The sequence below is a fragment of the Falco rusticolus genome, chromosome 6 (assembly GCF_015220075.1).
Source record: "Falco rusticolus isolate bFalRus1 chromosome 6, bFalRus1.pri, whole genome shotgun sequence".
NCBI lineage: Eukaryota > Metazoa > Chordata > Aves > Falconiformes > Falconidae > Falco > Falco rusticolus.
Window position 1 is genome coordinate 68,112,859 of NC_051192.1, and position 144,179 is coordinate 68,257,037.

Genomic DNA, 144,179 nt, shown 5'->3' on the forward strand with positions numbered 1-144,179 from the left:
TATGTTGAAAGCTCACTCTTACAAAGGTAAGGCAATAGTGTATAAAATACGGATTGCTAAACAGATAACATTTCTAATTTTTTCTTTCTTGATATTTAGAAACAACTCTACAACATAAGCAAAAAATCACTTTGGAAAATCCAAGAGTTAAATACAAAATTATGGGGTTTGTGATGCTGATTTGATGGCAGATCTGCATGAATTTAAACCATAATCAAACCCCAGTGAAGTCAACACCAGGACTGTCATGGCCAGCAGACCTCTGCCATCTGTGTTGTGTTGTCACAGTGGGTCAAAGCATTATGATCAGCGAGTATTTGCTCTCTCTTAGCACGTTTGAACACATCCACAGGACCTAGTAGTTAGAAGGCATCTTACCAATACATGAAGTGAGAGAGCAACAGAAACTTGCAAAGTCAAAGCTGAGTAGAAACACGGGCTATAAATGAGGTGAAAGTGAGGAAAAAGATCAGATCGCTTTTGATGCTGAAGGACTGCCTTGCCAAATCGTTCCCTCTAGTAACAGCAGGGTGCTACCAAATTCAGTGGGGCTGAATCAACATGAGTAAAATTTGAATTTTTCCAAAGTGATAGAGCAATGCTGGAGCTATTTATTAACTGGGGTGCTTTGAGCTACCTTGTAGCATTCATCCCATAAGCTGAACTTCCCCCCCGATTTATATTCTGTGATGTCAGTCAGATATTCCTTTGAAAGGATTTTATTTTTAACAGCCCCCCAAAAATCACAATCACACTTCACTTTAGCATTTCTCCCTGACAAACTGCTACTAAAGAGCAAGTTTTCATCTGCTCATAGATTAATTACAGAGTATTCCCCCCACCCTATTCCTCAGGTTATACCACTAAGCATAAAAAAGCCCTTCTTAATGGGTTATACATATAGTTATATACTTAGTATACTGCTAAGTATATAGAACAACTTTGTAATGGGTTTAAGTTTTTTTTACCTTGATCCTTCCTATAATAGCCACCCATCTGTATCTTGCCTGTAGGTTTGACCTTGTGATCATATGTTTATTATATAGGGGGGAACTTGGCGCACAACACTGGTCTGGGACCATCTCAGCAAAGGAGTGCTGTTGTTACAGCTGCAGGGTGGCAGGGGGTGTGATGCTGGCTCTTCTCCCCGAACATACACCAAAACCTCCCAATGATTTTGTAGGAGGCCTGTGAAATGACAACAATTTTCTGGTGGCAGGAGTGGCACAAGTGGGCATGCAGCAAACTCCGTGGTGGGGCTGTGTCACAGCACTCTCCAAACTATCAAGCTGCAACAAGGTCTTTTACCACCACATACCAACATACTCTTCATGCCAGTCCCTCTGCTGCCTTCTCCTAGTCTCTCCTCATCCGGGGCCTGCTCTCTGGGCTGCGGCACCCAGGACACACAGGGAGGGTACATATGGCATTTGCAGGAAGTCCCAGCCATAACGTGGCAAATAACATCTCTCACCTGTTTCAATAGCACGTTTGGCACACAGTGAGTCTTACCGGGGACCGTCATTGCTATGAGTGGTGTATAGGGTGCTTCTGGCAAAAGAGGCAATTGTTTTTAATGCTTCTTTTCAGAGAAATCTGGAATGGCGAGATGGTGCCCCACTACAGGACCTGAGACTTCTTAAGTTTTCCCAACTCATCTCTTCATAGTTCGTGTGTTGTTTCAACATAAAGGAATTTAATGAGATTTGTGCTTCCATGAGGGATATTATGGAGGGAGGTAGTTGTTACAGAGGGAACTGTTAGGAAAAATTTCTTCACAGAAAGGGTGGTCAAGCGCTGGAACAGGCTGCCCAGGGAGGTGGTGGAATCACCATCCCTGGAGGTGTTTAAAAAGCGCGTAGATGTGGTGCTTGGCAACATGGTTTAGTGGTGGGCTTGGCAGTCCTGGGTTAGCAGCTGGACTTGATGATCTCAGAGGTCTTTTCCAACCTAAATGATTCTATGAACTGTTAGAAATATTTAAAGTAGTTAAAGAAACATTGGTGGCATGAGCATATGCACTTACACCAGGACTGAGCTACATATGCTAAAGCTAAATCTGCAAAATTGGAATGAGGGCCCAGAGTGAAGGGAAGGAAAAAACCCAACATCCAGCCCACCCCTCTGCGTGCACAGAAGTACTTCAAGTGCAAATCCGCCCCAGAAATCCCTTCTCGTGCCCATTGTATGCAGTAGGTTTTGCGCTATGGGACTTGCACATGGATGGGTTTTACAAACCTGCTCACCACACCTCTAGCATTGCTGTGATCTCTGTTTCTATATATTGCAAAAGGAGCACACCAGGCCACCACAAAAAGCCCAGCCCTCCCATTCAGACCCCAGCATTTCCAACGGCAGCAAGAACTCTCTGCGTTTCACCACATGCCCTCCGCAGGCACATTAGCAGGCAGAGGGATGCACTATGCATGAAATCAGAGTGGGAGACCATAGCCCGCCAGAAAGACCCTCGCCCAGGAGCTTTTGCATCAGGTTTATAACCTCTGACTTCTTTAAAGATATTTAGAGTTGTTTCAAAGTGACAGAGATTACCTTATTCCCCACAAGGTGTTCCACGGGTGAGGCAGTTTTTGGCAGGGATGAAGATGATTCATTTGCCTGAACTGCTCAGCCTTGTTGTGTGCTCAGCTGGTAAACGGCGGCTGCACCCAGCCAGACTCCCAAAGAAGAAAATACCTCATCGCTCATAGAAAGGAAGAAAAATTAAGTTTGGTAACAGAACAGTTTTCATGGCACTTAATAAGCAGCTTGAGTTTGGAGTTGATTTATTCTCATTTTCAAGACTCTGTTCTCTTCCACTTCTTCCTTTATCTTTTAAGCACAGATGCAAGGGGTTGATCAAATCCTTACTTGTGGAAGTTTCCTGATTTGGCAAGAATAATTTTGCATGAAAAAAGTTATTTTTGTAAATGCAGAACTTCACACAGGTGGATTTGTGAACATGTGCATGTTACAGAGATGATTTAAGAATCTTGCCTGGAAATCTGTCCTCAAATACCTTGCAGTAATGGATATTCAGATTCGGTTATTTCAAAGAGCAAGGCTACGAGGCACCAGAGATTACTTAAAATGAAACATGTACATAATTTTTATAGAAGAGTCTCTGTAGGGAACATGGAAAAATTATGTATGGCAAATCAAAACATATCCTGAGGGTACGCTGAGCTCCAGACCCACTTTCCCAGGGTGCTGCCAGCTGTGGGACAGCCGTGCTTGCTCAGGGACATCATTTATACTGAGTTGACATTTCAGTGAGGGCTTGCGTGGAGGTGATCACCTTCAGCAGGGCAAGGGCATTGACTTGCTTTTGCAGCTACCATAAAATGATGCCAGTTTTGACAGTGAATGTTTAAATTTAAACCCCTCTGCATGTCTGACTGCAAAAGGCAGCCAGTATTTCCAGAACATTGTCAGGAATAGTTTTGGTCTGGTGTTTGCCCAAGTCCTTTGAGTTGTCCTAGAGCTAGTCAAAGAAGAGCTAGATTTCAATAGAAGATTAAGAGAGATATGTAACTTTTCATTAAATATTTTTATCCTTTTTCTTTTTTTTAACCATTTCTACTTGCACCTAGATTTCTGAAAGAAATATGATTTCTCTGGTCTTTTGATCTTTGTGCTTCCCCAATGCTGGTGTTATAGGAACAGTTCAGAGGAAACCCGCAACAGCATTTTGTTTCTCGGTGGTGAATAGCATATGAAATATGAGCTTTGTTGCTAAAAGTAGAGATTTCTACTATCACATTAACTTTACCTTAGACATAAACTATTATTTGGGTTACAAGATATTGAATAGTTGATTAAAAAAATATCAGGCTAGTGAGTTGAACCATGTATGACAATGAGAATAACAAAAGATATACATATTTAAAGTCAAACACTAGAACTGGGCATAAGATGGGCATGTGGAAAGAGTGAAAACTGCAGGATGGGAAGAAAAGCATACTGAAAAGAGCAGATATTTGCATAAAATTGTTATGCTGTTACATAAACACAATCTGAGTGCACAGCTTATGATGTTTCGTAGCACAATGGTTACGTTACAAGTCACAATAGCTTCCCTGCTCCCAGTCAGTGTGTTAAATACATCAGAAGTATTAATATTTTTCCTGTATCTTACATACCTGAAATTTGGCTCCTGCACCAAAGCTGGCTGCCAGCTCACCTTCTGGTAAACAGGGCAAAGGGGGGTCTCATGTGGCGGAGATCTCCCTGAAGTGCCTTGGGAGGAGAGGGCTGGCCCTGTGGGTGTGCGGTTGTGACTGGTGAGACCAGATGCCCGATGCTGAAGTCTTGCAGTGAGTCCAACAACCCCACATCGCTGGCAAAGGGAGAGGGGAATGCAGACATGAGACAGTTGCCTCTATGCACCTGCATGTGTGATGGCAGACTTGCCAGGCTGAGCAGCCTTGCTGTTGACTCGTTTGGGTATTCGACTGGGTATTGCGCTGGAGATAATTATGGTTGTTTACCACCAGATTGCAAACAATCTTCTTCAGAGCACAGGCAAGATCACAGCTCTGTCTCAGAGTTTGTGATGGAAAGGAGAGCTAATGAAATTTAATAGATTGCTTATTCTGAAGTTCAGTCAGTCTTCTCAGTGTTTGATTACACATGTTTGAGGAGTCACACGAAGAGCAGGACAGGCACTAGGAGATCTCTGTGGTTTAAAGTTTTTGCCCTCCTTTCCCACTCTAGCCATTCATCTACAGCAATGCTCCTGCTCCTGTTGCCAGGTCTCCCGTAGTGAGCACCTGCCTCCTCCCCATGCCTGCTGCTGGGAGCATCTCCTGAGGCTGGGAGGTGGCCATAGCGAGGGACACAGTGCTTCTAGTGATAACCTTGGTGCCACCTTCAGCCTTTGTCATCCTGGTAGAGTTGCTTTGACTGCTGGGCTCTTGGGGATGAGTGAGTGGCACCTTCTGCTCCCCTCCAGCTGCATGTCCAGAGGCACTAGCTGTCCATGGATACTGCATTGGGAAGAGTTTTCCATTGGCTACTGGGTCCTGACTGACCGGGAGTGTCCAAGCATTGTCAGAGGCTCAGATATTTTGGAGCAGCTGTCCCAGTAAGGGCTAGCATCCTGCAGATCTGCTGAGCTGCTCTGCAGTCTCTCTTCTTTCTCCTGCCCTGTGGGGAGCACTGGCACCCTCCTGGTATGGCACAGCTCATTTCTGTGAGGCTGAGCTTTGTGGTACCTAAAGAAAGGCATCTGAAGTTGGAAGTAGTGATTTTGGCTTCAGTGCCTTTACAAATCTAAGCCAATCTTTTTTTTTTTTTTTTTTTTCCTCCCAATATTATGGACCTTTTCCCAGGCAGAATGGACAAAACAGCAAGAGATCTGCTTTGCTGAAACTTCATTTCCTAAATAAAACTGAAAACAAAATGCCCATTTCCAGCACTGCCTTTGTACTGGTAGCACCCGGCAATGCAGCCATGCACACCAATGTCCCTGGGGGCCAGCCCGCGGGACAGAAGAGTTCTGGGACGGCTGATCCCTACTTGCATGTTAGGTGGCATCTTCCCTCTGGTGGTTCTGCAGTACTGAGTGTTGGTTGGTGTGTTGGCTGGTTCCAGGACAACCCAGCACCCCTAAGCCTCCTGTCCGAACCAGCTTTATCCAGACGCACCAAAGCATCGCCCAGCAGGGCAGCCTTAGCTTTGCAGGAGGGCTGTGACAGAGCGTGGTAGGTCAGTGGAAAAAAATCACTTGTTTTTTGTGAGTCAGGAGAGGTGCACGCTGCGGGCATGGTGTCTGCAGTCAGGACTTGTAGGGAGACGGTTGGATCTGTGGCTTTTATCAGCCTTCCCCTCTCCAGGCTCCCAGTCTGTTCAGTCTTTCTGTGCAGATCACATTTTCTGCACTTCTTATTTTTGTCACTTTCCTCAGAGCTCTCTTCCACTGGTCCACATCTTCCTTAAAGGGTGGTGCCCAAAACAAGACACAGGGGTCTTGCCGGGCCCTCACCGGCTCTGGGCAAAGCAGAAGGACCCTTCCACGTGCCTTCCAGCTTGTGCCCCCACTCCTGACATCCTCACGAGATTGTTTCCCACCCCTGCAAGAATTTGCCTCTGCTGCCTGTTGCTGTGATTCGCTCCATCAGTCTTGCGTTGCTCCTCACACATTGTTCGCACAGCTGATGCTTTTGCCAAAGCACCAAGCTTTTTGTGCCTGCCCTTGAATCCCACTGCCGACCTGAGAGCACTTTGCAGGTTTTAGATCATCGTGAATTCTGCTCCTATCTCTCAGTGCCTGCAGACCTTCTGAGGTTGATGTTCTATGCATACCCGCTCTCAGAACATGAGTCATTAGTAAAAATATCAGGCAGCCCCCATTCACAGCAGTGTGCAGCAGCCCATTCTGCACTTTTTTCTTTTCCCAGGCAGACAAAGAATACTGTTCGTTCTTTGTAGGTTTTCAGACAAGACCTGCAATCTCATTACTGCGGTTCATTTAAGAGTGCTTTCCCCCAGCTTGCGTATGAGAATGTCATTTGTGACCACCTTGCTGAAGTCGTGCATTGCGGTGTTTGCTTGCTGGCTTGTAATGTTGGCTGAGAAGGAAACTGGACTGGTCGCACACAATTTATCCCTGGTAAATACGTTAGCTGCTTTTTTATCCTTTTTTTGCCTGTGGGTTTGCAGATAGCTCTGATTATTTGTTGAGTACTATTGAGTGTTTGTTGAGCTCTGTTGAGCAGCAAGCTGATCCTCGGCTTTTCTGTCTGAAAGATATTTACCCTTTTTTCAGCCTTCTGGGACCTCACCCACCCTTCATGAACCTCAGCTATAACCACTAATGGCTCTTAAGACTCCTTCAGCCGGATCCCAAAGTACTCCAAAGTGAATTTCCTCAGGTCCACCTGATAATAACACAGTATTAGGTGAATACTTTGCTCCCTGGCTGCAGCACCTCTCAGGTAATGGAAGCAAATGCATTCTGATACTAAAATATTGCCTCAAATAACTGCTACTGATTATATTAATTAGATATCACTGCTTAGGAGCTGGTATGTACAAAGCATCTGAGGCCTGGCATAGCTGCCTTTCGACATTATCTAATACAGCGCAGACACTTTCAGCGAGGTTGATGGTCTGAGTATTCAGTTTCCATGTTCTCACTCTGCAGGCATATCGATATTTCTACCCACTCCTTCTGTTAGGAGCCACTGACAAAAAAGGCAGGAAAACAATTCTATTGCTCACCTTTGACTTTCCAGAAACACTCACAGGATGCCAGAGTGACTTGTCAAACTTTACATCTCGCTCATTTGCATGGAAAGCAAATTGGGGCAGGAAATTGTGTTTGGTGTGGGTATGCGCCTAGCACAGCAGGGGCAGCCCGGCGGCCTCTCACAGCATCTGCAATAGGAGTCGTAGATGTTCATTCATCAAGGACTGATATCATACCTGGCTTTAGGACACTTAACACACTACTTATGCAGCTGGAGGAAGGGAAGACCGCTGAGTCAGTTGCAGATGGATATGGAGCCAGATGACTTAAGATCTTGGCAGGTTTTGATTTTTTCTCAGGAGGAGAGGATCTTAAGCACCCAGGAGGCCATCGTTTCTATTCAAGAGATATATTTTTTTTTTTAAGCCACAGACATATTATTTTTTTAGTGTTGTAGCATTACCTATGGCAGCAGCTCATATTCTTCTGCACAAAGACCAAGGCTTTTCAGCACAAGCACTCAATGGTATCGGGCAAGTGAGAGGGCTGTGGTCAACCAGGGTATCCCATGCAGCCCAAAGTGCTGCCCAAGTGCTAAGCAGGTCTCTGCTGGGGGGGAACTGGCCCCTGGAGCATTGCCCCCCCTCCCGCTGCCATCGGCAAAACAGAAGTGTGAGAAAAAGGGAGTATTGTTACCTGCCTGTTGTAGGTGAGGAACTGAAACAACTCCTGGAGTCCTTAATCAGACCCAAATGTAAACCTTGGGCAGTGTTCTCTCTATACCCTCTCTTCTTCTTGCACTCTCTCAGGAAAGTGGATGATTTCAGGTTCTTGGTGCTGCCTTGGCTCACATAGCACAAAGCACACACAGCATTTTATTTACAGTGCAGCACAGACCTGCAGATAATTCACTCTCAGCAATATTATACAATTACATATAGATGCCTGTGTTGAAAATAAATGAAAATTATTATTTATTGAGAACTTCTCAGCAGTCCCTGGGATTAAAGAATATAATAACCAGTAACATTTTATGCCAAACATTGTGTTAACAGAAAGAACACTATAGTATAGATATTGACAAAAGAATATCTCATTTAAAGGGCTGTTAGACTACAGTGAGTACATGAAGTCCAGCTTTATAGGAAGCACGAAAATCAAAGTAGAGCACAACTCACTTTTTCATCAAATCTCAGGGGTGACAATGAAGCTGATGAGCAACATGAGATGGCCCAGGGCTGGAGAGAGTTCAGTGCTGACACACACAAGACCATTTGCCGTGCTTCTTCACACCTCTGCCAACGCCCATTGCATAGCGCTGGGGTGCAGAGTGTCTCTAACATTATTTCTGTCTGGAAAGGACTGCGGATGACACCAAGCTGAGTGGTGCTGAGATGCTAGAGGCAAGGGATGCCATCCTGAGGGGTCTTGACAGTTTCGAGGAGTGGGCCTGTGTGAACCTCCTGAAGCTCAGTAAGGCGAATTGCAAGGTCCTACACCTGGGTTGGGGCAGTCCCCAATGTTGGCACAGACTGGGGCATGAATGGATTAGAGCAGCCCTGTGGAGGAAGGCTTGGGGGTGTTGGCTGACAAAAAATTAGATATAAGCCAGCAATGTGTGATCCTGGGCTGCATCAAATGCCGCATGGCCAGCAGGTCAAGAGAGTCGATTCTGTCCCTTTACTCCAGTCTCATGAGACTCCGCTTGGAGAACTGCATCCAGCTCTGGGGCCCCCAGCACAAGAAAGACGTGGACCCGTTGGAGTGGGTCCAGAGGAGAGCGATGAAAATGATCAGAGGGATGGAACACCTCCCCTGTGAAGATCTGCTGAGAGTTGGGGTTGTTCAGCTTGAGAAGAGAAGGCTCTGGGAGACCTTATTGTGGCCTTTCAATATATAAAGGAGACTTATAACAAAAATGGAGAGAAACTTTTCACCAAGGCCTGTAGTGACAGGGCAAGGGGCCCCAGTTTTAAACCAAAAGAGGGTAGAGTTAGACTGAATATAAGAAAGGAAATTTTTTATGATAAGGGTGCTGAGACACTGGAACAGGATACCTTATCACTGGCAGTGTTCCAGGCCAGGCTGGATGGGGCTTTGTGCAATATGGACTAGTGGAAAACGTCCATGCCCATGGTAGAGAGGTTGGACTGGATGATCTCTGAAGGTCCATTCTGTGATGCTGTTCATGACCATGGCTTTGTTGCTTGGGAAAACAAAGTGCCAAGAACTGTGGGGTTTGTTTGCTGTAAGAGCAAGTTCAGCTTGGCCTTTGGTAATGGGAGATTTGACACTTAAGTGGATTGATTTTGGCTTGGATTCATCCTAGCTAGCTATGGGAACCTAAATGAGATGCCTAAGAAGCACAGACACAGTAGGCTCCCTCCATAGTCAGTGGAAAGAAATAGGTGGCTCTGAAAATGGACTGGCTCACCCAAGAACTGAGTAGCATTTAGTTCTCTCTGGTGACAGTGGGAAGAATCTAAAGTAATTCCAACCCTCAATCAAATGCCTCAGACATTTTATGTTATGTCAGTCAAATGTGGGTCTTTATATACAAGTTGTTCAGAGAGCAAAATAATGATCAGCTAAAGAAGTTTCAAGATAGTATTTGAAGCATATTTTGACATAGGGTTGCAAAGTTCTGAGCTGCAGTTCCATCTTCTTTTTGGTTTTTGTCTGCAGATTGTATTTCTCAGAAAAGGTTTATTTTCTGCTGTTCCCTCATAGTTTTCATAAAAGATTGGGCAATGTGTTAAATTGTATTTGCATGCCAATGGAAATTAATCAATTAAGTGGCCTCCGAGGCGCTGCTGCAGCACATGGGCACCTCCTGCTTTGGCCACGCCTCATGTCCTTGGGTCAGCAGAAGACTCTGGTGGCCACTGGGTTTCACCCTGGACCTCAGCCCACCTCCAACCTTCAGTCCACCTCTGGCCTCTAGCCTGCAGGCAGTGGCTGTGCCTCTGCTTCAGGGGAGGTGGGAGGAGAGCTGGCTCTCATGACATGACCTCATCGCTGATGAGGGTCATTTCCCTGGAAGGACCGCCAAAAGAGGTGGTACTGGAAGGAACAAGAATGACAAGAATGGGGAGATGCAAGGCGGTAGCTGGTGGGGTTGTGAATGTTCTTTGTGGTGGATCCTTCCATGCTGTTGTGGTTTTCTGGGTGAAAGCTGTTCCTTCTGCAGAGGGCACCCTGCTGCTTTCAGGGAGAATGGTCAGCAGACCTGTGCCAACCACCTGTCTAGCAGCTCCCGTTGTAGCACAGTAACAGTGCACACACAGTGGCAAGGACTTTAGCTCCCAGGGAAATACAAAACGTCCTTTGTGGGCTTTTACTTCCCATGTGGATGCCAGGACCTGTGCATCTTCCTTGCAGCCTTTCCTAATGCTAGTCAGCTGTGCTACTGTGATACGCACTGCTGCATTCACCTCTCTGGTGCAAGCATGCTCTTAGTGCTGCTTCAGCTCTTGAATGTTTCCAGGTGCCTCCGTATGGGAGGTCAGCCGCAGTGAGGCTGCCTGTGCTGGTCAGTGCCCAGACTCCACATTCTTGGACCCAGAGACTGCATCCCACAGCTCCATGGCTCCCTCTGAAAGTTGCCCAGAGCCTGGCAATCATGCCTCTGAATTCACTAACTCATTATCTCGCTGTCTGTCTTCAATGGGAAATTGTTATTACTGGAATAGCGTGTTTTTGTAGAGAGTGGAATTATTTGTCTCTGCTACCCTGAGCTTTCTGTAAGTGAGGTATCCAGCCCGTAGTCTGGAAGGAGAGAGGCACACATTCAGCAGGGGAGCTGGCCCACATCTTCCAGACACTTCCCAAAGGGGATGAATTGCTCTCTGGAGGTGCTTATTTTTTGCACTGCCTACGCAGAGAACCTGTGGAAATAGCCCAGGCTGAATATTTAATGTGCAGTGGCTAAGGTTTGGTGAGATAAGGGTGTAGCATCATACTGCAGCGTTGGTATCCTCTGCACTTTTAATGCGCTGCTCAGCAAGGAACTAATTTTGCTTTAATGTGGGAGAGCAGTTATGAAGTGAAATTCAAACTGTATTATTTTAAAAAAAAAACCCTAACCAAAAAGTCTGTTAGTGATCCAGTATAAACTGGCTGCTTTACATTCATCCTCCTGTCACTTTGGCATAAACTTGTACTGAGACAGTTGCATAGTTAAACCACAGCTAAAACTACCCAGAGCTTGGGTGAGTCCTCAGCTTTGCTGAATGGTTGCAGGAACATTAGCTCATTAAAGGCACCCTGGGCTCAGCATGGTCCCGGGCTTGCTGCACGGCCAGCAGTTGAGATTTATGGCTCCTGGCACCCGGTGGGTAGGATACTTGTTCTGCTTCTCTTATTCTTCCCCGAGTGATGCCTCTCCTCCCATCACATGCCGCTCTGCAAGGTAGGGTCAGCTGAGGTCACGGGGTCTTTCTGCTTGGCAAGGAAAAGGCAGGGAGATGTTGGGGCACGCATACAAGAGCAGAATTGTTATTGAAAAATTGACAATAAGGAGGAAAGCGGCAAAAAACCACTGCAGGTATCTTTTAATGGCAAACACTCCTGGTGTTTCTTTAGTTTCTCCTCTTGATGCTATGCTATCAAATTTACAAGCAAATTCAGTTGAGGATAGAACATCACAAATAATCCTTTAGGTGAGCTCTGGGGCTAATGAACAGGATGCAACTGGCAAGTGAGTGGAAAGGGGACTCTCGGTTAACCTGATGAAAGAGCTCTTGCTGGAGCTGTCCTGCAGACAAATGCTAAGATCCAGCGGGAGATCACACGTTACTCCCAGGGAAGAGCCTGGGATTTGCTCAAATCATTGATGCTGCGATGGCATCCCTCCCCTTCCCTCTTTGGCATTTACCACCTCCTGCAGCCTGAGGGCCAGAGGCTGCTCTCACCCGCTCTCCCTTATGTGCACAGACACAGGCACAGAGGGTCAGTCACAGCTCCACATGCTTTAGAGGAGCCAGAAAGGAGCTCTGGGAGCACAAGGCAGCAGTCAGGACAGGTAAGTGGAGCCTCACCAAAGGCTCGGCAATACTCTGGTTACATTGGCCTGAAGCAGCAGCTGAGGGGCTTTTGTGCCACCAAAGCAAAGGTTTCAGTGCCATTCCTCCACCTTTCCTCTCCTCACCTACAGCAAGGACCTACCATGGTGCAGCAGAAGAGCACCTGGGGGGGCAGAGCACAGTCTGATGTGCTTTCTTTCCCTTGGGGCAAAGCTTGATTTTTAAAAGGAAAGGTGGCTCAGGTATGACAGGGAAGGCACGTAGTGTCTGAGTTATTCCCAGGCACTGACAATTCTGTTCAAGCCTTCATGCACTTTGGCTTTATGTGCCACCATCCCTGTTGTGCTGAGAGATTTTAAGTTCCTGTAATTCATTACTGAAGAACAGAGTGAACAACCAACCAATTTGTTATTTGACTTTTTTTTTTTTTTTTTTTTAAGATAAAAACCTTTATCAGCAGCAGGGTCACTCTGCCTTGGCATTTCTTCCTTCCTCTGGTTTAAATAACAGCATCACGATACACTCTCTTCCCCCAGTCAGGAAAATCACAGAAAAATAAAAGAAACCCCCAACATTAAATACTTCCACATGTAAGGAAACCATCCACATTCCTTCAGCTCATTTTAAATCACCTTCAGGCAGCTGCCACGTGGCAGGGTGAAGGTGGCCCCCCCCCACGACCCTTCTCTGCTGGCTGTAGAGGGACCCAAGGGAGCTGGCAGTCTTGGTCAACCTCTCCATCCCTCCGGTCAGCCGAGCTGGATCTCACCCGTCATTTCTGAATGGAAGCACGTGGAAGCACACACTGAGAGCTCACTCAAGCCCTCACTCCACTTGGGATCAGACACCTCCTTTGACCACCATGCCTCCACTGTCTCCCTTGCAGGATGGACCTTGCCAGTGGGGTGCTGTGGATTACGTGAAGTTCCTAAAAGCTTTTGAAAAGGCGTGGATTATTGATTCTAAAGCACTTTGCACTCTTAAAAAAGGTCACTTGCAAAAATGGTGCTAAGGAGGTGAAGAAGTGTCTCTTTCTGGGCCCTTTTGGGCTGCTTTTATGCTTACAAACACACTCTGCAGAGACAGGGGCACTCTCATTAAAAGTCAGTGGCACACCATAGCTCATGATTACACGCTTAGTTAAAAACTGAAGTGAACATAGCTCCAGGAACCGTATTAATCTACCATTTGATTAAACTACCTTTCAGCTACCTTATTAAATTGCGATAGCTGTAGAAGAGTAACAAGAAAGTCATATGAAAGACAAGACTGATTTAGCGGGTTATTTTGTGTTATCATTGACTACTCAGTTATAACTAAGAGTGAAAAAGGCATTTTATCCAAGGTAGGAACAGACATGACAAGCATGAGTATCTTTTATTTTTTGTTTTACCACTAATATATTCATAGTGAAGTGCCATTGCACTGCAGGGGTTAAAACATTTCTCGGTTAAATCCCTGTGGCCGTGTTCAGCTGTAGCCAGGGCGGTGAATTACCACTAAGACAGCCCGCTGTACAACCTGCGACTGAAAAGGCGATGCAGACACGGAACATTTCCAGGAAGCTCCCACACAGCATCAGTGCCCCAGTTTTATTGGTGATATTAATTTCCATTACAGCACCACCCAAAACCTCAGCTGAGGCCCGACTTACCTGCATCTGGCGCTAGTAAAAATGGTCTGAAATGAAGGGCTTCTCAGCAAGGCACCAGTGGCACCAGGGTCATGCTGCCAGAACAACCCCCAGGCTGTGCAGCACCTCCACTGGGGGCCACGTCAGATACTTTAAACACTAGATAGCAGCTCTGCACGATGTGAAACCTCAGGGTAGCTGAAGGACAGAAGAAAGCCCACTCAAGCAATCTGATGTTTCAGCCTGCAGCACATCTGCTGTATAAAATACGTGCCCATGATTTAGGGTAGAAAAAAGAATTTTCTTGTTTGTGTTCTGTTCTTAGTTTGATACACTAATTAAAGGCTCTGTGTCACGATGACATCACTGCTGCCTAGTAAGTAACAGGAGCATCCACTGATCGGTAACTACTCAAGTTTGCTGCCTTGGTCTATGACATATTTGGAGATGCACAATCTGCAACGCTATAATCTCCAGCTTTAGAGACAAATAATGCACTAGAACAGTAATTTTGGTGCAGACACATAATTTCCAGAAGATGTATGAAAAGATGTCAGAGACTTGCCTTCATTTTATACTTCCTTTATTAGTAAATGAGTGTTACCTTGAGTAGTTGTCCTAGGCTGTCTGTCCTGATGGAAGATGACAGAAATTCTGCCTTAGACAACTGAGTATATATACGTGAAAGAGTTTTTCATAAAACATTGAAGTGAATTTAATCAACTTTATTTAGCACAAGAGATCAAGCTTGAATGTTCTCTGATATTCACTAGCAATACCATTTATCTCAAAAAACTCTCCAGTCTACGCTACATCTATTTGAAGAGAATACCAACCACGTTTGATTTTCTTGGATTATTTAATGCTTTAATTTCACTTGCTTTTAGGAGTTGGAGTCAGGCATACAAACCAGCTACAAAATCTCTTGGGATTCTTTCTCGAAGAATAAAATAATCAACTTGATGTATGAAGACATGATTCAAACTAGAGAAGTTACTGCTGTTAGGAGTGGATTAGTTAAAACTGCTTGGCATCAGGAGATAGTTATCTATATTTGCCTGTATTAGAAGGAAACCCAATCTGATAAATTTTATGAAATGGCTTTTAAAGTGTATTTTTAAAGAAGGTCTAATATTTACTAGCTTAATCAGTACTACTGTTTATATATTTTTACAGGTTAGGGAAGGTAAAGAGTAATTCCTGGAGTGTAACTCCTCAAACATAACAATTTATGTGCCAAATGAAATCCATTGCTGGTGTTTCTTAAAAGCTTTGCAAAAGTAAGTAAGGCAGCATTAACCTCCCCAAGCTCACCAGGCTCCTGACTTTCATCAGCATTCAATTGTTGATGAATTGCCAACATTTTTGAAGTAAAAACCGTATAAACAAAAGTACAAATATATTTAAAATGTAAATGCTTTTTGGGGGAGATCAAGGAAGAGATTAAATACCTCAGTCTGGCGAAGGATGTAAAGATCTTCCTTAAACTCCCCTTTGACTTCAGTAGACATAAACATTTGCTTGAAGTTTGGCATGCTCAGAGCTTTGAAGACTAAATTCACAGGCAGGTTAGGGAATTGCAGCACGGAGCAGTATCCTGCCCAGTTTGGGAGCCCAGCCACATACTCAGTCTGCAGGCTGGACTTAGATGTCTACAAACATGGCAAACTTAGGTAGGGTCCAAGCACAAGGAACACTGAGTGCAGAGAGCGGGGGCAACCTTAGCTAATGGGCAATTAGGAGGAAAAAGCCTTTAGCTTGTCCTAATTGTGAATTTGGGCCCCTTGCTGCCGTTGATGCAGAGCTGGGATGGGTGCAATGGCCAGCCTCCTTTAGAAGTCAGGACCACACAGGACCATGGGGTCCTTCTGAAGAACATGCAGAGGGAAGGTACGGCGCCACGGGCTCCTTTGCGAGAGTCGCTGTGCAGGTGCCTTTCCTTCCTCTGCCAAAGAGTGTTTGCTCCAACAAACATCAGGATAAAAAGGGCCGGGGGATATTAGCTTCCAGTAGTATTTTATGGCAGCCCCCAGTCCACCTCTGCTTCCAGCCACAGAGAGGATGAGATGATGGGCATATTGTTGCCCACCCCCACCAAGTTTCAATGTCTTGGTGCTCAGCACATCCCAGCGTCACTCAGCTGAGGGGAAATCTTGCAGGTTGCTGCAGCAGTGAAAGCAACGGGCGCATGGCCATCTGTTGTGCCCAGCATGAGGTGGCAGCTGTATTTCAAAAAACTAAAATTTTGGTTTTAGACTTTTACAGGAACAGATAGGTTAGTTACAGATATCTGCATCTTCCGCTGGATGCAGTCCCAACTTTTCACCTAACAGTGATTTACAGCCCAGCCCCAAATCTTCAGCAAGTTTAAATGTAACTGTTCTGTAATTAATTTCAATTACACCTTCTTGGTGCTTCACTGTATGTTCCTGAGGCTCCTAAGGCCCATACCTTTACTGAGTCTCTCCACAGTCAATTTGCCTATAGTCTGTGTTGTCCTCCTGTCATTTCTAGTGGTGCCAGATAAAATTTTCAAAACGATTCAAAGCAATTCTCATGGAAAAAGTATATATTCCTCATGGGCATCATTTTCATGATACAGTAAAATGGGAAAATCTCAGTGGTCAAGTTATCATTTATCTTATTCTATTCTATCACCTTAAAATCACAATGCTCTTGCACTTACCTTTTATCTAACGGAAGAGTTCACATGAGCATAGTAATGGCATTGAAAACAGCTAATGATCTTCCATTCATGTTGCATGGGGGCAGGAAATCAGGTGATCAAAATGCAGCTGCCCAAACCCATATGCATTGATTAAAAAGCCATATATATGGCATATTGAGGGTGGTGGTGGTGGTCACACTGTGCATCTTCAATCAATGTGATTAAATGCTTTCCAGAGATACCAGTCTTACTTTTGTCAAAGGAATCAAGTATTTTGTTTCATTTCTGTATGTGTAGGCAGAAGATGGGATCCATTATACGATTTTTTAATTTTATGTATAAACAGAACACTATACAAGATGGAGGTAATTTGTGACCTGGTACATTGTAAAAAATGACCATGTAAGCACTGATTTTCTCATTTTCTTCAGTTTAAAAACAGTTGTGGGGGAGGAAAGACACTGCTTGGAGGGGGTGAGAAAAGGAAACAGGGGAAAGAACGATTTAAAAATAAAAAAAAGGTAAAAATTTCAGCCTGATTCAATTTGTGGTTTGTAATGTTGCAATGAACAAGCTGGACTTCAAAACATTCAGCTGTGTAGGATGCCCCTTAGTGGTTGAATATAAACACTGTTGACACAAGAAATAATTTAAACATGGAAAAAACCCCCCAAAATAATATTTGTATTTAGTAACTGAGAACAAAGGATTTGAAACGCTAACATGCACCGAAGAGCCTACAAAGCCATGTTTAGATAAAACATCAGAAACAGTCGGAAAAATGCAAACCGATAGTAAGAAAACATTCCTGAATAAGCTATTGCACTGAGTGAGAAGAACAAGAAAACAAGGGAAAAGGAGGGGAAAAAAGGTCAATCTCTATTTTTATTTTAATCACAATCTACATTACGGGATGAGTGGGCTTCGCAGAGGCATACAATCAGATACTGAACTCTGCAATGAAACCCAACCCAGTATTTTTACTGATACTTTCTAGAGTAGAGAGTTTCTGTACACAATTATGAAGTTATCTGGCCTGCTGCCACAGTTCCTTCCCAACATCATATGGATGGCGTAGCCTGTGGCCATATCTGCTGTGGCAGAAGGTAACCAGCTTGTGTTAAAATACACAAAGATTTTTACACAAAAGGCATCAAGAAATGTTTAAGATTCAGTAGGAAAAATTAGGGTGCACAAATTCTGTAATACACACAAATGCACATATCTAGTTAGATATAACAGCACAAACCAGTCTAACTCTTCTCATAAGGAATATATTGCTTCTAACTTTTCCTTTTCAAAACCAGTGTTTGCACAGTAAATCTGCAAAAGCTGCAACAAGGTGACACTAACGAAGCATGGCACCCTCATCGATCTGTTTACACCTACTCTGATTTTAACTGTATTTTATACCTTTAGATCTCTCTCAATGTATACACGGGATAACAAAGAAAGTCCATTGTATTTATAGACGGTTTGTCTTTGGAAAACTGATGCCTCTGTTAGTCATTGTTTTTTTTTCTTTCTTGAAGAAGTCTGTAATTCGTCCATCTTTTTAACTTTGCCTGTAGAAATCACAGCTGCAAAGTGTCTCATTACCTCCACACCAGTTACTGAGGCAGAAAAGCCACGCATCAGCACTACTGATGTAAGCCTTTACTTCTTGGGTCACATCCCAATGCAGCTTGAAGGGTCAAGGGAAGTCTCTTTTGAGTTAGCTGGTGTGTGCTGTAGCTGGATATACTGATCCCAAACATTCCCAGTAGCACCGCTGCCCGTTGCAGCAAGGTGTCTGACGAGTTGGTAACGATTTTTCCTGCAGCTTGAGTCTATGGGAGAAACAGGGCAAATTACATGCTGATTCAGCTGAGGGCAACACAAAAGTGTGTCTTTGGAACCTACAAAGCACTTTTTTCTTCTATATGTCATAGAGTATGACTCTGCTTTTTGCTGAAGAGTATTCGGCACAAACCACTGCACATTTTGCAGGGCTCCCCTTTTTATGGCTTTGTAAAAGAAAAGACACATTTCTAATATGATCTCTCTCATTTGTAACTCATCGATTTCAGTGACTTTAATGGGATTCCCTCTGGCTACTTGGCTGAAAGGGGAGCTGAATTAAGTGTGGAGGCTTAGGCATAAAAGAGAAGGGACTCTCTTGTTCCGTGAAGTTCAAAGATCTCCTTCCCACAGATTAGCTGCTAACACAGTGATGCTCCCTTGAATGTTAGTTATTAATTCAGGAAAGCAAGGCTAAAAGGGATCAGTATCATCTTTTGTTAGCTCCACAGGTGGGACTAGACCAAGCAGACAAGTTTTAACACAGTCTCTTTCTCAAGTCTAACAAAGTAGCAGAAAATGCCAATCAAAGTAAAGATACAAAAAAAATTATTTACTGATAATCTGAATAACAGTCAGAACAGAAATTAAGTTACTGTTGCTTGCTAGGACATACGATACACTGACCAAGAAGCAGAAACACAGTTGCACAGACTCCCTAGAAAGCAAAACAGAAATTCCTATACATATTGGCGCTGTGAGTTAAAACATACAATGCGCCTTTCTAGTTACAGCATTTCTTATATGAAATCATGACTAGGCCTGAAATAATGACTTTTGTGTACTCTCCCTTGCAGTCCACGGACGGAAAGCATGGCACCACTGGCAGGAGTGACATGTTCCAAGGAACCTGATTTTCACTTCCAGATTCTAGATTTTTTATGTGAGGTTAAATAATCAGAGCTGAGTGCTCTGACCTTGATAAACGTGTCTGACGGTGTGGGTAGCTACTTCAGCAGCAGAATAAATGATGGCAAAATAAATTCCAAATAAAATTACTGCTTAAGGTGATATCAAGAGATATGCAGGAGGTGTGAAAGAACTTCCACTGCTGGGACTGAAACACAGTATCCTTAGCTCACCCCCTCAGCTACGCAACTATCACCTCTCAGCTACTATCGTCTATGATTTGGATGCAGATCACATTGCTAAGAGCCATCAGATTTTCCAACAAAAGGATATACACTGTAAATATCAAAATATGGAGTACGATAAAGAAGATGCTCTACTTCGATGTATATATATATTTGGGCTGGTTTATTCTCAATTATGTAGCTAATTTAAAACATTTTCTATGCATGCCTTTTTTTATTTATTTTTTTTTCTTTTCATATAATAATTGATACTCTGGTCCACCAGTGTTCCAGAGGCCAATACTGGCTGTGGTTTCTTTATCATATAAATAGAAGCTGCTTGATGCATTTCACTGACAGCTCTTTTGAGTTGCTTAGGAACTCAGCATCCTTCTTCCCATTAACATTCTCCTACTGCCCCAAACACACAAAGCCACTGCAAGAGAAAATGGTGGAGAAGTATTTCCTCTTTAAGCACTGCAGAAACATAAACTCCTTCCAAGTAGTCTGCATTCAGTATTCCAGCATGACACCAATTATGAAGAATTATCATAATTCATTTACTTTTCAGCAGAGGCTTAATTAAGACTTCTTCTACTTGTTACGCAAGTTAACCCACCAGAAGCCAGCGTTCCCTTGGGTTGACCATGCAATAATTTGAAATGAAATCAGTCTGAGCAAAAGAAATACTGGTATTTCAAAGATGTAATTAAAAGCAGAAAAAAAGGACAGAATTTTCATACCTGCAACAACCTTATATACCCAGGTGTCATTCTCCGGAGAGAAGCAATCATGATTTCTGAGTCTTTGCAAAATTTCAGACCCTGCAATTTTAGAACACACAAACCATTACTACATCCCAGGGAGTTTTACAAGCTGACCCTTTACTGAAACATAAGATTAAGTCTAATATGGTTTGCGACAATGCCAAAAGCACTCCAAGAAGCAAGGTATGCAAACATTTTTTCCTCACCTGATGCTCTTTTCCCTCGAGCCCGTTACATGCTTAAGGTCCTAGGGGTATATAAAGCCCAGCTCAGTTGCATAACCTGTCACATGGGATCTGTCTGCACCGCTTAGGTGTTGGCAGAGCCATAACTGTTCTGCCTGGGGCCAGGTATGTCTTGCAATATTGGAAAACTCTTTGGGAATGCCTGAAGCTCATTAAGAGAGTAACTGACAGCTGACCTCCTTAAGAACAAAAGGGCCTAAGCCTGCTTTATAGATAGTACTGGACATAAAAAAAGGTCACTATAGCATTTTGTATCGTAGAGTGACAATGCAAATAGGATTGGATGGATTTTATGCAACTTAGAGCACACATTTATACCCACAGGATGACCTGACTCGGTAGGAAGCTTAATGCAGCCATGACCTGACTTGAAAGGATATGCTAGTATAATAGGGTTATTTGGAGGCACGTTTAAAAATAAGTTCCCTCTTTTCTGATAGCCTTCTCTTTTACTCAGCATTATGCATGTTCTTGACCCTTTTTCTACTGCTAAAGCTTTACTACTAAAAATATCTAATCTAATGCTGCTATTGCTACCTTCTGTTAACTGTGATTTTTTTTCACTGTAGTGAGCTTGGATTCAGTTCTGCTCCTGGGGTCGTATAGCACACGATCTGAGAAATGGTGGTAAAATCTAATCGACAAAAGTAATTTCTCCTTCTTTTAGGAGTGTACATGGAAAGACTGCTGAGAAAGCTCCTTTTCCCCATTATCAATACATGCAGCCTTGAATATGGATAGCAAGGCAGAATATAGCTGCAGCTGCAGTCCTACTTCTAAGCATGCAGGGTAAAAATGTTCAGGTGGTGTAAGTCAGTATAGCACTGGTGTGCAGAGTGAGCCCACATGGGTTTTTATCACAAGCACTCCACAGAACAGCGCTGATTTACACCCCTTTAGCCTGTGCTACAGCAGCCTAAAGCTCTCTGAGAAATATTCCTGCCGTAAAAGAGCAGAAACATGATATGTTTCTACTTGGAGAAATACTCTACATTAGGTATTCCACAATGATACCACTTATCAGGAATCCACAAAACTCATTTACTTTTCAGCAGATGCTTAATTAATGTTATATAAAGGCACACTGTTGTTTTCTTCTGAGACTCTGGCTTATATGGCATGCGGTGGGAAGATCTTACTTGCCTCTCACTGCACCACATTTATACCACGTGAACCCCATCGGCATCAGTGGAGTTATATGTCGTTCACAAAAAAGGTAACAGACTTGAACTCATCCTATAGCGTCAATCTAAATACTAAAAGCAAGAGACTGGCAGCCTGCCATCTGTTGTAGTTTGGTTTTTTTTTAATACGGAACTTGCACAGTGACTTCATGCTAAACCTTAAGTGCTGTATACTGTAGCTACAGGAAATGTATCAACAGGAAACAATCAATATAAAATTGGGAGCTGACTGAAGTTAATGGAAAATGTACCAGTAAGTACAAGTCACTGTACCTGCCCAAATGCATTTGGGATGAAAACCTCTACTATAAAAAAGCTTTTTTTTTTTTTTATTTTTTGTTCTTGTTTCTCATTGTATGCCCCATACTAACTTCCCTGCACAAACAGGAGAGCACCTGGGCTTGCTGAGCAAAGCAGGACAAGGCTAATGCTGCAGAGTCCATGTTCTTCTGGAAATACACAGAATGAGGAATTTTTCCTTTAAATTTCCAGTCTTGCCTGCATTCAAAGAAAAACCTACTTCCTACAGTATCAGTTTCAGGAGGTCCAAAAAATGTGTTACTACCAATTTCTGTCATTTTGTGTGTAACTCTTTCCATTCAGAGGATGGCAGTGAGATTCCTGTGGCAAGGTATTCAGAAAGGGAGAGCTTTCCAACCAAGTTGCTTTGTGCAGAAAATAAAAGGGAAGAGCATGCCTTGAATACCAAAGCTGTCTTTAAAAATGACTTATTTGCCGTACTCAACATATTGGCTTTCTGTAATTGCAGGTGTAATCAAAATCTGCATAACTTTCTGAGGACTCTGAAAGAATAACCCTCCCGAGCTGTTTCAGGAGAACTTTGAACAAACAAGGAGCTGCTCCTGTTCCTTTTGAAGTTCAAGCCTCTGAGAATTGAGCCCTGAGAGCCAGGATGCAGAGATGAACGTGCCCATCCTGGGCAGGGGACCGGCTAACAGAGGACGAAAAGCACAAGCCGCAAAGGGCTCTCTTGGCAAATACCTGGTGGTCCCACGCGCAGCGCAGACTACTCGCCTCGGTCATCTACTAATGCCTTCACTGCTTGATGGCGGCACTGTTTTCTAATAGCATCAAGCAGATAAGAATGCAAATGATATGCTGACATTCCCCCCATCCCAAAATTAAAGGTGAGGGACACTTTGAACCCAGCTGTCAATATTCACCACCTTGCACTCTATTTCCACGAAGAGAAGTAGTCAATAATGAAATTAAAAGTTTCTTTGCTGTAATCCTGTGCATTTGGGACCAGCAAGAGCTGCTTCCCCAAATGCATCAGGAATCAACCAACAGGAACAGCTTCTTTTCACACCATTAGAAGCCCCTCCTTGACCGGCACTCCCCGAAAAGCTTTTCATGCTGCCTGTGCTGCTCATGAGCGTGTCCCTGCCTCTCTGGAGCACGATGCAGGGACATGCAGCATTACTCACCACAGCTCAGTGGCAAGCAGCAGGGCAAGCATGGCAGCCTGGGGCTCAGCCCCCCGCTCTTTCAGTCAGTTTTGCAGCCCACCCCAAGCTTGTGCCGTTGACCGCTCCAAGACAGATGCCTCAAATATTTAGGCTGAAACTACACTAACCATTCCTGGACTTGCTGCTTTCTCTGTGTGCCCTGGACTTTGTTAGCTTCTCTTTCACAGACCACTGCTTCTTACATCACCCTGAATTCACTTTCAGATCCTTAAATATGTTGTCTCCTAAAATCAGCCTTAACTTTCCAGCCATCTTTGCTGCCTGTGCTCTGTACAGTGATTCCTATTTTCCAGCTCATTTTCCCAGCTACTTTCCAGTATATTTACTTTTATCCTGACAAAAGCTATGTCAATGCTTCCCTCTACACCAATACTGCAGCTTTAGCACCAGAAACTTGCCTCAGAAGAGGGGCCTATACTGCTTTCTTCCGCTGGTCAGTTCTTGCTGTTGCAGACCCTTGCGAGAGCTGGAATAGCAGTGGTCTATGGCACTCGAGAGACTCTGGATGCTAGTGGGCCCGACTCTCACCCATATCGGAGTCCATTGCCTACATTTACCCATGCCTTCCCCCCCCCCCCCCCCCCCCCCCCTCCGCTTTCTTATTTCTTAAAAAATCCTATTTCTAACAAGTTTTTAGCCACCCTGAACCAGAGGGAGGGAGGAGTGAGGCAAGCTGGTAACATGTGTGAATTAAACCGCAGGCAACAGCAGCAGGGGAGAGCGGTTTCTCTCATGCCTGCGTGGAAGCCCAGATTAAGGAGCTGCAGCCAACACGTGGCTGTTACACAAAGGATGCCCAGACACAAGGATCCATCAGTGGGGCCTGCGGCTGACAGCATGCACGGCCTTGCTTTTGGTGACAAATGGAAATGACCGAGGAAGGGAGAGGTGAGGGAAGGTCAGAGAGACAAAATAATAAAGGGGGAAAAAGGGAAACTCCGGCCAGTGGGAAGAGAGGTGATGGGAATGCCCAAGTGAGCAGCCTCCCCAGGGCTCCCCTCCAGTGCAGCAGCGTCACCCCAGAAAGCCCCTTGCAGAGGACACAACTCTTATTGGGACCTGCTCAAACTGCTGGCGGTGGTTCATGCTTGTGATGCTGTCATCGCTGACTGGTGCTACGCTCCATGCACATGTACCATTCGGGCCCCAATCAATGGCGGGGGAAGCACGGGAAAGGCAGGTGATTCTCCCGCTGCTGCAGTTGCTTTCCACGAGGATCTGCCACAGCCACACTACCAGCTCTGCTGGGGCAAGGCCACAAGAATGAAAAAGCGAGAACAAGAACGTGATAAGACCAAGGAGGGGAAAATCCTTCCTCATGGGTGGCTGGGGTGACGGCCCCCCCACTGCCAAGGGAAGGCAGCCTGGACACCTGCAGACAGGAGGCTCTGGGCAGCACAGGGGCTGAGCCACCCAAGGCAATGCGGTGGCAAGTGTGCGCGTTTATGGGCCTCAGCTACTTGTGACCCACTATATGCTCAAGTGGTTGGAGCTGATGTCTGACAACAGTTGTTGCTCCTGCCTGATGAAGATTGCAGGCAGAACACTGCAGGGCATTGCTATGTGCAGTTGCATTTCTCAGCAGTAAACTGGTTTAAAGCAAGACTCTCCCCTGGCTTCCAGGGTCACTAAGCTTGACCTACTCTAGGCCTTCCACCCTGATACAGGGACAGCATTTTAAAAGAGTTTTTCCTGTACAGCACACAGAATTTTCATTCTATACCTGGACAACAACAGCAAAATTTATTACTTTGAAGTCATAATTCTGAAAATAATTCAGACACTTAGCTAAAGAAGTACTTTCCAAAATTCATCATCCTTAGCCAGGGTGGATGAATACAGGCAGGATCCTGAACCTACCATGGCTTCCACTGCAGCTTTTTGTGCGGGACAGGAGTAAACAGAGTGCTGTCACTGCAGGCAAATAAATAAACCAAACCATGAAGAAAACAAACAAGCAAAGCTTCCTCCACACACAACCATACGGCTAATCCTGGGCTTTTTGACTTTAACAGCTATTAGGTCTGAGAGTATGTCCTCACAAATCATTCTGTGCATTACTTAAAAGATTAAAGCTGGGCTAAAAGGAATTTTGCCTAGAACAAAGGTAATGAAAACATCAGCTCTGTAGGGGTAACAGGATTCGATACTGTCAGCTCATAGAAAAAAGCGACGGTCCTGCCCCAAAGAGCCTACAATCCATGGGGAGGCAGATGGATGCTACCAGATGGAGGAGCCCAGGGAAACAAAGAAAATATACTGCTTGGCATGCGAGGCAATGTTCTCAGCTCACTCAGCATCAGGTTGTTTCCAAATTTTTGTAGGCGTTGCAGCAAAGCACAGTGTTAAGGAGGGATGTGAAGGTGGTTAAAGAATTTTAAAATGATAAAGGCAAGCAAGGAACAGGAACAATGTTAGTTATATTGTTGCATTACACAGTAATAGCTTTTCGGAGCACAAAATTAGGGAGATTTATTGGAAGATGCTGATGACAGAAGTAGGAAATACTGTCAATAAAAGAAGACTGCAATACTGTGTAGATGAGCTGAGGCACAGACAGAAAATTGCAGATAGTTCTGTCCTCAAAGTCATCTAAGGTTACAGATAGACAGCAGCAAGAGACTGTTGCTGAGGCTTATGGAGTTACCATTGAAGTAGCTTAAACTACTCATTTATTTCCTGCTGAGAGCTCACTTGCTCACTCGTCACAGCTCCACTGCCAAGTGGTTACTCCTGTATTTGCAGCCTGCCTACTCACAGTGCTTTGATGCCATTGAGAGATGAAATAATGGAAACCGACTAAAAATTAACAGCGAAAGAATAGGAGAAAATCAAGTTAATTTCTGCTACAGGGAAAGAAGAACTTCAGCCATGAAAGAAGATTTTGTTAGAGACTGTTGCAGTTTGTATCTGTTAGAAACTACAGTGGGGGAAAAAAAAATCCTGGATTTTTTTTTAAAGTATTTCCAAAACAAAGGTAGGTAAACACTACTGTCACTGGCAGCAGCACAGGTGTAGCACAAAGGCACTAGCCTAGCACAGTTCATCTGGAACCCAGTTCTGGTCAAGCAGGGTTGGATCCCTCTCTCCTAACTCCAAATGTGGCTAGCGCAGATGCCTGCCTCAGAACTAATCGCTCTAAACTCCCATTGTAATTTACCTATTTTAGATGTTTATGTTAAGATCAGGGAAAGAAGCGACGCTTGATAGTACAGTGAGTTAGTACAGCTAGCGCAGACATCAATAGTGTAAATGCAGCCAGTCACGTGAACTGCACCCCGCTCATTAGAGCAGCAGAATTAAAAGTAAAGCTGGTATGACGAACAGCTACTAAGATGACCAAAGCAAATGGGAAGTATGTATTACAAGAATAAGCTATGTTCAACCTCACAAAAGGAGGATTGTCAAACCCTTCTTCTCCTCTTAAGACACGGATGAGCAGCGCTGGCGCCCTTGAACACTGATTTTTGCCTCACTCCCCAACTACTGGATGTCGTCAACAGCCTAGTTTCATCTTCCCTTGCTCAGGGGAGGTCTTCATAGAGGGAAAGCAACATTGCTAAAACAGAGTGGGAAAGCCAACACATGAGAAGGACTGCATTATGGCCATGCATACAAGGTGCTATCTGACCTGATAGGCAAGTACAGCACCCTTGGGGGGACCATCTCCAGTGTCCCTGTAGGCAGTCATTGCTCTACAGAACACTGCCAGTCCTGGCTGCCACTGACCCAAGAGCAATCAGCTGAGTGAATAAACTGTCAGTTTTTCTGTAGCCGTGTACTAGTACAGAAATTATGTATTCCTTTTACAACTGAAAACCAAAAAACCACGACTAAAATGAAAAAAAAAACCCACAAACAACCCCAAACCAAGAATACAAACAATGGGCATTAACAGACAGACTTAGGGTCTTTGCAGGTCTGAAGATCTTAACGGATGCTAGCACCTTTTTAAAAAGTACTGCTATAATTATGCCAGCCACTGGCAACTCCAATGTTTGGACCCACCTTAATATTTGTACAATTTTGCAGAATCTTTAGGTTGGACTGCGACAGAAAACTGTTCTAGCAGATACGGGCAGGGAGAGGCCTATCCGCCTCTGATGTGCAAGTGACACTGCATCATAAGCACTTCCCTGTTGGGCCTTTTGCTTAATACCCACTCCTGCAAAGTGGGGTGAGGGTTTAAAATGCATAGCAGAGTCATAGCTGTCTTTTTTTCAGCAACAGCTTTATGCTTTGCTCCTTCTGAAGCAAGTTCAGAAATCAACCAGCACAACACACTACCAGAGAAGCTGGAACACTATGGGCTGTGCTCATAGGCCTGAGAATTACCTGGGTGCATATTGGCGGAAAGATTTATCTATGGCCATTATTCTGGGAAGGTTCACATCTGGCAAGCAGTGGACAGACTTCCAGCAGAGGTCCAGAGTCCCAGTTAACCCTGGAAAGATTTTGTAACAGTTCCCTTTTTCTCACAAGTGTAATGCACTGTCTTGCACGTACCAACCACTTCAGCAAGGCAGCACACTGGAAGGACACACAATGCAATCCTGACAGTCTGTGAATGAGGTAGTATCATCATTTAACATAATACCATTTATCAGCTACCAAGGCACTGCTGGTCTGACTAGGGATGCCTATGACACACTTATGGATGTATCTGAACACAGAAGACTCACAAGACACATCATTATTCAAAAGCACACCCACTCTAGTGATCGTGTGTGCCAATAAGCTGCTATTAATCCAAGACAATGTATTACTTCTTGTTCTCGAGGAGTGCCATACAATGGCTGCTATTTTGCAAAGGAACAAGGCATTAGGCTTTTTCCTCTGAACAGCCTGCGATTTCCATTTAGAAGAGATGCAGCAAAGAGGGACGAGCTTGCTAAGGAGCAAGGCATGCCTTCTCACTCTGCTCTGCTCCCCGAAGTCCACTATCTACCTCAAGACACTCATCAGATATGGGCTCCTGTGCCAGGCTGAACATGTGTTTCTGGCTAGCCAGTCCTCAGTGGGTGTTTCTCACTGTGGGAGTTGATATGAGAAATCATATTACAATCTGTGATGAGCACACTTCACGTTGTGTCCTTTGCTGCTTCTGTGGCTGATGAGACAAAAAGCTAGACCGTCACACTCTGTGTCCTCATGGGCATCACTCACTCCATCTGCAAAGCGTCCTGGATCATGAGAGGCCACACACGGTGTCCCAGACATCTTCTGCAGCGTGATACACAGTGTATAGCTATACTGACCTGCATAGGGTTGTAACCTGTCCAATGCACGTACACACACAGCCTTTTGAATCTGAACCACTTGTCTGTAAAAAGCTGGACAGATCATTCCCAGCAGTTCTGTATTGCTGTTGGGAAATATTCTCATCAGTAAGACCGTGCACATGAGCACGTGCATATGCAACTAGCTGTTGAGCAGGGTTCTTCCTCCTCCTCTACCCTATTACATGTGCCAAATCTTCACTGTGTATCACATAAATGACAGAGCTGAAGAAGCAGCCTTTTGATGTGAATTCCAGAAGTGCAGGTATTTAGGGATGGCAGCTGAGGACTGAAGGCCATGAGGCCTGCTGTGATGCCCGCAAATGACTGGGAGGCTTGCAAAGAACTGCCATATTTTATGTACGAGAAAGACCCTAATGTACAGTACCCTGAGCTTTTCTGTAACTACTGACAGTTTTAGTTTGTTTCAGAGCACAGCTGTAGTGTGAAAAAATAGCCACAGCAGGGATGTTTGGGGTACCAGGACTCTGGAACAGGGAAGGATTCATTCTAAGACGACGATATAGACACATTCAAAGCATGACCACAATTTTGGTTCTAACTCTGAAGTGCTGATTTACAACAGAAGTATACAACTTCAGTCAATCACTGGTACCTCTCTGTTCTTTTCAAACAAAATTTTCAGATAGCCAGAATGGGGGGGTTACTATATTCCATATGGCTTTATAAATTATGAGTCATGAATCCCACAAAGGCACCTGATCCACTTTCTAAACAAACATGTAGAATCTTTCTTTCTGGATGGGCTGGAACTTGCTATGCATGTCATCACAGTTAAAATTAATCTGGAGCTATTATCAAAATGTAGAATTTTATTGACATTTACCATTCCTGCATAAGCAAATGTGTCTATAAACATCAAGAGGTTCTGAAGTCTTCCTTAGCAGCCTGCTAGGAAAGTTACTTACATTTAGCGGTAATAGATATCTAGATCTGCAACACCCCAAAAGGGTTTCTAATTTAGAAACTGTAAATGCTTTGATCCATCCTTGCAGATATATAGGCCTGAATATATATTGGCGTATGCCGTGTTTCCAATGCAACAGGCTAATGAATTACTCCACCCAAAACAGAAAAGGCCTCTAAAATCTCTTGTAAGACATTAAACTGCAATATAAGAAGATATAAATTACTGGATGATAGTATGATAGAAAATGCTTCAAAGCTTTAAATTAAATTACACAGATTTAGTGGGAACCTTGCTAGTTGAATTTCTGTTCTTGCACACTGACATGTTCCCTTGTAACTGCCTTCACACTGTTGAGTACACATGGTTCCCATCGCTTACTATCTGTATTTCTATTTAAATATTCTAATTCCTGAAAGTGGCATCTATTATTTCTGGCATGGCATTGTGCCAGCACAGTTGTGGCTGTTTAACACGATTGGTAGTCTATTTTTAGGCATAATCCTGTGTAAAAGTACATGTCTTATGCTGTGAACTCTATAGCTGACCACCGGAAGATTCATCAACTTAAGATGAGGGCAAAACAATCTATGCAGGAAATAAAGCATGAAAGATACATTAATCAAAAGAGCAGCATTTCTATAATGTTTATTTTTTCATTAGGCACTCTATTCTGATTAAGTGTTGTGGCTATCTGACTGGGAGGCCAAGCAGATATGATTAAAACAGAATTCAAATTACCTAGAAGTGGAAAACAAAACAAGAGGGGCAAAGTAGTGAACATTTGCACTTGAGCACACATGATGCAGTGGACTTAGCATGGAGCCCTCTCTTCAGAGACCGTGTTTCCCATGGCACAACGCTAACAGCTCACTAGGACCAGATGGTATTCACCTAAGAGCTCTAAACCAACCCAAGGATGAAATAACACAACTGCGAGCCACGGTGTGTAACCCCTCACTGGGAATTGCCTCAGTGTCAGGGGATGGGAAGGTGGTGGAATGGCTAATTTTTATGAAGGATTCAGGGGTGATCTGAGGAACTACAGACCAGTGAACATGACGTCCTTATTCTGCAGATCAGTAGGAACCATAGCAAGGAACAAAATGAGCAGACTCACAGAAAAATATATTCGGAAGAACTCCATTAAGCTTCTGTAAAAGGGAGGACATACTTCAGAAGCCTATAGGCATTTTTTTGTTTTGTTTGAGGAAGCGACAAATAAGCAACCTTCCAGTATCTTAAAGGGGCCTACAAGAAAGCTGGAGAGGGACTTTTTACAAGGGCATGGAGTGACAGGACAAGGAGGAATAGATTTACACTGAAAGAGGGTAGATTTAGACTAGATGTCAGGAAGAAATTCTTCACTGTGAGGGTGGTAAGACACTGGCACAGGTTGCCCAGAGAAGCTGTGGATGCCCCATCCCTGCAAGCGTTCAAGGCCAGGCTGGATGGGGCTTTGAGCAACCTGGTCTAGTGGAAGGTGTCCCTGCCCATGGCAGGGGGCTGGAACTAGATGATCTTTAAGGCCCCTTCCAACCCAAACTATTCTGTGATTCTATGATTAAGGTGTACTAAAATCCATTTAAAAAATTAATTGGGGAAAAAAAGCTCTTGAAAAGGAAGTCTCATGGGCTAAGAAGATCCTCGTTTAAATGAATAAACAATTAAAAGATACAAAAGTAAAAGCAGGAATGCAGTTTTCCCACTGGAAGGAATTCACCCATGCAATCCTATGGGACTTTGTGCCATGATCTGTGCTGCTCAGCAAAGTCCTAAATGACCTGGGAAAGGTGATGAATAATGGGGGAACAGAGACTGCTGATCCCACTGCAGTTATCACGAGGACTAAAATTGAAAGCTGACTGTGCAGAGCTTCGGAACAGCACTACAATCATGAAAAACCAACGATAAAATGGCAGACGAAATTCTGTGCAGGATATTGCAAAGTGGTGTGCATAATTACTTAAAACTGATAAGGAACATTCAGGTATGAAATAACAGTTCTGAAGATATCAGCTCAGTACCCACTAAGGGGTCAAAAAAGCAACGAAATTATTCGGGAAGGACTAGAGAGCAAATCAAAACACACTTGAAAAAAATCACGGTGAACCTGCATTTTTAGCAACATGGGCAGTTTCGGTCCCCCCATCTCTGAAGCAGACTCACAAAATATACAGGAAAGGGCAAAAAAAGGCATAATGAAAAGTAGGAAAAAAATCTCTTTACAAAGAATGAGCAAACAGGAGTCTTCAAGTTGGATGTGTCAGTTTACTCTTCTTCCCTACTTCCTCACCTCCTCTGTATGTCTTCCCCTCCCTCTCATGTTACAATGTTCTTACCAACACTTCCATAGTCTTCCCAGACCTGCAGACAAAGGGAGAGTTTGAAATACAAGCTATTAAGATTTTCTTTCTTCACTCAGAGTTAGAGAGAGGCTTCCTCCGATCTTCCTATACTTCTCCAAGGCAGGAAATGTGTAAGGATTCACTGTCCTCCTGCCCCAACATACAAAGGAAAAAAACCCACTCCTTTGAGTTTCTTTTCCTCCTTCCTGCATCATAGCCTTGTCCACAAGATTTTTAGAGATTGCCAGACACTGACTTCTCCAACTTGGAGGCAGCGACCCTGTTTTCAGTGCACGGCTTCTCCATAAATTAGGAACTGCTGTGTCAGATTGTCCCAACTTGATGTTACTTTCAGAGCCGATTGTAAACTCCTTCCATTTCACGGCTTACAGAAATCTCAGCAAACTGCTTTTCCCCGATGGTGATGTAGTACTTACTCGTTAAGCATGGTTCAGTCTTACCTCTCACTTATGGGAAGTTTGCGTCTACTTTATTTGGATACTGGAGCACAGGTACTACAACAGCCAGGGGGTGTAAATGCCCTGGCTTCTTCATCTTAGAATTTAGTTCTGACCAGCTTTTGACTCTGATGTAAAACTCACTCCAACGAGAGACATGTTCATGGATTCCCACTCATTTGAGCCACAGACAGGTACTCAGTTACTGAGAAATGCACTGCTTCGATCCTTGGCTCATACCACTTCAAAGACTGGTGCACAGTTCAGTTCAGGAAGAACAGGACTGATGGGCTGCAGGCTGGAAGCTGCCCTTTGTATAGGCTCTACAAAGACTTGCCATGAGGTGCATATTCATTCATTCCTATGAACTTCTATAAAAAAGCCTTTCCCTGCCAGAAACAATTTGGTTTTACACTGATCTACAGGAAGTGTCCAATTGTACAGATTATGCAGAATCCTCCTTTGCTTGGCTCCCTACAGTCTGAAGCACTCGTCTTTGTTAACTTAGTGTCACGTATTTTTGTGAACATTGAAAGCTCTCTGGAAGGCTGAGAGTAGCATTGTGGAAAAAAAGATTGCTAGTCACCATAAAAATGCAAAGCACAACCAAGGGAGGGTGCTTTAATTTCAGATAGACAGCTGTAAAATTGCTTAGCAAAGACAGTTGGAAATTTGTTTGTATCTCTTCCCAATTGCAATGCAGAGGTGAATGGCTGTGTACTGATAAAGCCATCTGTCTTGTGGGTGCCTGGAGGAAGCCTCTGCACCAAAGCAATATTGCCAGTTCTACAGTTAATATCCTGGTGCACAATACTCTTGAGCTGAGAGTTGGACTGCAGTCATTTCCGCCGCCTTAGGGCACACCATAGAACAGCATGCTCAGTTGTAATGACTCTGTTCACAAGCACAGGCTGCCAGATTGGGAAAGGGAATGAATATCCCTGCAGGGCATAATGCAATGTGAGCACACCATTCCAGGCACTGAGATAACAGTCAGGTCCATGGACTCAGATCTGAATCCAGAGAAGAGAAGGAACAGCAACTGTGGGTAGAATGCTTTACTGGGTAGGCTTTTCAGATTACTTGCTTATCCTGGACACTCACAAAGAATAACAACTTAGGTGCTCAGGAAAAAAAAAAAAAAAAAAGCTGGTAAAGACTTGCCTAGTTTGGATTTCTAACAGATAGTTTTATGTTTTTTGCAGCACTACAGGGTTCTTTTCAGACTTCTTTGATTGGCTTCAAACAAAACACTGTGCAAGAGACTGCTGTACAAAGCATCTATGACTTCTGGATACAGGGAATTCCTAAGATTTGGATCAGCCTTTGACAACTGGAGCTATACCAAGGTTGACAGAAAGGATCCTTAGTTGTTATTCAAAAAACCTAATTACCCCCTTCGAGATACTTGCTCAATGCCATTTCATCTTTGTGACTTTTACCTCCGAAGCTTCCCACCTCTCATCTGAAAGTGGAAGTCTTAGGTCATCCATAGGAATGTTGCTGAGCACAGAGCAGAATGGATCTGCAAATCAGATTGCAAATTACAAGGGAACAGCCACACTCACGTAGCCCCATCTCTCCTTCCCGCCTGTTCACATCCCCTCAGCAAGTCACTGCCGCCAGTTGCTTCCCACAATCTGCCCATGTTCAGATTCTTACTCTATGGCACCTGCAAGGTAGTCCGAGATGGCTTTTCAGTCTGTGAAACAGGGCAAGGCCTTGCAAATTATGGAGAAATAGATGGGCATGGGACTTCTACAAACACAACGGTCAGCTAAGTCTGTATGTCAGGTACCTTGACAAAGATTTTTTGGCTTGATATTGATTTTTTTTTTGCTTATGCATAAGGGAATCAGACTGAAAGAAAGGATACCGTCAGGGTGTTTTGACAGAAACACTGCTTTTTTCCCTAAGGCTTCCAGTGTCGGGGAGAGTTAAGGAATCTTTTGGAATCCTGCAAGACATGTTCTGTGTTAGTACAGAGCCAGAACCTGGGAGCTAGAGGCTCTGTGCTGTTTGTGAGGGCTTTATACAGCCACAGGTCAGATTCTGGCTAAGGCAGTTAGACTTACCTCAAATAAAGCAGCAGAACTGCATTCACCGACTGTATTCATACTGAGAAAACAAATCAATGTACTGCTCTGAACACCTCTCATCTTTGGCTCTTTTTCTTTTGCAGTTTTCAGTATAAAACACTTCCGTTTTCTCTTCTGCCTTTAACTGTGGGCTCCTACAGATGGTGCAGGAGAGGTACTTCCAGTTGCAAGTTGTTTTAAAATCCTTTTCCTTTCATGTTTAGCTCCTGTACTAGCTGGCCTTACTTGACTTGCTGGTTACTGCACTGCTACGTTGTCATTACTCCTCTGTTTTTCAGTTGTGTAGCTTTGGGGCCAACCTGTGACACAGCCTTGATTAAAGGGAACCATGAGAGTGATGAACCACTACAATGAAGTGGGAATCCCACTGGTGGTTCTGTCTCGCACAAAGATCCTTCTGAGAATCTGCTCCTGCTTGTCTCTGGACCGTGACAGTTCTGGTCAGAGAGTAACTGGGACACTTCTCTGCCATTTCTAGTTCCAACAGAAAACGCCTACATTTTGATTCATGACACCAACTGCAACTTGGCACTCCATGAGCAGCAGAAGTTGGGAGACTAATCTGAAGTTCGATTAATTATCTCTGATGAATCCTTACACTGCTACCTAATAATAGCTTAGGGTTTAGACAGGTAGTGCTGATACTCTCAGTTAACATGCCTTGCTGTGGCCTGGAAATGTGCTCAGAGAACCATTTCTTTAAAAAATTGAAAATTTGCATATCCCACTGTAAAACTGTGAATGCAACTTCTTAAGCAACTTTCCTAAGCAAACTTTTAAGTTTCAAACCTGTTTTTTTCATCAGTAGTTAATGAACTTACTGCAAGGATCTTTCTTCAACTACCAGCTGGAAGAAATGCAACACAAAAGACAATTCACACACTAGACACCTTCATAACTGAAGTTATGGATCACATCTCATGGGAAAAGAAATAGAAATTTTCCTTTTATGTTTAAAAATAAGGAATCTTTCACAACAATCATTCTTAACTAATGCATATCATTCCCTGCAGAGCAACAGATTGGAAAAAAGAAAGACAGATTTGAGAGGCTATTTACTTTGAATACTTCTATATTATTCTGCTTCCCCCTAAACATGCTCTAAAACAAGAATTCAATTTTTGTATTGTGTCTTTAGTTAAGATTCTTACCCTTACCTAAAAAAATCAAAACATTGTTCTTGTTGAAAACTGAAGAAATACTTGTTGACAGCAGCAGACAACCATTACACCCTGTGCTATTTAGTCTCCTGTAGTTATTTAGTGCCACATGAATTTCTGATCAAAACAAAAAAAGCATGTAAGATAATAAAGTACATGTTAAATACATTAGACATCCACTAGATGATACCAGTTTTCTGTTTTGAAAAAGAAGGTGCAGATAGGGAAATGTGACTAACTGATGTTATTTCTTTTTGGATCTCATAAATATTAGTACTGGTACTCCACACTGTTCAGCATTTTTATTAATGATCTGTAAATAAACATAGAATCACTGCTGATAAAATTTGAAGATGACACCAAGATTAGCATAGTTGATACTAATGAAAGCAGTACAGGCACGCAAAACAATCCATCATTTACTAATCTAGACATAGTCAAAGAAAATTAAGGTTAATATGGCCAAACAGAAACTCAGACATTTAAGAGCAAGAAGTATGGAACCAGGGACTATATCCTGGAAAGCAATACATTTCAAGAGTACTTGTCTACTACGGCAAATAATTCAACGTGGACTCCCTATACAATTCTATGGCAAAAAATGGACCCACAAACAGTGGAACAGTGATTATGAAAGTTGGCACTGCTGAGATTTTAAATTAATTTCTATGTGCGTGCGGTTCCAGAACACTTGTTCTCTAAATGGTGGTGGTGGGGGAAATGGAGAGAATGTACAAGAGAGCCACAAAAACAATTGGAAGGCTGTAGAAAATAACTTAAATAATTTAAAGATAATGTTTAGGGTAGCAAAAAGGAGGTTGCATTGCAGCCTGATTACAGTGTTCAAAAACTTTCACAGACAGAAAATAGTGGCTAGCGAGGGACTATTTAATCTAGTGAAGAAAAGCATACCAAGAACTAATCTGAAAGTTAAATTGTAACAAAATCAAATTTATTCTAACCATGAGAGTGACTGAGTACTGGAATAAATGACCAGAGAAGGGGCTAAGTGTTCATTTCTTGACGTCTTTAAATGAAGCTTGCCTTTCCCTGCTTTAGCAAAACCCACAAATTGTGCTTTTGTCAGACTCAAGTTACTGGTCTTCACCCTGATAAAAGGAAAATTTATGACCAGGCATCTAGATGGGGGTCAGAGAAGATAATCTCATGCTCTTTTTAGTCTTACCCTCTATGAATCTATCAATATACTGAGTGAGTACAGAGAAAAACTTTCTGAGTGATTTTTTCCATCTGGATAACAATGTCACCCGTAGCAGACTGTAAATCATCCAGTAATAAATATATGTCAGAAACTATCGAGATGATTATATTCTTGTAACGCCTTCTAATTCAGGAATTTATAGTTATTTAATATTTTACACATTAATTTTATACTGGATAATTGAATTAATGTGAAAGGGTTAAGCAGACAGGCTAATGAAACACTGTGCCGTGTACTTAGCTTAATGTGGTTGGAAAAATCAATGCACTTTGGTCTGTCAGTTAGCAATCACAGATTTAATTGAATAACATGTCAAGTATTTTAAACTGTTTACCAATGTAAATAGAATCCAGCACTATAGTAATGGTAATAAGCTACAACGCTTTCTCTGAATTCCAATCAGATTTGAACATGACCTTCATTTTAAGCTCCAACAAGCCAGACAGAGATCAAACAGCTATCATTAAATCTACGGAGTTTGGTGATTACTCCTGTGATTCTGAAAAAAATACATGTGCTATTCTTTCACTCTCTAGAACACAGGTAATGGGTAATCAGTTTGATATTCCTAGCAATGGTTACTCCTTCTCTGTGCGTTTATATTCACCTCCACTTCATTACCGTTACTGGGAGAAGGAATACATCACACAGCAATCTTTTACTGAGCCTATCTGAGAAGTGGTGGAGGGCGCGTTGTGCATGACTGCATGAAGGGAACAAGAAGACCAGAAGAAGCACCTCCTCAGCTTGTGTTGGGTGAGTCCAACCACAGCTGTACAACAGCTCCTCACTCTTCTTCTCCTCCTTTTTACCACTCCCAAACAATGGATTCCCAACAGAAGATATGAAAGCAGCAAGGAGCAGGGTCATAGCCCTGCCCAAGCTGAATGAGCTTGCCACTGCTAGACCAGCTCCAGGAGTAGGTGACATTCTGGTCATGCAACATGTACATTCCTGTACCTTTCTCTGATGTAAAAAAATATATTTTTTTATAAGATCCAGATGCCTGCAACGCAGACATTTCCATTTGACTTACCTGTTTATGCTCCCCTAACAGTCAACGTAAATTCTCTTACTTGTACCTTTGTTCTTACTCTAAAATAGCTGTCTAGAAGCAATCAGTTATATTGGGTTGTACATGTATCTATGTCATCCCAGTGATTACAAAGTTCTTTAGGACAGGCAGGTCAGATGGAAACATTTACACTGCAGACATCTGAAGTTAGGGGAAATTAATCCCACCTCGCATGCTTCCAGGCTCTCCTGAGCAAGCTGCAGATGAGCACTGCCTCAAAGCGCCCACTAAGGAGAACCAGGTCCTTGTTTTACTAGGCTGTTCATGTGTATTGTACATGTAAAAATATTGTGCCATCTTTAACTACCCAGCAGCCTTGCTTACATGTTCTAGCATGTTCTTGACTGGAGTTAGGTCTGTTACACTCCCCTACCACACTGGCACGTCAAACATAATAGAAATTCGCTGTGCTGGGTGGGTGCTGTGCAGCAGGCCAAACCTTGCATCAAATTGCTGCTAGTTAAAGAAAGGAGAAAACATGAGAAAACAGGCAGGCTGAGGTGGGAGTACACAGATACAATAAGGCAACATCAGTCAGCGCAGTAGGCAGTTGTCTTAACACACTACTGACCTAGCTGTTACCAAGCTTCTGGGCAGCATCATGGTAAAGGAGAGTTTTAAAGAAGGAAAGAAAGACAATAGAAAGACTGCTCTACAGAGAGTTGTGGAAGGCACTGTGGGAAAAAGCACAAATGTGTAAATCTAAAAATGTTACAAATGGGTGATGAAAGCTAGTATCAGAGGCTGAGAGGATGGAGGAATCATCTGTGCACTGACTGAGGGACTGGGATGACTGGCAAAGAACCTGAAAGTGAAGCAAAGCAGCCTTTGTAGTTGATGCAACCTATAGCAGCCTCGAGTTGATGCAAGAGAAAAGAAGGTATTGAACCACAGATTCATTCCTTCTCTATTTTTGTGTAGTCCTCTTCAACCTTAGATAACACTACTTACTTCTTTTTTTTGCATTATGTATCCTAAAACAGGATGTACATTGCAGTAATAATGTGAAACTACAGCTTGCTTATACATTTTACAAATATATACAGTTCATTAAAATGACTACAGACTGTTAATTCCACGAAGTTAAATACTCAACGTGGAGAAGTCCTTATTAAAGCTATATATTTGACCTTGACTGACTATGGTGCATATACACTGTTTTCAAATAATCATAGACTATATATAGAGATAGGAAACATATACAGCATTTGTAAATACTGCTTTTTCTTTATGCTTACGTGTTTTTCTCCCGTGGCTTAGTTCAGCACATATCTAGCAGATCTAGCAGTTTAAAAATACACATCTTTTCATCTAAGAAAAACATGTATTAAAAATCGTGAGATACTCAGACATTGTAATTAGCCTATTCAACAAAATTTACTTAGATGCAGTGCAGAGGATGAAGTAGTTAACGGTGACGCTAAATTACCTGCATAAACAATGTGCAATGCAGCCCTCCTTAGGTGCAATCTAGGGCTGAAGCAATTAATCACAAAAGCTACACAGCCATAACCTGAGTTTGGCCCAAATATTAAATATAATGCATTTTACAAATCTTAGAGTTTGCTTTTTTTTTTTCACTACCGCTCTTTGTTACTATACTGAATGTGTAGCATGCTGTACAAGCGTAACACACACCTCTTTCTACTCTATGTCTGTGGACTGCTTTTGTGATATACCAGGTATTACCGGGTGAAATGTGTTTCCTTTGGTCAAAGAGCTGAACAATTTTCTGTTTTCATGATGCCACTCACCACTTTTTTCCTTCCTTTTTTTTTTTTTTTCCTTCCAGATTTTTTTCCCCTAGATATCATTTCAGAGATTCAGCCTACTGAGCAGTACCCACCTGCACACTGGTGCAGGGGAGAAAAGCCAGCTGTCAGAGAAAATACATAAAAGAATTTATACCCCTACATGATTTTAAAGTACTATATAAAATATCACACCACTTATGAAGCAGTCAAAATCTGTAGTATTAGAATCCGATTCCCACATTACACATCCACAGAAGAGAAGAATTAAGGTCTTACAGGCAATTTTGAGAATAAAACATGTACCTATATACAGAGATACTGGTTTTGAACTCATACCCTTGTATACAAGCATAGTGACCAGCTATTCACTACTACTGATACCCAAAACTAGTTCAGCCCCTGTGGTCTTCCTTGTACATGGAGCCTGGGTAAGGGACCACCAGCTACTCAGAGTCTGCTTTCTCTCCCGTTGTGTTGCTGTTCCTTCCTTACTGTGCAATGTTTAATTATGCAAACTAGAAAGTTAACTCTTGAAGCTACATGCAGGCTGTTTTCTAGTTGATGCTTACCTTTGTCCTGTTGGAATCCATGTAGGTTTTAAAACCAAAATTTTAAAGTTCCATCTTCCTAAAAGCTTGAAATATGCTGATAATTGTGTGTGTACAGTTCAGTCTGAAGTTCTGTGATGCAAAGTCCACTAAAAATACTCTTGTATTTCTCAGAAATTCCATATGATACTGCACTTTAATTAGACTAAATGATGCAGAAGAAGCAAACACTCAAGGCTATCTCCTTTTTTTAGTTTAGTTTAGCATGAAAATCCAAAGCGATAAATGTTTCACTGCTATGTTGAAGGAGCCATGTATAGTGAAATGTAAACCACACTGGGTTCATTGGAGGATATTAATTCAAAATTTTTAGTTTTCATATCCCACCTGTGTTGGTTATACTAATGTTCAATGTACACCATAAAAAGTGTAGGGAGATTCAGCACCATTTATTTTAGAGAAGCAGCACAGAAAAGAGACCAGGCATTAGAATTCTGGTGTATGAAATCTTTTTGACTGCAAACAGGATGTTAAACATGGAACCAAACAATCCTTCCCCTCTGCCATTTTTAGAACGTTACCTAATTGACATTATTATAGAATAAACAACGTTAATTTCTTTTGCTTCTAAACTAGACCTTTTGGCTGTGTTCTGCCATGTGTTGCTCTTAGGTGTCCTTACTGCAGTTCAGCACAGTTGTTTGGCACGTTTGTTTCAGAAACAAATACACTCTTATGTGATTGTATTTATCTACAATGACAATCTACAATTTACCTTCTTGAATTTGGTCCAATTTTCTAAACTCTCCAACATCTCAGATTTTACTTTATCTTCTACTCTTTATAATCCCCGTTAATGTAATAGTGGCAGGTTTGATAAGCATAAGATTCAGCTCCTATCACAGGTCATTTACAAAGACATCAGATATCGCTGACTAACTAGCTATGCTCTGAAACTGTTCCCAGGCTTGCTTTGTTAGCACCAACTGATTTCTGCACAGAATATAAGGCTCTTATATTCTTATAAGAATATAAGTGCTTAAAGTGAGGGGGGGAAAAAAGGGAGACTGAAAGCAGTCTTTTCCTCGCTATTACATGATTCAAAGAAAGTACATTTTTGACCTGAGAAATTTTACTTACATTCTGGGATTAAACTACTGATACTACAACATATCTCTGTTTGGCAAAGACAACCAAATCTGCTCCTCTGTATGCAGCTATTAAAAATTCAGCATAATTCTTTTTTAAAAAAATAATGTTATGAGAAATGGCCAAATACTGAAACAGAAATAACGAAGAAGAGAAATGAAAGTAACAAACAGAGCTGTGAGACAAGTGCGTGAACACTTGTGAGGCGAGTGTGTGGAAGTGTGGTAGCGTGTGTCAGGCTCGACTAGCTGGTGAGTAGAAGACCTGCAGAATGGGTAAGAGGGGCCAGGATCCAGGCAGGGACATGGGAGAGGCTGGCAGCCCGCGTTGGTATTCAGGGAATCTGTAAATGGGGGTACGCTTGTAAATCTAGAAAGTGAAGGGCATGTGTGTTTTCACTCATGAACTTCAACCCCCATCAGCCAGAGAAGATGACTATACTTGTGTTTTATATAAGTCCTGTCAGGGTTACTCATGGGTGTTGTTCAAAGGCAGTGCCATGTCTGTGGCGGTCTCTGAAGTCAGCCATCTGAGTGCTGTGTGTGCGCGTTGCTAAGAGGTGCTAAGCATCACTACTGGCTGAACCTGGAAAGATGAAAGCTGCAGCTGACTGCACTGATGAGGGGCTGAGAGACATCCAGGTCTCCAGGTGCACCAGGCTGGATCTAGAGGAAAGGGAGGAGGAATCCCCAGGTCCACCTAAAGCAGCAGCCTTATAACATCCTTCAGCACAGTCACTCGAGTATCAGGAAAGGCAGGCACTACAGTCGTTTGTATGTCCTAATTTGACCTAGTTTGTACTTGTGCTTCAAAATACATATTGTGTATGTAAATTTTATAAAAAATAATTCTTTAATTACACAGTCCCATTCACTTTTTCATAATCAGTCTATAGGACAGATGATGCTTACCTAGTAAGTTGCTGCACATTCCTTTTGTGTGGTTCCTAGGCTTCATTTACTGCACGACCTTCAAATCTTAATCTAGGGATGAAGTGATAAATTTTCTGTGGGGTCTATCAATAAAGTATCTAGGTGCTTCACACTAAAGTGGTACTGTCTTCATTTCCCAGATGTGGCACTGAGGTACACAGCATCTCAGTGAAAAAGTCGCAGCTACAGTTCGGTGCCTATGTGTTAGCAAGTCAGGAGCATTAAAACAGGGAACACACTATCAGTTTTCCTCCTGCAAAGTCTGGTTTAAATATCTTTCCTAGCAGATACAGACCTAATTTAAGTTCTCCCGGGCCACACAGAGCTACCTTAGCTGTAAGACCATTTCTTCTACATCTGCAATCCTTTGGCATGTTACTGACCCCCTTTTAATGAGAAAGAGGTATGATTGTGGTTTTAGTACACATTTTTTAACATCACTGAAAACAATGGCTTGCAATAGGATATATCAACCAATATAATAACTCTCCCCCAATGTTAATATAGTCTCCTCAATAATATATCTCCAAGCATATGTTGAAGGAGATAAATACGTTGCCCCTACCCTACTGATGAGGAAGCTAACAGACTGAGATAAAAGAAATGGTTTGCTCTGTTATCACCTATCAGGTGAATGACTCAGCTGAGAGAAAAGCCTCTCATGAAGCATTTTTTTGTTCTTGTTTCCAAAACACTTTACAGCCATGGATATTATTTACTGCATCTTCTACACGTGGACAAATTCAGTTGCAGAAAGACTACACAGTAATCAGTGAGAGAACCCAGTCCCATAATTCTGCAGCCAGTGAAGCCCAATGGATTGTTACAGGCTGGGCTGTGGAGTATCCTTAAAATGCCATCCAGGTTTCTGCATAACTCCAAGCAGTACCCTACATGACCCACATGCAGAAATGTATCTATTTCTATAATTCAGCAAAAATACATTCCTTAGGCATACTGTTGCTTAAATATAAAAAAATATATTTGTTTTTCAGGTAAACAGCTATATCAGATAAACAAGAAAAGTCAATAAATAAAACTTCCAGAAAGGAATGATCAATTTATAAATAAACAAACACCCCCACCCCCACCCCCCCCTCCAAAGATACTTGTTAAACAAAATACTCGATACAGACTTTATAATTCCAGATAAGGCCCTTAACCTAAAGTGAAATGTACATACTAATCCAGCTGAAGACTCAGGCCATACAGCATATACATATTCTTGACCAACCAAACACAAAAATCACATGTAGTTATACACGGTTTATTGTCTTCTGGAGTTTTAACACAGAAAAATAATTCATTTACCTGAAGGTGTAGAATGTGTATTGACACTGCTCTTCCTGAAAAATTGCTACTTGGTTAAGAGTGTTTACATTAAGTTTTAACCCTGCGCATATGGACACAGGCAAAGCTTTATTTCCTGTTCTTCACAGGAAGGATGTCTGTAATCCAGTAGTGAAACAGAGACGTGACTATCTTGGTATGATCTGAAACAAAGAAAACACATTCCTCCTGAAATACCTCTACAATATTTCTGAGCATTAAAAAAGACTACTTGTGTGAACATCTGTTTTCATTTAGTATTAGCATTTCAGTAAAAACAATGCAGATATCCGAGCTTGAAGACTAGATAAACAGGTGCATTTTCTTTCAGGAGGTCAGTTATTTTTATGAGAAAAAGTTTTGGTTCTATATTTTGGAATCTTATTTGTTATGATTCAGTAACTCAGAAAAAAAGGAGATCGCAATGACATGATCATATGGGTAAGGCTAAAAAGAGTGCAATCTTGTCCAACTTCTTTCTGTCTGAATAGTAATTTCACACATTATTAATTAACTTACAGTAGCACCTAGAAGCCCCAGTTGAGAATGAGTAGTCTTGTACAGACAGATACATCAAAGCCTCAAAGTGCCGTGGCTTCTGTCTTAATTCAGAGATTATCTATGCGGCTTTACTTATTTTTAACGACAGGACTTTCCACAGTACTTATCACGTAATATCACATTTAACATGGTTCTATAACGTTATGCTAACATAGCTTTCACATTTCCTTTTCTTTGAATGTTGATTAAAAAAGAAAAAGAAAAAAGGTTAAATTTAATCATTTTAGGGCTTCTGTGTGTCCAGTCAGTGCACTGTTGGCACACAGTAACTGCATTACTTCTGGTCTGCAAAATATATCCCCCTGCCACCTGCCACAATGGAGACACATATAAAGGACAACTTTCCAAAAAAAGGTAGTTAAAAGAAGCTTCTGGTTCCTTCTGTGAGTGATAATTTCCTAGGCAACAAGGGAAGAGTATATTTGAGACTTGATGCTAACCAACAAAGGGAAAATGTTAATAGATAATGGAATGAAGTTGATGAGTAGAAGCTGAATGAGTTCATAAATTAGGAGATAATGACTTTTTTTTTAATTAGGCAATCACCTTTAATAATTGATGTGAAATAGGAATTAAGTAGTCCTCATTTCAAAAGCTACAGTTTCCAACCAGCAAATGGAGCATTACTTCCAGTAACAGCTCTTCTCCTTTGCCCACTGCACTGTGCAGGATCATGAAAGTCTCTGGCTTCCTTTTGGCAAATGGCCACGGACTTTCTGACAGAGATCTGCCAAGCCCCCATCATGAGAAACGCATGTCTATTTGACTTTGAAACATTTTCTTCCCTGAACTTACAGAAGACATTACGTAAAGGTAAGTACTTTTTGATAAAGACTACCAAATAAATGGAAATAGTAATAGGACATTTTGTTCTTTTTTACAGTCTAAGAACAATGATTCTTCAAATAGCCATGCTCAGAAACCCTTGTCCAACCTCAACTTTGTATGATTGTATGAAGTACAAGGCCAAAGGTAACTTGACAGAATAACTTGAAGCACAGAGCACAAGGTAAGTTGATGGAGGATGACCACTAGACAGAACAATCTGTATTTCTGAATCACAGAGATTTGCTTGTTCAAGTATGTTTTGTCATTTAAATGAAGGGCTAAACCCCCTACTTTAATATTGATAATTTTTCTCTTTCAATTTCCTTAGCAATTCCTTCTTCCTGCAAAATTTTGCCGACCCTACCACCAGCTTTGTAAGACCTTTATTTGATATGGCTGCAAATATTGAGATCCAAGAGCTCAAGACACTGTTTTCTTCATAGTTTCTTTTTTGTTTTGGTTAAATCATGATTCCCAATCTGAATAACATGCTAAGAGGTGTGAAGGAAATACCAAAACATGGTCTTGAACCAATGATTTTCAATTTGTGGTCTGCAGACCTTGGGCAGACCATAGCTTTACACTAAAGGGTCTGTAAAATACTACATGCACCCCCACCCCCACCGCCACCCCAATTTCTCATCACTAGGCATAAACCTGCCAAGTGGGACTTGGTAACCCCAGTGGAAAATTAGATTGAATCATAACACATATATGTTATGTGTTATGATTCCTCATAATATATATATGAGGAAATAAAGGAGATATAATGGTATGTTTGGCCTGTAAAGTTTACTAACAGAGAATGTGCACTTCTATGAAAGAGATGGATCACTTCTCATTTGTTTCCTATTCTTTCCTTCCTTGAATTAAAGATAAAACTGAACAAAATATAGCACCCATTATTGTTTCTTTGATGCTGGCATCTTAAGTAGAATCATAACCACAGGAAAAGGGTTAATATACTGCTTCTTGAGCTACAGAGAATAAAACAGGTTTATTTGTAAAACTAATACACCTTGCTAAAATGAAGAAAAAAAATGTCTTCACCATATTAATAAGGAATGACCTTTTCTTCTCATACATCATGTCCCAGTAAAAATAAACAAAACAGAAAAAAAGGCAAGATAATCAGACAAACCTGTAAAAAAACCATGAGATCACTATGATGTACTATACATTTCTGTCTCCACAAACAGCCCTAACCTGTATTTGTATAAAAAAATCTTGAATTTGCTGAGATAAGTTTTTGTATTAACTCTTATCACCTGTTTATTGGGAATGAAGTATAAATTCCCAAAACTGGGCAAGATGACCTATTTTTGAGCCAAAAGTAGAAAAAAAGTACAATTAAAAGCCTAATTCAAGGTAAAATTTCAGAGCACTAAATTCTCATTCACTGAAATTCCTGAATTACAAATAGAATGTATTGTTAAACTCTGATGAGGCAAATTAATATCTGGCAGGTATTTAATTATACTTTAATAATTTATAACAAATGTATTTTCCTCTTTCTTACATTGTTGTACCTCTTGAATAACCTATCAACTACTATGGTCACACCACTGTGAACTGGGAATGAGATTAGAATTGAGCCCAGAGCGACAACAGTTACTAGGAAAAAAAAAAAATCGACTGGAAGAATAAATAATTTCAGGCTGTATCAGCAAGAACATAAATGAATTTAAAAATTTACTCAGAAAATTTTCTTCTGCTTTTTCAAGTGACAAATACATACCTCAGAAAATTAGGGCAGTTGTATGGATTTGTTTCTAATTTGCTTCTGTTTTCTCTCTTCAGTTTGACATTATTGCTATATAAAAGTAAACAGAGCAGCTTGCCTCAATACTGCAAAACCCAACAGATTTCCTACTGTATTGAGCAGAATTTGGAAAAGGCCTGTAAGGAATAGCCTGATTGTGGTCACTTCAACAGCTCCATTCCAATTTAATGAAAAGAAGCTGAATTAGGTCATTTAATAAAGGGCCAATACTATTTTCACCATTCCTGCTGAGTCCTACTTAGTTTGCAAACGTGTATTACATCAATGAGACTATCTGTTTGTAATTAAGATCACAGAATGTAGGCTTTAAAGTTAATTATTGAATGCACAGAAGGATTTTGTTCCATGTGGATACTTCAGATAGATCGGAGCTTTGAGGGTTCTCATACTCCACATCTAAACTTTGAAAGAATACGTATTTACTTCTGTTAAGCGTGTCCTTTTCAGAATGTATCAGCTATGAACTCTACAGGCAGGAATTCTCCCATTTCTGTGTTTTTACAATGCACAGCATGCAGTAGGCTCCAGTCTTGACTGGGATCTTTAGCCACTACCATGCTGTAAATTATTTAATGATGTTACAAGCAGCACTGTCTTCTTTGAATGTTATTCCTAAGCCTCTGACGGCTATGATTTTATTTACTCTATTGATGCACTACTACCAGCTCAGTCATTACTCTTCAAAAGATGCAGAACACAATCTAAAATGGTTGAGATTCTCTCGTGCCATAGCAAGTGCTCTCAACTGATCAAATTCTTTGGGAGGCAAGAGAATTCAGCACATCTTGTAGATTTGTCTGATGCTGTAACAGAAGTACTAATGACAAGTAACAATGACTGTTTAAATGAAAACTACTTGGAAAATGAATTATTATAGCTTCTATGGACTACATGCTGATCCCACATTTACTTGAGGAACTATTAACTGTTCAAGAAGAAATTCTACTAAAATGAAAGGGATTATAATAGAGAAAAAAAGGAACATGACTGAAATCAGACTTGTGCCTCAGGGATGAAAAGATTTAGTAACAGAATAATTTTTATTTTTATGAATGACTTTATAGTATCATTTATTATAAAGAGTGACTTAACGTTTTTACATAATCAACACTATTTTTAGAAACTTAAACCAGACATTTATATTTAAACAAAAACAAAGCTGTAAATCAAAGTTTGGCATGCAAAATCTACGTGTTAAAGAAGCCACATAGGTGACCAAGAAGAAATGAAATAATGGGCTTTATTGATTTTTATGCACGCAAAATTAATCCTTAACTGGATGAGTGAAATCTCCAAAATAAACAAGATAATTTCTATGACTTAAGAAGTCTACAGAGAGAATGTATTAAAAAATAGGCTTTAAACATGATTAAAACTTAAAACAGTTAAGATTTAAAACGTACTGTTTTAAGAACCTGAATGACCTTGTAGTCTATAGTTGCTGCAAAATATGAAAATTTTCCGTATTGATTGTAACCAAACATGAAAAAGGGAAAATCACTGTATTTTTGGTGGGAATTATGCTTCAAATCTTGTATAAGCGTATATTTACTACTATATAAATATTTACAGCTTCCAAATAAAAAAAACCACTGCAACAAATTTGAGTTTTAATCTATACACAAAAGAACATCAGATAATGAACATGAATGAATGGTACCTACCAGAAGGCATCATGGATTGTTCTTGGAATTGTTTCAAAGCATCCTTCAATCTCTCAATATCCTGCAGCAATACAAGGGATTTCAACTGATGTAGAAGAGTCACATCTGAGGAAGAAATGGTGCGAGATTCAAGACATTGTAAAACCTCTTGGGCAGCTGCACAGTTTACAGCTGAATCCGTGCATTCTGATTTATCTGGAAAAACAAGTGGAAAAAACCCAAAACTCAATGAACACAGAGAATTTTCCTAATTATATTTTCTTTTCAAATACAGCACCTTCCTTTTCAGTACAACTTACAGCCAGATATCTCGTACCAGAAGGCAGCTTGCTCCTCCTATTTTTTGTTAAATATTAAAACAATGGTAAGAGGGGAAAGTGTCAAATTCAAGAAGTAAAAAGGACAATAAGATTCATAGTGACAAGAATGCAAGAGGAGTCTAGATATTCAAGATTAGCACAGGAAGAAGGTGTGATGAAGAAACTGTACTGTGGCCAAAGCACTGTGTTTTTGCTTCCCATACACTATGTATTATAAAAATGCACACCTATTTTTTTCCCTTTGGAGATGGGGAAGAACTCTGTGGAACTACTGCAAAGAACTTCTGGAGGCATCCGATTATCTTGTTGCTGTACTTTTATATTTTTATTTAAAAAGCAGATATTACAGCATGCAAGACAGCAGAGAAAGGGACGCATTGTTTCTACAGTACTAAAGCATAAATTCATTCTTCCACTGCAGTAACAATGCGTAGTCTGTCCCTTTAACCAGACTTCTTTTTAATTCTTCTGTTTTACCAGCAAGCCAACTGAGAACAGATTTTTCCCGATTCAGCTTTCTGACATAAGTATGAGAATCCAATGTGACCATTTGAAAATACTGCTAAAAGCAATGGCTTCCAATTTTATCTAAAAAGCTAGGGAGTGTTAAAGTCATTCAACTAGAAAAGGCAAACAGCATACTGTCAGATCTATATATAAACTGGGATTTGCCTAACAAGAAAGTTAGTCACGCTATGATTTATGGATGTGACATCTCATCTGCAGATGAACCTTCTTTTACCTGAGAATTTCTTTCCATGGATTCCAAGGTCCCCACTGGCTCAACACTCCAGTCTACGGGTTTGATGCCAGGGCCAGTCAGTGTGTCAACCACTGCTAAGACCCGAGCTTGACTTCCAGGAAAGCTGGAAGCTCAACACTTTTTCTTAAAATTCAACATGCAACACAGCTATGGCCAACTGACCAGGTTTCTGTTCTGGGACATGTATTAACAGCAGAACTGTTACCTGAGTTTGCAATCTTTCTCAGTTACTCTGGAGTCCCACTACAGCTAATGCATGTAGTTTAGCTTGTATTTACTTAGACATACACTGAAGTAGTAAAATTTTTATTTTTGGTTATGGAAATACATTAGCCAGAAAGTAGGATGGCTTTCCAGTGCTAGGCTAAGTACGAACACATGACACAGCAGAAAAATTGTGACAGTAAGGAAAGAAAATTCTATGTAAAAGTCTTGAGAAAAAAATTAACATGAAAATCCTGATGTCATCTTGACACAGTTTTTAAAGTCAGTCCACGGTCTAAAGAGGAATTTTTATGGGAGTAGGAGCTAACAGCTCTGACTTAAGATGGACTCATACAGGTAGGTAAGCTGTTTAATACTCTTCGTTCAGCTCCACAAAGACAGTCAAGGCAAGGCCATGCACTTTGAAAATTTTTTCACTGCTTTTTTCCAGTTTTATAAGACTGTTATAATTTTAAAGGTATGTTCCAAGCTGAGCAACTAAAGAACACACCTTGCCCTGAAGAAAAATGTATTTCATTCTCAGTGATACCAACATAACCTGGTGTATGTACAGGTAAGTACTGTAGTACTTACCATTAAAACTTCATTATCTCTGAAAGGCTTTTATGATGCAAGCACCATACAAGCAGCGTTTTAGGAAGTCCACATAAGAAACAAACAGTAGGAATTTATCTGATTTTAGTGGCCAGGTGAGCATTCAATAGGCCATTAGCGATAACAACCATGCAGTCCTTTTCAAATTGCTATGAAACGCATATTGAGCATCAGTTCACATGCATCTTGTTCACAAGTGCTTTATGCCAATACACTTTCCCGGTGCCAACAGTATCTTCCCCTTTCCTATTGGATGCTGTCTGTCTAGATTTCCTTACATATTACAAATAAATCTCCTCCCGGGAAAAAGAACTTTCTGAAAAGTGGGTTGGTTCAGAGATAGTAAGCATGAAAGTAGCTCAGGACAGCAATCATTGCCCTCATTTGAAGGTCTCTGAAAGCAAGTAATCCTTCTGGATGTTTGCTTGCAGAGGAAAGAATTTGGTCCATTTAAACCACTACATTTACCCCGAGTGCATTGGAATGTTCTAAAAAGGAGAAAGGAATATTATTTATATTTTCAAAGACACAGAAAAAAAGAGATTGGGACCACAGTTTTTTATATTGATGTGGATTCTTACCTATACATGCATATACCAGAAATCAGGACAAACACTAAAGTGCTTGTGTGTCTCATTGAGTTCAAAACTGACACTTGTCCAGTAGATTTGACCCATTCTACAGCAATAATGTGTATATCTATTTTCCCCTACGTGGTAATACTAATGAAAAGAAAGGACAAAGAGTGGTACATACTGTCAGCAAAATAAATTTTTTGTGTTGCCTGCAGGAAGTCCAGAATGCTATCTGCCTTTTCATCTGTGTCTTTTAAGCCTGCTGCTTCTTCTCTGTTGTTTTTGTCAGGCTGATATGTAAAATCCACACCGGTAGTTTTTGATATCAAGCCAGCTGCTCTCATTTTTTCTTTCTGTCGTTTCTTTTTCATTTTCCTCTTCTTGTTTTTGCTTAGTTTGGGACTGTCTATCTGATGCAGCTGTAAATTATCTTGAACAAGAGTCTCTTGCATTCCAGATTCTGTTTGTTCTCCATGTAAATTATTACAGTTTTGCAAACTGCTCTTTTGTTTCTTCCTGCGAATGCGCTTTCTCTTGGTTTGTCCTTGATATTCCTCCTCTGCAGATTCAAAAGAGACATGATAGTTGTAAATAAGAGGATCTGTAATAAGCATTTTGGGACTGCATACAATGAAATATTACTCCCTTCAAATTCTGGGATGTCTGAGTGGCTCTAACCTTACTTTTATGTTTTGAATGCTATTCAGTACTACAGTGTCAAAGCCAAGTTTTCTGAATGCATTGAGTAAGATGACAAGTTCTTTTCTCTTCTGCTTTCAATAAAGACTGTACTTTCCTTCGTGCCACATACTTTGCATCACATTTACTTTCTTAAGACAGATAGTATGGTTCTATACAGGGAGTGAGGTCAAAAGAATTGCCAGGGCAAAAACCAGTATGTGCAGGCTGGGGGAGATGGGATGGGAAAGCTTCCCCAAGAGCCCGACACCACCAGTTGGCAGACTTTATCAAGAACTGAAGAATGCACGTAAGTCACAATAAAAGATGATAGTGTTTATATTGGTGATATCCCTTCACAATAGTGCTGTGCTTTAAAAACACCAGTTTCTGATTCTTCCACTTTTTCCTCCTTAAACATCCTCCTCCTTTGGGAAATCTCACTGCTTTGGACATCAGCTTTATGGGGAAAGCATGAAAGGCATCAGTGACCTTGGCAAGTAATCTCTGATCTCTTTAACAGCCTGTCTTAGTTCTGTTGTTTCCTTACTACATTATAATTTACTTCCTAGCTGATTCTTCAAAAGGCTCAAATGTCATGGGAAAGTAGTTCCTCTTGCTCTCCAAAACAGCTTTCAGGCTTCTTTACTCACATCTTATCCCTGTACAGAAAGTCAGAGTTCTGAAGTCACCTCTGACCCTGAACTGACTGCCCCTCCTACACACTCACTTGTGAGCACAAGCCCTCCTGGCACTAGCAAGGGCAGACTGCCAGAATCCATCTTCCCTTTGACTGCACTGCTGCTGAAGTCCATATTCGTGACTATAGTAATTCCTGTCTAATTAACCAAAATTCCCTCTTTCATAGCCTAACAAAATCCTCACATGTTTAAACATCATGGAGTGCAGACTACCCTGTTCTTCTAATGTCTTGCTCTAGAAAATTAAGCCATTTATCCTTCCCGCAACCTCTACCTGCATGTTTCTAAACTCCTCACAGTGCACTGAGCCCAGTGCTCTTATTTGTCTGGTTTTACACCATTCCCTTAGGGTTAAAGAATCTTTGCTTGGCTAATGCTGGTGCAATGCAGGAGAGACACCTGAAGCCCAACAAGAATTACTTGCATAGTCTCCTGAACTGCCTCTCATTCTCAGCTTGTTTGGCCTTCTCATCACTCCTCCCCCTACCAGTCTTCACGTCTATTTTCTCCATGGTTGGAGGCCCTTTCTTTCATTGCCGTTTCTTTTTCTGTCTTGAACTCTGTCAGCTCTGAGCCACTTTCTCTCTTTAAATACCACTACAAGACTTCTAGTTCTTTAGCTGACGGATGACTCACTGCAAAGCAATTTTCCATACTTTCTATAAAGAAGGCTGCATAAAAATAAATTTGCTGTATTGTAACTGAACACCACAGCATGTTAAAGACACACCAAACATCACCTCGTACCCACAGTGCGGAATGTTCTGCACACATGGTATTTGAGCTAAGTATCTTTATACATGATTTGGACATATGGGATGTGGGAAAAATAACGTCTGTGTCGTTCTGTAGGAATAAAATATCAAAACTGAAGGCAGATATGAATGGTGAAAGATGCTATAAACAAAACATCAATGTTTCATCTTAAGATCTAATTTGGATTTTCATGGCTGTATTTGTGTTCTAATAGGTGAATTTCACTGTAAACATAGATACATTGTTCTGTAAAATTTCTCGCCCCTCCGTTAACCTGAACCACAGTGTTTGCTAATAAAGCTACTCTGTTCTGTGCTCTCAGCAAATGGCCCAACATGCCCTTTGAGCATTTAAGAATCACTAAATCTCAGCAAAATTGCAGCATGTTGCGCAGCCAAGCACTCTCAATTGGTTTGAAGCCACTTGAAAAAATGGTGCAGAAGGCAGAACAGGTCTTAAGATAATTGATATTTTGAGTCAAATCCAGAAGTTTGCTTATCTTTGGTAGCTCAAGATAGCAGGAGGTCTGAAGAGACCAGGGTAACACTGTCAAGGCAGAATGAATGTAGTCTTCCTATGTGTATGTAATTAAGATAAACACCTGAATGAAAGGAAATCAGAACTGTGCTGAGTTTCCTCCAACACAGAAAACAAAAACACAAGACTTGACCTCATTCTGTTGAGGAGTTAAACTGCAAGTCTTCTAGCAGCTTTTGTCATTCTTTGCCCCACATTTTAATATCTTTTTAGTATCTACTGCTCCATGAATGGGAGGTACTAGTGATTCAGCATCAAGAACAGATGAAATCAGATGTTGACAAATGCAGAGCAATGCACACAAAAGGGATTAATTTGAACAACTCACTACTAGGGTTAGAGTGAACTGTTATCAGCTGGGGAAAAACAAAACAAAAGCCAAACCTATGCATCAGTATGGAAAGCTCAATGAAAACATTTGCTCAGTGGGTATCAGTTATCAAAACAGCAAACACCTTGTTTGCATACATGAGAGAGGATGGAAAACAACAGGAAAAATATTCCAAAGCTATTATACAAACCTGTTGCACTCTACAAGCTTGTAATGCTGTTTCTTTGCATAATCCCATCACAGTAAGACTTTTGCCAACAAGAGGAGGACTCTCAGAGAAGTCACCAGAGAAACTCAATAAAGATTTGTATGATTTGTGTTGAAAGAAAGAATAATAAAATGGACCCTGTTTCTGCCTCCTGATGCAAGAACAAGGTGACATCTAATTAAACCGAGCAGTTTCACAAGGAATTAGAAGAAAGTAAATACCTGTTTTACAAACAGCACAGTTAGCTTACTGAATTCACATGTGTGTGGTATGCACAGGAGCCAAGAGTTCAATGGGATTCAAGAACTGGTTGTTTGTATAGTCAGTCAAGCTAGCTGATTATAACAGCTATGCTAAAATATAAGTAAGAGTTATACAAGAAATTTAAACCATGTTTAGGTCACAGCCCACACAATGATCTTAAATGAAATGTTCAGTGGGATTCACCTCCCACAACTTTGGCTGTCTGAAAAGAAAATACTTAAGAGCGTACTTAGATCTGCACTCCCTCTGATAAATCAAGAGACACTATCATCTTCAAAAAGCAATTTACCTCACCCTAAACCAGCTGGGACGGAAATGCACCCTGAAGGTCTTCCTCTTTCACCCCTTCTGTTAACCACAAAGGAAATATAGACAATAAATTTGGACAAGATGCTTTCAACAAATAAGAAGAATTGGTCTCTTTTATAAAAATTAACAGTATGGGGGAAGGTGTTAACATGAGTTTGCTCATCAGATTGATTTTTACTAATTAACAAACCCCACTGTTACAAAAAACCAAACCACCCAACTTTTCACTGATCCTCTACATTTCAAACCAGTAGGCAGGTCTGATAACATTTCAATAGATATGAACTTGGTTTCAGTAATTTTTCCCACTGACTGAAGAGGTTTCTTATATCAAAGCAGCATAATTAAAACAAATGCAGGGAATACTACACAAGCAATCTTAGTAAGGTATTGAATATATACTTAAGCAACATCGATAGGAATATGAACTTTTAGACAACAATAACTTTAGCCACAACTGCAGCTACAGCTTGTCCTAATTCCAGAAGAGCTGATGATTCTTCTCCTTCTGTTCCGTAATGGCCTGTCACCTCTCTCCCTCCTGAGACTCATCTGTGCTCCACAAGTAGCTTAATTTATCACATAATCCAATTATGCAGAAGCAGCTGTCTTCAACCCGTTTAGTCTGGACTTGGTGCCCTCTCAGACTGAGCAAAGTTGGCTTCCAGACAGAATACCCATATACATTTTCCAGTCGTGGTCGTAATTTTATAAGGATTTCTTTCAGCCTTACACTCCTCAGGAACTGTTCAGAGTTAAAAATAACTGTTTTCTTTCTTTGTTTGTTTGGGGGGTTTTTTAGGTGTTTTTTTTTTTTTTGCGCTTTTTTTCCCCCCCATAGGTAATTTTTAGTCTAGATTACTTTCCTGATGCAGTTTACCATGCAGCTGCACAGTCACACTAGCATGACCGACAGAATGATATGGAAGTGGGAATGAGTAGCCTGAAAAGGAAAGTCAGCACCAAAAGAGTCATCTTCTAACAGCCTATCTAATCCAGCCTGAAACATTAAAGTTTTCTGCACACAAACTACCTGTCTTCTTAACAGAACAGAGGCAGAAAAATGTCAGAAACAGACTTAAAATGAAACGGAGGACTCAGTTTACAGATACTGCTTATTGAATTTTGATAATGAAAAGTCAGCCCATCCAGTTTGTATCTTCAAGGAAAAACAGAAAATGATAAAAATAATGATATACATCAAGGCTCCAAATAAGCTGACTTGCATTTATTAACTTATACCATATTAGTAAGTTATTTTGTGTTCATTATCACAGCAGCTAGAGACACAGAGATTAAATACAATGCTTTACATAGGCTAACAGCAACAGCTGACTGTTCCTCCCAAGCAAACTATCCATCAGCCTGAAGACATTGCTGGGAATTCTGTGATTGAAAAGATGAGCTCAAGTTTATCTTTATTATTTCAGCTCCTTTACACAATGGCTGATGGAAACATTCAGGGAAAGCATCATACAAGACAATGAAAAATGGGAGGCTATTTATTAGGTGTCTGCAAGTAAGGTATACAAAGTTCCACAGCATGCCAAACTGCAGTTTGGCTTTCCCGTATCTGAGAAGCAGCAGATAATACTAGGGTTTTTTAAAAATCGGGTCCCTAAACACTATTAGAACAAACCTTTCAAACAGCACATTAGAAAAAAGAGAGATAAAGCAGATTGAGGAAAAGATAGTCAAAGAATATCCTTCAAGCTTTAGAATCTCCTCTATAACGTGCTCATCATGACTGAAGTACAGCAGCTGGCTCTCCTGCTCAATGACCAAGTCCCATAGCAGGCTTTCTGGATGTTGTTCATGGTAATTTTTTGATTTTGCTCAAAAGAAACCAGACATGGGCCTCTCCCGGTTTTTCATCCAGTTTAAACTCTTTTCTTCTCCCTAATAAACTGGATGGATTTTCCATGGTATACCGAGCAGTCAGTGCAGAGGAATTTAATTTTGGTTTAGGATCTTGCAAGAGAAAAAAATAATGTTATTTTTGGTGCCAATTAAGATATCAGCAGCTACAATTTGGCCAAGAGTGAAAAGCTGTGGTTAACAAATGCAATAAAAAGTAATGGTTCATTAGAAAACACGCAATACTGAAAAGATCTCAACACGCAATACTGAAAAGATCTCAACACGCAATACTGAAAAGATCTCAACACGCAATACTGAAAAGATCTCAACACGCAATACTGAAAAGATCTCAACACGCAATACTGAAAAGATCTCAACACGCAATACTGAAAAGATCTCAACACGCAATACTGAAAAGATCTCAACACGCAATACTGAAAAGATCTCAGGATCACAAGAAGCCATTATTATTTTTTACACACTTTTTGGTAATTGTTTTAGATCATCATTTGAACTCCGGACCCCCCCCCCCCCCCCCCACTGTGAAGGTTTTAGTAATCTACAACACTTTTAATGTTGGAGAAAAGTGCGAAAGACTGGAATTTAGGATAGGGACTGTCTTTTGTTTGTTCATTCATACTAAGTTTTTATATTTACAGGTAAAGATTTCATATAAAACTGGCAAATGTTGCATATATGCTGCATACCACAACTGAGTACTACCTCTTGGATTTAAAGCAAATCCAATTAAGAGTAATGACAATAATAAGTAAAGGCAGATATCACAGTCTGCAAGTCTTCAATGCTAAATGTTTATGTGCCCCCATTGGTGAGGGGCTTTATAAGCATTCTTGTAAAAATTCAAGGAAACCACATTAGTTGTAGCTTATCCACAGATTTCCTGGCTTTTCAAAGAATTCCAAGATAACGTGTAGATTTTCTCTTTGTAAACCCCATGTCGATCCTTCCCATGCTGATCACAGGCTTTCAGGCACCTGCAAATCTTATCCTGCATTATAAATTGTGCTAAACTTCCTACGGCAAACACCAGGATTACAGGCTTGCAGTTCCCTAGATGATTTAAGACCTGTTAAAAAACAACTGGACTCTCACTATTCAGCCTCAAAGTCTCTGATAACAAAGCAATTTGAAAAGCAAGTGGTTATGCATCACTGTCAGTAATGTAGGCAATTTTCTTCCTTGAATTCTTTCACAAATTTTAGGTAAATAAAATCTGGTACTGGTGATTTTATTTTATAACTGTTCTTTTGCATGACTATTAAATAACTACAGTTTCACATATCCTTTGAGAAAGCCCAAGAAAGAGCGTTCCAACATGGGATTCTCCATAGTTTTTTCCCCACATATAATATCAAAGCAAAGAATTTCTTTAACTTCACTGAAACAAGCCTTCTCAGTATTCCTTCTACACCATGATAATTGGCTCAAGAGACTAGCAGGCACATTGCTCCTGATACATCAGAAGTAAAACTATTACTGGTTTTAATTTTTTGTACCATTTGCTCAAATAGTCCTTAGCCTGTCTTACCATATTATTATATTTAGATCTGTTTAAAAACATAACTTGGGTGTGAATTCAGGTTTTAAAAGGACACCTACTTCTTTCTAACAACTTCCTTTACGCTGTTGTCTAGCTCTGCTCTCTTCCTTTTGCTTTTTCTCAAGCCTTTCATGACAGGTGGTGGGCGCTGGCCTTGAATATCACATATGGTGTCCTTATGTAGCTTCCAGATCCCCTGGTCCAACTTTCTTCTCTTAGCTGACCTTTTTTAGGTTCTTTTTAGCAAGTATCTTTGTTTTTGTGTAGTGCCCTTTCTTGAAGTGGATCACAACTGCTGTGGATTTTGGATATTTTGTTGTTGTTGTTGTTTCAAGTAAGATGTTGAACCTAATTGTTGCTGTTGCAACGTGCCTCTTGTGAACCAAATTCCACCTAGGACAATGTCAAGAGTCACGTTTCCTCTCACAGCCCCACCAACCAATGCCTTGGTTATTCACTGGGTATAAAAATTGAGACTTTTCACAACATGCTGATGCATCAGTTCCAGGGAGAAACTGAAGATCCCTTTAGTACCCTCTCTGCTGCTGCTCTGATCTTTCAGCGCACAGCAATGAGTATTCACAATCCCAGCTGGGTATATGATGAATCACTCTAAGCTTGCTTTGCTTTTTGATATGTACACGCAGTCCACACACATGTTGATTTAAGGCATTCAGGAGATACCAGAAACTATTCCGTTGAGTAAATTAATTTTGACAATCATGTTTCGGGCCTCTTGCCATTTTATACAAAAACCTGTGTTTGCTGAAGCCCTTAAGTTTTCTTAAATAACAGCTTTTCTAATACAAATTCTGTACTGTCCAATTACTTAATTTTTAAACAAAACTGAATATTTTGACCTTTTATTGATCTTTCTCATTATATTTGTTTACAGTTCAAGCTCACAATACTCATTCAATTTTGCTTTTTTTGGGGTGATGCACAAACAATCTGAGTCAATTTCCATTGCATAGAGGCATCATGCAGCACTTCCTAAATGGGCTCAGTGCTGCTTCTGAAAAAAACCTGAGAATTATTATATTGACTCTGTGAGGAATATAAAAAGAAAATCACAGAGCCAAGCATAATCACGGACATGAAATAAGAACAGAGATTCAGTGACAATCAGGAACTGTTTTGAAGGCAACTAAATAAAAAAAGCCCAAGGATCCTAAAGCTGCTGATGGGAGTTTCTACAGTTTAGCAGCCACAAAGACTAATTGCTACTAAATACAGAAACCTTCTTAGTCTCTGCTAATAAGATTGCATCCTTGTATTTGAACAGAAAGCATCACCATGATCAGAGGGAGAGATTTCTAACATTTATAACTGGAAACATTTTAAACTTTTGATATCACATTTAGACTTTTAAAAAATGTGTTCTTCCTTTTAACTACGCAGGACACAAACACACATTCAGAGTTTCTTTTAAAGTCTGTTTTTTCCCCCAGAGCTAGTTTTCAACCAACGCTTAGTTTAAAGAATCCAAAGCTCTTTCTTTGCTCAGAACACCACCACAAATGATAAGAAGAGCTGCAATCTCAAAATTCCGTTCAGCTTTTAAAATGTTCTTTACAAATATACCAGCTAAAATAGTGTGAAGTGTAAGAAGTCACTCAGACTACAGGACCAAAAACTATTAAATGATAAGCAACCTAATAGAAAACTGGTATCTAGTTTTCACCTGTGATAAAACAGTATCAAAGAGCAGATCTAAACTGAAAGTACAATCTTGTACAGAAGAGCTATCTAAAAGCACACAGGCTCTGATACAGCAAAATGCAGGTAGTCAGCAAAAAAAAAAGCCCCAATTTATCAATTTCAGTTATCAAATATTTAAATATGATACCTCAATTCAATTTTTGCAATACTGCACGGCGTCTTGTAACTTTTTACACAGCGTCCAATAACCAATCACATTTAAGCCACATACGAAAGCTGCCACAACTACAATTTATTACACTTTTTTCAGTAAATCCTATTTCAAGACACTCCGGAAAAGGAAAGTCTGAAAGAATGCAAACCTTCCAAGTGTTTTATTTTAAACTACTTAATTTATCCATTTATCTTTGGATCTTAAGACTGATTTGAATTTAATAACATAGTTTCTAAGCAGCTTTGTAAAATCTGGGATGTTTTAGGATCTGGGTTCAACTTATTTTTATTAAACACATTCTAAATGAATTACATTTTAACGAACAGTTGAAAACATTAATGTGAGTCACTTCTTAGTGACAGAGATCTATGCTAAGCTAAATATACATATAAATATATAGACAAGTATGCTGTAAAAATGAAACACCATAGGGAAGATCCTGAGCAGCTGTGTAAACTGGTAATCTGCCGGTTTGTAATAGCTGGGAATCTGGTGCTACAGTCTTGCCAGTGATGTAGGTTTGTTCTTTACTGCATGCTGTGTTGCAATGGGGCTCTGCCCTGGCCATAGCTGTGAGGACAGAGTGCTCAAAGCTTTTTTCCGTAGTGAACACTCCAAAATGGCTTTCAGATAGGAAAGCCAAGTTTTATTAGAACATATACTAGAACAGGTGATTTTTTTGGGAGAAAACTCAAAATGAGGAAAACCAAACCAAAACATTACATAACTGTATCTTCACCTTGCCTACTGCATCCTGGTAAATGAATCCTCTTTGCTCAGGCTTGCTCTGAGTCCAACACATCAGCAACTTCCAGAGCTGCAGAAAAGTGTGCACAGTCCCCTTTGGGTCTCTAGGGGAAGTCCCTCTGAAGCCTGGGTTCCCACTGTTCTCAGCAGATGCCTGGTCTCTGGTATACACAGAGCTTATTACTTGGTCACCATCATTACTCTGCAACCTGCCTGTGCTTTACAATCTAGGAAGTTATTCTCTCTCAGCAAATGTCTGCTCATCTCCTACGGGCTCCTTCCTGGCTTCTCTACTGGGCAGCTACAGTTTTCCAAAGAATGAAACATGATAAATGACATAAACATGTGATTAGTCATAATAAATTGAAAAAAAAAAACCCAACAAACCAGAAACAACTGATACCATCTGTTACACAAATAAATGTTTGGGAAGTGACTGAAATAATGTTGTCACATGTTCTCAACAAGAGATCATGTACTATGCATACTGTATTTTCCTAGGTATTGATCCCACTGTACATCACCTGCTTTATACTATTAAATCACCTAGTACTAGGCACAGCGAAATACTACTGGGATAACATGGCTCACTCAATCTTTGCAATTTCCAGGATTTCTTGTTCTGCTTCCCAAAAGCAAAGCACTTCAAATGGCAATCTGAGCACAATGACTTGTCTGTTCAGGTTAGTAAAGTGTCAGGTACTTTTTTGTTCCCATTTAATTTGTTGGAAGTTTGAAGGTGCTCTGCACCTCACTGAAGCACAGTACCTTTGCTTGAAAATGAGACTTCCTTACCATTCTTCAGTTATATGACTTGATTTATGAAATAACCCTGCTATGACAAAGGGAAACGTGTTCATCTGTCTACACTTGACATTATAGTTCATACAAATTTTAAAATCTGTCATCTGCTAGCAAATACATTCTTTTCCATCGCATACTGCCACCCCAATCCAGCTCAGTGGTGACGGCATTGCTTTTTTTTTTTCTTCACTTGGTGCACTGCCTGACACCTCTTATGAACTCAAAGTTTACTTTTTCTTTATCACTTCATGGAACTCTAATTATTAATAGATTGAATTCACAGAATACATGTAATATGCTATGGATATGCATAATTTTTCTTACCCTTTTTTGATATATTTATCTGTGTAGTTAGATGCTCAGTACTGTCACGGTTTAACCCCAGCCAGCAATTAAGCCTCACATAGCTGCTCACTCGCTCCCCTCTGGTGGGATGGGAGAGAGAATTGGAAGTGTAAAAGTGAGAAAACTAGAGAGTTGAGATAAAGACAGTTTAATAGCTAAAACAAAACCTGTATGTGCAAGCAAAGCAGAACAAGGGATTCATTCTCCACTTCCCACCAGCAGGCAGGTGTTCAGCCATCCCCAGGGAAGCAGGGCTGCATCACACCTAGCCGTTACTTGGGAAGACAAACACCATCACTCTGAATGTTCTCCCCCCTTCCTTCTTCCCCCAGCTTTATATGCTGAGCATGATGTCATATGGTCTGGGATATCCCTGGGGTCAGTTGGGGTCGGCTGTCCTGGCTGTGCCCCCTCCCAGCTCCTTGTGCACCCCCAGCCTGCTGGCTGGTGGGGTGAGTGAGAAGCAACAAAGGCCTTGGCTCTGTGCAAGCGCTGCTCAGCAGTAACGAACACATCCCTGCACTATCAACACTGTTTCCAGCACAAATCCAAAACCTAGCCCCATGCTAGCAACCATGATGAAAATTACCTATACCTCAGCCAAAATCAGCACAGCTATACTAACTGAATCTCTCCCATGCTTTCGTGAACTGGCCGATGTACACTACCATTAATCCCACTGGAAAATAAATTCCCTTATGAGCATTAAATGCCATTGCTTCAGGAAGGAATAAAAGGGTTATCCCAAAGAGAACTTATCCCACCACAAGCATCTGACTTTAACCTATATTGCTGACTTTTAGGCAGGATGTTCTACTTAAATGAAATATCCATCAGCAGGCAAGAAATCTGTAAGAGGAAACTAAGAATAAATCTGGGTTGAACAAGTCCCTTTCTACCACTTATTGATATTTCATATGTATTTCTTCCACAATACAGACAACAGACATGGGCAAAGAAATTGTGACACAAGTCATTTGGCAGCTCTGACACAAGAGGCTACTGTACTCCTGTATCACTGAATATAACCTGGGGACAGGCTCTGATTTGTTGTAAGCATCTGAAGCTGTACTGGAGACTATCAGTACATGTTCCAGTGACTAAGAAGTTAGTCTTGAAGACTTTTTGGACTTAGAGAGGACAAAGCTTCAGAAAAAAAAAGCTTCCTCCGTCTTAAATTTTAAATCCACAGAATCACAGAATGGCTGGGGTTGGAAGGCACCTCTGGAGATCATCTAGTCCAACGCCCTGCTAAAGCAGGGTCACCCAGAGCAGGTTGCACAGAATTGTGCCCAGGCAGGTTTCGAATGTCCCCAGAGACCTCTCTGGGCAGCCTGTGCCAGGGCTCTGGCACCCTCAAAGGAAAGAAGTTCTTCCTCATATTCAATAGGAACTTCTTCTGTTGCAGTTTGTGCCCATTGCCCCTTGTCCTGTCACTGGGCACCACTGAAAAGAGCCCAGCCCCATCCTCTTGACACCTGCCCTTAAGGTATCTGTAAACATTGGCAAGATCCCCTCTCAGTCTTCCCCAGGCTACACAGGCCTAGCTCTCAGCCTTCCCTCACAAGGGAGATGCTCCAGTCACCTCACCACCTTGGTAGCCCTCCGCTGGGCCCTCTTCAGTAGTTCCCAGTCTCTCTAGAACTGGGGAGCCCAGCACTGGACACAGCACCCCAGATGCGGCCTCACCAGGGCAGAGCAGAGGGGCAGGATCACCTCCCTCCACCTGCTGGCCATGATCCTCCTGATGCACCCCAGGGTCCCACTGGCCTTCTTGGCCACCAGGGCACACTGCTGGCCCATGGGCACCTTGCTGCCCACCAGCACTGCCAGGCCCTTCCCCGCAGAGCTGCCTCCCAGCAGGCCAGCCCCAGCCTGTACTGGTGCGGGGGGTTATTCCTGCCCAGGGGCAGGACCCTACACTTGCCTTTGCTGAACTCCATGAGGTCCCTCTCCGCCCAGCTCCCCAGCCTGCCCAGGTCTCGCTGAATGGCAGCGCAGCCTGCTGGGGTCTCAGCCACTCCTCCCCGTGCTGTGTCACCAGCAAAGGTGCTGAGGGGACACTGTCCCTTCATCCAGGGCACTGGTGAATCAGTTGAACAGGACTGGACCCCGTACTGACCCCTGGGAACCCCGCGAGCTACAGGCCTCCAGCCAGACTCTGCATCACCGATCACAACCCCCTGAGCTCTGCCACTCAGCCGGTTCTCAGCCCACCCCACTGCCCACCCATCTCACCCACACTGCCTGAGCTTGGCTATGAGGGTGTTATGGGAGACAGTGTCAAACTGACCACTTCCAACCTGAAAAAAGGAGAACAGAGGTATAACTGAATGACCATTTAATCCTGATGAAGCTGACACCACAGTGTATTTCACCATTCCTTCAGTCCTTTCGGGCTTTGTTTTGCTCTTCCTAACTTTTAAGTCTTAATTAATAATAAATATCAGGACGGCTTACACATGATTGGGACAGCAAGAAAAAATACTTGAGCAGAACTGTTCTGCTAATCTTTTCATACTCCTGTCATTACAGTTTTGAGGATGCCTTTTCAGCTAGTCAATAAAAGTTCCTTTACTTATGTTGTCAGTATTTGTGCAATGCCTCTAACATTGCTACAGTTCAGGAAAAAAGTATCAACTAGATTTTAGTGATGGAGAGATGTGATTACATTTTCAGGCTATAGATCAGAAACTTTAACAAGTGCACACAAAGAAAATCCCCTTCAAAAATTCCCCCTTCCGTCCCCCTAGTTTGGTTCCACCTAGAAGTAATTTATCACGGGGTGCAAAACTGTTGCTTCCTTTTACATTTTTAATTTGACATTATTCTTTCCAGTTTAGAGTGAAAACCATACTGCTTCCATTTTCTAGAATTGGAGTATCTCAGCATCATTCCAATAGTAAGATACGCAGAACTTTGTTAAACCTTTAGTACAAGTCGAGGAAGCTACTTAGCTTGAAGTCAATCACACTGTTCTTTTGTAGTAGTTGACAAGGTTACAAAATCACATTACTTGATACAGTATATGTCCTCTGCATTGGAAATCATCTATGTTTTCAAAAGCTGGAGAATAGTCAAGTGACATACCTCCCCCCCCCCAAAGACTTTGCTTCTGGTGTCTCTCATCTGACTCATGCTTGTTGTTAACGGGGTACTCAGGCTTCCTATGCTTAAGCTGCAGAAATGGCTTCCCCTGATACTCAGGGCAGCCAAGTGATACCTGATTTTTCCCAAGACAGTTACTATACCAAAGTTTCCAACGCTTAAGGAATATTTAAGGCTCAGACCTGATGACATGTGTTACACAGAACTTTGCTTAAACAAGAAAATGTAGAAACTGTTTCTTCATTTCACTTGTATAGAACAAAAGGGAGCCCGCTTGTAGGCTTCAGTTACAAGGTTGTCCCCGACGTTATTATGCCCATTGCATTAAGTGAAGATGCTGGATTCAGACGCAAGGAACAGGTCTGAGAAAAATTTTTTAATTTGCTTAGGCACTAACAGTTTTCTGAACTTTAACAAATGCAAGCCTGGTGAAAAAAAAAATAATCTCATTACCAATACAAATGCTTTCTTGAATTAAAGACTATCACTTCATTTGGCCTTTTCTTTTTCACCTGGAGAACATACAAATTTTTACACAGCTGATTAGACAATGCAGGCTGGCTAAGTAGGGATCATAAATTTAAGAAGATCTGTGTGCTTCTGTAATAATTATATATTTTACATTATTGTTGCTGTTTGTATCTGTACAGACTATCCATGTGTGCTTTTACACTAAACTATCATTACTTTAATGGCTGTATCACATGCTACTTGTGAAACATGAAAAATTATCACGTATGTATCTACTTGAACACTTTCTGTGGGGATATAGGAGATGAAAATTGCTTTCTTAGAAAGTAAGGTTTTACTTTTTTGTATAAAGACTCCTGGATTATTGTTTACTTTATGAAAAAGTGTTTTTAAAAAGAAAAAAAACAACAAACCAAAACACAACCAAATAAAAAAGCCAAACTCAATATACTATGTTTTATACAGGTCCTATAAGATATACAGGGGTTTATGCACAGCTCAGCTCTGTTTCAATTATTTCTGAAGAACAACTAAAAGAGATGCAAAACCATGAGAAAGTGGGTCATTTTCTTCTACACTGATGAACAGCAAAGAGAAAGTAGGACAGAAAGTCAACAAAATTAACTTATTTAAACCAAAAACAAACTCCAGGAAATCTGTAGTAAGGTTATAAGCTACCTGCACATCTCATTAGCAAAACCAAGTTTTGTAAGGTTTCACTGGAATGCTGAGTTTGAAGTTACCACAAGCAATGGTTGTTAAATCCTCCTCCTTCCCCCCTCATAAAAAGTTATCTTACTCAAGCTGGACAAGAGGCAACACTGTACAGGTTTCTGTCTTCTCAAAGAATTGACCAATTGACTTTGGTAGTCAGCTTCTATGTTCACAGGACTTTTTATTCTGGAACACTAAAGAGTTTATAAAAATGTTGCAGTAAGTGACACTAAAAACAAACTGCACCAATGGCTTTAGGGCCCCTGGAGATAAGGGCCAGAGCACTGACCTCTGTGAAAGCAGGACTGGGGGCCATCTGGATGGAGATAGCAAGTGCCTGAGTCTATTATGTTGGCTACTTCCCCGGCTGAACACCACCAAGGGAGACTGCAGCCTAAATTTTACTACTCACTCACCCTCTGATAAACACTAACCAGGACTTCCCACAAGATTCACTTCTGCCATTACCTTATATTACAGCAGGTGGAGAGAGCTTCCACCGTATTAACACATACAGTGACACAAAAAGCTGGCAGAAGTTCACTAAAAAATAGACTGCAAGCAGCACAAAGTAATTCAGGGCTTTCCATTTACTTAGCTTTTAAAATAGCATTTCACTGCAAGCAAGTTTAAGTGTATGGAATTACTGCCATTACAAGAGAAGGTATAGAAAAGGGAAGTGTAAAGACCTTGTAGATACATTTGAACTAACTGATATATAATGCATAATGGAAGTTTATACAGCTTGTAATCTAACTGCTAGAGGCATTTCAATTTAACACATATATTTAACCAACAATGTACTTAATAAAAATGCCAGAGTTACAGAGCAAAAAGGAAAAGAACTGTAGATAATCACTACAGAACACATTCAAGTAATTCAACCATTGCATTTTTACCTAGATATTTTTCTGCATATTTGCAAGTTATAACACCCTCTCTGAAGCTTTTGCTGAAGTGCTCTATGCAAATATACATGGTTTTGCCCTAAACAGTGTGATGTTTATTTTCAAATGCAAACATTGCCGATTATTAGTGGATGCTGTATACCATTATGATTTCTAGATATATTCAAAGAAAATACTGTAATGGAATCTTTTTCATGGGAAAAGTAGTTTCTGACATTACTTACATCTAAATGCCATGCAATCACTAAAATATCTTACAATGTTGGAAATTAGAAACACATACATACATATGTATGTAACACATATGAAGTAAGGAAACACTGCATACTGCATTTCATCGTCTTTCATTCTTCCTTGATATATTATTCTTCCCTTTTAAAGAAAATCTCCATCCAAAGCTGTATAATACTTAACATTAAAGGGTCCACCCATCAACAATATATTCAAAATTATAGTACCAAAGTTCAGCTGAGCAGCATTTCAGAATTGACTATGAGTACTTACTTCACCAGGCAACTAAATGCCTTAAAACAATCATAGGCAAACGTAGTTAAAGAATCACTACAGAACAGAAAAAACCACAAGAGGCATTGGAAAACATGTCGTCGGGGGGGGGGGGGGGGGGGCGGGGGGAGAAGCCCAAAATAAACACAAAAAGCCCAAGAGACAGTGAGTTAGCAATGGAGGCATATGTGAGAATTCTATTGGCAAGTGCTACAAAGAAGACGCCAAGAACATCTGGCATTTTTTTCAGGAGTAAAGCTTGCAAAAGGCAACAAGATTAAACCTGGATCCTGAGATGAAAGCAGAAGAATTGTATCACTATTTTATTACTTTAAGTCTTGCCATTTATCCTACGGCTATGTATTTCCATTTCTTAAGAAGCTGTAGCAAGCACAAATTAATATTCCTGTCCTCTACAGTGTTCACCTACACACCAAATAAAGAAGCACTGAACAAAGAATCAATCAATCTTTTTCTCTGGCAGAAGAACGGGAAGGATGGACACTATGTTCTTTTTGGTAAAAATGCTACAGTTCAGCTAAGGTATTTAAGACGGATGTATAAGCTACTGTAATATTCACTTTTTATGTGACCACAGAAAGAGAAGTGACAGGTTCCTCCAAACTGTAAGTCTGATCCTAGCTAGACTTTATTATCAACACTTGTTATAATATCACTAATGTCTCACTCTTCTAGTTATATGAGCAGGTTAGTAGGGTATTCTTATATGCTTCAGTGAAGAGATGGAATAAAATCAGGTCCTTGCACAAATTTTGTCTGTTGCAGCAGTTCAAGGTATGAAGTGTTACAGACCTGCAAATCAGCCCTGGAGCCTGCAGCAGCTGCTGCCTCCCTGTGCTGGTCTATCAACACACTCTGAATTTCAACCACATTCCCGTATGTGTATTTTTGCTCATGTCTTTATATGTTTGGGCTTCCACAGCAGAATCTTTACTATTTTACACAGCTTGTGATATGAAAAGTGTATTGATCTGAGCATTCAGTAAAGTTCTCTAAGGAATGACTCTTAATAAAGCCATCTTGTCTTTAAACCCACCACAGTTGCTTATTAGAACAGCACCCAAAGATGTTTGAACTCACCATGTCAGCATCGGTATAGATGATGGACAGAGATATAAAGATGCAAGGGAATAGCCAAGATGGAAAAAAGACAAATAACAGATTTAAAAGCTAATGGACAACTAACCTAAATTTGTTAGTTAAGTATAAAAGAACTAAAGCTTTTTAGTAGATTGAATGAAGGCTGGAAAAGAATAGGAGCTACACTTGAAAACTAAGAACTTCTTGAGACATTTTCACTTTACTTGCTGCTTCCTCTAAGAATGCTAGCTGAATAACTAGATATAATTTCTATATTTAATATTGGTCACTTTTCATAAAATTTCACACCAAATAATTTTCCTGTCAACTAAACAGCTGCATGCCTTTATCATTTCTAAAAATTATATCTTGCATGTCATTTTATAATTAGGATAATAAAGCACTCCATTAAAAAAAACCAAACAACAAAACCCACATGTAAAAAAAAGAGTATTAGCTTCTAACTCCTCATATTTAGAAAGACAATGATCAAAAAAATAGAGCTCTGTATTTGTCCAGACTGAGAAACAATGTTTCCATTTGTAAATACTCCAGCAATATTGATACACTGATGGAGTTCAGCGCATACTAAAAATGTAAACAGAATGAAAAGTCTGTGAACACACTGCAAACCTAAGCCATTCAGATAAGAAAGTACCTAAGTTGGATTTAAGACAGAAGCACAAAATGATTTAAACTCATTGTGTGTTAAGGATGCATCCTTTTTTATTAAGTGTTTGTTAGGTTCTCTTTAAGGTGCTGCAACCCTTACAGTTCCATTATACTTAAGATTTTTGCACCTGACTAGTCCATTATTCAAGCTACCAAAATGAAGTTTTTATCTTATATCTGGCATTGTGACAGTGCAATTTCTCTTTACCAGTGAAAAGTAAAGAAACAGAATGAATTTATTTTGTGGCTAACGCTGATAACCAGTTCAGCACTACACTCACACTTTGGTCCTGGTTCCAAAAAACCCACCACCACATCACCCACTGAGACTAATGTACTGAACAAATTTGAATTGGCAGAATTTGTTTCTAGCAGTCAGGATTTTAGGTTATATGGTATTTGTCATCCTGGTCTACACACCTTAAAGTTGGAATTATCTGTGAATTAGGCTTATGTTGCATTCCTTCAGTATTCCTAACATTTATGAATTCAGCTAATAAATAATCCCTTGTAGAAAGGCAGCTTAAGAATTCTTTCATTCATGGTTATTAAATGAGATTGGTGAAAAACTGGTATCATTAGCCTAACAAAGCAAAAATAGTTTTGTAAAACTGATTCTGAGTTCTCTCCTACTCCCCCAGCTACAAGATGTAGGGTAAGATACATGGAAGTCCTTACCAAATATCATCAACCCACCCAGAAATAAAAGAGCTCTGAGAAAGTAAGGCAACTCTATACTTATGGAAAGGTACAGAAGCAGGCAGAACCGGTATGAATTCGCACAAAACTTCACCTGTCATTACACCAGCCTGGCCAAGATGGGAGGCTCAAGACTATTGTTTAAAATATCTGCATCAAGAAAAGGAGGAAAGTGTCAGATGTTGGCAGTAGCCCACAGGTCAGTGAAGGTCTCTACAGTTGTAGAGAGCTAGGTGCTCAGCTACTGTAAACTGGCAGATCCATTCACGTCAGCATGGCTGTGCTGGTTATACCAGCTGAGTCTGAGAACACTCAGATTTCACACAGAGGTGTTTGTCAGGTGGAGCCGTCATCAGACAGATACAAATCATCTAGTACTGTGAATCAGAAATGCAGCTGTTGAATTAATTTGCTTTTTATCAGGAGAGATTGTGTATTTGCCATAATGCCTACTTGTGCAGTTGCGTATTGCCAAAGGAGGCAGGAAATCAAACTAATGGTACATAGATGCAGCGAAAGAATACACAGCTTTGGTAGAAGTAAGAAAAAACTGCAGTAGCTTTGGTCAGCCAGAACATGCTGTTCAAAGCAACTCTTACATTGCCCGTAGCACATTTTGGCTAGATTACAACAATAAATTTGTGTGCACTGGTATTTCTGTCTTTTGCTGTAGCAACATCCATTTTTTTCAGCCCTCCACAGATTGCTGAGAAGAGAGAGGCTGAGGGAGGCTGATGCATGGCATGTGTAACGCAAATGCTCTAATACTGAGCTATCACGATTCTACAGTGAAGTGACTCCCTTTCTCTCCATTAGTCTACTTTACAGAAGGCTGATAGAGTTCAAATTACTAACGGGGCATACTCCAACTATGAACCAATTTCCACTTTCAAGTATAAAATGGACAGAAGATGGTGAAACTAAAACAAAATTATGTAGCAGAAGTATTGGAAAGGGAGATGGATGAAGGACGATTTTCAAAGCTTCCTTGGCACAGGCTACAGTTGCACAGAGGGTTGCTCAGTACTTTAAAAGACTGCTACCTATAAATTGTGCAGAGGGCAGTAACCAAAAGGCAAAGGATATGAGATCAAGAAATTTCCCAAGTGGAGACTGGAGACAGTCTACTGGAAGCTATATCAATATGTGGCTGTAAGGCCACAAACTCCCATAAATTACAACAGCTGCTATAACAGAGTAACAATAAAATGAAATGATTGGGTAGGCCCGATTCTGACATGTAATACAAGGCAGCAGCATTTTTCATAGATAAAACTGTTTAAGAAAAGACACGGTTACTACTACTCACACACTTGTCCACTCAGCCATACTGATTATAAGCCCCTTCATGTTAGAAGTGAGCTTTCTATTGTGTTTTCAGTGTCTAGAGTATTTAAACAGCACAGTAATATATAACGACAGAAATTCTGCATTCAGACAGCTTTCCTCTTCCCCTGCTCCCTATGTTTATATTGAATGTGAGAAGTGAAAATACTGCATTGAAACAAGTCTCACTAGAGAGAAAGAGCAACATGAGCCCTAACAGTGTAAGGATGAGCCAGGGTCACATTCTTATGCTTAGTATTCCCAAGTGTGTTGTCAGTCAATGGATATTTGGGTCTTGACATGTATAACAGCAACACATTGCTTTGGTTCAATGCTAACAGGTTCATAGACAATAGCAAAGCAGCGGAGGTTGTAATTTTACATGCAACCAACTACGCAACTGATAGCTGAAAGGGAATTGTCATGTATATTAACAGCAATCAGAAGCCTCTCCAAAATCTACAAAACAACGGATCCTCCCGCTTTTACAGGTGATGCACTGAGATACAGAATGAAGCACCTGAACAGCTTTTTTTTTTTTTTACTGACATTCTTTTCCCCTTAATCCAGCACCCATCGACTTTACCCTGATGCTCTTAAGTGCAAAAGCTTAGGTCTTGATCATGATTTTGTTATGAAATAAGATGGTGAAAGTTAGTGAGGCAGTGTCCGATTTCCAGAGTGTTGGGTGTCTGCTCAAGTGAGGCTGCAATTACAACAGCACTGGCTTTTTGCTAGGATCTAAAGTGTTTTTTGGTGCTGTTCCCTATTTCTTTTCCCTTCCCATCAATTGCCTACTGTCACTATGACGACAGTAAGCCTGCAATACAGCTGCAAGGAAGGAGAAGGGGGGAGTATGCTCCATCTGAGAGGGGAGAAGTGACTCAGTGGGTGGGGGGACAAGAACAGAAAAATTATACGGGAAGTTAAAGGGATGCAGTCCGGAAAGAGGAGAAAATAGAAGGTCACACTGCCTCTTCATTCTGTGAGGCTCATGTATTGAGGAGGGAGCGTTCAACCAAAGTGTTTGTCATCATTGTAATTCAAAATAAAACAAAAAGCAAGAATAAACATGCCACAGAGATAAAAGCCGAAATTCTCTCTCCTGCTTCACATACTGCTACCTGACCAGCAGAACCTACTTAACAGATTTTCAGACTTATGGACATGTAAACAAGAGGAGATTCTGTCTGAGACACTGATTGTTATCATGGAGGAGTAAGAAAACAAACAGATGGAAGGACAAGAACCACTACAGAAAGCAAAGGTAACTGCTACAGTAAAGATGTCTAATTAAAAATGAATGCACTTCTTGGCAAATTCTTACTATGCTTAAGCACACAACTGCCCTCTGGGTTACAACTGAGTGTTCTCTTTGTTAAAATGTGAAGGCACAAACCAGGATTAGGCAGGGGTACATTGTTTTCTGCACTACAGGAACACAGAGAAATGAGATCTCATTTCAAAGGTACATTTTTGTTATTCAATTATTCAAAGCTTTCTCAAAAACATGCATAAAGTTAACTAATACTTACACTATCTATAAGTGTACTTATTTACAGTTACAGAAAGATCAAGATCGTTAATAAACGATTAATACGCAGACATGGCTAAAGTAAAGCATTACCAATGGATCACATTACTATAAATTTTATTTTTTTCCTTACAACTTCTGTAGCATTTACAGCCTTTCCTAACACCACACACAAATTTGGACTAAAAATCTGGGGCAGAATTCTTTGCCATTCTACTTCCAAAGTAATTTTCTAGAGTTTTTTGGGGGGTTGGGGAGGTGGGTATATGTGTGTGTGTGGGGCAGGAGGGAGTGTGTGTGTTGTGTGTGGTATTTTATTTTTAAACGGATATCTACCAATGTCTTTATGTTAGATACTATCACACAAGAAATACTGAAGAGTTCAGTGACTTCAAAAAACTCCTAACCCATACCATGATGCATTAGTTCTGTAACAGTCCTATATGCTCGTGGATCTATTGGTATTTAGAAAATGTAAACAGTTACAGACAGTTGTAGTTAGAAATAACTGGTTTCTACACTCTATATAAACCTAAACTAGCGATTCACACCTACAGTTTCAATTGATATCCCAATCCTGTATTTAAAAACCTTCTATGGGCAGCAGTGAATTTCTTGGTGAATTTCATACTCACTTTCAGGAGGCTCAGATTTGTTGTGAAATCAAGAGGGGATTACTAGATTCTAGCTGGCTGACTGAGATCACTGAAATTGCTCATAGTACTGCTACAGGAAACCAGTAGTCTGGAAACTTTTTCTGTAAGTGACTGTGCAAGCTACACCTACCCAAATGTTTATAATCTGTATTACATGTAGTATACTAAAGAAAGATTCCCAAAGAGAAGTGATCACAGTGGTTAGCTAGCTTTTGCAGCATGGCGCATCATCAGGCATCTCCCTTTAAGCATACATTTAATTCCTTGGTAGTCAGTATGATAAAAGTTAAACACATAACTAGAATTCTGGATGACGCTTGAATCAGGTGTCACTTTAAAAAAAAAGTGTCCCGTTCCAACAGAACAGGATTTTAAAATTTTCCAAAGCAGTATTAAATTACGGAAGTTGACTTAGGTCTTTCTCAATCTTGCAGTTTAATTGTTGTGATGTAATTCAACTGTCAGTATAACAGTGTCAGTATAAATATGAGCACTACTAGATCTAACCTTTTTCTTTTAAATTAAGCCTGAGATAACAAATGATTAAATACTTTATCTGAACTCTGAAAACAAAAATGCTTATTTAATCTTACTCAATTTCAGAAAGAAACCTGTGGTGATATTATCTTTAGGAATGTCATTTTATCTATCAACAAATACAAGGTCTGCAGAAAGGATATTCAAGGAGAAAACATCAGACATACAGAACTCTTCAGCCACAGGTGTCCAACACTTCTACTTGTTTGTGGCATCTGTCACACACCATGTCAAGTACACTTACACTGAAGAAGAAACTGGCTGTAGAGGAGAAAGTTGCTTAACCTCACAGACATCTCCCCTTCCAAGTTATTGATTGATCTATAAACACCAGCAACATTATGGAAACACTTATGTTAACATCCTTACCAGAGATGTCATTGTTGCTACAGCTTGCTTTCCAAGGATGACAATACACATGGAAATGCCTGAAGCCGTTGGGAACTCAAGAAAATCTGCCATTCACAAACTGGGAGTCATACATTAATTTCTGCAAGAACAGAGTTAAATTACAGAATGCTATCATCTATAATTTACTCATCTACAAAGATACTGCTTTAATAATAAACAGTGACATCCAAACTGGCAGAGAAATAAAACTAGAACACCCGAAGTTAATTAGGGGAATTCATTAACAGAAATTAAAAAGGACTTAACCTAACCATTAAAAATACAAGAGTCAGAAACGTCATATAATCACTGCTTATTCCTTGCTGAATTACTGAAAATCACTTTTCAAAGGTAGTAACTCTTCTATAAATAAGTTTGCAAGTCCATACCATCCTTACTACAAGAGGAAAGACTCATGCTAACAAGTCTGAGGAAAGGAGAAAAGAGAAACAAACCTTACAGCAATAGTTTTTTTGGAAGTAGTTGAAAGTGGGACAGAAAAAATGCCTTTTTTCAGCAAGTTGTAAGAAAAGTCTGGATATCTGCATATCAATCACATTAACTTATTCATGCTATCATTTGAAATATGATGTGGTGCACCTGTGTTGCAAAACACAGACTTACTGTACTAAGTTAAGAGATGGACTTTAGCATCTCATTATTCAAAGACTATCTTTTAGCATCATTAAGTATGCCAGAGTAATGAAAGAAGTCCTAAATTAGATACGAGTTTTATATGTAAGCATTCTTTAATCGGTATATTGTTTGATTTTTGTTTTTAGTGGAGTAAAACTGGAAAGGATTTTATTACTTCTTTTGCAATGCAATTTTTCAAACGCAGAATCCTTATCCCCAAATTGCCACAGTTCCCTCTGTTTGTCTTGTTAAAAGCTTTGAATATTCAGAACACAGCAAGTGGCCACAGGATTCTGAACAGTTGATGCAGGAGCAGCTGACAGAACATACTACAAGACAATCTGATTCACAGGGGTTTGGTTTTTTTCCTTAGCTCTTTCTCTCAGATACCAGACTCAGAAAAGCAATTGTACGTGTGCTTAAATTCCTTAGTCTTCAAGGGAAGTCCAGTTTATTTCATGTTGAGCTCTTTCCTGAACAGAAATCTATCTTTTACTTAAAATAGGTAATAGCCTGTTAGTCATTGAGTACTGTTAAACATTTTGATTTATAGTTAAGTAGTATTATGCACACAATATATAGTAACATCATTGAGGTAACTGTATGCATGAACAAACTGACGTGGAGTTACAAACATAAGTATTTTTTAATGCAAAATTTCTTTTCTTTCTCCAATACTTCCTCTAATTAATTTGAAAACATATGTAAACCTTTGATACAGTATTACTTTCTTCAATGGTAAAGAATTCTGGGCAATCTGTTGTACTTGGGACGTTGAAACTGGGATGCCAGGACATGCTGAAGTCATGTGGTATGACTCCAGGATGGCAAACGTAAGACATGAGTTAATATACAGAGAAAATAAAAATACTTACAGCTTTGGATACCCTTTTCTTGCAACACATAGAGCCTATGAACTCTTAGCACAGAGATTCCGAGATATGGTTTGAGGTGACTTAAAATTTGAAAAAGCCTACTTCTGTAGGTACTGGCAGAAAGCTTGCAGCTACTTGGCTTTTTCATCAGTGCTTAATAATAGAATTATTGTTGATATTAAAAAAGACTGAAAACAGGGAAGTTATACATAAGTACTACTTGGTAATCTAGTTCTAAAAAAAAAAAACCCCAAAGAACTCAAAACCCAACAACCAACAACAGAAACAACAAACCAAAATCAAACAAACCAGACAAATTTTAAACATGATCAAATGCAGTGGTTTAACAGAAAACATTTTTCAACAGACTGACTTCTGGCAATGGCTAAAGTATCAACGTATCAAATAACAGGAGTTCTTGGTGGAATGCTGTGGCAGAAAAAGATTGATGCAATTTTTTGACATACAAAAAATCCAAGAGTAGTGGGCAGAATTACAAAGACTTATTTCAACACATGGCCTTGTTGAAACCACAAATACTACAGGAAGTACTGGAGTTTGTATTCTTACAAGGATGTTGTGAATGGGGAGATACATAAAAGAGCTACAAAAGTGACTTGAGGACTGAAGTATCTTAGTGAAATACACAAGTGAATCAATTTATCTAATCAGAAAAGATGATGGTGACTTGATTACCTGCACTTTGTGGGAAGAAAATACTGCTTAATAAATGCTCTTCACTCACATGGAGGAAGGCAGGAAAAAAAGCAATTTTCAAATTGTCTTTCCCCCCCCCCCCCCAATACATTCAGGCCAATTAACTATTAGAACTAATTACCAGAAAGTAGCAGAGCCTCTGTGACATTTTTGAAATGTGCATGGTATTTTTTTTTTTTTTCAAACACAAACTCCTGAGCTCAATATGAGGTATGACCTCTCTAACAGGTACAGAAGATTAAGTTAACGATCCCTCTAGTTTGAAGGCTACAAAGATAGTCATAATGCTGAAGTTTCACAAACAGTGCTACCTACCAGTGAAAAAGGTTTGCTGCCGGCATTAGCTGCTTAAAATATATTGTTCCCTTGGCGTGCTAAGTATATCAGTTCTGTAATGTATGACATTCCCAGCCACCAGCCAAGAACCTAAGTAGTTAACACAGGAATAATACTAACATCATCTTAACAACAAACACAGGCTTAAGCATTGTTAAGTCTTCCTAAAATGGCTGCCTTAAACTTTAATTGAATCAAGACACTAGACAGATAAGAGACTACCTGATTATGCCTTTACCAAATTTATCTTTTGCTGATCAGTAAGACCAACTACTTTTGCCAGCAGAACCAACCTCAGGGAATGCAGTCATTTCTGGGAAGTCTGCTAAAAACCCCTTCCCAATATCAGTACCCTTCACTGACATGGCCATTAGTTTCCTGGAATGCATCTCATTTGAATAACTTTACTTGCATGCAAATGAGAGAGATCTCTAAATTAATTCCCTCATCTTGAGCCTCTTGCTGCAGCAGTAGCAATTCTTTTCAGTATTGCCCTTTCTGACAGAAACAAAGAAAAAAAAAAGCAAAAGTCCAAAGGCCAGCTACATTAACAACTAACTTGTATACATCTATCATGTGGAACTGCGCTGCCTCAGGCCAACAAACAAATTTAACTAGGTGAGAAAGCCTCCCACAGAAGTACCACCTTCCACATTATTTCAGACTTGCCAGATGCGAAAAGGTAGAAAAAAAAAGAAGTGGGTTGCTTGCTTCTTCTGTTTCTCTAACTTGACGACTTCTCAGCACAGGAGTGGAGCATCCAGACTGGACTCTTCCTCTTAACTAAAACTCTGTCTCATAGCATACCCCTTAGAAGGTGGGATAAAGCACAGTTCGGTCTTACTCCTTTTGTCTATATAAGGGGTTTCACCAACACTGGTGAAACAACCGCGACAGTAACAACAGGATATTATCAGATGAATACTGCACTGCAGTTCAAAAATATGAAGAAAATATTAGTGAGATGGACAAGAACAAAAATACTTGAGTATGAAGTTAAAAATAAAAAAATACCCTAAGAACACTTTTCTTGGAATTCTCTTTATCTAGTCTTCCAGGTGCCCTCAACTACTGCCTATTCTTGAACTCCTACGTGCACAGTCTTCTTATTTTCCACAGTCTCAGTCAGGAATTTGCTCTGCCACAAGTCTAAGAAACAGCAAATACCACGTTACAACTCTACATAAAAATATGGATTTAATATTAAACCAGTTCAGAGAGAAACCATAATCCAGCACACTTTTTTGCACAAATAAAATAATTTTCTATGTTATATTCTATTATCATAGCTTAGAGTATTCAAGAAGAAACATTGCTGGAGGAAAAAAACCAAAGTTTATCATTTAGAAGGAATAAGGTTACATTTTTAGCATTCATATTTTAATGCAAGATACAGTATTTCATATTGTTTCACCTGCTTAAAATAAGAAGCAAAACCTCCACAATTTAACTTCATCTTACGAAATCAAAACCCAAAACAAATGGAAACTAAGCTGCTGCTTCCTAGTAAATTAAAGAACACGTAATTAAAGTTTTCTGGATTCTCCTTTCATACAGAACACCCTTTTAGACATGATGGTGCACCTCTCAGGTGACTACTCCTGAAGAATTATTATCTATTTATTGAGAAATACAAATAAATTAATTTTGATCTCTGATTTAAGAGCTTTAAGTTATGAGGATAGTGATTTTACGACCAGAATTTGATGGATAGTAACTAGCATGTAGCTTGAATGTTACATGTTTTTAACGCCCTTGTCAAAAGTATAATGTCTATTGCTGAAAGAAAGCAATGCACTAACATGTAACTCAATACAAAAATAATGTGATAAACAGAAGAAATTCTCTGCTTTATTTCCTCCCTCGAGTGTCTAATTACTGTTACTCAGTTCAGTCAACAAAAGGCTGACATGATCACACCACCATAGTGACATTCAGTTCCTCCAAAACAGTCAAGGGAGGTTTTAAAAATTAGACACCCAAGTCTAAATTATTATTCTAACAATACCGGATAAATTTAATTGTTATTATTCTCTTGAATGACAAGGCAGTCTTAGATTTTTCTTCTCATTACTACATGTTCATCCATTACATGAAGAAAACAAGGCTGAAAGAGCATCGTTATTCCTCCGACCTCTGGGAAATGTGTAAGAGAATTACACAAGGAAGCCAAGACACTTCACAAAACTTTAAATCTCAATGCAATTAGTCATTTACATGTGTATCCCGAGTTGACTGCATAATGTTAAGGGCATAACTGATCACAGTTTGACACAACAGATAAAAGTATTTGAAAGATTATCTGAAGTGCTAAAAACAACATACAGAGACAGATGGAGAAAGACATGCTAAACTATTCACACAGACCTGTTTTCCTGCCTTTTTAGTTTTGTTATTTTTTCCTTGGTCAGAAGCTAGTCTGGACAAGATTAATTTCATTCTGACAGTATCAACCATAATATAACTACTAGTTCCAAGAAAAATAATAATGGAAAACCCAAACATTTTAGAGCTGACAAACTATTTTAATTTATAATTGTAATTAACTTCAACATTTAAATAACTTCTCAAAAACAGCTGATGTTTAAATTCATGTTCTACTGACTGAATATTTCATTCTTCCACAGATGAACTGAATGCAATGAAATCTCAGCCATGGCGTATCTACTCCTCTTGATCATCTTATTAATTCAGATAAACATGGATTTGATTTTCTTTATGTATCTAAAAGACACAGCAAATCACACTGATCTGTAAGTTACAACTGAAAAATGTTAATCCCAAGATACGGTCATCTTATTTTTATGAGACCGGTTTCATAATAAAATTATTTTCTGAGTCAGGTTGCTGTTTGAATTTCCACAGAATTTATTTCCCTTACTTCTAGGTCCAAAGGCTAGAAAGGTAGCCCTTTGTTACTCAGCATATATACACAACATGTTCCATTTTTTAGGAAACACAGCAGAAGATAGCCTGGTGCCTTTTAAAATATATCATATAGATAGTATTAGGAGTAAAACGATGCAAACACTAGATCTGCATTTTCACCTTAGGGAGCTGGGTCTTTGGGAATATTGAAACACTTCTAAACAAAACAAGTTTTATACATATTGGTTCATACATACAGACATGCATACTCCCTTTTTTTAATTCAGTGTCAAAGGCTCTCATTGGAGCTTTCCTTCATCCTTTCAAAAAGACATCTAAATGAGGATATACTACTAAACCTAGGTGAGCAAACTAAGCAATTCATGGTGTGATTGTCTAAACCGTTCCTTTTCTATTTTGAGGACTGCCTGAAATCACAGCCTTCATCCTGCAATAATTTCATGTATATGCTTAAATTAAATACTATAAAAGACATACACATCAGTAAAGTTAACATGTCCCTCAGCCTTGCAGGGTTAACACGGATCTCTAATTCTGTAATCTGTATTTAGATGGAAGAAATAATATGGGCCTTAAGCTACAGCAAGAAAGATCTAGCATTAAAGGGTAGTGAAAGACTAGAGCAACTGAAAAAAAAAAAGAATGTAAGAAAAATCTCCCTACAGGGAGGTTTTCAAGAACAAATTAGGCAAATACCAGGCAAGAACACCATCTATAGTCAAACCTACCTTGCAAAGAGAACACAGATTAGAAACCACCAAAGATCACTTAAAACCTAATTTTTCTTGATTCCATGATAAACTGTAAACTCAAGTAGCAAACCAATCAAAAACTAAATGTACCAAAACTTCAGATGCATTTGTTAACGGTTAAAAAAAAGTGGCTGAAGTCCAAAACCTACTTTTCTTGAACACTGAGACTGGGATCAGCTAAAGGAGATCACTATCCAACAGTCAATACTGCCACTAAGCAGCTTACTGCTATCACGATTGAGCATGTTTGTTGTGAAATACTAGAGGAAAAGATTAAATCTAAAAAATGAGCAAGTGAAGCCACTGTTCAATAATCTATCCATTTAAAACCAGACAAATATGTATATGACCCTAAAAAGGGACAATATAATGCAATTCTAAATTCTATTCTGCTTTATTCTTATGCAATACATCAACATGGCCCATCCCTTGCCGTGATTGAGAGACGTGATTGAGAGACGGGACACAGCTTGATGCAAGCCAATGTCATTTTAATTAGCCTAACAGCATGATTATATACACACAAGCAGTCGTTACATCTTATTCTGATTGGTCCAAAAACTTGCTTATTCTATAACTGTGTGGCAACTCGCGCAAAGATCTCACACTAGCTGTTTAGCAATTCAGCAACAGTTAAAGACAACGTCTGCAGTTCTTGCACCACATCCTTGAGCAAGCTGACAAACCCCCTGCCTTATTCCTTGTATAGTCTCAACTTGATACTTAGTCCCTGTTTCTATACCCTTCGGTAATTTCTCACGTCCCTTATCACCAGGGCTTGTGACCCACATGCTCGAGCACATTCCTTTCAACTAACTGATTGTTACTTGTGGTCCTGCTTCCCAGGCCCCCTCCTGCAATCCCTGATGGTGTTCAAGGCTGGATGGGGCTTTGAGCAAGCTGGTCTTGTGGAAGGTGTCCCTGCCCATGGCAGGGGGGTTGGAACCAGATGATTTTTAAGGTCCCTTCCAACCCAAACCATTCTACGATTCTACGAACATCTAGTACGCACTACATATTTATTATTAAAAGATTTTAAAGAGCGGTTGAGTAAATTTGCCACAGAAGTTCTGGGCTGATAACTTAATATCTCAGTTGTAGCGTTTAAAGGCCTGCATTCTAATGTTTTATTTGGAAGTCACTCAAGTACAAGTATAAAAGTGAAAGTTATAGGCCTATTTACCTACAAAGTATTATAAGACTTCATTTAATCTTGTTAGCAAAATACAGAAGAAGCGAAGCATCTCTCTAATATCTGAAATGAGACTGCATCAAAGAATCAACAGAGATTATATGGCACTGAGGGAAAGAAAGTGTGCTTCAATATCAGAATAAGAAGCTTGAATCTGACATGCTGGGAAACAGAAACCCAGTGAACTGCCCAGAGAGAACTGTGTAACTAAACAAATTTAAGGATAGTCTAGAAACATTCTGGATTCTGAAAATGAATCCTAATTAACAAAGAAAAAAGCACAACCTGGAAGTTGTGCATTACAACACCTTCCTACCCATAATCCCCATCGTATCAAGATCTACTGTTATGTTACTCTGATAAAGTTCTTCCTCAACATAAAAAAATGTCTTTGAACCATTTCACTCCCAGAAAGAGCATTCTTGATGTGCCACCACTCATGCTGGTCATCACTTTAGTCTCTTGGGCTACTTTTAATAGTTTTACTTGTATCCAGCTTCTGAATGGAGTTCACAACAGGGTGCAGACCTAATTTCCAAGCCAAAAAAATCCACCCCTGTGGGTACCGTTTTCAAAAGGCAAAGTGCATTTGCCTTTCTGTGTCTGCACGTTGTATCTCAGGTTTTCCTTACATCTAGGCAGCCCCTGGGCTGAAACAGATAGAGCAGTTTAATAAGCATTGCTTGTCAAGCATTTGACTTCAGCTGGTTCACCTGGATATTTTCTTTGCTGTAGACTGTCCCTAACAACAAAAGACAGTGATAGACAGTCTGGAAAAACATATACGCACAGGAACATAACAATTGAAAAAAACTTAGTCTTATCTGAGGACTTTTTCGAAGACAATCAATTTCATTCTAGCAACGTCATTCAAAACCCCATGTTTTTAATGGAGGCCAATTTAGAGGCCACTTCTTTACATATCTGTGTTGCTTCTCTTGTATCCTTTGATAACACTAAATATTGGTTCTGAAGTTGCCTGGTGACAGTTTCTTGTCAATGCTAAAGGATTACCCTCCATCAACTCCAGTCAGGTGAACATCTGTTCTAACTGGGAGAGATAAATTTAAAGAGTCATTAAGTCTTTGCCCAATTCCTCAGAACATCAGGAGTAAGACTTACTAAAACAGCTTTACCTGACATTTACTCTTAAAAATAACTGGGAACAGGCATCATATACATGTGGCACTTGAATGGGAGGCGTGGAAGACTTTCTCCTCAGTTACACTTTATGTAACTTCAGTAAGATCAGTGGCACTCTATGGCTATAACCAGATGTTGAGTCTGGTCTTCAAATTCTAACAATGGAAAGGAACCCATAGAGATGTACAGCCTTACTCTGCTTATGCTGCAGAACAGTGACACCCACTGGCAGCAATAGTTTAAATAATTAATTGTTGCAGTTTGGATCTACTTAACTACAGGAGCCAAGAAGCTTCTCTTGAGAAAAATTAGTCCTAGTAACAACCATCCAAACTTACCTGTTGAGTCACCGCTACCACCTGAGTTTTCAGAAACTGAACTCCTAATAGCATCTGGAGTAACTACAGTGTAACCCTCTGGAGGAAGATTCACTGTGTACTTTCTCCTTGAAGACGTAACTGTATTGTCACCACCTACAAAACAGAAAAAACAAGGTGTCTGGCTATTGATCTCAGCATAGATTTTCCTCAAACCTTTTCCCAACTATTGCAATGATAATAAGCAGTCTCAAAAATCCTTAGAGGAAAAGGAAGTTAGAGGAAGTCAGGTGTGGAACACTGACATTATCATATAACAAACACAATTTTACTGAATTCCACAGCAGCTGTAAATAAACAAATACTCCACAGGTTAATGCCTTCCACCAGAAACACCTTTTTTCCTTGTGTCAGACACTCTCCTGTCCTAACTTCAGAAGAAGCTTCAACTTACAGTAATATTTTAAGAGGCAATCAACACATTTTTCCCCATTCAGCATGAGCAGATACTATTACTTTAAGAACTGTTTTATAAAAGATGGATGGATGGATGGAGAGATACAAGCTGATAACAAAGTGATAGAAGCAACAGAAAAAAGAAACACAGAACTTTGGTTTGTCCATCTGCAGACCTTTTAAACATTGCCTATGCTGTTATGAAGGGGACAAAGATAAAGGGAGTTTGAAAGGCACACTTGACTAAGCCTCAGCAGTGCCTGCCCAAGAGGGCTCATCTCCTCATCCTTCCTCTGCTTCTTTCTTCAGTGTGTGGGGGGAAAAAGTGCCAAGGGTCAGCTTTCCAACTGTTTCATTGTATAAGAAACTACTTCTGATGATGAGAGCAGACTGTTTTTGTAGGATCCCTTGTATCTTTAAAAGGTATTTAAAAATACATGCAAGAGTGGCAGCATAAACTTTCCAGTTGTTCACCAGACAAGAAGTAGCTCTGTAGAAATGACAGAGAAGCCTCTCTGCTTGTTACATGAAACCAGTCCAAATAGCAGACTGATTTTTTTTTTTGCTCAGTAGTGACAACAGTAGGTATCAACCACAAGGAGACAAAAGCCTTTCAAAGAGGGCCAGGATGTCAGGGCGTCTCCAAATGCTGCAATGTAATTTTAGACTGTTCAGTGTATTTTTTGGTCTTCCATTGTGGTTTTGTTTCTTGGGGTTTTTTGTAGGGTTTTTGTTTTTAAACAGCCAGCCAGCTGCGTAAGCCAGCAGACTCAGCACTAGCCCTCCCTTCTTGGCGTCAGTTTGGCCCTTTAAAACACAGACAGAAGTGTAAAATAATATATGGTACAAACATCGGCAAGCGGACACAATTAACCTCCTTACATCACAAACTTGCTACCAGATCCCAGACAATCTGAGTTTATTATCAAGCTACAGCTACGGTTGGACTAATACCTAAACATTTAAAGTATCTGTCTAATAGGAATAATTCTTGTTAGGGAGCTATGTTTCTAATATGTAATTTAACTATACATATTGTATGCAAATTTGTAATTTAACTATAGACTGATATTTCTCAGCATACTTCAAAGAGTTCGGCATGACTAATCATCTTAGGCATCTATGATAAAGTACATTTCAGAACATTCAAGGCACTTTTGAAAAGCTGCATCACAGTTGTTCGCATCATCAGGATGTAATAAATCATCAGGATGTAATAATTCTGTTTTGAGAACACGTTAGAAAGTTGTCAGTTTTTCAAGCCACAAAATTTCAAACTGGTATTGGTGATTCTTACTTTAAGGGAGAACAAAGGAAAGTCAGTCATACAGAAAGATGAAGAGCAATTATGTAATTTGGAAAAAGATCCACCAAAAATTAATTCGGAATAATTCTTCAGCAGATCCTTTCTATGAAGATGATGCCAAATCACCGAACTGGCAGTACTTGCATTGATTTCCACCCCCTCACCCAGGTTGATTAATGATGTAGTGCTAATTGGTGACAGCTTTAAATTATAAGGATGTACAAATGTTTCTTGAGATGCTCCCTTCTGAACAATTTCAAGTTTCCCCTTTTATCCCTTTACATTTAGGTTTTGTAAAACAAAGATGACCGTGAAAACATTAAACTCAATTTGCAGCAGTCCTGACAAACTCTTCAACCATAAAAGCAGTAGATATACTGTGATATTAACCTCCCAGACCAAAGAGTTACACATGACAGAATTTGAAGGACTATATAGAACACCTAATCTTACAAAGAACAACAGTAACAACTTTTACTATGTAAATGAGCAATGACTCAAAACAATTTAAGTTGACCTGTTTAAATGGGAGTTCCCAAGCCTGGCACCGTGCTTCCCCTTCACCTTTTCTGTTTAAGCAATAGCCCCCAGTGGTGGTTGTGGTGGCTGCATCTGGCCTAAGTTCGAATCTGGGAGACAGATGATAACACAACAGCTAAGGGCCATAGATCTGGCTCAGCAGCTGAGGGCTAGTTGCACATGTGCCAACCAAAATACGACCAATATGCAAATATGACTAGAAATCAATCACCTTACTCCCCAACGAGCAGACAGCCCAGGGCCCATTGCACCCTCCTGCATGGCTGTGAGCTGCATGCCAGGGGCTCCCCTTGAATACAGACACCCCTCAAGGTTACTCCTTGAGGCTGAGAGATTCCTTGCCACAACAGATTCCCGATAAGTGATGAATAGCATGCTAAGCTTTGAAATTGTAGCTAAGTGATGTAAAGGACTGACTGCAGAGATTGAAAGGATTGAAAATGTCAGGGAGCAAGTACAGAAGTAAAATCTTTAGATACTTGATCGATAATGGGCAGCACAGTGATTTCTCTAGAAACCTTAAGAAAAAAAAAATGAGAAAGCTGAAAATGCTGCACTCCAGGAGAAGGAGTTACAACAATTAATGGGAACTTTAGGATATTGGAGGAAGCATGTACCTGGATTTTCTATCATTTTATGTTACAAAAAGGCAAACTCTGGAAGTCAGAAGAACATAGAGAGGCAGTCAAATATCTAACTGAAGAATTAAAAATGTATCAGTCGCTGGGACCAGCACAGCCCCACAACACTATTACAGCCAAATGAGGTTTCGCCAAACGTGCTACTTACTACAACCTCTTCCAAACTGGCCCTGATGGGCCAAAAAGACCTTTATTGTTTAGCTCAACTACTTTTAAAGAAACAGAACAACGATACTCTGAATGGGAAAAAGGTACTTTTATCTTTAGTCCAAGCAGTTAAATGAGTTTAGAAAATACATCAGGGACAACCCGTGCAAACTAGAGGACCATTTCATTTACTAGAAGCAATCCTAGAAAAGATTTCCCCAGAAAAAGTTGCACAAAATCCCACTATCAGATAATGGTAAGCCTGCCTAACAGAATATACCACCCCCCCCTGACAGTACATCAACAGAAAACATGTGGTTTACAGATGCTTCAGCAGAAAGAGTAAATGGTAAATGGCAATATAAAGGCATTGCATTAGATACTATCACCAGTAAACAAGTAATAGAAGGTGATGGCAGTGTATGAGTAGGAGAAATAGGAGCAATTGTTTTGGTAGCACATAACAGAAGTCATAGACGTAGACTCTTACACTGTGTGGGCTGGTGCCACACAGTGGCTCTGTGAACGGGAAACCTTGAATTAGGAAGTAAATAGATTCCCAGCCTGGAGAACCAAAGATAGGCAATTACTACTAGATATAGCCAGAAAAACACTGTTCAAGGTGTGACAGGTAAAAGCTCATGCTAAGGATAATCAACCAGCCACAAAGTGGAATCAGAAAGTAGATGAGCTAACTAAAATCAGGAAAATCACCTTAAATCCTGAGTGGTATTGATTGGGAGAATGCTTACATTAAAACTTAGGCCACACAGGTAAAGCAGCACTCTGCTGCACAGAGTAAGGGCTGGCCTATGAACACAGGAAAACTCGTAAACATATCCTTACATAATGTCTCCAGTGTAGACTGAAATTACAAGCATATCACCCTTGCTAAAACACCACCTCTACATATCAATGACAGGAAAATTTATGGTCTACACGGCACACATTATATTGGACCATTCAAATCCCCTGTCGGATATCAATACATTCTCACAGGAGTGGGATTAGTCTCCGATTTGCTTATAGCAAGTAAGTGTTGGAAAGCTAATAGGCAAAACACAGTGCAAGGTATATCATCTTGGCTCTAGATTTGAGAGACAGATTCTCAAATCTACCTATTCCTGGTATTACCCAAAGTGATAATGGCTCACATTTTACATGTACGTACGTACAAGATTGGGCAAAAAAATGAGGAAATTACATGGGTTTTCCACACACCATACTACCCTCAATCAAATGTGATGGTAGAAAGAGCTATTGGCTTATTGAAAAGGAGTCGCAAACCACACCAGCCTCAATGGGGATATATGACTTCCCAAAGTACTCCATCAATTAAATAATCAATATGGGCCCACTGAAAGCCCTGCAAACCAAGCATTCTTCGTAAAAACTGAGCTTAGTGCTCCACTTACTGGGAAAAGAGAGTATCTGACAACATTATAGCCAGGACAGCCTGTGATGGTCAAGCTACCATCCACGAGTACTGTGACATTAACTCAACTTCATGGCCCACTTGTCTGGGAAGCTACCAATGGCAGTGGTGCAAAACACAGAATTAATGCATGATGTATTTTTTCATTCTTTTTAATGGGGTAGCCTGTTCAGACTCTCCCCACTGAAACAAGTGTCTACTTTTCGCTTGCAGCACCCCACAGGATGGCAAATGGAAATGCTGTGGTCATGCTACTATTCCAAATCCTAGCAATGCTGCTTCTCTTAACCTGTGATGAAAGAACCCTAGAGTGGCCGTGGTCTCAAGCTCATGTTAAATATACCAGAAGTATGGCTATACGCTCCAGTAAGGGAGATTTAAAGCTTTCCAGCACAGTCACGCACAGAACCAAAATATACTTAGCAAACTAATGGAGCTGGGATAAAGATGAAGCTCACAAAGTTCCCCAACTTGGAGGAATGGCCAGAAAAGAAATTAAAATAGGATGCCATGCGATCAATGGGTCTACTCATGAGAAGGCATCTCAGATTTCTGTGTACTACGTTACGTCAAACAACAGCAAAAGATACAAAACTTTGCACCTCTGAAAGACTGGACTGTTGGTACATTTTTACCTTAATACAACCTGGTTTTGTAGTCTGCCCCTGGGCTCACCATGGTGTGGGACTATCATTTAAATTTAAAAAAAGATATTACTGAGCCTGGTACAACATCTGTCCTAATTGTAAAGGATAAGAAAACTCTTATTCCCCCCAAATTTCTGGAATTGGATGATATGTGATCAAAAGTAGAAGCCAATAACAAGTGTTATTTAATCCATCATGGTCTCTTAAACATAATTATTGATACAAATTAGTATCTATACAATCAAACAGACCTCTTTACCATTCCTACATACATTCTATGCAGGACAGTTAGCATGGTTACATGGATAAACCCTCACCTCTCCAAGACAAACAAGGAGAGACGTGACCGGTATCATAGGGACAGAATTTGGAGCCTTGAATAGTAGAGATGCTGAAGCACCCGTTGTTGCGCTTGATTTAAATAAATGACAACAACCATTGCAGTCTTCTCTTTTAGCATTGGGAATGAACCAATGGCTCTAATCTGATGTATTGTCTCAATGGGAAAGAAATAATGAAAGAGACCACCAACTGATTGTGGATGCACTTGGTGTAGCCCAAAAGAACATTTCTCTAGCTCTTAGCTGTATCCAAGCTCAACTATGGATGCAACCTATGGTAGCAGCAATTAATAAGAGAAGGTGAAGAGGGCACCTTACCCACTGAAATTTGAAAGGTACTTTGGGATAGTGCAACTAAATTTGAGAAATAAATCCAGTCTTGGTGGTATTTGGTCAGTTTTACTTAGACCCCATCAACAATAAAGCCACAGCCTTTGCTTCAGTATGCACCATATACTCTGTTATTTTGCTAGGATTAAATCACAATGGAGCTATGCTATCCATTAGAACATAAAAGTATGGGCCCTACAAAACAGAAACAAAGGGCAAACTATTCATGTTAATGCATGTGTTGTAAAGGAACAAGGATTTATTTGTGAGAGTAACACTATCAAAGCCCAAGACATTTGTCTTGACACTGAACAAAGCATCTGTCATTTTGAAATACATCCCAATGAAAACCCTGAAACTATGCTTGTATATATTGGCAAGGGATGTGTTTGTATGAGAACCCTTTGTGATTTTACATTTGTAGATAATATTACTGTAGATACAAGCAGTTGCTCAAATATTTGTGCTTGTAAATTTACTAAATTTATGGAATACAACTTTAATTATTCATCTCCTGTTATGTCTTATCAATTGTTACAATCTAACTATACACTGAATCAAGATTTATTGCCTATGCCCATGGGAATGAATCTTACATTGGTGAAGAAACCGCTACAGCATTATGATCTGTGTCAACTGCTAGAACACATCTGAAACGGTGGACAAAAAACTCTAATCATCGTTCATCGTGATACAGAAGAGATAACCATGTACTGGAAAAAGTGAGGAAGAGTGGAAAACATTGCTGAGAAACTCTTATTGGATTGTCACTGACAGCAATGGGAGTTTTTAATTTCATGCTTCACCCAGCTGTGATTTTACTAACTCTAACACGTCTACTGCTTATAATTATACTGTATGTAAAGGCTGGTACATGATAAAACAAATAACCCAACTTCAACCACCTAAAACATACAAATTAATGCATAACAAATAGCAGTGCTTCACTAACTACTTACCGCAGATGTGTAAAGCGCACAAACTATCAATACACCATTTATAGCACAGAGGCAAGAGGTCACTATACCACCCCTCCGTGAGGGTAAGATGAATTGACTATAATCATGGGGTGGAGCACAGCACTGTGCTTCCTCCCCCCTTCACCTTTTCTGTTTAAGCAATAGCCCCCAGTAGTGGTTGTGATGGCTGCATCTGGCCTAAGTTCGAATCTGGGAGATAGACAACACCACAATAGTGAAGGGCCATACATCTTGCTCGCAACAGCTGAAGGCTAGTTGTACATGTGCCAACAAAAATACAACCAGTATGCAAATATGACTAGAAATTAATCACCTTATTCCCCAACGAGCAGACAGCCCAGGGCCCATTGCACCCTCCTGCATGGCTGTGAGCTGCATGCCAGGGGCTCCCCTTGAATACAGACACCCCTCAAGGTTACTCCTCGAGGCTGAGAGATTCCTTGCCACAACAGATTCCAATTAAGTGACGAATAGCATGCTAAGCTTTGAAATTGTAGCCGAGTGATATAAAGGATTGACTGCAGATATATAATCCTTTAGATATAAACACAGTTGACCAAGTCCAGAACTAGGACTGGATCCATCTGCACCTAGACTCCTTTCTGAGAAGTTTGGAAAGCAAGGAGGTCCTTTTTCTAAACCTCATGACTCAGTGGGAGGGTCTCCCTGACAGTTTTGTCTGACCCTGTCCTCTATCTAGTAAATAATCAAATGTACTTTGCCACTGAATGTTGTTAAACAACTGTTGCATTTAGTATCAAACTTGGTTAAATTGCTGTTTTGTATCAGCAAACATATTGCTACTTCATTTCTGTAACACCAAGTTGCATATTTATTCACCCCATATTCATCTTGAGTAAGTTTACAAACCACAAATCAAGCATTACTCTTTCCTAGTCCTGTGCAAGAATGTCAAACAAAACTGTTACCATATAATAATAATAAAAAAGGTATACTCACAACTGCATAATCTCAGTGTAGCAACAAATCCCCCAGTCTTATGTGGGAAACCCCCCACATCTAAAGGATGTTTACAAAACCACAGAAGGAACAAATATTACTCTTAGAGGCACTTTTCTTTGTAGAACCTCACACAACTGGCCTCCATAGAGCAAATGGAGGACTCAAGTCCAGAAGTCAGCTGGAACATGTTGCAGCCTCACCAGAACAACCATCAAGTGCACCCAATCTGCCCAAGACTGATCTCTTCCACAAAATTATCCCTTGCAAACACCCAGCTATGACTTCTCCAAATGGAAGAAAGTAGTTCATGACCTAAAAGAGTTTTTTTAGAAAAAAAAGCATAGGAAGAGAGAGATTGATGCTGGATCAAATCCAAGGTCTGATTAGTTCAATATCATACCTTCTACAAAAGTCATTCTTATTAGGCACTTATTGCATGGTGTTACATTAGATCTGGTCTGGAGAAAAATAAAGTTTGAAGAAGGTCTGTTATCTCCTTTAAGACGTTTGTACTGAAATATATTTTTACTTACTATGTAAGATAGAACATTACCATGATCTAGCTATTTCTCATTTTTATTACGTGTGACAGACTGAGACTACAACCTGAGAACTATGACAATCCCCAATGCACATATGCACTCCCTCTTTATATCTACATGAGACACACACTGTCACTTCCACATTCATTGACTAGCACGACAAGTGTATTTAAGGACAGTACACATGCAAATTCCGGGCAAGAGAGTTTCTGTCTTCTCAAAAACACCTTCACAAACTGAAGTGTAGCAGAGGTAGTACCGGTGACTAACTGTAGAACATAAACATGATCAGGGTCCTCCTGAGCTGTGGTACTAAAGAACAGGTACTTTTCCAGTTGATCAGTACGACAATAAACTGTCCTTCAGCATAAACATTGTAAGACAAGTCTGGTGATCCTAAACCCCACAGTGCCCCACCCCCCCATCCCCCAACGTATACACAGGTTTGTTCAGATCATATCCAAGTTCCTGGACATCAAGCTATAGTTACTTTAGTCTGTCATGGTAAGGTATGTGAGAGTAACTTCGGACATGAGGTGTCATACTGTGTACAATCATCCTCTGCTCACAGGACACTTTTCCAGCCTCAAGTCAACACACACGAGAGTGCTTTCCACAAAGTCAGAACGTTTTAGCTAAGTAGCCTTCTGTGCAATCAGAAAGCATAAAATTTTTCCCTGGAGTGCTGCATAATTCCTGCTGCTTGACCTCAGCCTTCAGCAGGATTCTCTCCTGCAATACTAGGTAAGTCACACTGGGTAGTGAGAAAAAATTATTATAAGCAACCTAGCAAAGGACAGATCGTCACTTACTGCTTATCATTTGTTCTACTCAAATGAGAACCATCGCTCAATAATGGCAGTGTTGTGCTATTTTGCTGGGTGACTGGAGTAGTTGATGAATTATTTCTGTACAAATTCACTACTGCACGTAGGAACTTGCCTCTCACAGAATTATGGAACTCCCTTTATGGAGAGCTAAGAAAAACAGTAAACTATTACAAGCTAATTCCTTTAGCTTGTTTTAACACCTCTAGAGCCCAATCTTACTGATTTAATAGAAAAAATGCTCTCATCTGCAAGTATTAGTGCCCAATCAACCCCCCCCCTTCATTATCTATACCTTATTGAAATAAATAAGAGTCGTCACTCAAGCCCGTTTTTGGCTGAAGAAGATACACTCCTTCCTGAGAGTCTTTATGTCTTTCTAAATAATAAAAGCCTACTGAATGTCTATTGGACATCTAATTATCTTATGTTACATTATTGGCACCAGTACCTGTAACAGAATACTGAAAAAGTATTTTCTTCTGCAGAGTTCACTTCAGCTTTAAAATTTTGAAGATGTCTGCTATTCTGTTTTGAATTACAAGTTTCCCTGATTGCCAGGTAAAACTTCAAAGTCTATAGTTCTATTCCAAAATTACATAGATCCAAACAACAAATTAATGAAAGAAAAAAAAAATCATAGTAACAGGTGCAAGTTGTGCTCTGGCTCAGAAAATCCTCAAGTAGCAAGCTGCTGGAGAACATCGTGAGGAAGTAGTAAAATATGCCCATTTTATTGCAATACTGGTTTTGACAATACTATTGGTCACTATATACTAGTGTAGACAGCAGTAGTGAAATCTTTTGGATTGACCTTAATTTCTGCTACTTTATTCAGTTATATAGAAGCAGCCCACTATCCTTTGATACTCTGATCCTTGAACATCCTTTGATGTTCAAGAAATAGCATGTTTTCAGTACTTTCTCAGATTTGTTTTGTAAGGGCATAGCCACATTACAGAACACTGCACCCAATTCTTAGACTGTACATCATTTGTGTCTGGTAGCATGCTGACACTCAAGTCGGTTCATTCCAGCCTCCCTCCTGACACTTCACATCACTAAGTGCTTCACTTCATTAAAAAGAGAGTCTAGACAACAGTGGTTGCTCCCTCTTCTCAAATAATGGAAATGACTATAAAGTAAATGAAGTCAGTAGTTATGTAGGGCGTTTTCCCTAAGCATTCCTTTTTATGGGGGTATTTTTTTTAATAGTGTTTTAAACCATTCTGTTTTCTGTTAATATTTCCAGTGGAATAACCACAAAGTTATCAATGAAAGAAACGTGGTCAAACTTGGAATTTACAGACCTCATTACCTCAAAGTTTTCAGAGAGGGAAAAGGAAGGGAAGGGGAGATGTTTGATGCTCACAGGACTAGAGCATTAAAAGAAAAAAAGAACTTGAGAAAATCCTCAGAAGTACTTTCTCATCATTGTCTTCTCCTTCAGCTTCATGGAAACAAAAACTTCAGAAGGAAACTACGCTCAGTAAAGATATACCTATTTTACAAGGCCTGGAGTTGGGATGGGAAACTCATAAGAGACAAGGAACAAGAAAGCTCAGATTTATTTCCCTCACCACCTCCCACATGTACACTAACTCAGCTATTTATTTTTTTAGACACCTCAAAAGGCTGTATTATAGCCCATTTTACTGGAGACAAGACTTAACCATTACAACTCAGCCTCAGTTTCATTACATTAGAAGTGGCAGACATTCTATGTCATAGAGAAAAGCCAGATCAAACAAATCCTTCTTCCTCTTGTTCTCACTCATTGTCTGAGGAAGAATATTTACCTATGAACCATTAACACCTACATTCCCTTGGAAAAGGTAACGAAAAATCAAGTACAAAACAGAATGAGAGTGAACCAAGAAGCAGAGCACCTTCTAGCATCTAAGTACTGGCATATGGCAGTTTTAAAATTACGAGATAGCTTATTTAAAAAAAGTGGTCCAAGCTATTTTTTGTTTTCTGGAAGTTGAAGTTTAGCTGTTAAGTTTTTTAACTTAAAAGCTTCAGCATCTCATATGTCCTAGTCTATGATTATAGGCAACATTTTAAATGTCTAAGAATTCTAGTTGTACTAACAGAATAAAGCTACCTTAATGTTAATACTTAGCTCAATTATTTCTCCTTGTGCTGCAGATCTTAGCTGTTCAACATACTTTTCAAAAGCCAAATACATCCCTGTCAATCAATATATTTTTTAAAATAAATGCAACAGTACTGAATCTAAAAGGCCATGTCTAGGTTGCAATTAAGTTAATTACCCTCACTGATTAATTGATGATTACTGGGACTTACCTGAATGAAACTAGACCAGAAAATAAACAAATGTGCTCATCAGAATAAAGGTAAACAAAGTTTAAGGTTTTAAACTTATTTTCCCCCAAAACACTTTTAATTCCATAATCAGAAGTCATCAGTAAGAGTCCATTCCCATTTGTGTACAAAAATAATGCAAACCATAGAAGCACAAAAAAGTTTTGGAAAATTATTTGCCCGAAACTTAGTTCAGTAGCAAGTTCACATTAGAAGCCTTTCCACTTTTCAAATAACAGTTAGAGGGTACAGCTGGTAGGAAGGACAAGCAGGAAGAAAGCATGCTTAACAGCAGCAAACATGAAATTTGAAGAACTATGATTTTGACAATGGCAGCTTTAAGCAATAAACTTCCCAATGTAAATAGGAACAGGAGAGGCCTCTCATACAACCTGTTTTGTCATCCACTTGTTAAAAACAATTTCAAACAGGGAGAAAGGGTGGACAGTAAGAATGCTAACACACAATTACTATATTACAGTTCGATTCACCTTACAGCTGTCTATCAGCTCTTCTCTACCAGAAAACACTCCACTTCATCAAGTTCTTACACAAGCCATTTTTCTGTTTCCTTTCTCAGGATAATTACTTTTCCTGTAGCTGGCTACATTGAAGTTTAGAGCTTGTTTACACTTACAGCTAAATCCGGCATTTTCTACTCCAATTAGGGAGCCGCTACACACTAATAGATGAGCTACTTCTTAAATAGCTTCCACTTGTCACAGAGGCCAGCAGACAGACTTCTCTATGACAACTGTTTGAAATGAAGATATAGAAGAGAAGAATGAGTGAACGTATATACATAAGAACACTGGAAAAGAAAGGAATCTGACAACCACAGCCAAAAAAAAAAAACCTAATCAAAACCAAAAGCATTACTACAGGAACCGGAGACTGAACTGCAAGGTTCTTTTTCTCAGAACAGAAGTTACAGATGTCATACATACAGCCAACTCAGGCTGAAGACAGACAGGTTTTTTTGTTTGTGTTCTGTTTTTGATTGTGCTCCCCCCACCGCAACCCCCGAGTCTCTACCTTCCCCCCAAGCATATAGATACCAGCTTTTAAATCTGGTTGGGCACCATTTCTACCATAGCCACCAGGGTTTGGCGTCTTCAGTCAAATACTCACTCCTGGATCCATCTGTCCCATTTTCACAGTACGATGCCACTGTAATATAGCATATAATGAGAGAATTTTTTAAACCCTTGAGAGAAGAACATAAAAGTGCGTGACAACACTTTGTTGTACAATAATTATAGTCTCCACTGCTCTTTATCTTATTCGCAATAGACAGCTTTTCAGAGTAATTAACTAAAACGAAGCTGAATTGTTTAACGAGTCTCTAAAGCTGTTTGCTGCACTGGGTACTGCTAGAGTTTTAACTTCTCAAGCATATGCACTTCATCAATTCGATCAACTAAAAGCCAGGGCTGTCCATGTATATTTTTTAGACAATTTGTGTCTTCCAGGCACTTCTGTCACAAACTTAAAAGTTTTCTATAACAGAACGCCACAGGAAGACAGGATTAGGATGAGTAAGGACACAGTTCAGATGGCCCAGTGATGATTTCTTAAATTATACTGTCAGTATTAACTTCAAAAGTAAGAACACACACACAAAAAAATCATCACACAGCTGTACTGAATTTTGACAGGAATTCCTCATAGGATAGCAATGCTAGGATATTTCACAGTCAATAGACATTCCCATTTTTAATTAATATGCAGTAAATTGTGTATTATCTATTTATATAGCTAATAGGAATTCCCTTTTATTACTCATAAGTTTTATGAATTTTTTAAAGGTTTTTTAAAATAGCTTAGTGTTTTTCTTCATTACCTCTTACTTAAATGAATGAGACAAAACATCAAATAGGTTGTCTCCAGAAGATCTGAGACTCCACCTAGGCTCTCTGCATTTCAATTTCCTTTTTCAGAATTAGGGAAGATGCAAAAGCAAGAAGTGGAACAGCGTGCTTAATACAGAAAAACTGAATACTACACATGTCACTTGTGAATAATTATCCTTCTTCAGCAACTCTTAAATTTAAATTTTTATATGCAGGATGCTAAACATCAACCAGTAAATCCCACATCCTTTAAAAAGTGGTTATAATTCTGACAAAGAAGAAGGCCTGAGACTAAGAAGGCTATTAAAAAAGCCAATTCTACAATTACCAAGTCTCTAGTCAGAAGCATGCGTGTCTACTTTGAACATATACCATAAAGGTACTTTAAAACCTAGTTATTTTTCATATCACAAAAAGCAAAGAAATCACTGCAGACCTCAAGAGAAACATTCTCCATGAAATTAATCTTTGTTACAAGCAGATCCTGCCTTAACAAGGGTCAGAAATAACCAAAACCAATCCAGAACAAGACTTAGGCCAAGCCCATATCCAAGTGAGTAATCCATATTTAGAAATAATTTCTCAGTCTTTAGATAGACGCTTTTTTTGTGTTACAACAAGTTTTTAAGCATTTCTAATACTGCACTTGGAAGTATATTCACAAGCTTAGGGAAAAAGAAAATTAAGTCCTCTTATTTGTAGGAGACTGTAGTTTTCCATTTGGTCTCTTTAATACTTTGCCTGCCAAGAAGGCTCAGGTTTATTATGTATATGAGTAACTTTAAAATGGTTTAAGGTAATAAAGCCATTTATCTTAACCCTGTTCAATTTTATGTTGAAGAAAGAAAAAACTCTTTTCTTACATCTTCTGAAATTAAGAACTATAGCTCTTGCAAATGGAAGAGTCAACTTCCTCAAGGGAAGAAATGTTTAGAAAGTGTTACCTAAATGTCGTGGAGGGACACAACTCTATTTTACATCCATTTTCTCACCTAGTATTTTAGTAGAAGAGGGAGGGGAAAAAAAGTAATATCTCATTTAGGACAACTAGAATCCAAAGGGAAGATACATCTTAGCATGCCCTTGAATGGAAATTCTGGCCACAGGCTGGTGGTTGGAACTTGTTGAGTTTTCTTAAGTTGCTTCTTAAAAGTAATAAAATATTTCTCTCCAAGAAAAGATATAAGTGAAAACCCTCCTTCTTTGGGTTTCAGAAGCAGCATGGCACCTCCACATGACTTCTCCACCCATAACAGAACTATCACTTTCCTAAAGAAAATGCATATACTATTCAGAAGATCACTCTATAGTGAAAGGACAGCATCCCTCAGAATTTCCCTTCTATCTCCAACAATCAAAATGATTATTTTGGGTCTTATTATAAGGTTTAGTTCTAGAACCATGTGGGGAGCTTTATGGGACAATGATTTCTGCCTCTACATTAGTAATCTTCCAAAATTAAATGAGAAACAGTTGTTAACATGGGTCCTGATCTATATGCTTAAGCACCTCAACTTCAACTTGATTTCAAAGGAGGCACAGAAATGCAAATATTTACAGGATAGAGAGGCATAATCTTTAAATTTTATGGGCATAAGTCCCTGTTATACGACAAGACGCAGACATTCCAGGCAATGCTGCAAACTGCATTCCAACAAATACCACAATCTAGTAGGAGTTAGCTCATGCAAATCAGTAACGGTATTTTCACAATTTGAAAACAACTGTTAAAGGAGAACATTGTGATGAGTTTTATAGTAAAAGCTGTTATTCAATGCTAGAAAATACTTAGACTTCAAGTCAGCTTATTTTTAAAGAAATCTTCGATTTCTTATTGACAGTAAATTAATTTTTTCAGTAGATTTTGTAGGACTAAATTGATCACTTTCAGACTAGGAAGGAGTTCATATCCACACAATCCCCGTCATTTTCCATTGTTCATCTTAGACTACTGCTACTTAAATGATCAGTTGTTTCATAGTTATGCCCATAACCTTTGGTCTACAATAAAAAAGTTACTTAAAATAGTATATGGTAGTAAAAAAAAAAAAATAATAAAAAAATCAATGCCTTTATATTTTTCCTTTTCCAAAGCCATACAGTTTATAGCTCTAAATCTTATAGCCTAAACATGCTACTTTCAGTGTCCAATGCCATAAAATCACAAAATGTACATGACTATTCATGCAAGATCTCCTTAAATTTAAATGAAACTCTTCTTCTCTGGTTGTGGTTATCTGCTGGTTTCACAGATAGGAAAGAGAGAAAAATCAGTTACCCACGAGTTTATCACTGCAACCCTTTTTAAGTTGTTGTTTGGTTGTTTTTTTTTGAAAGTACAAATTTATAGAACATCAATTACAGAAGAACCTCTTCTGTACTACCATAGCATTTTCTTGCCTCTAACAAAAACAAGCTCAGTTAGCTTACTGATAATTTTAAGAACAGCCTCATTGCTGTGCTGTGAAAATCATAAATACAGAACTGTTCTTTTTGCTCCATGTTCCCTTTCCCCTGAGATATATTTCACCTCTATTAGGATTCTAGATCAAAAGCTTTTGTTTCATTAATCTGAAGAACATTGTATTGGGAACTAGGTACAAACAGATATATATCACAAAGCCAACCAAATTCTCCCCCTCACCTCCCACTTCAGTGGGAGTTTGGGCAGGCCCTAATTTATAAGAAATGGTATGGGTTCACTACAAATGAAGGCATCTGTAGCTTAAGAAATGACTCCATAGTCAAACTTATTTAGCATGTCTTCATCTTAGTGCCAATAAATAGCCCGTTACATATTTTGACAGGACAATTAGTTCCCAATGCTACCAAATACCATTTTATAGAATAAACTTAATGCTTTATCAGCCTCTTGTACCTCATTATTGACCACACAAAAGTAGTACTAGAAGTACTGATCTAGAAAAACAAAATGGGTATCAAACAAATGCAAGTGCAACAAGTTGAGATCTCCAGACAATCTTCTGTCACAGTAACAGGATGCAGTACAGGACAACAGCTTTCAGAAGGTAATTCTACCACAGACACACATAAGAAAGCTCTGTAGCCAACCTGTTACTAGCCACACTTGTAACAGATTGGGTGAGGTGTGGTTTGTGGTTGGTTTTTTTTTTTTTTTTTAATTAAAAACCCCCCACCCTGGTAACACAGATTCCTAGACTACTCTGTTGGAAAGGACTTTTGGAGATCATTAACCCAAACCTCATTAAAATTTGACCCAATTAGATCAAGTTTTCTATTACACTGTTTAGTTTTCAGCTCCTCCAAGGATGGAGTTAGTAAAACTCTCTCTGGGCAGCCCATTCCCAGTGCTGGATCATGCCAAGGTCGAATTCCCTTACCCATCTAGTTGGAATTACTCTTGCCACAACTTCCTTGCTGCCCCTTCTCCTGTTGCTGAGCACCTCCAAAACAGCTTGGTCTTCTCTGTATTCCTCCTCCTCATTTGTTAGTTGAAGTAATGTGATTTCCTCTTAATCTTCTTTTCTTATGCACCGAACAAACTCAATTCTCTCGGCATATATTGTCATCTGGCTCTCTGGCTATTACGGTGCCCTCCATCGGACTCATTCTACTTTGTCACTACCTGTCTTTTACTAAGGAACTCACTGGTCGCAGCGTTGGCAGAATAGACTCACAAATGCTGCTCCAGTGTGTCTCACAAAAGAAATGATTGCTTTCTTCAAATTGCTGGCTACATTGCTAATACAGCACAATATGGCATCATCAGCTGCCTTTGTGGCAACGATGCAATGCTGACTCATGTTCAACTGGGCATCCAACAGAACCCCTACGCCCTTTTCTGTGGAGCTGCTCCCAGCCAGGTTACCCTCAGCCTGTATCATTGCTTATTCTGGGTCAGACACAGAAGTATGCACTCCAGTATTAATCCCCAAGGTACACCACTAGCACAAGGTCATCTATCGAACTTTGTACTGCGGATCACCATCTTTTGAGCCTGGCAGTCTACCTGACCACTCACTTGCCGAGTTGGTATCTCGCCCTCTTGGCTTTAAGAATACTATGGGAGACTTACATCGAAGGCTTTGCTAAAAAAGTTAGAGAAAATGCACTGTGCCCTCCCTATCTACAAGCCAGTCGTGTCATCATAGAAGGCAACTGGGTTGCACAACCTGCCTTCAGTAAATCAAGATTTACTGTTCCCAATTCCCTTTTTGTCTTTCACATCCTTGGAAAAAGCTTCCAAAGGATTTACTCCATACACATGCTCACAGTTTTTCAGACATTCCTTTTTGCCCTGCTTGAAAACAGATATGTTTGCCTTTTCCAGACACTGAGGAACCTCCCAGTTGTGGTGACTTCTCAATGAGGATAGAAGCCAGCCTCACAATGACATCAGCCATCATCCCTGGATGCACACCACTTTGTGCCACTGATATGCAATTCAGCAACTGGCTTAATGACTCCCTAGCTCTCACCATCTACTGCAGGTAATGCCTCACTCTCACAAACTACATCAGTACACTCAGGGGCCTGGGAGGCCCGAGGACAAATCTTACCACTAAAAATAGGTAAAAAAAGGCACAAAGTACCTCAGCATTTTCCTTGTCTTCCATTACTAGACCCTTACCCATTGAGCTGTGGCCCCACATTTTCTTTAGCCTTCCAGTTGTTGCCCCCATCCTTCTTGTTCCTTCCCACACCACTCATGAATTCCAACGCTAGCTGAGCTTTGGCCTTCCTAACACCATACCAGCATACTCGGGCAGTATCTCTGTATTTCTTTTAGGTAGCTAATACAGAGAAGGTGAAAGCAGGTATTTCCTTTTTGTGTTTTAAGGGCCCAGAGCTCCCACTGAGGAGCTTAGCTGCCTGCACTTACAGGCATCTCTGATATCACACAGCTGTTGATTCAGATTGCTGTGAAGAAATGAAAGACCTATAAGAAGCCACCTCAGCAGGGACTTCCCTCATCACCCAGGAGCTGCTTTTAAGCTGAGGCTTTTAAGCAGCTCCCAGTCTGAGCTAGACTGCTGCCATACCTGTGCCTGGGCGCATAGCCCAATTGACACACACCCTGACTCACAGACCTTACATAGTGGCTTGACCTCACACCTGCTGTGTCACTACTGACACGCCTGGTGCCACTGGACTGTTGGCTGAACCTGGTTGCTGTTACCAGACATGCTCTCCTCTCCTTTATCACGTACTGTGGGGCTGCTTCCACAGTAATGATACAGCTCCTGTGCCTGCTTTGTCCCAGCTAGCCTTCCCTCACCTTCCCCTTGCTGCTCCCTGGCACATCTGAGCTCAGTCAGGCACCATGCCACACTTGTTTAGTTTTCTGCATGTCAAAATGAGCCATTCTTGTGCTTTGAGAAGGTTATTCTTGAAGATCAGCCAGCTCTCCAGAGCGCCTTTGGAATTCAGACCAGTCTTCCACTCAATCCTCCCAAGCAGATCCCCAAACAAGATCTGCTCTTCTGTAGTACACTGTTCCAATCCTACTAATTTTGCTCGCTTCTTCCAGGACTTTAGTTTCCTGCCTTGCACAATATCCACAATTGGTTGTTCTTTGCTTGTGAGTAACAGGTCTAGCTCGGCACCTCCCTGAGAAAGTTTTTTTATGCTCTTGGGAAACATGCTTTTTTATTTCAAGTCAGTTTAACAACCTCTTTCCGTTACCGCAAAATTTGCTTTCAGATGAACGACAACACAAGGCAATTCACACTTGTATACTTATGTACAGAGCCTTTCATCACGGCTACAATATCACATCACAATATCACAGCTACCATAATCTCCAATTCCATCTTTTTGGCACAGTATCCACATTTTACAATCCATTTGAAAAACAACTTTTACTTACCTGTCAAAAATATTCATGTGCCACTTTTGTTGCATAAACACACAAAATAATGCTCTTCAGCAGGGAACTAACATAGTGCCTGAACTGATATATGCCTTCTGTTGCAACATGAGGGCAGGAGGAAGTGCTGGATCACGTATTCCCACTATTCTTTTCATGTATCTCTTAACAGCTGAGCAAAGCTGCACCAGCGTAAGTCGTTTTCTGACTGTTCAACAGACATCACACCAAAGACAGTTACAGTTTACACTGAAGTTTCATATTAGCTACTGCTAAATGCTATATTCATGCATAAACATCAAGACTCTTATTTCTTGGCTTTCACAGGATTTAATACCTTGAACACTTCAGGTCATAAGTACTATTAGCACTTGTATTCAAAATTTGTCTTTTGATGCAAACAGATGAGAAAAGTACATACTATTCTGTTTACAAGTAACTATATTTAAAAGCATATTATCAGAAAAAGGACAGTCTCACCTTGAAATGATTCACAGGGTGTATCAGTTGATGTGCTAGCATCATGTGCTGATGAAGCCTGAACATTATCCAAATTATTTTCTTCGGATTTTGAGCCCAGATTTCCGAGAACCGCCTCCTCTTCTCTACTTGAAGTATGCACAAGAGAAGATGCAGTTTCACCATAGAGTCGTCTCAGTACTTTCCCTATGAATACTGTGGGGCAAGAAATTTTTTTTAAACAGAAAGAAATGCAGTGATTTAAAGGTATTTTACTACTTTAAAAATCTGGCAACTAATTGATACAAGATAATTTCTCTCACATTCGATGCAAGTTTGTCTTTGTTAGTCCCTACCTCTCATAGGTAAAATGAAAATTAATATATTAAAGTCACAATTAGGGTCAGAAAAGCAGCTTTAAAACCCCAGAGTTCACTAGCAAGGTTACATTTGAAGTCTTCTACTTGACTGCATTTTGGCAATAACAGTACATTTACAGATAAAACATACATTTTTTTTTAAAGTTTCTTTTAAAACAAGTATCTTCCCACACAAGTGTTACAAGGCTGCTCAAAATGCAGGTCTCTTCTGGCACAGGGGCAACTGCAATTGAATCACTCATTAAAATCAGTAAGCTACAACTATTTAATCACATCAAAACCTAGAAGTAGACAGCAGCAGAAACACATGGTAACCCAATTATTTCTACAGAATTAGCAGTATTCTTATATGCCTCTTCCTCTTATGAGCCCCTTTCCGACGACACTAGCAATCTGCTACTAGTTACTCAAATGCAAGCATGATTTGATTAAAGAAAATATATGCAAATAATCTACTCATCAACAAAACTATCATCTTTATATGGAAGCATGCACAATTTGATCACTTAAAGCTATGTATTATATCAAAATACAAAGTAATACTAAAAGCTTTTATCTGTTTCAGCCCCAGTTTCACTAATTCTACATGATCAAGCAGATATTGCAGGACAAGGCGGAAAGAAGGAAAAGAGAAATTTGGAAAAACACATCTAAACACTAATTTTAAATTTAATATACAGTGTATGGACACTATACAAGCAACCTGGTGCAGATTCTTAACAAAATAATTCTGCCAAGTCAAAAGGCCTTACACTGTTAAAAGAATGGCTCCTACTGCAGTGTAACAGACGAACATACTATCACCACATAACTTTCTTCAACAAATTACTTTCCTTCACAACTGAAAAAAAAATCACCTTCATTGAGCTGGGAAATCCTTGAACCACCAGTCCTTGATAGATAATTTTTTCCTCCACATCTGCCTCGGCAATGTGCTTCAATTATCAGGTAAATGACTAACTGAGGGAGAATGTTTTATTAGATGTTTTTGAGCTCTTACTTGTTTATAAGTGATCACTTACTCTTTGCTTGTGTCCAATCTCTTGAATAATTGGTAGGCTTATGAAAGGCCTATGACAAGATGTAAGCCTGAAGAGGTACTTGTGCAGAAAGCTTTGCTTATGAAGCCCAGATTTTAGTTTTTCTATGCATATCCATCATTCAGTAATAAAAACATGTGACAAGCTACCAGCAATGTCAAGTAGGCATGATACATTTTATAAATTGCGAGTTAAGACTACCGCTCCCAGAAGGAGAGCCATCAACAAGTGACTGTATTTTCTTTTCGTAAGGTCCCCCTGCCAGGATATTCTGCAGCTAGGAAGACAAAACCCACAATCACTCCCCTTAAAGCAGAGCTAGAGAAAGCAGACAGAAATAAGCAGTGTAGTAAGACAAAGTTAAGTGCCTTTTGCAGATCTCTGACTCTAAAGCAAGTTATCCAAGAGGTTTAAACCGGATCCTGTCCCTGAGTACTGCAACTAATCCTGCAGCATTTTAATGAACTCCAGTAGAGCCCTTACTAAATGTCATGGTTTAATGCCAGTAGGTGGCTAAGTCCCACACAACTGCTCACTCGCTGCCCCCCATGTGGGATGGGAAAGAGAATCAGAAAGGTAGAATTGAGACAATTTGTGGGTTGAGATAAAGACAGTTCAGTAGCTAAAGCAGAAGCTACGCACAGAAGCAAAGCAAAACAAAGAATTAATTCACCACTTCCCAGTGCCAGGCAGGTGTTCAGCCATCTCCAACGAAGTAGGGCTCCATCACACATAAGGGGTATTTGGGAAAACAAACGCCATTTCACCAAACATCTCCCCCTTCCTCCAGCTTTTATTGCTGAGCATGACATCATATGGTATGGAATATCCCTTTGGTCAGTTGGGGTCAGCTGTCCCGGCTCTGTCTCCTCCCAAATATTCTTGTGCCCCTCCAGCCTACTTGCTGGTGGGGTGGGGGTGCGCAACAGAGAAGGCCTTGGCACTGTGCCAGCACTGCTCAGCAATAACCAAGACACTGGTGGGTTATCAACACTATTTTCACCACAAATCCAAAAAAAACCAGCACTGCAGGAGCTGTTATGAAGAAAACTCACTCTAGCACAGCCAAAACCAGTACACAAATGAACATTCAAGCACTTGTACTGAGGAAGTTGTTCTTCTAAAGCAATGATCATTGTGAAACTGATGAATCTATAAGTGGAAATACATTTTATCCAAATCTGCTGAGAGCCAGCCTTCTCATAGATACAGTGAGTTTTATGCTCCCCATCTTGAAATCTGATTTCTCTAGTCATCTGTTCAATTACCCCCACAAAACAATAACTTGACTCTTTTCTTTCCTTTTTAGAATATAGGGACCAAATTTATACACACATTAGCACTGCTTCAGAAAACAATATGAGACCAGTTTTGATCAATAATTCCTTCTCGTTTACATGGGGGCTCTCCCCATCACTAATACCCGTGCTTGAGAAAGCAAGCTGAAACAATGCCTGTCTTCAGATGATGTGAATACTGAGGAAAGCATTCTTTCAGAAAAATCTCTCTCGCTTCAAAATAAACACCTAGATCAGTAGCATTGGCAGATTTTCTTCAGCAAAGGTGTGGATTAGCTGCCAACACCAAAGCAGCATCCAATCTTAGAGGCTGGAGTTTTCAGCAGATGCAGGAAGCAGCAGCTGGGTGCAGAATGGGGGAGTTCTTTGCTGCCCGCAGCGCTTTCACACTTGTGTCAGTGCACATCAGCAGTGCAACACTGTCTCTTAAGACTAGTAACTCCGAATAGCCGTAACAGAAAGGAAATGAGCAGTGGGCACACCTAGGCATGACAAGGTCCCTGTTTGAAACTTAATGTATTTCAAGCCTTCTGAAGACAGCAGGAAGCAATGTATCACAGCAGTACACCTCCCTTGGGAGAATGAAGAAGGCGGTATCACTAGAGAGCATCTGAAAAGACTGACTGATCTAGTCTGAACTATTTGGAAACCTAAGTATATTCTAGCCTGAAGGAAAAAAAAAAAAAAAACCACAAACAAGCAACACCCCCCCCCCCCCCCCAACAACCAACCACAAAACAAAACCTGCCTGCAGCCCGAAACTTTTCTGAACAAGTTTGTCCTGCGTATCAGTGAATAAGGAAATTAGGCTCTGAGGAATATCTATCCTGCCATACTCAGCAGCTTTACATGCTCCAAAGTAGCACTCTGCAGTTAAAAGTCTGAGCTGAGCTACCACAACATTTTTCAGATGACAAAGAATCCTCTTTCCTCAGGGTTTTATTGCTGCAATTATTTAAGAAAAGATATCCTGTGATATCCATGAGCATTGGCTTAACCACAGGAGATTGGTCTTGCCTGATGCTAAAGAGCAGTTTTTCTCCCCTATTCAAAACCCTCCTTAACTTGATGTCTTTGGCACTATGCAGGCCCAGAGATCAAATCATCTGGTAAGAATTGCTCAAATCCTTAAAAATAATGACCTGTTAACATGAGATTAGCAATAAAGAAAATTCAAGGAAAAATATCTACTACCAGAGATGTATCCTGTCAGATAGATGTAACCTATCAGAGCTCCAAAACGCAATAAGACTTGCTCTCACCTTACCTGTAGCACAGCCCAGTACATACAGTTATTTGTTGCTACTGTTTTCCAGTCAACTAACTGATACGAGGATCTGTACAGATTCATGCCATCTTTCAAGAGACCAATCTGGGAACACTTTTTCACTTTTCACTGATGTTTCTAAACAAGCACATACATTTTGAGATGTGTTTTTAATAACACCACAAGAAAAGATAAGGGAGACCACAGAAAGACGAGATACTATTTGGAGTCAGAACCAATGAGAATTGCCACATTCACACACAGCATTAATGCACAAGGTACAAGGGAGTGAATTTAATACATTCTACTGGGTGTTTTTGAGTATATTCTTGAAAATTGTATTCACATATTACAAAACCCGGTGTTCCAGTCTGGAAGAGAAAGAATAGTTTGAGGGGAATTATCTCTGGAACTGAGCCCATAATTGAACAGGAAAGAGATGTGAACAGCAAAAAGCAGCCAGCTATGAGGCAAAAAGGGGAAGCCTTGTCGCACAAACGTACCTCTCCTCTTAGGATAAAGCAGTGTCTGGGAACTAACAGACAAGAAACTGGAAGCGAGAGAGGGAAGCAGGTAAGCTAAGCAGTTTAGGGGCCAGGAATGGCAGTGATGTGGATGCAGCTGAAAGCAACATAGAATATTTATTAGCATTAAATCTTCATTGTTTTCAACTGTGCTTACTTCCTTACAAAATCTGGGCCAGCAAATACTAATCCAAGAAGTTTTGTAGGGCACAGACCAGGCAAGAATTAATAAGAGGAAGACTTCAGTTCACCCAGTCCACGGTAAGTCTTTAAAAACTACCACAGTAGCCTATTATGGCTCTATTTCTCTGGAGTATAATTGATAGCTCATTACTCCCAACCTACCAAAGACTAAGGATGCTTTCAGAGTTCTACAGGGAATGTATTCTGCAACATGAAGAAAAATGTCCCTATAGCTATAAATTATTGAAGGAACGCATAGCTCTGAACACCTGGTCACACAGTGGCAACTGGAGAAAGCTCTAAACCTAGGTTAGATGAATGAGTACAGCCCAGGGACCACCATATTTTGGAGTTCTGTGTTACCATGGCAGACTTTGTTGCCATTTTAGTTCCGAGTAGCACGTGGGAAGGTTTTTCCACTGCTCATGTCTCCAATACCCAAACAGAAGAGCAAATAAAATTGTGAAGAAGTGCTTGCCACGCTTTGTGTGCTTTCACCTCCAGGAATCTGACAGGACTTTAATACTACAATGGGTAAATTATTTATGCCGTCAGATATAGTGTTGAAAACAAGACACCAAAGGTGAGCAAAGGTGAGAGATGCATTAGGTTTTTTACAATCATTAACTAAAGATGACCTTGAGTTCTGAATTTACCTGGATTTGCCAGATATCAGATTGTGTGTGAACACATGGCAGGGGTTGGTGGGCATGAGTTGTGTGTGCCACACCAGCTTTGTGGAATAGATTGAATACAGCTCAAGATTATATAAAGGAACTTCATGTTAGAACTAGGCATATGGTCAAAAGGAGGTACTGCACAGTAATAATATTAACTGAAATGCCTGGCCCAAATCCTAAAGGTTTTAAGAAATTCTTTGCACTTTTGCTGTAGGGGAAGACCAGGCTACACTGACACTGCCTTCACTAACAAGGTTATAAAGATTAAAGAAAGAAATACAACCTCATGGATTCTTTTGCCCTCAGGGGTGTGGGGCCACTCTGCACTTAAGAGGAACAAGCAAATGTTCCTCTTAAACATTAAAAAAACCCCCAACATTCTAAAGTGGAGATTACTAAGATGGAGGTGACCACAGATGAAAATCTGTGTGTTTTATCAATCATTAGACTCAGCCACTAGTACAATGACAATGTGATCCAAGATCCTACTGGGCCAAGTATTTTTTACATCCAAGACAGGAAAATGAACTACATTAATATATAAATCTAGAGAGATCTCGCCAAAAACCTTGTACAGCCTTAAGTCCGCTGTGTACAAACCAGCTGAACTGAAACCTGAGCAGACACAGAGAAGAGTTTTTACAATAACCAACAAGACATTGAAGAACAAGGAGAGCTTTGGCTGTTTAGCATAAGCAAACAAATGCCAAATAAATTTTAAGCTAGTAATGAGAAGTGTTACATGGCTCAAGGATAAGATCACATTAGACCAGGGGTCCTCAAACTATGGCCCGTGGGCCGGGTACGGCCCCCCAGGGTCCTCAATCCGGCCCCCGGTATTTACAGACCCCCCCGCCGGGGTTGGGGGGGAAACCAAGCAGCCGCAGATGCCTGCCTGCCACTTCATCCGCACGCCGCCCCCTGGTTAAAAAGTTTGAGGACCCCTGCATTAGACCATGCCACAAAAATATTAGAAACTAATGGTGAATAAGAATTGCCAATCTTAACGCACTGATGAGCATCTAGAAGTATTGCAACATTCTTCTAATAAACTAACAGAAGAAAATAAAACAATGTAGTTAAAGAAGCCTCTTACATTGAGCTCTAACTCCTATAAATACTACATGGCTGACTGCAACAGAAAGGAATAGAACTAACTGCACTGAAGACTGCTTTTAATACTATATTCTTCACAGATCACTCCAGGGTTCCTTACATTTGGTTACTCATGTGTATGCAAACTAAGCCAGAGATCAGATATATGTGATCACACTGGATCCTTTTATTTGTTAAAAGGAAGCAGACAGAAGGTATCTTAGTTATTACAAAGATCACCAAGGAAAGAGTTTTCCTAACATAACGGTGGTAAATACTTTCCTTAACAAAATGGTGGATCATTAAAAAACCCCAGGTTCTTGATTCATTAAATGTATGATAGATTTAGACCACTGTATGATGCATTCAGACCAACACGAGGTCTAAAACAGATCTCTGAAATTAAAGCTAGCAAAAAAGACACATCATCACGTGTCAAACAGTACCAGGTAAGTTGACTTCCATTACGTACACTAACAGTGTACAAGACAAGTTACTAGTTATATTCACTGCATAGCTGCTGCTTTTTTAAAGGGGTAAAACCCACATAACATTTTAGTTCAATAACCATGATCCTGAACTTTACTTACTACTTCAGCAGCACCTAAGGCACAGTCACATTTAAATGGCAATACATAAAAATGTATAACACAAGTAATTCAGAGCATTAGGATGAGATTTTGCTTAGCTTCCTCACAGAAATCCCACTGACATCAAGTTTTCCACTTAAAGAAAAGGAAGCGTAATTTGGCTTATAGTAGTGGCAAATAACACAGTTTAAAAAGCCAAGAGTGGAAAAGCTACTGTACTTTCATTCAAAGTAAAACTATATTTAAACACATGAACCTTCCTCACAGCTTTATTAAGAGTCTATGCCATATTACAGTGAAGTAACATATACAGTTATGTGGCTTCTGTGTACTTCCATAGCTTAAAAAAAATACCGTGGTCTTGTGTCTGAGATGTAGAGAGCTGTAAACACAGGATGAAGAAAGCAGTTGGTGTATTTCTGCAGTTAGAACAGTGTACTTCAGTTGGAAGGGGCCCACAATTATCATCTAGTCCAACTGTCTGGAAGTTTTCAGTAGAAAACTTCAATTCTAATAGACCTAGAGATGTAAAAAGGTTATATATTCTAGTCTTGTTTTACGAGTAGGTTTTCTATTTAATTTCAAAAGTGAAACAAATTCACTTTCCAGCTGAAAACATGTAACATTATCAAAATGCCCGGCCTTTTATTGAAAGCACTGAATGTTCATCCTGTGCAATGAGCTGAAGCAACACCACAAGATGTGTCTTTCCAGGACTTCCTCACTGATGAAAAGGAGCCGGTATTTTCAGAAGTGAGGACAAGCTGCAATAGGTACCAGGCTAGTTCCATGGCTTATTCTTGACAACTCATGTGTGGACGTAGTGAAGTACAAATACACCAGAAAACTGAAAAAGCACCAGGTCTCTACAGTTTGATGTAACAAAGCGAAGTATAACTCAAAGAAAGAGAGTGCAGAACACGTGCTAGCTAGTGATTCAAATTGTAGAAAGATCCTGAGCGTTCACCACAACTTTGTGAGAATAGTAAAAAGCCTCCTTCAAATAAATGCACTGTTTGGCATCTATGTATTAAACCAACACCACCTTAAGTTTCTTATGTACATAAACAAATTACCCACAAACACACACATGCCAACAGTGGAACCGCACTGCAGATTTATAATGATTCTCCTAGGGTTGACAAGATGACTTAAAGCTCAGTTAAGACTGTAACAAAAGCACTCTGAATAACTAAACAAATGAAGTTCTGAACAACATCAGAAATGTTCCTGTCCAGCTCAGTGTAGGAGGCAACAGTTTCCTCAAAAACATTTCTGTGGAGAATGCTTGCCATGTACTTTTGGCTACTTGCCATACATACTGTAAGTTTGTGAACATCATGTTTCTGAATTGGTTACCTTCTGCCTACTCAAATGCAATTTGGGCAGCAAGAATAAATGAAGTGGCATTAAGAGTGCTGAACACATTAGAACTCTGTGAAGCTTGCAAGTTGCCCTACTTGGTCTCTCTCTCCTACAAACATAAGTTTTCCAAAAAGAGAAGATTCAGGAATTTCTTATGAAACCATCCTATGTGTAAAATGTGTTAATATGCTATTTCTTCCAAAGCAGAAGGTAGTACAGCAGAACAGAAGAGGACGGAAAGAGCAGACAGAATGATAATCCACATGCAGAACACATGGACAAGGCTTCATTAAAATGTTCAGTTCACCTCTGTAATGCATTATTACTCTGATACTCAAAAAGATTTAAATCCTTGAAGTCTCGTTTATGATGCAAGTATCCCATCGCCTATGAAAGCCATGACAAGACAGTTACTTTACAGCATGGTCAAAAACCCCCACGGAAGTGTTAAGGTTGGAAGGGACCTCTGGACATCATCTAGTCTAATCATAGTAGGATCAACTACAGCAGATTGCTTAGGGCCTTGCCTAGTTGAGTATAACAGCTCCGCTGCCTGGATAACCTCCTCTTCCCTAATCATGGCTGGACAGTCAGATCTCGACTGGAGATGGTCAAGGGGACCACTTGAAAGAGAGAGAGACCTAGATTTCATTAGGACCCAAAGCAACAGCATGTAAAGCATTTTAATTTTAAGAGACTGCTACATACAGAAAATGTTAGCTGGACTGCTATTCTTACCATCTAGCAGATGGAAGGAAGACTGCAAGATGGTAACTTCTGGCTAAGGGCTACTATTCGTTCCCTTAAATAATTACCCACAGTTTACTTGCTCTTTAATCATACAGGACAGCGTTTCATGTTTTAGGTATTTCAGATTCTTTCTGAAGGAGTGGCTCAGCTGGTCAAACTGATGAACAAAGGTCTTAACTCTGTATTTACTTGGCCTAATATACAGTGATTCTTCGATCATGGCTCTAAGTCTCAAAGACAAAGGTACCTGCTCTATATTTCAGACACTAGGAGCAAAATTCAGTTTGCAGTTAAGATGCCTAGCAGTAGACACATCAGACACTCCTCCACAGACCTAGTGTATACAAGACACCACTTCTGCCAACCAGCCACTGGGTACAAATGATAATGCAGAATACAAGCCCCCATTACAGTTAATGGAAATCAATACAGAGGACCTCTGAGGATAATTAATTTATTAATCATGACCCAAATTTCACAATACAAGAAGCGTGTATGCACACACATGCATGTTCTAGCCCCAAGGGCAATGACTAGATATTTAAACTTTAACTTAAAAAAAAAAATAATCTTTGCACAGAGATCTCTTAGCTGCACAGAAGACTCCCAGAGACTTGGGACACCAGTTCAGCAACTACTAACAGACTAAAATCAAAGAGGAAAGGGAGGAATTAACTAGAACAAAACATTGCATGGCAGCTGAACAGGGTACCATTTTTCCACTCTGCCTCATTTTTGTATGACTTTCCCATTTCCAAAAATGTTCAAGCTGCCCAGATATATGAGAGAAAGAAGACGACTACTGGAGTGACATGCAATTGCATTCTGTATAGCCTGACAGTTCAGATAATCATAATGGTATATCATATGTTTAAGAAGGGATGCTCTTGTTCCAGTCAGGAGCAGGAAAATGTAATTTTACTGCTACCAGCGAGGCCAGCCTTGCCAAGAGTGCCAACTTCCATTCTACCACAGACAGAGGCCATGCAAACCAAAGCAAAGCACTGTCATGGGAATAACAAAACTAGCCTTTTCAGAGGCGAGCAGGGGGTGGGGAAGTGTGAAATAAGCAGAATTCTAGCTGTGGTTGAAGTACAGTTTTAAGTCCATAGGAATGGGAAGATCCAATTTTACTGTATTTTGCTTTGTGTTCACAGTCTCCAAGTAGTCTTCATTCTGCAGGTGAAGCTATGGTAATAGACTTATGAGAGTAGCAAAAGGACAAAGCAGGATAAAAGTAACGACCCGAAAACCTGCTGCAGAAAATTCAGGCTGAAACTAACTATTACGTGAAAGAGGCACTTTTACACAAACACAGAAGCTAACATCTTATAAAATCTTCTGTTTGGTCAAAGAGGATGCCATTCTGCAGATCATCTACAACATCTTCAGTTTTCATACTTCAGACTTAAATGCATCTATCTATAAAATTTACAGTCCTTGTTTCCAAACAGCACTTCTATTCTCTGAAATTCTTTCTTGAGGAAGACACAAAATACTTCTTTGGCTTCAAATTTCAGGGTGGAATTCACTTGTACCTTAAGGCCAGAAAAAGCACTAGGCTATCTTGTCCGAACGACTGGAAGAAGTAATTTTACACACCTACCCACAGTGAGGCTAAACAATTTGTGTCTGAATATTTTTAATATATTTTAAAATACTCTGGAGGTGCTTCAAGAAGTAGAGGAACTCAATAGTTCACATGGGTTTTTTCCAGTACTTTTTCACCTTTGACATACACACACACACACACACCCCCCCCAACCATATTTGTTACATTTGAAAAGCTTGAGGTTTTTTGGCCTTGGTCCTTCTGCCTCGCCTTACTCTATTAAGGAGTCCTATATTACACAGTAATTTGTTTCCCGTGAAGATCTCCCTACAGGTTAGAAATCTTGATTCTAAAGTCTTTTGGTTTGGAAGGCACAGCCTCTCAGTCTCATATACCTTACTTTTAACTATCTGCCTTCGCAAAGAAAGCACTTTTTCGAAAAAAGGCTGTTTGCCCCATCTCCCCCGTGAGCTATTACCATCTGAGTCAGCGGGTATCAAGGAGTGTCGATTGCTTGGTTTTGTTTCTACTGGGACTACAGAAGTCCAGGATTAAGACTGAGTAGGAATACCATGAGAACTGATTTATTTTTCAACTTGACTAGCTCCTTACACAATCCTTTAGTTCTACTAGCCTCATAAAACTTGAATGACAGCTTAAAGGGAAAAACTTGTACAGTTTTTGACAATGTCTACATGTAAGGTGGGAATGGTCCCTTTCCCAGTTTTAAAATTGATCTCATTAATATCCCATATAACATAGACAGTTTTACTCTTAACTGCTAAAGCTATTATTACATATTTAGTCAGAAAAAGGAGAACTCGTTTGTACTGTTTGGGAATCAAACAACAGAAGGATTTACTAGTATTCAAGATCACATGACTTCTGTGCTTGAACTACCAGCTATCAGCCGTTTGCATCTCATTATGGTTGTTAATCAAAATGTCATGGGGAGCCACGCAAGAAGCTCAGATGCTGCTGTTTTAAATCTAGTATGTAATACCAACTTTGCAATATCTAAGTTTGTCTCAAGACCTCTGACATTATTGTCACTGAAACAGCATCTATTAGTGTTCTACATGCCATGAGACATTAAAATCAGATGCTAATTGCCTAGATTTTACTCCTGTCTTATACTTTACTATAGTCCAGGAACCACATAGCGTGAAAAACTTCCAGTTTTGTACTCTAATACAGCAGTCCATAAACCATGGCTCTGTTACTCTTTTCACCTAGCACTAAGTTTTATAATATACGGTAAAACACTTTGTTATTCAAAACTCAGTAATATATTGTTCTCCTATCTTTGAGGCAACTTTTGAACAGCAGCAACTTACTTAAGTATATAGCACGTGTCAGGAACTGAAAAGAATACAGCGATTACATACCACACATTTATGTATTCACCTAAATTAATGAGTGACCCACAACGGAAGATTGTTTTACCAGACCAAGACTGGCCTGTGTGCATCCAGGCCAACACAGTTCATAGCAATTGCCAATACAAAAGAGTAAGTTATCCACTACAAAAAGTGGACATTTGCTCTGTCTTCTTAGCTTAGACGGAACTGATTCAGCTTCACAAAGCACCATCTGTGTCACACTGCAGTTTCACATCAGTAAGACTGGTACTGCATCTGTCAGCAAATTCTGCATGACTGTGTAGTTCACTGAGAATCTGACTAATAGATCATGCCATCCTGTCTCAACAAAGGCTTTAGAGCTCTCTCAGTAGGCCACCTTAATTGCAGCCACACGCTCCTAGACATCTAATAAACTTGACGTGACACAGATGATAAGAAGCTGCATAACCACCATGATGAGAATATCAGGATTTTGTTCCAGCTGTTCATAAGAACCCTGTCTGCCTTGTAGGGAAGCCTTGTAAGATGTGTACTGCTACTGCAGTCCTGGGAAAACAGAGCATCTTATCCATTATTTCAATTTGTGCATGCTATCCATTTTTCTAAGCATCTTTCACAACACGTTTCTCATACTGCACCATTACCTTGATCTTACCTAGCACAAACAGACCTCACTTCAACCATCTAAAGGTATCTCACCCACCCCTGCTAAAGAAGCTCAATTTTGCTGATTATAATTATTATTAATAATTTTGGGTACTCCAAGTTGGGCCAACTGTAAGCCATAGCTGTCAGAGACTCCCCTCTCTCTTCTGAGACAGATTTTTGGGTACAAAAGGTCAAAGAAAGCTGTGCACTTATCACTGGTCATCAAGACCAGTCCCCTGCCAGCACAGGTGTGAACTTCATAAACTTCAAAAAGTTTAAATCTTACTTCAACCTAAAGAACTCTTACCTGGATGCAAACAGCGTATGGTTTGAAGTGAACATCAAATTATATCTCAGCTGTATGGGCTAAAGTTAAATGTTATCATAGATGCTGGGGGGTAACATGGAAAACAAACAAATGGTATTAAAACGGCCTAAAGTACTGACATAAAAATAGCTGAAAACAGTAAAAAAAGTCATTCAGAGTTCAGACTACTGAAGAGGAAAAAATCTGGAAATTTAAGGAGACAGCTTGCTCCCTCTGCTCATATGAAACTAAAATGAAGCTCAATATACTAGTATTTAGAAAACAAAACATGAAACTGGCAAGGGTAACATCACTTGAGCACAGGCAAAAGTTCAACAAGACTTTGCATCATTTAAGTTATATTTAAAAGCAATCTTCATAAGTTCATATTATATAAAATATAACTATAACTGAATGTCTACATAGTTTTCTTTACGGAGAAATATATCACCCCTTCCTGTGATTTGAATATTTGACTACAACATAATATCCAACAATTTCTGCAAGCGTCCTCACATACACATATAACAGAAATCAGTATTATACCAAATATCCCATCATTACAAAGTACTGGAATTTTCAACAAAGGAGAATTTTTCTTTTCTTTCTAGTCATAAAGGGAGTTTTAATTTAAGCCATTAGGCAACCCTTAATAGAAACACAAACTTCTAGAGAACAGTTTTCAATCTTTTGAACTAAAGACAACTGAAAACAGAAGAAACTACATATTGCATACTGGAAATAACTCTTGTGCTGGGTTTGGCTGGGATAAAGTTCATTTTCTTCATAGTAGTTAGTATGGGGCTATGGGTTTTTTGACTTGTGCTGAAAACAGTTATTAATACAGGGATGTTTCCATTATTGCCAAGAAGTACTTACACAGAGCTGAGGCCTTTTCTGCCTCTCACCCCATCCCACCAGCAAGCAGGCTGTGGGTGCACAAGCACTGGGAGGGGACACAGCTGGGACAGCCAACCCCAACCAGCCCAAGGGATATCCCAGACCATATGACATAGTCCTCAGCATATGAAACTGGAGGAAGAAGAGGGAAGGAAGGGGGGGACATTCAGAGTGATGGCATTTGTCTTCCCTAGTAACCATTAAGTATGACAGAGCCTTGCTTTCCTGGGGATGGTTGAACACCTCCCTGGCGATGGGAAGTGGTGAATGAGTTCCTTGCTTTGCGTGTGCATGTGGGTTTTGCTTTAACTATTAAACTGTTTATTCATTTATTTATTTATCTCAGCTCTCGAGTTTTCTCACTTTTACCCTTCCAGTTCTCTCCCCATCCCACTGAGGGGGTGTAGGGCTTAGTTGCAAGCTGGGCTTTAAACCACAACACAATCTTAACTTTTTATGGATTGCTCTGAGATAGCCCATAGATCCCAGAAATCTACTGATAACACACTCAAAACTAGTGTTGAGTGAAAGCCATAATGCACTAACTGTTTAAAAAGGTAAAATAACCCCAAACCAACACACCAAAGTGGCACACATCACCCTTCCCCCATCTTACTACTCTAAGTAAGTAACACAAGTACATAGATCTGCTTCTAAAAATATCCTAATATGTTAAAACAGAGCCCTATCTATCTCTTGTGGACTTGCAGTGAGATAGAATGTCTCACTGCAAAGTAGGTAAGAATTGCTCCAAAGCATAATTTATAAGAAGAAGCCAATGCAAACCCACTCCCCTCCCCTCCAAAAAACCAGCCACCCCCACAAAACACAGAACCCCCAAGATGCATATTAACTTCTCCATCCCTTCTTACTAGCAGTTAAGGTTGGTAATGTGTACTACACCTGCACCAGTATCTTAACTCTACCCTCCAGCAGCTGGAATGCCACTCCATAACCCCTTCCCACAGTGTTACCTTGGGGCTGCACACTTCAAAAACAATGACTACAGCCTTAGAGATGCAACTAATGATGTTTAACAGCTACAAATTATGAAGGCTGTCGCAGAGAGAATAATCATCCAGCCAGTAATACATATAATGACAGCTGCTAGTACCTCTAGCCCTGTTAGAAATCATTAGCACATGAGCAACTGAAAACCAAGAAGCTCCACAAAACTCGAAAAACTTTGTACTTTATTAGTCACACCTGCCTCACCCTTTCCTGCAAAGTGAAGTGTATTTCACTTACCTGCACTTAGCTAAGAAAGATGGCTTACCATCTTTCAGCTATTAGGTTCTCTTCACTGACAACTAGACCCATCCTACAAACTATTGACCATCCCATTTATTCTATATTATGGTACAGCTCAGTACAAAACAGAAAACTTCAGTGTTCACTGGTTAACACAGACAAAAGTCTCTCTTCAACCTACTCCTAAACAGGAGCAAAAACAACTGTAAAGAGAAGTATCTAAACTCCTCCCACCCACCCCACCCCCCCGCAGTCTGAGACATCTGTCTTTTTAAAAGCATATATAGTTTACACAAGAGAAAGTCAACAGTTTCCATATATGCCATCGGCTGCAGAGGCTGATCAGATAAGGTTGTAAACTCTTCCAATTTTGTTACCTTATCCCGGGTGACCATGCGGCACCCTGTCATCCTTGTGTTCCTTAATGTATTTTCTTCCCAAATTGAAGTCATCACTCCTTAGAGTGGCTGAAGGAAATATGACTGATTTCTAACTTTACATAGTCAAGCCAGTTACTTAGCATGATCGTTTCAGCTTTCTCTTCTACCCTATTGAAACAAGTAGTTATTTGACCTTTGTTTTTAAACAATTTGAGGGCTTTGTAATTTGCTTCCCCCACTCAGCTATAGACTCCTATGTTTGTTTACCAATGAACGAACTTACTCTTCCCAACTCTCCTTCTCCCAGAGGACATCAATTTGTAATTCGCTGGTTTTCCTCAAAGTCAAACTAGAAGCAAAGCAGTTAATCCACCTGCCTTCTCCATTTCCTACAATAAGGCTGCATCTAAAACTCAGAATACTACTCTCGTTTTTATACTTCCTTCAAAACTATCACTAGTTGCAGCCAGCCAGCAATTAGCTTAAACATTAACCCTTGCTCTTCAGTCTCACTCACATTGTTATCCTCACAGGAAAGACTTAAGCCTCAGGACGCTGTAACTGTTTGCAACCTCAGGAGCCAGCCACAAATCACAACGGGAGGCGAGCATTCAGTTGCCTTATAGCTCAGCCCTACTCAACCTCCCTTAAGAACAAGGTACCACTTAAAGAACACCTGCATTTTTATTATTGCATTCTTTCTGCACATAACCATGTCTTATAAAACACAAAAGCAAAACAAATGGATTGAAGTTATGCTTGGATAGGGGAAAGCTTTTTTTTCTTCTTTGCAAGCACAGTAGCATACTTATTTCAGAACTGTGCTAACTAGCTTTAAATAAAGTCAAGCTACGTGCTAACAACGGGTACACCCGCATGTGCATACTGAGGAAAAAAAACCCGTTCACCATAAAATAAGGTGTGATTAGAGCAGTAATTTGATTTTCCCTTCCTCCCCACCCCCGGGCAGAAACACGCCGCAGCAGGAACGCTCCCCAGCGCCCCCGAGCCAGGAGGGCCCCGGCGGGGAGCTCCGGGCAGGGCCCCGGGCAGGAGGCCACGCTGGGCCGCCCGGCCGTGCCCCTGCGCGCCCACCGCCCCCGCCCTGCCCCGGCTTCACCTCAGGGTCCCTCCCGCAGGGAGCCACCCAGGCCGCCCGCTTTCCCCGCTGCCGGGCTCCCTCCTCCCGGCCTCCCGCCGCCACCCCCCGCCGAGGAGCGGGGCGCGCGTCCCGCGGCAGCACGGTACGGGGCCGGTCGGGAACGCGCCTCAGCCGAGGGCGGCCGCGCCCGGGGCCGTTAACAACCAGCCCCCCGGCTCGCTCTGTCCCAGCCCCACGGAGCAAGCCCGGCAGCACAGGCGTCCCCAAATCGACACCCCCTCACCCGGCGCGGCCTTACCTTCCCTCCTGCTCAGGGCCATGGCCCCAGGCGCGCGGGCGACCCCCTCCGAGCAGCGCGGGCGGCCCCTCGCAGCCGGCAACACTGCGCTCGCCCTCCTTCCTGCTCGCCGCCGCGCCTGTCCGTCACGGGGCGAGAGGCGCGCCATTGGCCGAGACGGTGGCAGGGGCGTGCCGGCGCCGCCGGCTGGGAGCCGCTTGGCCCCGCCCCGCCCGCACGCCGCGGTGCCCGCGGGCTCCGGCAGGGGGAGCGCGGCTGCGCAGAGCTGGCGGGCGCCCCAGCCGCGCGCGCGGGAGCGACGGCGGGAGTGCGCGCGGGGACGGGGGGGCGGCGCGCGGCGGGCGGCCCCGGCGGCGCGCGGGCGGCGGCGCCCCGGCGGGGTGAGTCGCGCCGGGGTGATGCTGGGCGCACGCCGCTGCTCCCGCTCCCGCTCCCGGCCGGGTGTCTCCTTCACCTGACCCGGCAGCCCCGCGCGCAGCCCGCACCTGCCGCGTTAATAATGCACTAGAATGTCAGCGCTGAAAAAGGTAGGTAGGGAGGGAGGGAAGGAGGGAGGGGAGCGGAGGGGACCGCCGTCGGGGCGGCGGGGTGCCCCCGCCCAGGCAGCGGAGGGAACGGAGGCGCCGGTGCTGCGGGTCCGGTCGCGGCGTGCGGGCACCGCCGCCGTCGGGGACGGGTGCACAGGCAGCGGGGAGAGGGCGCGCCAGCCGCGCCGTCGGTTGTGGTGTTGTGGCGTTCTCCCCCGGCATCCGTGCGTCCCGGCGCCGCGCTGGCTGTGGCGGGGGTCTCGCCGAGGCACAGTCCGGGCAGGACGGCTGCGCGGCGGGGTGCCCTGTGCCGGCGCGGGGCGGCTGCGGGCTGGCACCGCCGGCGGAGCGCGGGAAGCGGGGGAGCGAGGACGGACGGACCCTCCGGTACGGCCGGAGGGCGCGGCGGGGCGGGGGGCTTTGCGCGCGGAGCCGCAGTGCCGGCGGAGATTTAAATTTCGGGAGCGCGTAATTCTGGGGCTGCCCCGCCGGGGGGGGCCGGGGCTGCAGCCGCCCGCTCCGCTCCCTCCCCTGTCCTCTGCCGCCCGCCGTGCCGGTACGTCGAAGGGGTCGCGCTGCTGCCCGCCGGCCGCTCGCAGCCCCCCGGAGGGCGGCCGGGCCCCGAGGGGCGACGGGGCCGCTCCCCGGCCTCCGAGGAAGGGCGAGCGGCGGCGTTACCCACGGCGGCTCCGCGCACCCGCCGGGCGCGCAGGGCTCGGCGCGGCTGGAGGAGTCCGCGGGCGCCGGGTCCGGCCGCATCAGCCGCGCTGCCCGCGGTTGCCGGGGCGATCGCGGGTGGCTGTCCCCGCGGGGCGGGCCGCGGTTGCCGCCGGCTTGGCCGGGCGCGCCGCGGAGCAGTGGAGCGGGGCTTTCTGCCGGAGAAATAAACCAGTTCACGAGCAGCGTAACGAAACCGCAGCGCGCCCGGCCCGGCCCGCCGGCCCGAAACTCGCCTGCCGGAGAGGGGCCTGGGAACCGCCGGGCGCCGCCACCTCGGGGCGGGTGGGGGGCGGACGCCGTGCGACTGGCGCGGGTCGGTCCGGTCCGGTCAGGTCCGGGCGGGGGGAGCCTTCCCGGCGGCGGGAGGTGCGGGGGGAGCGTTCGCCCGCGGCGCCGCTTTCTGGCGCCCTCGGAACTTCACCCTCGGGGTGCCGATGTTCCCGCTGGAACGGCGGGGCCGGGCGCTTGGCGGCAAACGCGTGTGCCCGTGCCTCGGGCCCGGCGCCCCGAAACTTGCAGAGGTCTCACCCTGCAGCGACCACCCCCTTTTGGTGCTTGTTTCCGCCTGTGCTGCGCTACGGCAGAGGCTCGCACCACCGTCTGTGTCTGGGGAGCAGGTGGTACTTGAATCTCTTCCAGACCGAAGCGCTTCGATGGAGATCAAGTACTCTAAGTGCCCCAGTCGTTCTCTGTGCTGTGAGCCCAAGAACCGGGCTGTGACACTCGAGTGCCCTCCTTCTCAGGGCTGGAGTGTTTTGTGTCTACTTCTGTGTGCTTCGGAGTAGCATCACAAGCGGAGCCCTAGCAAAATTTGAAATACCGAATACCGCTGACCGTTTAGGGAGCAGACGGCTGCAAGCGGGCATCCTGCGGGGGGGGGGGGGGAAGGGGGTCACCTCCGTGTGGCCGAGCGTAGACCCAAGTGCCGATGACTGGGTGATGCCATGCAGGGGTCCAGGCAGCTGAGTGCCTTGTACGGTAGCTTGGGCTATGCCAGGGCAAGTATTCTGGTTGTCCTGGACTTGTTTTAGAAAGGGACTCTGGGGTAGAGCAGGGATTGGTCCTATTTTGTAATGCAAATATATTTGGGGTATCAGCCTTTCACATCTGTGATTAGTTTCATTTCCGTCTTTGTGTTTTATCTGGAAAACAGGTAAAATAAGAACAGTGGAAGTCTTACATTCCTCTGCTTTCTGCAATATAGCAATTATACTTCCAAGTCATTTCCAGATGGTTTGCATAAACCACTTTCTTTCGGAATTACAAGTTTTTTTGATTTTTACTGTGTGTAGCTATTTTTACAGTGCTAACCAGATTGTATCATTTATATTTGAAAGGTTGTTCTCCCCCCATCATTTTGCGTGCTTTTCAAGATGTTTGGTATGTGGTTAAAATGGACTCAGATGACGTTTCATAGTTTTATGAATTACAATGTTATGCATTGGAGATTTAATTCTGAGTGCTATAGTCAGACCCTGTGTGATCTGACATAATATTCCTAAGTTAAAGATTGCATTTATTATGCCATTGTTCAGTTAAACATGAAGCAAAATCTAAGACTGTCAAATAAATTCATTGATTCTATTTTAGATTATTTTTAGCTTTTCATTTTAGTACTATAAAGTGCTATTTGCATTTAGTTACACATATATCTAGTTTGCACTGGAATGGTGTAGAGCATACCTCTTTGTTAACGTTTTAGAATTTCTGGTCCCTCTGAAATGAGTTTAAATTTCATGTACATGTTGAAGTTGCACTTAGAGTGAAGTCATAAATTCTTTAAACAGGCATTTAACAACCTGCAAACATAGACTGCTTTTGACAGAGGTGTTGAGAAGAATGTGGTTTCGTCTGTGTAACATGTAAAATGGCACAGTCAAATCCAAGATTTTCTGTATCGGTGGTAATGTTCCAAAGGACTTAATGGGATCGGGATTTCACGGTCGTGTAGGGCAAAGTCCCACCAGTCTAAATGGTGATATTGTTGGCTATGCCAAGTTGTTAAAAGAAAAAATTACCAAATCAAGACGCAACCATCAAGGTCTGTTATGGCTACTAAAAATTATATTCTAATAAATTCTGATATATGCAGTGAGTTACTTTAATATTAGTTGGGAGGTGTGATAAGAGAAATGTATTCCTAAATAGCACATTCATACTTGATCCTGAGGAAGGCTTAGATATTCATTTTCTGTTTTGTGTGAACACCAGGTAGCACCTGCCCAGAGGGGACACGTGGCAGGCTTCCCTGAGCATTGCCTGTCCTGGTCCAGTTACGACTTCCCAATTACAAGTTTTTTTCTGAGAGTGGATGTTCTGATAGGGAATACTTATGAACGCAGTCTGGATGACTAAATTTCAGCTTGATTGAGAGCTTTGTCTGGCTAAATTATGGATGTTAGAGTAATTGTTGGGATAATATTTATGTGCCTTAACAAAGATGGTAAAATGTTATTTTACACCCAACTTGGGCAGGAATTTTTTCCCCTGTTTGCCATTACACGTAGTCAAAGCAATTTCCTTGTATAGGTGTGATAATCCTATGCATAATTTCGGTAATGAAAAGAATGTTGAGAGAAACCCCTGGTTTTTCTGAGGTATACCATCAGGGACCCTTTCAAACTGCATCAGTCAAGCAATACCAGCTGCTTTGGTTCTACTCCGTGAGCAAGGCAAGTCCTATTTACTGCTTCGATTCATCACTACAGTGAATTTGTTTATGTAACCATGCATGGTGAATGAGAGGACCACTAATGCAGAAAGTTAGTGTTAGCTCATCCCATTATGATTGTATTTAAGAGAGACTTCAACTTCTTAGAAATGTATTATATAGGCCAAAATATCCCACCTGAATCAAAAAATACTGTTTGGTAAATGGGTAGTTTTGTTTGAGTAACTACAGAAAAAAAAGTATTATGTAGTTCAGCCTGACTTGCGAAAATTCATAGTCATCCACAAACCATATGGCTTTCTTACCTCTAGTAGAGAAATATCTCTCTACATGGCAGATACAGTATGTCAACAGCTGTGATCAAATATAAGTAGAAGTGGGCATGGATGAATCAGAATCTCTTTCAAAGTAGACCTGTTGGAGACCACAACTTCTCATATTTCAGTCCATATATATCTCCATTATAGAATTACATTTCCTGGAATAGATTATAGTTCATCACTGCTACTTTCTGTTATAGGGGCCAAAATGATTCATTAAGGTAAAATAAGTACTCTTCCCATGATATTTATCTGGGAAATGTCAAGTAGCAGTTTATTCATTTAGTACACGCTCAGTTGTGATGAGAGGATGGAAATCACTGCAGTTAGATTTCTCAATCAGTGTTCCTACGCATGCATATATATTTGATCTCAACTTTGCTTTTATCTGTTTCTCACTATACTTTCTTAAGTACTTCTTTTGTGCATAAAATTTACCTATCTTCCATGCGTTTTCGTTCCACATTTGTCACATTTCTCTGTCCTTGCCAGTTTTGAAAATGAACAAGAAGTAGTTTGTTTGTAGTTTTATAGTGATATATTCTTATGATCTAAAAATACTTTTATTTCCCCTTTTGGTAGTAAGTGTAGTATACACCTGCAGTTAGCAGAGATGCGTTGGATATATCATAGGTGAAGGCTTTTATCTCACAAGGGGAATCTATCATCTTTGGTGGATGCTGCTGCCACTGTGTATATAGATAGATACATTGACAGTAATGAAACATAAAAAATATGGTCAAATACATACATAAAATTGCAAACATCAGTAATTCAGGGATTCAGACTGTATGTGTGCAGAAATAACAGTAAGAGAAGTATACACCAGAGCTTTTTATCTGTCTGTAGGTTCTCCATTTTGTGTCCTTCGTGGCTGCTCCTCCTTGACCCGAAGTCTATCCACCGCTCTCAATTTTGTATCTTCCATCTTAAATACTCTCTTTAAAAAGTAAATTTGTTGTATCAAAGAAAAGAAGAGCATCTTCAGGTTGTCAGATTGACCTGAGCTCAGCTGGAACACAAAAAGTTGTTGCAAGCCAAAGTTTATTCCTGCAAATGTAAAGGTTAAGTCTTGATAATGAAGTTGAAAACAGTTAGGAAAGCGTAAAACTAAGAAACACAAATGTAGGGACAAATTAGACACCAGTCTCTTGTGGTAGTGGTCATTTAAGGTGTCTCTGATACTTATTTCATCTTGGAAGCTGAGGCACTGCTCGAGTGGTGTTCAGCCTCTGGAACGCTGCTGTTCAGAGGGAACAACTCTCCTGCATTGCCCTGGAGAGGCAGCAGGTCAGTACTGAAGTATCAATTCAAAACATTTATTTGTACTGCATCCTTATTATCTGTCTTATTTAATTTAGGCAATATTGTATTTTCAATAATCCCTAAGGTGTGTGGGAGAATGCAAATTAATTGTTCAAGCTTGTCTGGAATCTAATTGCCCTTAGCTTGCCAGGCTTTTTAATATGTTGATTTCCTACATGAGATTTATTTTTATGCGTTGGAGGTCAACTGAATTAGTTTCCTGTGATTCTTTACTTCTTGACAGTATGACTTGCATTGTAAAACTTTTTAATGCTTTAATACTGTTATGCAAATTACATATCATAAAATATAAGCAAAGTCTCCAGCAATTCTAGTTTCGCAACTGGATAGGCTGGTGACTTTTCATAGAAACCATGTGTATTATTAGTAGTGATTCAGACAATCAACTTAGCCTTTAAGGAAACTTTGTCCATACTCTTTCACTCTTGCATGGTCATGTTTATAACTCGTGCAGGGGTACAGAGGTATGTTATTCTCGTATTGTGTGTTTTACTGGCAGTGAGGAGTAGAAAGACCTTCCCAGCTTTCATGCCTGTCTTGTTTCACAAGTAGTCTATAAAAATAACACTGAACAAATAGCTTAAATCGCCACAAGCGAGAGGTTATTTTTGACCCTCCTTTTCCCCCTGAATGGCTGACAGTAGCGAGAGAATCTCAGGTAGTTACTACTCCTTTTATTTCTTATAGAGTAATCTAAAATTAGATGAAGGAAAAAAACCCAGAGGATCTTTCACTTTACATTCTTATTAATTTATGGCTTAATAAGTCATTGGGATATAAAGCTACAGAGCATAAACACTCTTATTCTATCAAAATTGTCTAAACAGAGTCCAAGTAAGATAAAAGACGACACTTTTGCTTCTTTCATGCAGAGTGAGATTCTTTCCAAAGAGCATCAGCATAAGGCCACCTTTATCCTCTGTGCGACAGCAGATTTCACTTAAATGAAGAAATACATTCTTCAGTTTTAGAGATTGATAACAGTTATCTTCCTTGATGAGCAGAAAGGATGACAAAGCTTGCTTTTCTTCTTTTGATTTACTTCTCTTGATCTTGCACCCTTTCAGATCCCATGTAGTTGAAGCTACAGGAAGAATCCGTGCCTTTTGTAATGCTAAAAAAGGAAATGAAAAAACACAATCAAGTTTCTTGAAAACACTGCCTATCTTTCTGAATTCTTTATCATACCCTTAACCAGGCTTCCTCATGATAACATGATGTAGAGGAAATAATCTGTAGACTTAATAATGCATATTTATTTGTTAAAAATTGGGACACAAATACATCATATAGCAGGAAGATGTTGCGTTTGAGTAAGAGGTATTAATATCCTCTAGCTGGAAAGACTTGGTCTCCCATTGGTAAGAGTGACACAAGCTTCACCTTCCCTCTGAAGGAGAATTCAAGCCCCTCTGATGTTTCCATCCCTTTCTGGCTGCAGGACGTGAAACTGATCTTTTCTTTGATGGCAACTTGTGGCTTTGTTATCCGGCATCTGGCCTGTTTTTTGGCTATTTTTGGGATATCTTTGCCATAATGTTTTATTTAAAGGTAAGACATTTTAAAAATGTGATTGTTAAGTGTTCCTGCTATGCATTGTATAGACTGTAATTTGATTTTTATTTCAGTCTGAGATTTTGATCTCATTCATTTGAGGGTCTGTTTACAAAAGGTGTCATTTAGGAATAGCTACTGTAGTTTGCATTCATACTGCAAATGTCCAAAATTAGTTTTCATAGCTAGATAAATTATTTGATTTAAGGGAATAACTCTGGAATTTAAGAGATTCATTTAAAAATAACCAATGTAAGTGATGTTTTCTTAGTAGCTTGACAGAAATTTAAATTTACTCTTTTCCTTTCTGGAATTAAAATGGATTAACAGGACTGCTTTTTTTCCCCCGTAAGTTTTAGTAGGCTGAGAAATGAAAATGTTACACATAGACTAGGCACATCTCCTTCACAACACACAGTTTATTTAAACTGCATTATACTAGGATTTGTAAATCAGAGCATTTTTGTCACAGGTATCTGCAGTTTATAGCATTATATGCAGAAAAGGCAGCAGTACATCTGAAAATGCAGCGTTACTTTTGCTGCCGGTCCTGAAATGCATTGGATTCTATAGTGTCTCCCATCTCCATGCACATCAGCTTTTATTCATTATGCAAGAGGTGAGTGAGTGAGGTGTTTTGAAAGGAATTATTTTCGTGAAGTTGAAGGGGGATGCGATTAGTTATGATATCCTGTACTTTTGTAATTATATGGATGGTAAGTAATTTGGTAAGTTTTCTTAAATGGTAATTTAGAATTTACTACTCCAACATCTTAATGTATTTGACACTTCTAAAAGACAAAGCTCGTATCTATGTTATTTTTCAGCCTCATTCCTCCTTTTGCAAAGTGATGCATTCTTATATTGCACTGACCTTTTTTAGGAAAACTTGAACAATATACACTTCAAGATTTCAGCTGCCACAAGATTTAGAAAGTTATGTATTAATGAATTCAAAGGCACATACACTGACCTTTGAAAATAAGGAGATGACTGAATATTATAATAGATCTAAACAGTTAAGTTCAGTAGTTTGAAGTTATGTTAACCTTCTTTTCAAATGAAGAAGTAATAGATCAATTTTGGACGCTTCTCAAAGTTTCTCTCTTTTTGCTTCCTAAAAACGTTTCTCTACAGCTAAATTAAATTGTTAAGGGTTACAATTACTACTATAATATTATAGTAGAATATAATATTACATTACATTATATTATATCATATATATGTTATTATAATAAAATGAATTAGTGGAAATATTCTTATGTCCACCAATAGAAGGTCTCCTATAGTAATGTATGTTCATTCTTGAGGTGATTTGTAGTGTAGTTAATGTCCCTTTATATTGCTTAGTTTTGAGTTTTCCTTTTGACATAAATTTCATTATTTTCCTTAGTTATTGTATTTCAAAATAGCATTTTCACTTGATGTTGCTTTTCGATATTGCACGTTCCTTATAAAATGCCTCATCTGATACATTAGTATTTTCAACACGCACTGTGATTATGATTTAGAGCAGGGTGGAAATCACTCTTGGATACTCCTCGTCGTGGATAAATTACGAAACATGCTTCCTTTGCTAACCAGTGTCAGGTCTCTGATCAGTTCCCTGTGATTTTCTATTTCTTTTGACTTTCCAAAATTGTCATGAATTGCTGTCCTAAAAATGATGCAGAAAGGGCAAAATACAAAGCTGAGAAGCATAGTGTATGCCAGGCTCTAGAAGCCTGCTTTGATCTATAAAATAGAAAAGTTGCTCCGATATAACTGTATCACGTTCAGACTGCAGTCTCTTTCAGGAGCTTTCCTGGCATGTCCTTGTGGATACGCTTCTATATAGTTGTGTACCAAAGCAATGTAATACATTTTCTTTTTATTTTCCAGTTTGGTTTTTTTTTTTGAAAAATAGCAAACAACTTTTCCAAACTTCCTTTAATAGAGTATTTTCTATCTGTTTATTAATTTCTTTAAATATTGCGTTATCTTAAAAACTTTGTGGTATGGTTCCTGATTTGATGACATTTCATTTCACGTGTTCTGACATGTCCGTCTGTTATTCCACAGCACGTACGTGGACACTGAAACTTAGCAGACTAGTACCGTGCTCGAGAATCCGGACAACGTGTGAAGCCTTACGTTCTGATTACAGTGTTGAAATGAAAGACAGAATTTTGCTTCACTGCTTGAAAGATCAGTGCTCTAAGTACAGCTTGTCCTGTTAACATTTGTGCTTTCCTGCAATTAATAATGCCGCAGTGTATCAGCCGAAGGGTGAGCAGGCACAAGAGCAACCCCAGTTTAATTTTGGAAAAAAGGGAGAGTGTTACGGAGGTTTAGGGAAGCATCATGATACTGCTTGACACCAGAAGAAAAGGAGACAAATGATCAAGGATATGGGTGAAGGTGTCTGAATATAATAGTGAAGAGATCTTAATAGAGCAGTACAGGGGATGACTGTTGTGGGTGTTTTGTTCTGGTTAAGTGTAAAGGGCAGGAACAAGCTGCATGGCATCTCTTTCCTGAGGTAGCATACACATTTCACAAATTGCATCATGAAAGATTGACAAGACTTGAATTTATTTTCATGTGTACAAGATAAAACTGCACAGACTATAGAGGCAGTCATCAGCATTGTGTTGTATCAGCATCTTGACATGTAAAAATGCATAGAAGGGGCTCAGCTGATATGAGGTAGCTGCCAGGCTGCGTTTGTAGTTTTCTTTACTTGGAAAACAGGTTAAAAAAAATGTAACTTGTCAAAAAAACCCCAAACCCCAGGAAGTAATTTAGTGCAAGAAAACATTGTGCCACACTTAATTTCAGTTGCATAATTCCACATAATGATGAATAACATTTGCCTCTCTTTTTCAACACCTGTAGTGGGGCTGGTCCATGTTGCCCTGAAGAAAGATCTTACTCGTTATTATCACAACGTGCTGTGTAAGCTGCGTTCCTCTTGACCAATGGAACAATTTTTTTCCACTGTTTCTGATTTTGGAGCACAAGGAACAAAGTATTCTTGGCAGCCAGGCAGTTCCCATGTGAGTTCTCTTCTGAAAGACATCAGTGTGATCATTAGTCTTCATTTTTGTCAGAGCAAAACATAAAAATGTCTTCTCCAGCCTTGTCCTCCCTTCATAAATATGTCTAGCTCTTGTAATCACTACCACTGAAAGATGGTAGTGAAATCTCATCTGAAAGATTTGCAAGAAGTACCAAAATAAACAGGGATGTATGTGCATGCCAGATGTCCCCGTTACAAAAGAATGATGGATACCCTGTAACATTACTTAGTAAAAACTTCTTGATAGGTTCTCTTTAAAACTGTATCTATGAAAATTTACTTCATCCACTACTGATATTTTTTGGCTATAGCTGCTAATACCATGTGGTTTGATCTAGAGGATTTTGTGGTATTCTTCTTAATTGATTGATTTTTCATGTATTGTTTTAACACAAATCTGTGCCAACCTATATACCATAAACCTGTTAGAAAAGTTGACTGTATACATAAGCAAGAAATTGTGATTATACCCAAGCATTTATATTCCATCCACAAAGGAGAGTGGAGAAAGAATTAAGATTGCAGACCCAACAGTAACTTTTCAACACCTTTAGTATCCTTAGATTTCACAGAAATTTTAAGAATAATTTAAGTATTCCCTTAGGAAAAAAAAACCACTACCAAATCCAAAGTAAAATAAAATAAAACAAAGAGGAAAGTCAGAAGATAATACAGGATTAACAATACTGAGCCATAGAAAATTAATATTCATATAGTCATTATGAAGATGAAACTAGTAATAATTTCAACTTTTTTCCATGTGGAGGCACTTAATTGTTCCTAAGTATATGGAAAAGCTCATGAACTGAAAGACTAAACCAGAATAGAACTGATTCCTGTAAAAATTGAAATGATATAATATCATTCAGTGGTTATGTGTAGAATTTTTTTCTTCCACATGCGTGGCTTAATTTTTATTCAGAGATCAGTGAAAAGAATTTCCTGGAATGTTGCCTGTTGTCGCCAGGAAACAACATCTTTCTGAATTTCCTTGATAATAACATTGTTTTTTACCCACAGCAGGCTACTTGGAAATTTCAGCTGGTGCTGAAGTGATATAGTTGTGAATTCACGCAAAAATACCCTCCGTGTGTGTTTGTGCCTGAACCGGGGCCTTCACTTAGTTTCCTGATGCAGTAAAAGGGGCTGACTGAAATCTGTGTTTCCATTTGTAGTTTGATCCCTGTGAAAATTTCAGACTTTCTCTTGCACACTGGCAGTTTATTCACTTCACCTGTGCTTGCTTCTGTGTCGTTGAGTCGTGGTGTGAAGGAGAAAGCAGCGTCCTCATTTTTGACAGGAGGAAACATTTTGACAGCATTGACTTGCTCTGGTGACTAAATGCAGTTGTGTTCCCATCAGGGCCCAGCATCGCTTGAGGTGCCTTAGCATCTCCAAGGCGCCCTGTGCAGGCCTGGCTGGTACAACACGGACTGGCTGGCATCCTGGTCAGGGGCACCCAGCACCTCCCAGGGAACACCAGCTGCCCAGGGTGGCCTTCCCCTGCCACTGCTGAAGATCTCAGGGCCATGTTAGGGATGCTGGGTAAGTCACCCTTCTGCTTTTCAGCCATTGCTTCAGAAAGGTCCCATGTAACCCTTGTGTGCCATCTGGATACGTATCTGCCAACCTGGGGTATCTTGAGGTTTCCCACCTAGTACCAAGCACCCATTTGCAAGCATCCAAATCCTGCCCTTAGACATGCTGCTATCACACCAAGGGCAGCTGCTTAAGAGGCTCTGCCTAGCTGTAGGCATTGACTTTGATGGAAGCAACTTCACTGGGAAAACAAATTTAAAACTTAACAGATTCTAGAGATTTAAATACGTGTGTGTTTGTTATTTGATATAATAAATGAGCACACATAAAGTACTCTCCAGATATGCTTGGAGAGAGCATTGTGCTGCCTGTGTGCAAATTTGAGCTGTCAGTGGCTCAGACTTCAGCTTATTTCTATTTAGTTTTCAAAAATTAGCCTACTTCCTGGTGAAATCCAGCCGTCTCAAATATTTGAAATGCTTGAATTCAGCCATTTTGGTTATGGATGAACAAGGAAGGTTTTGTCACTGAACTCGGACCTGGTTTTTAGGTGCCAGCTGGTGAAGGCATCCCTAAGTACACACCTTGCTCTGGGCAGGGCTTTTGGTTTTGGCCTCATTTTTGGGTTGTGTCATGCTTCAGTTCTTTTCATTGTAGCCTTGCCCAGAAGGTGTGACTTGAACGTATTAACTTTTTGAGTGTAATATGGTTAAAAAAAGCCACAAATGCCTAATTTGGACAGAGGCATTTGGGCATGTTTCTAGGGGTATTCTCTTACATTTCACATATTGCATTTTGTATGTTCTCTGGAGACATTCAAAACCTGCCTGGACGCGATCCTGTGCAGCCTGCCCTGGGTGACACTGCTTTAGCAGGGGGTTGGGATAGGTGATCTCCAGAGGTGCCATCGAACTCTGACCATTTTGTGAATCTGTGATTTTCAAGTCATAGAGTGAATAGTGCCTACAAGAGAAACTTTATTTTTGGTTTCACTATGTCATATATAAACAAGTAATCTATGTTCCTGTTTTTGTTGTAATGGAAAACTGGAAAACAGCATTTTCTTTCTGTTCTTCTTTTTGTCAGAAAAGTAGCCAAATACCCCAAACGCCGGGCTGGGATGTATGTTTACTGGTGCCTGAAGACAGAGCATCACCAAGTTGTTCTCCCCAAACTTTGCAGTCCCCTTTGTTTGGTAGCCTCCCCTTCCATCGATGGCCACTGAAGGTGTGCCAGGTGCCCGAGACCAAGGCTTCACCACACCGGGTGCCACAGTGGCACCTGCCCTACCTCTGCACTGTTGGTGAATGTACCACCTTTGGGGCTTGTGGGTGACTGTAAATTGTCTGTAAGTGGGTGAGTTGTTTTTTCTGTGGTGTCACTGAGTTGCGCATCTCTGAACCTGCTGTGAGCTGCCCCAGTCACTGACACGATGGGAATTACTGGAATGTTTTGGGCCATTCCTCTGCTGGTGCCAGTGAAACCTGAAGGAGGTGCCTGGGCGTGGGGGGCACATTAAGATTGCTGCCTTCTCCATCCAAGACAATGTCTTCAGACATACTAATGCTGAGCAACACATCATGTTTCACTACCAAACCACAGTTACAGGCTCTGAAACTTGCCCTGCGGCTTGGACGCAGAGCTCCTTCAGGCAGTGGTGTTTGGGAAGCCTGTGATCAGCACTCTGCTCTGCTGATCTCCAGTAAAGACTGAGAGGGGGGGACAGATTTAGTGTTTATCCTGAGCAGGGCTGCATGTGCTTTTCCACCATTTTTAGAAATTTCCTTTGAAAGAGCTGACAATGTGTGATCTATTTTAAATACTGCTTCAGAAGATGAAATTATTTTTGGTCTAAATGAAATCAATAAGCAGTATTAAATATAAGATAAGGTTTAAGTGAGCAAAAAAAAATCCAGTGACCCTTAGTATTTATCTTATGTTTCAGGCCTTCTATGACAACCTTTATTAGCTAATTAATATCTCCTTTCTGTAAAGCAGACAGTTCACTAAAGCCAACAAAACCTTCTCACTCTGAAGTCCTCCGAAGGCATGAGTAGTAACAGGTGCAGGTGGGGTGTCTCCTCCTTTATTCCTCTGGGGTACCTACTCCTCAAAGTTCTGGACTTTGTTCTCCCTGACTTCCTTGTGTGCATCAGGAAATCTTCCCAGTCCTGGTCTGTGTACCCACTGCAAAGTGAGGCGCTGGTAAAATCCCCATTTGCACCTCCCTAACCTGTGCTGTTAGGAACTCCTCTGTAGTGCTACTGCGCGGTTGAGCTCCGTGGGCGCTGGGGTGTGTAAAGCGATGCTCTGCCTTGTCTCATCATTATTTTGGCCCTGCTCTCACAGTCAAAGGTCTCGAAGCAGATTGGATTTTCCCAACAGGGAAGCATTTTCAAGTTCTTTACGAAAATTAATGCAGCTCTCCCTTGCTAGCTTCCCCCCACTCCTAATGCTCTCTTTGTTGTCTCCTTGCCTCACTATTATAATTCTGATGTTATTGGTTCTTTCATTTGCTGTGCTGAATGTTTTCTGAAATAAATGAGAACGTTGCTTACATCTGTGGATAATGCTGTCCCATATGTATGGTACTAGGAAGTGTTGCCTAGCAAATTCTTTGATGAATTTCATCATGTTGATGAAATATGTTATTTCCTTTTCATAACTTAAATCTGTTATTTCTTACAGTATTTGATACATTTCACGTGCTTTTTTGATCCTGATTTTAAAGGAAAGAGAAATGGTGATCGAGTGGACTCATGAACTCGGTTCTTTCTTTGAGACTTTTGTTGCTGGGTATGAGATTCATCTGATTAAATATGTATGTTGTAGCTGCTTCTAACTAGGGGTTACTGGTACTTCTCGGTTCCCTGCGTGGTGAGTGGAGTGAGATGGGCAGCCCCAAGGGGTGATGCAGTCTTGCCCTACAGCAGGTTAGCTGCATCACACCTGAGAAGTGCTGGCTATGTCAAAATTTGGGATGACTGACTCAGAGGCAGATTTCTGTCATAAAGGATGTACATATTAGTATGGTGAATTCCATAAGGGAAATCTACAGGTAATCTCTTTTATAATATGTTCTGGTAAAATTTTGGCCATACTGTTAAACAAGTCTTGAAGGAATGAATCTTTTAATTGTAGTTTCTTACTGTTGTTAAAGATGCTTTTAAAATCAGCATCTGTGCATAAAGACATCAGGTTTTTCATTAGTGTAAGGTTGCAATTGAACCCACTGTTCTCCTACATTGAATTCTGCAGGAAGTTAAAAATCGTGTCATAACATTGCATTAACCGAGAGTTGTATGTCCTGCCTTATGTGCACCCTTTTCTTTGTAGCAGAAAAAGTGATTTAGAGTAGCTTCACACAGGAGCAAGACGGGTTCATGCTGCCTTCCTTTTGGGTTTTTTTGTTGGGTTGTGTTTTTTTTTTAATCAGTAAATACATCTGAGATGCTTAGTGATTCTATTCCTTGCCGAGCAACAGGAGGTTAAGATGTAGAAAAAAGCTGGTTTGGAGCCTGTTTGGAACATGCCAATAATAGCAGTTGTTGGGTTGTTGGTAACAATTCTATTCCTTATGAGTACATGACATACTCTTTCTCTCTTGTGATAAAAGCTTTAAATGTTAGTAGCCAGGAAGTGCCAGCATTCTAATTGCTGCCTGTAGTTAAGTACATAAAAATATCAGAAGCATAAAATATTTTGGCATTAACAAAAGTAGATGAGTAGAGAAATGGGGTGCAGTTCAGAATTAAGGAATCTAAGGTAAAGGCAAAAGTGTCTGCTTGGAATACCTGATACTGCCTTCGCTGCAAGTGTTGGTGGGGGAGGTTTAGCAGTCAAGTACAAAGTGTATTTGTGTTCCCTCACCAGCTAAGTTTGAACTGGGGAGCTTTGATTTCTAAGTTCTTCCTTTTAACATGAAGATTTTCTGTTTCTAGATAGTTGTGCTGGTTTGAAAATGCTAAAAAATGTAAAGCCCTATAGTGACCTGGAAATGCTAGGTCCATCCACAGTGCTCTTTGAAAGTATGCGTTCTGTGTTTACTTGTCTGATCTGCTTTCTGTTTCAGAAGTAGCAACACGGTACTGTGCTGCCTTTAACTTATCCTGGGGTTAAAATAACAAAACAAATAAAAAATAACATAAGAATCTCTTTCTTTTAGAAGAACAATTCTTACACTTTGTAACTGCAGCTGAACTTGCCTTTGCATTTTTGTGAATTAAATTTGCTGCTGTCAGAATGTTAAAAGGAAAACTGCTGCTGCAACTGCATGTTCAGCCAAAATTTACACTTCCATAATCCTGCTAACCTAAAAGAGTTATATTGTCCGTTTACATTATGTACATCATTATACACATACCCATTATCTTTGTCAGAGGTACATATAGCTGAGAATTTTCAAGGTTTTTAGAAATTATTTTAATGAAATGAAGCCCTTGTTGTTGGGATTTAAAAGAATGCTTACATTCATAAAACAGTTTTACCAAGCTGCACACAGAGCTATCTTTAGAAGTGATACAAAGCTTCTTTCAAACTAGATCAATGTTAGAAGATTTCAGCTGAGAATGGTTGGAATGGTTCAGAGAAAGGCTTTAATTTTTTAATATGTAAAAGTAAAAAAAAAATAAATATGCAAAATATTCTATATTTGGGTACTTGTAATACCTACAAAAGCCCTAACAGATACTGCCATTGCTCCATTATGAGATTTCTGTAAGTCATCGTAGTCCTACTGAGTTCAGCATCCTCAACAGGAACATGTTCGTGTGTAAATACAGAGCTTTCTCTATTGTCCTGTAAGCACAAAATCAAATCTATTTTTGTGGTTCTTTATTCCAAAGGCTTTACAATAGATCCCTAAATATTTTTATTACTAGAAATTCAGCATTTTTTGTTCCTCCAGGGAGCCTGTATGCTTTATGTTTAAGCTGCATGGGCAGGTTACATTTTTTGTGTCCAACTGACTTCTAAACTGTTTTCTGTTGATTTTCATTATTGAATATTTAGTTTAGCCTAGTACTGCAGGGCACTGAGGATAAAACAGATAACCTATTCTCCCTCCAATCCTCATCAACATTGTCATTACCAGTTGTATTATAATAGAGACATATAAAACATTTGCATTTTCTATTCATAAAATAAGAGAAATAAGTAGGTTTTAAATTTACTATACATAGATGTAGTACATAGGTATAAATCGGATTTAAGTGTAGATAAATCATACTTCATAGGGAAGATGACAGTAAGCTTTTTCTTCTGTACAGCTGTAGCCTGTATGCATTGTCACCATACAGGCAGTAAATTCTTCAGTTAAAAATATGACAGTTCACTATTCTATAAAATTCTTGTGCAAGGCATGTTGGTGTTTTCTACCAAGCTATTAAATGTCACTGTTGTGTGTGCCACTGTCTTTGCTTCCATCAGACTCCTTTTCACTTCTCTGTGCCCATAAGTGGTTACTTTTGAAAATTACATTGTTTATGTTCTATTACTCTAATCAGCTCTGCAATCTAGCTACAAATTCTTGGGGTACCATTTATCAGAATCTAAAGATGATGTTCAGTTCAGGATTAAGGTACCTGTAGTTGTCTGCCTGTATATGAAGGGATACAGCTGCATCAACTCGGACATCTAGTCCCTTTTCAGAAGCCCTAGGTTATTCTTTGTGGTTCTCAGCTACTACACTAGAGGACTCCACTACTTATTAGGTCCTGTGTAATGTCTTCCAGCCTTGGCAGAGCTCTTCAGTAAACAGGCAGCTCCAGAAGTCACTAGACACCTGTATTTATGCACTAACTCAGTCCCTACATGCCTCAGATCCCACTGTAGGTGTGGAGCTCTGGTCAGTACAGTGAAGGCAACCGAGAAATTCAGCTAATCAGCCACTATGTGTGCAGTAACCTGAAGCATCCTATAGTATTTCAGATGCTTTAGGTTATCTGAGACATCTGCATGGGCTAGAACATATGTTGTAGGACCTGCATACAGAGGGTGTATGTTCTTTATAAAGTGACACTTGGAGGTTAGGCATGATATCTGAGAGCATCAGTGGTGACACTAGGCACTGGTATGTGAGCAACTGAATTGAGCCCTCAATGTATGATCATAGGTACCGTTGACTGTACTAGAGGTGTAGGCACTTGGGTAACTGTAGACACCTGAATTTGAGCATTGTAGGTCTGTGAGCTGAATTCCACCTTGCTGAGGTCCTGGATATATGAAGACATATATATGAGGAACAACTAGTCCATCAACTGAAGAGTCCCATTCCCATAAAATAATGTTCTCTGCTATTTGGCCTATAAATCTTATTCAATATTTTCACTTGAAGTCCACACAGTACCCTGTTTTGTGTATCTTCTGTGCCTGATTAAATCTTTGAACAGGCATCGTTGATTTTAATGAACCGACATCCAAATACCTAGGACCATGATAGGCAAGTCATGTCTACAAGCTCTTTATTGACATTTTACTACTGAAACATTGCTCCAATTTTATTAAATGCAAATGCTTGAAATGCGGGAATCTGATGTTTATGGCAGCCTTACCATCAGGGTACAGCTAGGTAGCCCAGACAGAAGCTGGGGCCAAAGTCAAACTACATAATAACCCCAATAACAATCCCTCACTGTTCTGGATCATTGTCGGTTTTAAATGTGTTTTGCAAATACGGATTAGCGTCACAACAGAGTGAAGTGCGTATTGATAGCTTACGCCCATGCCTGTGAGAATGAGTACTCAATAAAAAGGAAGCCATAAACTTTTCCTGAGACCTTAGGAAAATCATTCATACTGTTGATTTCTGCTTTAGCTGGATAGTAGAGCTGCTTCTGTATTAAGGGGGGAGCAGGAGGCTATGCTAGCTGGGAGGGTATTGCTATATAAAATGGCAAGTGTAGGGGTGGTTTTGCAGCCAAAAATAATGCAAGTAGGGACTCGGTGCACACTTCTTATTTGCATTTATCACAATGTGTGGAATTCATGCAGTGCAGATGTCTCCATCTGAGCTTGTTGCCCTTGCATTTCTTTATAGTCAATGGAGGTCTAGTCAGTGTAAAATGCAATTAATCTCATCCTTAAGTAGGTGTCTGAATAGATCAGACTGACTGCAAAGGACGCATGAGGGTGACTAGTTCAGATGTAGGAGAACTGAATCACATCCTACCTGCTCCGTGGGCAAAACTGCTATGATTTTGTCTTTAAAAATATACATTTAACTTTAATGAGCCACAGTTAGCACACCAGATGTAGAAGTGTCTCAGAATAAGTCTGTTCTAAGCATTTATCACAGATTGTCATGTCAGAATTTTCATTTAATTAAAAATACCTAATAATTTTTCATTATTTTACGCAAACAGGAGGCCAATATCCATTATGTTTGTGTGGGGCATCTGGAGCAGCAAACAAGGCGATGAACAAGGTTTTACAGTGGAGGACTGAGGAAAATTTCTTCATTTCTTGGACTTCTACATTCTTCCTTAATGGAAGAATATCTTGGAACTTTGTTCAGGTTCCCCACACATCTAATGCAATACTAGATGCCTTTGTGTACCCATGCATATTGCCAGCTGACATTTAAGGAAGGTGTAGTCTTTTATAGGTTCTGTGTCTTGCCTGCCACTGTGCAGGTCACTTGGGTACTGGTACCTGAGTGTCTCACAATGGCACTGGACATTATATATGGACAGTTGATAAGATTTGCGTCGAGATTAAAGTTTGTAAATCTACTTCTCTACATATAAGAAGGTGCCATTATGCTGAGTGTTTTTGTGGTCAATTGATTTGATTGAACTCATTTAATGTAGTAAAACATGGATACTCAGGAGATGGAGGAGAGAGTCATCTGTCTTGTACCTTCCTTACTGCTAAGTCATCTAAACATGGCATACGCAGAGCAAAAAGTTAAATTTCTCTCCAAAAGCATCTCAGACAGCACTGGACAGCTGCATTTAACCAGCGTACTAATTCCTAGATCTCACCTGAGTAGAAGGGCTTTATGTCTAGCATATCTGTAGGCACATGTGTGTAATAAACTATGTCTGGATCTCTTAAACTCAGTTATCCTGATCTAGAAGAAAATAATCTAGAAAGTAGTTTGTTGCACTGAGAATTTCAGAGCAAGCCCAGATCATTCACACTGGAACTGCACACATTTCCCAACCTGAGCTCTCATTCTCATCCTAAGTTGGAACTAGATGATCTTTAATGTCTGTTCCAGCCCAAACTGTTTGATGATTCTGTGATCAGTAGTTTCCTTCTGCCCTTTTTTTTCACAGTCACGCTTGATTTTCCTACTGAGAAAATGCATTAGTTTCTCTATACTGATTTCTGATACAGAAAATACCGAGTAGGATTTATAGTATATTTTTTGTTATAGTATATTTTTTTGTTATACTCAGTAATCAAATGTTTCTTCTACAGCAATAACTGGATATTGACATTTTACCTCAAAAATTAATCCAAGAATTTTTTTAGTGGATGCTGACAAATTTCAAAAGACTTGGAGATTGCTTCATGTTGGAAGAAAGCAGATCTCTATGGGATCCTATGAGTGATGATAGCTTTCTGCCAGCTTTTACTGAGGATGCCTCAGTCTCAGGATGTCTCAGTAATCAGCAATACAGCAAAAATCCCCCACTTCCAAACAAAAAAAATTAAAAAAATCCATGCCCCCTCCCCCCAAAAATAATAATTGTGATGCAGCTTAAAGCACTGAGAAAAAAATCTATGTAAGATTTTAGTAAATTTGTATGTATGGGACCTGCGTCACTGTTACTGAAACCAATAGACAATTTGATGCTGAATTCCTTACAGATATTTTTTTTAAATAATGTTATTCACATGCTGACCACACAATTTACTAGGAAATTCTTTGAAATTCTATTCCATATTCAAATGCTAGGTAGTATTAAGTGATTCATGTGATGCTTTCCCTAAGGAATAAATATTCTAAGTCATTGTGGCCAGTCAAGCCACAGGACTCGGATATCGTAAAACCTGCTCAAGTGCTGTAGGTATAAGACATGTATTTAATACGTATAATTTAAAATCAATCATAAAATTTTAATGCATAAACTTAGGAAAGTTCAGATGTAAGCTGCATTAATTGGTAAGGGCAAGTCCATTAGTACCAATTTGGATTTAGTACCAATTCCAGAGCCCTTACCTTTACTAGTGAATATGCCAGGCAAGAAAAAAGGCCACAAGTGTTAACAGTCTGCCAGTCAGAGACTCCACAGGAAAGGCAAATCATAAACAGGAGTTACAGAAAGAAAACTTGAGTCATGTTAGAGAAGCTGTGTGTATCTGAAATGGAGCAGTGCACGAGTGAGTATTTGCTTTACCTCTACCTACTGCACAGCAACCTTATATTCACTACCTCTGGCAGGAGCGGTGTAAATAAATGGCATAACTAAATGGAGGGGTGGGAAAAGCAAACTGTAAGGAAGTGTCGTCTCTCATCCAAAACCTCTGAAGCTGCATGACAACAATGCTCTGCATATTCTAATAAGCCCCTGATTACAACACTGGACTTAGGAGAGCTAACTTTGGCTTCTTCAAGGACCTACTTGGAAGAATCCCATGGGTTAGGGCTCTAGAAGGTTGGAGGTGTCCAAGGGAGTGGACAAATATTCAAGCATTACTTCTTGCAAGCTCTAGATCCCTGTGCATCCCTGTGAGTAAGAAATCAAGCAAAGGGGGCAGGAGACCTGCATGGGTGAGCAAGGAGCTTCTGGAAAAACTAAAAAAGAAGGAGGAAGTTCATGGGATGTGGGAAAATGGACAGGCCACTCAGAAGGAATATAGGAGCATCGTCAGAGTATGCAGGGATGTGATGGGGAAGGCTAAGGTCCATTTGGAATTAAATCTGGCGAGAGAGGTCAAGGAAAACGAGAAGGGCTTATTCAAGTACACCAGCATCAAAAGGATGACTAGGGAAAACATGGGCCCGCTGCTGAATAACATGGGTGTCCTGGTGACGAGGGACACAGAGAAGGTGGAGTTACTGAATGTCTTCTTCGCTTCAGCCTTTGCTGCCAAGGCTGGCCTCAGGTATCCATGGCCCTGGAGGCAAGAGAGGAAGTCTGGAGAAGGGAACACTATCGTTTGGTTAAGGAGGAACATGTTAGAGATCACTTAAACAAACCTGGCAGACACAAATCCATGGCCTGATGGGATGCACCCCCGAGCGCTGAGGGAGCTGGTAAACGTTACTGCTAAGCCATTCCCCATCCTCTTTGAAAGGCCATGGAGAAGAGGAGGGGTGCCTGAGGGCTGGAGGAAAGGCAATGTCACTGCAGTCTTCATAAGGTCAGGAAGGAGGACCCAGGAAACTACAGGCCAGTCAGCCTCACCTCCATCCCTGGAAAGGTGATGGAACAGCTCATCCTGGAGGTCATCTCTGAGCGTGTGGAGGAAAAGAAAGGTATTAGGAACAGTCAGCATGGTTTCACCAAGGGGAAATCATGCTTGATCACTGTGAAAGCCTTCCCTGATGGAATGACTGGCTGGGTAAATGAAGGGAGAGCAGTAGATGTTGTCTGCCTTGACCTCAGCAAGGCTGTTGGCACTGTCTCCCGTAACACCCTCATAGCCAAGCTCAGGCAGTGTGGGTGAGATGGGTGGGCAGTGGGGTGGAATTGAGAACCGGCTGAGTGGCAGAGCTCAGGGGGTTGTGATCGGTGATGCAGAGTCTGGCTGGAGGCCTGTAGCTCGCGGGGTTCCCAGGGGTCAGTACGGGGTCCAGTCCTGTCCAACTGATTCACCAATGCTCTGGATGAAGGGACAGTGTCCCCTCAGCACGTTTGCTGGTGACACAGCACTGGGAGGAGTGGCTGAGACCCCAGCAGGCTGCGCTGCCATTCAGCGAGACCTGGGCAGGCTGGGGAGCTGGGCGGAGAGGGACCTCATGGAGTTCAGCAAAGGCAAGTGTAGGGTCCTGCCCCTGGGCAGGAATAACCCCCCGCACCAGTACAGGCTGGGGCTGGCCTGCTGGGAGGCAGCTCTGCGGGGAAGGGCCTGGGAGCTCTGGTGGGCAGCAAGGTGCCCATGGGCCAGCAGTGTGCCCTGGTGGCCAAGGCCAGTGGGACCCTGGGGTGCATCAGGAGGATCATGGCCAGCAGGTGGAGGGAGGTGATCCTGCCCCTCTGCTCTGCCCTGGTGAGGCCGCATCTGGGGTGCTGTGTCCAGTGCTGGGCTCCCCAGTTCTAGAGAGACTGGGAACTGCTGAAGAGGGCCCAGCGGAGGGATACCAAGGATGGCAAGGGGACTGGAGCATCTCCCTTATGAGGGAAGGCTGAGAGAGCTGGGCCTGTTTAGCCTGGGGAAGACTGAGAAGGGGATCTTGCCAAGGTACACAAATACCTTAAGGGCATCTGTTCAAGAGGATGGGGCCAAGGTTTCTTCAGTGGTGCCCAGTGACAGGACAAGGGGCAATGGGCACAAAGTGCAACACAGGGAGTTCAATCTGAATATGAGGAAGGACTTCTTTCCTTTGAGGGTGGCAGAGCCCTGGCACAGGCTGCCCAGAGGGGCTGTGGAGTCTTCTTCTCTGGGGACATTCAAAACCTGTCTGGACACAATCCTGTGCAACCTGCTGTGGGTGACCCTGCTTTAGCAGGGGGTTGGACTAGATGATCTCCAGAGGTGCCTTCCAACCCCAGCCATTCCGTGAACAAATCTTTTAAACTGCAGTTTTTAATGATTTTCCCTGCACATTTGCTGATGAGCATAAGGATTTGGGCATGGTGTACCTTGGGAAGTGGCAACTTGTGCATATTCAGAAATGGCATGACTGTTATTTAAGAGATAACTATAAGGAATTACCTAATATTTCAAATTGAGTGTGTGGAAAGGAAGCTTTCTGTTACATTTAGCACCACTCTGAAATTTATTCTAAAAACTTTTAGTTTTCTGTAAACTCATCGAGGCTTATAAAATACTTAATATACAGATATCTTTTTGGATTAGCCTATCTTCTCAAGTCAGGCACTTTGATTTTCATAGGGGAGGATCACTTTTTTGTCTCGTGTTTGTGAAGGAATTTTTGCTTGGTGAGGGGTTAAACGGATTGGGATGATGGTATATTACAGCCACCTTGCCCTTGCTTAGAAATGATGCAAGTAAACAACTAAACAGAGGATAAACTAAGTTGTTTGTTCTGTGAGATCTGTAGCAATTCAGTAGTTTCTCATGCCATTAGTTTGATAACACAGTGCTGTGATATTACTCATAAATACAAAGGGGAGCTCTTTTCAAATCTGCAATCCTGATATTAATTTCAATGGGAGTCTTACTAGTCCATATATGAATGTGGTTTGTTATTTCATCTCTTAAAAGCTGTCAAACACTGTTGTCTCTCTTCAAGAAACATTTTTAGCTAAGTCCCATTAAATGTTTTGCCGTGCCTTTATGTGACTACTTCTGCACCAAGGTGTTGCTGTCCTAAATGGATAATGAAAAGCAGCCTAGCAGCGCAACCTGTGCACTTACTATTCAGATTTTCTTTCTAAATTTATGTCAGTATAATAAGAATATAAAATGCAGATTTTGAAATCCAGAAGGGATATGATTATGGTAAATAAATTACTCTAGAAATGTGAATAGCCATTGTAAAAATAAAAGAGTTAACAAAAGAAACCCTACATTATATGAAAGATAGAGAAACAATTCAAAACA

The 144,179-nt window shown here is 40.7% G+C and overlaps 1 protein-coding gene and 1 long non-coding RNA gene across 2 annotated transcripts; both read right to left on the reverse strand.

The window, feature by feature from the left end:
- Positions 1–16,824: 16,824 nt before the first annotated feature.
- On the reverse strand, positions 16,825–20,533 carry LOC119149980. Its single transcript, XR_005104906.1, has 3 exons — positions 20,400–20,533; positions 20,170–20,250; positions 16,825–18,343 (listed from the first exon to the last, which is right to left on the reverse strand). It is a non-coding gene; the product is annotated as an uncharacterized LOC119149980 (long non-coding RNA).
- A 17,065-nt stretch (positions 20,534–37,598) lies between these two features.
- Positions 37,599–119,886, reverse strand: ERICH1 (glutamate rich 1). Its single transcript, XM_037391968.1, has 6 exons — positions 119,781–119,886; positions 102,828–103,022; positions 83,182–83,316; positions 50,888–51,265; positions 48,230–48,424; positions 37,599–43,557 (listed from the first exon to the last, which is right to left on the reverse strand). The coding sequence occupies exons 1-6, from the start codon at positions 119,800–119,802 to the stop codon at positions 43,484–43,486; spliced, it is 999 nt and encodes a 332-aa protein (XP_037247865.1). The 5' UTR covers positions 119,803–119,886; the 3' UTR covers positions 37,599–43,483.
- Between the last annotated feature and the right edge of the window lie 24,293 nt (positions 119,887–144,179).

Coding starts and splice junctions, on each gene's coding strand:
- ERICH1 (XM_037391968.1), bottom strand. CDS start 119,802: ATGGCCCTGAGCAGGAGGGAAG. Junction 51,266..83,181: donor TGGTAGCGGTGACTCAACAG/GTAAGTTTGGAT, acceptor TTGAATCTGCAG/AGGAGGAATATCAAGGACAA. Junction 48,425..50,887: donor AAAAATTTATTTTGCTGACA/GTATGTACCACT, acceptor TTGTTTTTCCAG/ATAAATCAGAATGCACGGAT.